Source organism: Pungitius pungitius, chromosome 19, assembly GCF_949316345.1.
Source record: "Pungitius pungitius chromosome 19, fPunPun2.1, whole genome shotgun sequence".
Taxonomy (NCBI): domain Eukaryota; kingdom Metazoa; phylum Chordata; class Actinopteri; order Perciformes; family Gasterosteidae; genus Pungitius; species Pungitius pungitius.
The window spans coordinates 16,418,912-16,521,219 of record NC_084918.1 but is presented as its reverse complement, the minus strand read 5'-3'; the positions used below and the strand labels follow the sequence as shown (position 1 = coordinate 16,521,219).

The 102,308-nt window shown below is 45.7% G+C and overlaps 7 protein-coding genes, 2 long non-coding RNA genes and 1 other non-coding gene across 13 annotated transcripts; 7 read left to right on the top strand and 3 right to left on the bottom strand.

Moving 5' to 3' along the window:
* Window positions 1-17,167: 17,167 nt before the first annotated feature.
* On the top strand, window positions 17,168-35,596 carry itprid1 (ITPR interacting domain containing 1). Its single transcript, XM_062559064.1, has 15 exons — window positions 17,168-17,206; window positions 17,321-17,419; window positions 17,993-18,044; window positions 18,942-18,979; window positions 21,778-21,831; window positions 23,369-23,417; window positions 25,284-25,361; window positions 25,440-25,642; window positions 27,428-27,942; window positions 28,604-28,661; window positions 29,115-29,227; window positions 29,357-31,555; window positions 32,252-32,379; window positions 33,564-33,675; window positions 33,847-35,596. Exons 8-15 carry the CDS (start codon window positions 25,444-25,446, stop codon window positions 34,120-34,122), a joined length of 3,600 nt encoding a protein of 1,199 aa, XP_062415048.1. The 5' UTR covers window positions 17,168-17,206; window positions 17,321-17,419; window positions 17,993-18,044; window positions 18,942-18,979; window positions 21,778-21,831; window positions 23,369-23,417; window positions 25,284-25,361; window positions 25,440-25,443; the 3' UTR covers window positions 34,123-35,596.
* Window positions 35,597-35,953: 357 nt separating this feature from the next.
* ppp1r17 (protein phosphatase 1 regulatory subunit 17) lies at window positions 35,954-39,707 on the top strand. The gene is made up of 4 exons (XM_037455749.2): window positions 35,954-36,656; window positions 37,028-37,118; window positions 37,730-37,858; window positions 38,124-39,707. The coding sequence occupies exons 2-4, from the start codon at window positions 37,049-37,051 to the stop codon at window positions 38,192-38,194; spliced, it is 270 nt and encodes an 89-aa protein (XP_037311646.1). The 5' UTR covers window positions 35,954-36,656; window positions 37,028-37,048; the 3' UTR covers window positions 38,195-39,707.
* Window positions 39,708-41,182: 1,475 nt separating this feature from the next.
* Window positions 41,183-57,770, bottom strand: pde1ca (phosphodiesterase 1C, calmodulin-dependent a). The gene is made up of 17 exons (XM_037455748.2): window positions 57,235-57,770; window positions 55,834-55,884; window positions 55,269-55,413; window positions 53,923-54,036; window positions 52,273-52,455; window positions 50,724-50,790; window positions 49,680-49,796; window positions 49,412-49,552; window positions 48,760-48,860; window positions 48,447-48,575; window positions 48,099-48,200; window positions 47,836-47,956; window positions 47,525-47,606; window positions 47,135-47,255; window positions 46,364-46,527; window positions 44,992-45,234; window positions 41,183-41,700 (listed from the first exon to the last, which is right to left on the bottom strand). Exons 1-17 carry the CDS (start codon window positions 57,317-57,319, stop codon window positions 41,540-41,542), a joined length of 2,127 nt encoding a protein of 708 aa, XP_037311645.2. The 5' UTR covers window positions 57,320-57,770; the 3' UTR covers window positions 41,183-41,539.
* A 4,080-nt stretch (window positions 57,771-61,850) lies between these two features.
* On the bottom strand, window positions 61,851-61,956 carry LOC119199058 (U6 spliceosomal RNA). The gene has a single exon (XR_005114613.1). It is a non-coding gene; the product is annotated as a U6 spliceosomal RNA (small nuclear RNA).
* A 534-nt stretch (window positions 61,957-62,490) lies between these two features.
* On the top strand, window positions 62,491-64,655 carry LOC119198799 (uncharacterized). Of its 2 annotated transcripts, XR_009942731.1 has the most exons (4): window positions 62,491-62,770; window positions 62,853-63,503; window positions 64,099-64,196; window positions 64,287-64,655. It is a non-coding gene; the product is annotated as an uncharacterized LOC119198799 (long non-coding RNA). The 2 variants fall into 2 exon arrangements; XR_005114571.2 differs by having other exon boundaries at window positions 62,853-64,196.
* Window positions 64,656-66,720: 2,065 nt separating this feature from the next.
* LOC134107466 (uncharacterized) lies at window positions 66,721-68,072 on the top strand. The gene is made up of 3 exons (XR_009942733.1): window positions 66,721-67,079; window positions 67,517-67,900; window positions 67,981-68,072. It is a non-coding gene; the product is annotated as an uncharacterized LOC134107466 (long non-coding RNA).
* Window positions 68,073-68,078: 6 nt separating this feature from the next.
* On the top strand, window positions 68,079-70,027 carry LOC134102915 (uncharacterized). The gene is made up of 5 exons (XM_062559076.1): window positions 68,079-68,201; window positions 68,286-68,545; window positions 68,622-68,840; window positions 68,919-69,058; window positions 69,746-70,027. The coding sequence occupies exons 2-5, from the start codon at window positions 68,328-68,330 to the stop codon at window positions 69,925-69,927; spliced, it is 759 nt and encodes a 252-aa protein (XP_062415060.1). The 5' UTR covers window positions 68,079-68,201; window positions 68,286-68,327; the 3' UTR covers window positions 69,928-70,027.
* Window positions 70,028-70,638: 611 nt separating this feature from the next.
* LOC119198797 (uncharacterized) lies at window positions 70,639-75,015 on the top strand. The gene is made up of 7 exons (XM_062559373.1): window positions 70,639-70,650; window positions 71,093-71,373; window positions 71,472-71,642; window positions 71,712-71,821; window positions 74,222-74,298; window positions 74,394-74,435; window positions 74,665-75,015. The coding sequence occupies exons 1-7, from the start codon at window positions 70,639-70,641 to the stop codon at window positions 75,013-75,015; spliced, it is 1,044 nt and encodes a 347-aa protein (XP_062415357.1).
* A 6,855-nt stretch (window positions 75,016-81,870) lies between these two features.
* trdmt1 (tRNA aspartic acid methyltransferase 1) lies at window positions 81,871-85,944 on the bottom strand. Its single transcript, XM_037456291.2, has 11 exons — window positions 85,779-85,944; window positions 85,209-85,318; window positions 85,010-85,086; window positions 84,680-84,751; window positions 84,175-84,240; window positions 84,005-84,074; window positions 83,850-83,930; window positions 83,446-83,756; window positions 83,256-83,313; window positions 82,578-82,707; window positions 81,871-82,330 (listed from the first exon to the last, which is right to left on the bottom strand). The coding sequence occupies exons 1-11, from the start codon at window positions 85,942-85,944 to the stop codon at window positions 82,230-82,232; spliced, it is 1,242 nt and encodes a 413-aa protein (XP_037312188.2). The 3' UTR covers window positions 81,871-82,229.
* A 48-nt stretch (window positions 85,945-85,992) lies between these two features.
* On the top strand, window positions 85,993-100,290 carry rsu1 (Ras suppressor protein 1). Of its 3 annotated transcripts, none has more exons than XM_037456300.2 (9): window positions 85,993-86,438; window positions 86,530-86,638; window positions 87,428-87,478; window positions 89,631-89,751; window positions 90,465-90,583; window positions 91,236-91,318; window positions 91,404-91,518; window positions 91,795-91,927; window positions 99,698-100,290. In XM_037456300.2, the coding sequence occupies exons 2-9, from the start codon at window positions 86,530-86,532 to the stop codon at window positions 99,798-99,800; spliced, it is 834 nt and encodes a 277-aa protein (XP_037312197.2). In that variant the 5' UTR covers window positions 85,993-86,438; the 3' UTR covers window positions 99,801-100,290. The 3 variants fall into 3 exon arrangements, with proteins under 3 accessions (XP_037312197.2, XP_037312196.2, XP_037312198.2); XM_037456299.2 differs by having other exon boundaries at window positions 86,526-86,638; XM_037456301.2 differs by lacking the exon at window positions 99,698-100,290 and having other exon boundaries at window positions 86,526-86,638; window positions 91,795-91,928.
* Window positions 100,291-102,308: the final 2,018 nt, after the last annotated feature.

The window sequence follows — 102,308 nt, the reverse complement described above, 5'->3', positions numbered from 1 at the left end:
GAAAAAGTATGTAGCAGAGAAAACAAAGGGTTGACAATCCCACTAAAGTTGCTTAGAAAATAATGATGCAACACCACCACAGTAGATGTAGAAACTGAAAATTGTTTCACAAACACAATAATCCTATTTAAAATGACATTTTCCCAATCACAATACTAAACAATTAATAAATAAGCAGTATCCTGCTCACACAGAGGTTGGCCAAAAACTGTACAGTACACATGCGTGCGGATACAGACTCAATATAAATTTTCCAGCCTGGATCAGCTGGTTTTTGCTTCATTTGAAAAGTACCAGGAAATGAAGTGACAATCCTCCCTGGAGCGTGAGCTATACAGACCGACCCCTAGACTCAGTATGCAATACCCTTCAAAGCGACCCACCCAAGCTCTAACGATTTCAAAATTAGGACTTTGATACTATACCTCCCAAAATATTGCGATATCCGATACTTACAATGCCACAAATAAGGTACTGGAACAATTATCTATGATAGTAGTGATTTAACTTTTTATTTAACCTTATTTATGTCTATCCACAGTCCCCTTGGAGACAGCCATGACTGACAGCTGTACTCCAAAGCCGGCTAGCCCTAACCCTTCTACACCCCTTGTGAGTTTGCTTTGTTCATTCTGGCTGGTGTTTACATGCTGCCGGTGTTACGTGCCTACTGGTTTTGGATGTACTGGTTTGCCTAAGCGTGCGTGTTTGTGTTCTTCTAACAGTGACGGATGTTGTCTGCCTCGGTCACCTGATTCGTCACACATTCACAGACATGTTGCTGAAAAGGTTCAAAATGCATCACATGCACATTGCAGCAATTGCTATTGTATAAGTGAGCACTACATCACTGCCACATATGAAGAAATACAAAGAAGAAAAAATATTTATTAAAAGATCGCCACTACCTGGATTCGAACCCTGTGGAGTAAAATAGCAACCCAAGAGGGCAGCGCTACGCAGTCGGCCACTGAAGCGTGAAAATGCTCAGCTGTTGTCATATAATACATCGTCAGTGGCTAGAAAACCCTTTGGTTCAGGGTGAACCATGACAACTGGTTTTTGGTGGCGTATTGTGCAACACCTCCAAACATGTGTATTGATACTTTTTAGCTAGGCTGCACCCTTGCAGAACCGAAACATTTGGACAAAAGAGGGTATTATGTTCAGACTGTCATATAGTGACATTCATCACAGCCACTTAAGAAACTAATTAAAGAAAATATACTCAATGACAGATCGCCACAATCTGGATTCAAACCCTGTCGATCAAAACACCAACTAGCTTTAAGACGACTGCGCTAAACAGTCGGCAACTGGAGCCTGGAAAATTCTCGGCTGTTTTCTATACCGTTTTCTTTACTCATAAAACTGTACACCGTCAGTGGCTAGAAAACCTTTTGGACAACTGGTTTTTGGTGGACGTATCGTGGATTTACATATTAGTTACATTATTAATAATAAATAATGTGCTTTACAGACGTGAAATCCGAAAACACACCGGTGATTAGGCAATCACGTTAATTAGAAACATCAGTATGAAGTCAGAATGAAAAGTTTGTGTGACCTCTGCTCAGTAGAAATATCGGGACCAGTCTACATCTGGGACATGGTGAAACCCTACATCCCAACCCGCACACTCCGCTCTGCATCTGCCAAGCGGCTTGTTCCTCCCTCACTGAGAGAAAAGCACTCGGCGAGATCGCGACTCTTCGCTCTCCTGCTCCCAGATGGTGGAATGAGCTCTCTGATGACATCAGGACTGCAGAGAGCCTCTACATCTTCCGTCGAAAACTCAAGACACACCTCTTTAGACTCTACCTCGACTAAAACACTAGCAAACCGTAGCACTAACAAATCATAGCACTTAAATTGTACTTATAATGGCACTTTTCTATAACATGTTTTGAAACTGCTTATTTGATGAAAAATGTACTTTCTTGTTACTTGTTCTTCTGAGTTTGTATCTCTATGTGGAAATGCACTTATTGTAAGTCGCTTTGGATAAAAGCGTCAGCTAAATGACATGACATGTAATGTAAAATATATTTCAAAAAGCTATATAAAACCAGAAGTACCGATGAACCCTCGCAAAGTTGAAGAGTTGCTTGAGTTCAAGATTAACAAAATCTATCCGACTGATTTTAACCAGAATCAGCGATACTCTCAGCTCGTCTTTTAAGAACGTAAGTAAGAGGTAAGGTAACCCACACGACTATATGGTATGCTTTCCTGACGGATTTTATTCAAAATGTAATATATATCCCGGGGGACTTTATTACCAGTGCCGCAGATAAAAAGATGACCATCTTGCCAAGGTTGTAGTTACTCCACAAGAAGCAAACAACATCTTTGTGGAGTTTCATGCCAGTGATATTGGGGCTCATTGTGGTATTGAGAAAACCTTGGATGCAATCCTTCAAAAGCTATTACTGGCCTGGCATGAAGGGTGACATCCAAAAACGAGTATTTCAAGCTTTACATTTCTGGGGAGCTTATGGTAATATTTACGTTTTCAATATAACCGTGTGGCATTGTTTCACTTTGTTAGATGGCCCAATGTGACGCATGCCAGAAAAAGAGGACCTTCATAAAAGAGAAAATTCATTACAAACCCACAGAGGTGAATAAACCTTTAAATTGAACATGTGTGTAGCATGGTTATGTGGACTACAAAGTGGCTAAAGTCTACCCTGCTAAGAACGAAGGGAGCAGAAGTCAGCTTAAATACACAAGGGAGGTGCAGGTGATTGCACACAGGTGGCAACGATCATTGACACAGCAGACAATCACAGGGGAAGACAGGAAGTAAAGTTACCCAGAGACACGAAACTACAAACTAAAACAGGAAGAAGACCCAAACCCTGACAGGAAAAGAATTTGTCAACAAAGTAAGTTGAATTCATAACATTTGTGTATATGTTTTTGTCGAAAAGCTAAATGGCATAATTCTAGGCTAAAAATGTTACTTTTTTACTAAATATAATCAAATGAAACCGCTTGTGATATACCATACACTGTGAATGACTGATGTATGGTGCAGGACCCCCCGAGTGACTGGGACAAATACATACAGCCAACTGTATTTGGCTTACGAACAAAAAAGCAGTTAACAACGAAAGACTCCCCTTAACGTATGGAAGGGAGGCCCGTTACCCGTCTGAAATACCAGATAAGTGGCAGGTATGATTGCCTTGTTCCTGGTTATATATGTATATCTTTTGCTGTAATGTGTCTTTGATACAGATATCTCAATGTGGATCAATGTACGGATGACAAATGAGGATGTCTGCCACCACATTAAGAACCTCAAAGATGTCTATAATAAACTGGAGGCAAACATTGCAGAGACGCAGGAAAAGGTGCGAAAGAGGAAACTTGCAAAGGGGGAGGATGACAGCTTTGTAGTGGGGGACAAAGTTTTGCGAAAAAATATCCGGGAAGAACAGAGAAGCTGGAAACAGACTTGTTGGGTCCATACACTGGAACAAATATAGATGGGAAGAGTGCTGACCTGATGACCCTACAAGGGAAACATGTTGGCAAAATCAACATTGAGCATCTGAAGAGGTATGTGGAACCAGAAGTGCGGATACCCGCTAAATGGATTGCTGCCACATCCACTTCTCTTCCATCACTGCAGCCCAGCCCCTTAAGATGTTTGAGGGTTCCCCAATCCTCGTCTGTACCCCCAAAATCAGACTCCTTGAGCTCCAGTCCCCCGTCATGGCATGCACCACCTGCCTCCCCAGAGGAATGCAAGTATAAACACCAATACACTTTCAATACAAGGACAGTTTGCTGATGTTTTGGGACTTGATAGGTCATCACCGTCCAAATGAGGCCTCTGTAAACAACTTTTTTTTTTTCTAATCTCAGTAATAGCTGACATATGGTGTGCTGTGGAGCAAAGTGGGGCCTTACAAGATTTTTGCAACGGACCTTCAAAATTTGGCCCCAGAGAGGCAGCTGGAGAGTGAGGTACAGACACTATGCATGATGTCTTTCATTTCTTATGGCATAAAAAGTAACAATCCACAATTGTCATTTAAGGTTTTAAATGCATTCCTGCATACAACAATTGTAAAGCAACAAGACGCTGAAAGAAAATTGTCTCATTGACTCTTTCCAAATGACTGCAATATGACAAGGATCATTTAGAGGATTAAAACAGGTAACACTTTTAGAAGTCTGTTTAGACAAGATTATGGATTCAAGTTGCAGTTTCATTCATTGTGCATGTTTTCAGCTTGACCCCATGGCCTTCGACATCCTCATAGGACCAGTTTGTGACAAACAGCACTGGACACTGTTGAGAATTCATATATTGACATTTTATAGTGTTTAGAGTGTTGTGTGGTAATCTAGCTAACTGAATGTGATAATTAACCCTCTTTACATTCATGGTAATGTATTGTGAATGTTATTTATCCAAAAGAGAAGCGGGTGCTTTAGGTGACACTCTGGATTACCTAAATAAATGCAACAATGTGACAAAGCAAGCTACAGATCGGCAGGATTATCTTTTACAAAACAAAACTATATGTTTTTTTATACGTAAAGCTTTCATGAGACATAGAAATGTGCATATTTCTCGGTGGACCTGTTGTACATTAAGCCATCCAAAACTACAGGACTCCTCCTGTGGGGCACTTGTCTGCAAGGTAAGAGTGCAACTGACCATTGTTGAATTCTGCATGTTCTCTATTAAATATCATCAGTAACATCTCGATTTTCTGTAGTTTGAAGAGCTTATTCCTAGCGGTGGTGTGATAGATTTCTCTACTGACGAGGCTTCCATTACATAGTTGAGGAGAGAAATAGCATGTAGACTGGTCTCCTTTCCCTTTTCTGTCATGTGAATTGGAATGTTATTGAGGAAGTAATCATACTTACTACAAAACCTGAAAGTGTTTGTGGGAATGCACAGCAAAGTCCAGGGTCAAAGAGAGATGGGCATGAAGACTGGGTAAACTCAACGTTCTGTAATCTTACAAATATACTTATCTACTGCAATGCTTCTCCTCAGATCCAGTGGACAACATGTGGGCTGTGGTTCCACCCCTATTGCAGCAGAACCTCTGCGTCCCGCATGTTATCTCTAATATAGGATAAGTATTTGGCTGAAGCTCTGTCTACACCTATCAAAATACAAAGGAGTCTAACATAACATTCTAACAATACCTAACAAACTGGAAGATAAGTCATGTTGTAAATTTAACTGGACATTTTCAATCACACCTGCCACTGTCTGCTGGGCACCTATTGCATGCCAGCCATCCTACTTCAGCAGAGTGTTCATGCTTTCACTCTTCACAGGTCACCATGGATCATGGTTAGATCTGAACCCTGGTCTTGCCTCCTTTTGTGGTTCTGTCGTATCCATTTTGTAGCTCTTATGCCGATCATTCTGTACGCAAGACATCTATTGCACTTCTGTCCATCCTCCTTGTTTGCTCTCTCACCGGGAGCAACAGATTTTGGACTTATATGACAAGTATAGACAACAGCTGAGCATTTTCACGCTTCAGTGGCCGACTGCGTAGCGCTGCCCTCTTGGGTGGCTATTTTGCTCCACAGGGTTTGAATCCAGCTAGTGGCGATCTTTTAATAAATATTTTTTCTTTTTTGTATTTTTTCATATGTGGCAGCTACAGATTTGTGAATGAGTGACGAATCAGGTGACCGAGGCAGACAACATCTGCCTCTGTTAGAAGAACACAAACACGCATGTGTAGGCAAACCAGCAGATCCAAAAACCAGTAGGCACGTAACACTGGCGGGCAACATGCAAGAGGCACAGCGGACCCTCGCCGACCGTGTGTTATTACTTCGTGCTTCTGTCAAAAACATTTAAACCTTGAACCGTCAACTACAGTCTCAACTAATTGTATTTTACCCAAATATTGCCTGTTAGCCAAAAGATGGGAGTAACTTTTGAAGAGAGGAGAAACATCTCACTGACTGCACTCTGTCCAACGGTAATTGAAAGCGATTTAACACCTCGTTATCACTCACCGTAGGCGATGGTATGTTGTACAGTCGCCTGGTGACCAAAGGACACGTATTTATTAATGTTTTCGCTCCCCTTGATATATTCAGCACCATCATTTGCGTTGCTGGTTGGCAACAAACATTGGTGTTGCGCCCTCAGTGCACGATTATTGTCTGAAGAGGGAAAATGCATAACGTTTTACCTATAGGTGGCAGCAGCGCATGTCATGTGTTGTAGAATGTGTACTTTGATCTGACAGTTGATACATATAGGTGCTATGTATGTTAGCTAACTAGCATGTGTGCCCTGCTAAAAATGCAGGTGGTTCTCTTGTAGTTGTCCTCCACCCAAAGATGTTCTCTTTGATTTTTCAATGGTGACGGAGCTGGATTTGCTCTTCTCTGATTAAGAAGTGCTCCTTTTCACCGTCTGTCCCAGCCCCTGCCTCTCGGCGCCCCCTTCATGCTCTTGACTGAGTGTCCCGCCGGGGCCCGAAGCGTTTACTTTGAAAAAATTAGAGTGTTCAAAGCAGGCCCGGTCGCCTGAATACCGCAGCTAGGAATAATGGAATAGGATTCCGGTTCTATTTTGTGGGTTTTCTCCTCTGAACTGAAGCCATGATTAAGAGGGACGGCCGGGGACATTCGTATTGTGCCGCTAGAGGTGAAATTCTTGGACCGGCGCAAGACGGACGAATGCGAAAGCATTTGCCAAGAATGTTTTCATTAATCAAGAACGAAAGTCGGAGGTTCAGAGATATTGTTAATATGCACATTAACGTTTGAACAACGTTACCATGGGAGTGAACGGAGTTGTCAGAACTAAGTGTTCTGGAGCTGTGCTAAGTCAAACTTAGAATCTAGTGGATGAATAACGCAACCCCAGTCAAATGTTTGACTGCAGTATCTTCTATTCTATGCGCCTGTATATGAAAACAGTTCTAAAATGGGCCATTCATTGAAGGTGCGCCTTATAATCCGGTGCGGAAGATATGGTACTGCATCTCAACTGTCTGCCGTGAAGCCTCCATTAAAGCAGTGTTTCTCAACTGGTGGGTCGCGGACCCGTTTGTAGTGGGTTGCGGGCCTTTGCATGGGAAAATGAAAAAAATAAAAATAAAAAAAAAGAATTAATCCTGTGCTTTTAATTTGAAGGGACAGCGGAGTGTCAGTTTTTTTCCGGCTCGTCCGTCCAGGTTTTCAGTCAGCGCGGTCAACACCGCTAGACACCACCACCCCTGTCGGCAACACCGCTTGCACCCCCCCCACGTAACGTAAATCATCCAGCTATAAGGAAAGCACAGTATGCTGTTTGTAAAATAGCTAAGACAGGGAAAACATGATAACTGTATTAGGTGAGTGACCGTGGTAATCAAAAACAGAAGTGGCTTAATGAGGCACTTTCAAAAATGCCATAATCTATAGGTCTGCTTCAACCACAGCGGAGCTTGTTAGCTACACACCAGTGATTTCAGTGTGGAGGAGGAAGGATTACTTTTCCGGTAGGAACAACAAAACCAAGGTTTTAACCCTGTGGATGTATGAATATATCGGTGTTCTGTGATCTCAAACATTAAGAAGAAGCTTGCCACCACCTGTCCATAGATATAGATAGATAGATATATATATATGTTGCAGACCTCTTCTTCCTTGCAAGAAATAAACTGAAAATGCAACATTGATTCATAAGAGACTTTACAACTGATTCCCGATTGCACAAGAAAATATTCCACAACTGTCACAGTAGTCAATTCGGAAGAAGACAGGGAAACCATAAGTAGTAAGTAACGTGACTGTCTCCTGCTTTGCTTTTGCTACTGTTTAAGTTGCTCATCCATGCCTTTTATCTTTGTGTAGCTGTGATGGTTCTACCTCTGCAGGGTTTGTCAAAAGACACAAGAAGTTCTGCTTTGCAATATACTTCATTTTTCTCTGTTGCTAGCTCTGCTCGTCGGTCTTGCCCCCTAAGCGTCTGCTCCAGTCTCTTCCCCCCTCTACGTCCTGCTTTCTGCTTATAAAGGGAGACAATCAGTCCAAATCTTGTTCAGCTGCGCTCATTAACTTTTTGTCTTTGCAGCTGAGGTAACCACACCCCACCACCACACTTCCCCAACACAGGCAGTGAAACATGACATTTTTTTTGTATCATTTCATTTTTCTAAATGTTTTCCTCCTGGACCTCGTCAACGTCCTCCTTACCATCCTCTTCAACATCTGACTCCCAAATAGTGACCAGACGCTCTAAACGTACATTTCTGGTCAGTTCGCGTATATCGCAGATATGCGCCCGATGCTACTGAGAGGGGCGTGGTTTATCACCCTGAAACAGTTCAACTTTCCGCCATTGTTTTTTCTTCGCATGATACGCGACTCTGTACCTGTACTTGTCATAGCGACTCTCTACTTGTTGTGGAAGTTCTACTGACGTTGGATCAAACAGAGTCGTGTTTTTGTATTAACTAGTATCCGTAGGCGCAGACAGATTCTACGAGAACTGGACTGGATGACTGCTGCTTCCAGCGATACCTGGTGCTAGTCGTTAGCCCATTTGATAGCTCGTTGGCTTGGATCGGGCAGCACACTTCACCGCCTTCACATCATTCTTCCATGGCGAGGGAACTGTCCCGTGGAGAGACACTGCGTGCTCAAGCACAACCAAACGGCTCTTTTAAGAGCCACATACACACGTTATTATTAAGCAAACGTCCTTTATATTACTTAATATTTAGTATACCAGTGTGTCGTTTAACAATACACCATCGGGTCTGTGCATAGACTAAGTAAACCTGTGGAGCAAAACGCTGGGGATTCAGTGTGAATGTGCTATTATGCAAAAAAAAATTCCGAGCCGCGTTGATTACTCCCCCGCGTCCACCCCCATCCCTGCAGTAGTAGTGGTCTCAATAGCCCTGCTGCAGTGTGAAGTTGCCCTACTCTCGCTTTTTGATGCACCCCGAATGCATTGATGCATTCGAAGATGCATTTGAAGAACAATACTTGGAATGCATCAATGCATTAGTACTGTTCACAAGTATTGTTTTTCGAATCTTTATTCAACTTATTATTTTTATTATTATTATATTTCTTCCGCGCCCCCTTTCAACTCCTTCACACTTTCAGCTATTCAAACCGTTCAAATATTTAAATGTTCAGCTCAGTGAGCTCAGGGAGGGGGGCTATAATTGAATTAATATAAATTAAAATCATCAACCTTTCTTAACATGGTTTCCAATGGATTTAATTTTCAAATCCCAAAATCTCAAAACCCGGGATGAGCAGACCGTAAGTAATGTGGAGGCAGGACGGTTAGATATTTGGGACATGGGAGAGCGATAAGTGCCAGCTAGCTAAACTGCTAACGAGGCAGGAGAGTCAACCCAGGGTTGTGACGTTGTTCCGTCGATGTTGTCATTAAGTGAGTTTATTTGAGTTTATTTTCTTACGCGAATGACAGGATTGTTTGATTGTTTTCGTTTGGCCTTTATTTTACGCAACAAAGCGTCAACTTAATATACTATTAACCTTTTTCGCGGACCACAATCAGCCTCTTAATGTTTGAGTAACAAGACAAACGGTAGGTGTGTGTGTGCATTAACATTTTTACTGTTTATTTTATGTTACTGTATCCAACCTCTTCCTCCTAAAATGATATAGCTAATTATTTTATGACTGATTATATATATCTGGTGCTCAATATTATATATACCATTTATAATTTTAAACTAAAATGAAACAAAAGCTGGTTAATTGTCACGGTTACTGATACCGGAGTACGGGAGAACCCAAATGCACGACTCGTACACGATGGACAAGACAGGAGGGTTTTAATCAAGGTTCAGGCAGGGTCAAAACCGGGAGATCCGTCAGGAGGCAAACAAGTCCAGAGGGGCAGGCAGGTAATCCGTAGACGAGGACAGGCAGGGTCAGAATCAGGAGGGCACACAGACAGGCAGACAAATCCAAAACGGGGCAGGCAGGTAAATCGGGGTCGAGGAACAGACGAGGTCGGAATCGAGAAAAACAGGATGGCTTCGGGAAACGCTGGAAAACTTGGTAGAACACACAAGACAATCTGGCAGTGAGCAACAGAATGTGACTGGCTTAAATAGTGAGTGACTGACGAGGGAAGGCACCACAGGTGAGGGTGAGGAGAACCAGGTGCAGGAAATCAGGTGACGAGGTGGGAGGATCTGAAATGACAGGAGAGTTAGTGAACATGCAGTGGAGATGAATAGACTATGATGTGAACACCCAGTGAAGATGAAAAATAAACTATGATGTGGACGTATGTGTGACATAATAGTGAAATATTTAAGTCAAAAACTATATTAAAACGTATTAGCAAGACCAGCTGGCGTGGTGACGTCATCAAGTCAGCTGCTGTTCAATTCAATTCAATTCAATTCATTTTATTTTGTATAGCCCAAAATCGCAAATTACAAATTTGCCTCAGAGGGCTTTACAGTCTGTACACATGCAACATCCTCTGTCCCGAAACCCTCACATCGGCACAGGAAAAACTCCCCAAAATATGAAAAAACCCTTCAATGGGGAAAAAAGGGAAGAAACCTTAGGGAGAACGTCAGAGGAGGGATCCCTCTCCCGGGATGGACAGACTGCAATGGATGTCATGTGTACAGAATCAACAATGTAAAAGATGTACAATACATTCAATTTCTCTAACAGAAATGATACAAGTAATTGCAAGTAGCAGAAGAGGTGTACGGCAGGACCACTGCAGGGACAACCTCCATCAGATAGAACCACCATCCACAGAGGCTTCTGTGGGGAGGGAGAGCAGAAAGATGTTGGTTTTTGATGACAGTAATATGAATCATATTTAAAGTAATGATGATGGCAGCAGCAGGTGTCAGCAGAGCCATGAGCCAGGAGTCAGAACCGGGGTCCGCACGAAACTATGATCCACGGAGACCTGCTAGGCGAGAAAGCACAAAAAACTCCCGGAAAGAAGCTTAATTAGTGATGTACATTAATAAAGCATGGATGATTGTGGGAGGAGAGAGTGAGAGTGAGAGAGGGGCTCGGTGTGTCCTAAGAAGTCCCCCGGCAGTCTAAGCCTAGAGCAGCTTAACTAAGGGCTGGTCCAGGCTAACCTGAGCCAGCCCTAACTATAAGCAATATCAAAGAGGAACGTTTTAAGCTTTATCTTAAATGAACTGACCGAGTCTGCCCCCCGGACTGAAAGTGGAAGCTGGTTCCACAAAAGAGGAGCTTGATAACTGAAGGCTCTGGCCCCCATCCTACTTTTTAAAACTCTAGGAACCACAAGTAGCCCAGCATCTATGGAGCGTAGATGCCTTGTAGGACAATACGGTGTAACAAGCTCTTTAAGATAAGACGGTGCCTCACCAGCAAGTGCCTTGTAGGTGAGGAGAAGTACCTTAAATTCTATTCTTGATTTAACAGGAAGCCAGTGCAGAGAAGTTAATACAGGAGTTATATGATCCCATTTCTTAGTTCTTGTTAATACACGTGCTGCAGCATTCTGAATCAGTTGGAGAGGTTTAAGCGATTTACAAGAGCAGCCTGATAACAAAGAATTACAGTAATCCAGTCTAGAAGTAACAAATGCATGAACTAGTTTTTCTGCATCACTTTGAGACAGGAAGTTCCTGATTTTTGATATATTCCGTAGATGAAAAAAGGCAGTCCTTGAAGTCTTCTTTATATGAGAGTTGAAGGACATATCCTGGTCGAAGAGAACTCCAAGATTTCTGACGGTGCTGTTGGATACCAGAGCAATTCCATCCATAGAGACTGTATCACGTGACAGCTGACTTCGAAGGCGCTCTGGGCCTATCATGATAACTTCCGTTTTTTCCGAGTTTAACATCAGGAAGTTGCAGGTCATCCAAGTTTTGATGTCTCCAAGACAGTCCTGAAGTCTAACAAGTTGGTTGGTGTCTTCTGGCTTGATCGATAGATACAGTTGAGTATCGTCTGCATAACAATGGAAGTTTATGCGGTGTTTTCTGATAACGTCGCCCAAAGGAAGCATGTACAGGGTAAATAGAATCGGTCCAAGCACAGAACCTTGTGGGACTCCGTGACCAACATTCGTGGTCCTCGATGATTCACCGTTCACAAACACAAACTGGGATCGATCCGATAAATAAGATTTAAACCAGCTGAGTGCAGTTCCTTTGATGCCAATCAAGTGTTCCAGTCTCTGCAGCAGGATACGGTGATCGATGGTGTCAAAGGCAGCACTGAGGTCCAGCAATACAAGAAAAGATACAAGTCCTTGGTCCGATGCAAGTAGAAGATCATTTGTAATTTTCACCAGTGCCGTTTCTGTGCTGTGATGCATTCGAAATCCTGACTGGAAATCCTCGAACAAAGCATTGTTTTGTAGAAAGTCACATAATTGATTCGCGACAGATTTCTCCAGGATCTTCGCGAGGAAGGGAAGATTAGAGATGGGTCTGTAGTTAGCCAACACCTCTGGAGCTAGGGTAGGTTTCTTCAGAAGAGGTTTAATTACAGCTACCTTGAAGGACTGTGGTACATGTCCTGTCAACAAAGACAGATTCATAATATCCAGTAGGGATGTGCTAATTAACGGAAAAACTTCCTTAAGCAGCTTAGTTGGAATCGGATCCAGGAGACAAGTGGAAGAGTTGGATTTCAAAATTGTAGAAGTCAGTTGATCAAGGCTGATGGAAGAGAAACCATCCAAGTAGGTATCAGGGCCCACGGCTGCATCCAAGGATCCTACATCCGCGGACGGGTTGGCTCCGGTTGGGGGTAGTAGACCATCAATTTTCTCTTTGATAGTCAGAATCTTATTATTGAAGAAGTTCATAAAGTCGTTACTACTGAGGTCCACAGGAATACACGGCTCGACAGCGCTGTGACTCTGTCAGTCTGGCTACAGTGCTGAAGAGAAACCTGGAGTTGTTTTTATTTTTCTCGATTAATGATGAGTAATAGGATGCTCTTGCGTTACGGAGAGCCTTCTTATATGTTTTAACGCTGTCTTGCCAAGTTACCCTAGTTCCTTCTGATTTGGTGGAACGCCATAACCGCTCAAGTTTCCGCACAGTTTGCTTTAGGTTCCGGGTTTGAGAGTTATACCAAGGCGCGAACTTCCTTCTTGTTGCCATTCTTCTTTTGAGGGGAGCAATACCGTCCAGCGCCATTCTCAAAGAGCCTGTGGCAGTATCGACAAGATGGTCGATTTGTGACGGACTGAAGTTTTCACAGGAGTCTTCTGATATCTTGAGACAGGACACGGAACTTAGAGCAGAGGGAATGGTTTCTTTAAATGAGGCTACAGCGGTGTCCGATAAACATCGACTGTAGAAACCCTTGGCAGGAGGAGGAGATTCTGGCAGTAGAAATTCAAAGGTTATCAGACAATGGTCGGACAGGAGAGGGTTCTGTGGAAAGATTGTTAAGTGTTCTATCACAATACCATACACAAGAACCAAGTCGAGGGTGTGGTTAAAACAATGAGTTGGTTTGTTTACAGTCTGACAGAAACCAATTGATTCCAGCAAAGAGAGAAATGAAGTACCAAGGCTGTCGTTATCGACATCCACATGAATGTTAAAGTCACCCACTATAATTACCTTGTCCGTTTTAAGGACCAAACTCGTTAAGAACTGTGAAAATTCACATAAAAATTCAGAATAAGGACCTGGGGCCCTGTACACTATTACAAAGAGAACCGGCTGGATTATTTTCCAGGTTGGTTGTGAAAGACTGAAAGTCAGACTTTCAAATGAGTTATAATCCAGTTTAGGTTTAAGGTTTATTAAAAGGCAGGAGTCATAAATAGCTGCCACTCCACCCCCTCGGCCTGTGCCTCGGGGGATATGAGTATTAACATGACTTGGAGGAGTTGCTTCATTTAAGCTAAAGTACTCCCCATCCGATAGCCATGTTTCAGTAAGACAGAAAATATCAACATGGTTGTCAGATATTAGTTCATTTACTAAAACAGCTTTAGAGCACAGAGATCTAATATTCAAAAGACCCCCTTTAATTCTCCTAGTTTGTTGCACAGTTGTATTGTTACATTTAACTTTGATTAAGTTATTAAATATAACTCCTCGGTTGTTTACCTTTAACTTAAATAACGGTGTCCGTGGGGCAGAAACAGTTTCTATAGAGTTAATTACGCTGAGTGACTGCTCGGAATGAAGCGCAGAGAAGTGTGTAAGACTGCGACTCTGCTTCCTGGTCTGAACTCTGGGTCATGGATTAAGTCCATTAAGAAACTGGGTCAGGTTCTTAGAAATGAGTTGAGCTCCATCCAAAGTTGGATGGATGCCGTCCCTCCTAATCAGACCAGGCACTCCCCAAAACGTTTTCCAGTGATCAACGAAGCCCACATTATTTACTGGGCACCACCTCGACAATTGCGAAAATGACCGTTCGAAAATGACCGTTCTCCCGAACCTGCGAGTCTGTCTCCCGAGTCTATTTTCACGGGAACGTGAGTCCGTTCTCGCCGTCTCAGGTATTGAGAAAGGGCCCGAGTCTTCCCTGATTCCTGATTGTGTCCACCTGTTCCCCATACCCCTCCATGTGTATTAATAGTCTGCGTCTCCCTTTGTCCTGTGCCAGTGTGTTTGTTTTTGTCCATGGGCCGACTCTGTCCAGTCACGCCACAGGTTCTCGTCGTATTGACCAGGTTCTTTTGTCTGCTCCAGCGCCTTCACCTCCAAGCGAATGTGTTTTGATTTCGTTAAAGTTTTGTACCATAGTGTAGGAGCCACGAAGGTGGTTATTATATACGATCTGACTAATCTAAAATGTTAAGTAAAATAGTTTAATGGTTTATATTTGGGACACTTAGGTTATTATATTTCGTTACTTTTTGTTAATTGCATATCACTGTAATTGGGGGCTTTTAACTGATTATAATAGCAGGTGCACAGGCACGGACAGAAGTATCAAGAGAGAGAGGGTGAGTTACGGGGACGCCCTATTTTTGTTGACCGCTCTTGCGCAGCTACGCTGCTACGCCACAACACTGTTACGTTGCTCCGATGTTCCGATGTTACACTGATGAACTTTGTTAAGTCTACATTGTGATTTTCCTTTTACATTGAGCATGTTATGTATACTGGATTAAGATGGACTAGTATTTCAATAAACCTGTCAAACGCATCATCGGATCTGAGCGGACATTTTGTTTGGTACAGCGCGTCATAATCTGCTTTTGTTCTTCATATTCCACAAAAGGACAAGGATCCGGACCAAGCTGAGAGGAAATCAGAGGTGTCCGTTGACAGCGCCCTAATGTCAAGTGGGCTTACAGAGGCTGGTGATCACAACTGCAAACTTCCAATAGTTCCAGTGCAAGTAAAGTCAAAGAAGGGCAATAAGATTGTCACCACCTATGCTTTCTTGGACCCAGGAAGTACGGCCGTGTTCTGTACAGAGTCACTAAGGGAAAAACTCAAGTTCCAGGAAAGAGGGTCCACATTCTCCTACGGACGATGGGCCAAGAGAAAGTGGTGAGCAGCTACATGGTGCCAGGACTGGAAGTTGCCGGCTTGACTGGGGAGCATTTCTGTGAGCTGCCCAAGGCTTACACGCAAACACACCTGCATGTTCACAAGAGAAACATTCCAAAACAGAGTGATATTCAGAAATGGTCTTATTTGAAACATGTTCACTTAGGGCTGAGATTGATGCAGGAATTGAGCTGTTGATTGGGACAAATGTCTCCAAAGCCTTGGAACCCTTGCAAGTGATTCCCAGTGTAGGAGATGGACCCTATGCAATTAGAACAATGCTGGGCTGGTCAGTGAATGGGCCTCTGGATGAAGACGGTGGCGGTGAGCAACCATAATTAACCGTGAACAGAGTGTCTGTGTCTGTGGCAGCAGCAGTTTAAGGCAGCCTCCCTGAGGAACAGCCTGCCATGTCAAGAGAGGAACAAAAGTTCATGGAGTTGGTTACAAGTTCAGCAAAACAGGTCAAGGGCCATTATCAGATCAACCTGCCATTGAGGAATAAGGACGTTAGTATGCCAAATAATAGAAGGATCATTGAGCAGCGTGCCTTACATCTGAAGAAGAGGCTTCAGAAGGATTCCTCATTTCATGCTGACTATAAAGCCTTCATGGAAGATCTGGTTGTCAAAGGCTATGCAGAAAGGGTGCCTGAAGAGGATTTGGAACGTAGTGATGGTAGGGTTTGGTACATCCTACGAAGAAGATCAGGGTTGTTTTTGACTGTGGAGCAAGTTTCCAAGGAACATCACTTAATGCTCAACTCCTACAGGGCCCAGACCTCACAAGTTCACTGATTGGAATGACGAGCAAGTTCAGGAAGGAACCAGTTGTCATCCTGGCGGATGTGGAGGCGATGTTTCACCAGGTCAGGGTACCAGCTGACGATGCTGACTTCTTGAGGTTCCTCTGGTGGCCTGCTGGAGACTTAAGTCAAGATCATGTGGACTTCAGGATGCTGGTGCATCTCTTTGGGGCAACGTCCTCTCCCAGTTCAGTGGATAAGCAACAGGCGTGATGTCCTAAATGCAATACCTGAAGAGCACAGAGCCAAAGATGTGAAATTGTTGAACATGGACCAAGAGTCGCCAGTCTCCAGATTTTTCACAAGGCTTTACTCGCGCATGTAACGGTAGTTATTTTGCTTCATTTGCGTCTGAAAGGGGGCATGGCTTGTCTCCGAATTTTTTCTGTAGAGACAAAATATTTCAACTTTGGCCAAAAAAGCGATATATTTGCATCGCTCCTTTCGCTTTTTTGCGTCTAACGCCGCATTTTCCGCGCTGCCTGCTCCTCATTCGTGACCAGACGCATCTTTGAATTGACTTTGCATGGAATCTAGTGGCAAGTAATTTGCTTCACTTTTGGTGTGAACGCAGCATTAGACCAAAAGTAAAAAACGTTAAATTATTTTGTCACATTAATCTCGGCTGACAGTGTCATTAACGACCTAGTTGTTTCTGCAGGAATAAATGAATTGATCCCTTACCACAAGCACACCAGAAGTGATAAAGAAGCAGCAGGAAGTGACGGACAGCATCAAAAACACATGACCATTTGTTTCCTTGTAAGGCTAAGGAGTTTTACCAAGTAATTTGCATTTCCCTGCTTTGTTCACAGTGAGAACTGCGCCCTGCTGCAACATTGCCTCATCACTACCAATCAGCTCAGATGCTGCTGATGTAGAGCCAGGAGTTATCCGGGTCAGTCCAATAGCACAGGTAAGTGCTGTGTGCATTCCTGACTATGCTTTTCAGGTGTCTTATTGTGCATCTGTTGCTCCTCATATGAGCTGTGGTTCCCAACACTCTAGTTTCTTTCTATGGCGTCTGAAGGAGCTCCGGCAAAAAGGACCAATCTGGTGGCATCCAAGGTCCACTGGAGCCAAGTAGACGCTCTTGAGTTCATTAAAGCTCAGGACCAGGAGGCTCTCGGTAGGGAAGCTATGGAAATGTTCATATTAACCCACAAAACCCCACTCACCAGCAGAAATTTGAGTGTAAATTAAACTAAATGCAAATGGTAACATCAGTGAACATATAGTTGGCTCCAATTGTTTCACAGAAAATCAGTTTTGCGGTTAGGTAGCTACATTTTAGTGTACTTATACTTCAGAAAATGTGACGCGCTTTGGAAAAATGTGCTTCAGAAAAACAAGTGATTTGGAAAAAATGGAGTAAAACATCAAAAGCCCTTGCTGTTTATACAACGTTTTTTTTATAGATAAAAGCATCATATTAGTCATTAGTCATATCAGATTAGTTCAGTTTAGACTTCGTCTATCCCTCCTTGTAAATTGGAATAAATGGAGAACATGATCCAGTGAGAGAACACCGTTGTAAATTGTGGCACAACATGTCTCATGCAAGTAATGAACCATAACTCATGACTTGTGAATTTAGTGGAGAACTGGCTGAGAATCAGCTCTCAGTGGCACTTTACGTGTTTTCTATCAGAACTTAATGTCACAGGGTTTATTGTAATGTATTGCATCATGTCAACCACAGGAAGTTGCAGCCAGGACAGCGTCAGGAAATGGCTCATCACCACTGTGACTGAGTGAGTATCAGTGAGATGATGGATGTATTAGTGTACTGTAGGATTATGGAAACAGCTGGAGATGGACAGCTAACAGCCACTGCAGAGCTGACACGTTTAAAAAATGGAATTCTTTGGGAATTCATAATTCAATACTTAGAATTTTCCAAGTCCATATTCATTAATATCTGTAAATTATGTATTAAAAGTTACTTTAAATGTATCATTACAAAAAGGCTTGTGTTTTGACCATAACTGGACTGACTGACGAAAGTCACAATTGCACTTCAACTGAAAGAAAAATAATATTTTACTTTAATTAAATTGTACTTATAATTTATAACAAGTTGAAGACGGCTTATTTGATGAAGTTGCACTTTCTGGTTTCTTGTTCTTCTGAGTTTGTATCTCTACAGTTGAAATGCACGTCTTTTAAGTCAACATATGATGTAATATAATAAAAATGAGCTTTTTACATATGAAGGTGGTTTAGTTTGAGTAAATCCATGACTTAGAATAAAGCTTTCTTTCTGAAAGTAGTAAGAGATATATATTCAGAACAAAACCAGTGTCATCATTCAATCATGTGTGCCTTTAATAATATAAAGTAACTAGTTTCAATTTGTGGTATGAAATACTGGTATTAACTAATGTAGAAATAATCCCTGGACGTGGCTCTTATGATCTGTATGAATATTGAATAAGGTTTAAGGTTGTACTCTGTCTTCATCTGACTCGGCTTTCAAAGAACTGATCATCTTTTCTCGCTGTAATGTGCTAAATAAAAAAAACAATAAAAACAGATTTATAGGATATCGCATAGCATTTGTGTGAAAATGTATTGCCCACAGACGTTGGGGTGTGTGTTTTTGTGTGTGCGTATGCCTCGTTCTGATGACATGTGACCTGTGTTTGCAGAGAGGATGCAAAGCGGGTGGTGGTGTGTGAAGCTGCAGGTACATCTGATGGAGGTCCCTCCGTAGAAGAGTCAGTCGGCTTCATGCTTTGTGGTCCAGTGGTTCCAGATGGGGAAGAGAACGTTTCATTTCTGCAGTGAACTAGTGAGCCGCCAACTCAGAGGAGTGGAAGCAGGAGATTAGTTGTAAAAAGTATAGATGTTAGAGCTGAATGTATGAAGTCACAGGAGTAATTAGACACCGGCTTATAAAACATCTCCATGCTGCATTAGTGTTAAGTAATTCATTCGTGTTCTTTTTGTCTTTTTCTGTCAAATCAAAATTTAATTTAGTTATTTATTCCGTTTGTCGTCGTGGGTTGAAGAGTGTTTACAATTTCACATTTCCTTTCATGATGCAGAATTTAAAATGAATATCGGATGAAAAGACCACACATAATTTAAACCTCGCAGTTGAGCAGTGAGTATTATGTAACGTTACCCCTCCCCGACCTGCACAGAATTTAACCCTTGTACTTGAGCAGTGAGTATTATCTAAACTATTCATTCAAACATCATGCAAATGGTGGTTTAGAAAACCATGGGAACGGCCTCTACCCGCTCCTCCCCCCACCTTCAAGTAAAGCTGCTGCTCAGCTCTTTGCTACTCAACATAATGCCTCATTTATACTTGAAAGCTTTTTGAAAAAGGTGACAATACAGCAACAGTCCAAAAGCAATGCTGACCCCTGATCTGTAAGAATACTGTAATTGCATTTACAGTATTATCAGTTACAGTATCATTACTGTATTTACTACTATATCATTGCTGAATTAGGAATTGTATTTCAAGTGTACAGTTACTTTCCTAGTTTCATTTATTGTAACGTATTTAGGGTCCTCGCTACGACTAGTCGTAGAGTAACCTATTGTATTTCAAGGAATTATTATTAGGGTCCTCACTACGACTCGTCGTAGAGGAACCTATTGTATTTCAAGGAACTCCTCCCAGGGATTAAACACGATTCTTTTCAAATCCACGCAGTGTGCTCTTCAGACCTTGGCCTCTAAAATTTGCATTTTGCCGGAAGAAATATTAAACTATGTGCGTAGGGCGATTTAAAAAAAACACATTTTAAAAGATTTCGAAGGAAGTTGGGTCATGTATGGTATTTTGGAATGCTACGTTCAATGAAACGTTTTGAAGGGTAACTTACATTTTTGCCATTACAACGGATTGTCGGGATATGGTGTACTCCGTACACCACAGTGAAGAGTACATTCTTTTGGCCAAGGCCATTTAATTCTCCGATGAACACCGGAAGGGAAAACATGGTTGTGTGAAACTTGGTATTTCTGCCTTGACAAAGTTGGGACAGCAACAGTCTCTGTAGAACGTCTCTCGGTTACATATGTAACCTTCGTTCCCTGAAGGGAGACTCTGCGTAAAGACACTGTGAGAACGGCTCGCGCCCACAGCAGCGGCGGGGACAACGGACCGACTCCCGGAGAGTACCGGGGAGAAGGGAGCACTGAAAATGCGGTGACACCGGTGGGGAAGCCTTCTTCGCGGCGGCCGTCCTCAGACCAGTCCGGTCGCGGGAGGACCCCGCTCGAGCATGTCGCGCTACGGCCCAGCCTCGACGAGGGGTTGCACGCAGCGCAACGCTCTCCTGCTGCGCCAGGTGATGCGAGCTTAACGACGGCCGGGGTCGCCCTCGAGAGGCCCCGCGGACGTGGCGTAGACGGGCTCTTACGAACTAGCACCATCGTATGCATGCAGGAATCCGCCTGCACTGCCGCCGAGCCAGGGCCGCATCCGCGGGCCGGCAGCTAGCATAGCCATGTCGCTTAGCCTCCGCCACTGACGAATACAAAGCCGCACGCGGGTTGTAAACGCGAGAGGAGACCGGCTTCCCTCAGGACGGCGACGCCTCAGCGTGGACGTCCGGGAAGAAAGGCAAGCACCGGCGCGGAGGTACTCTACGGGAAGGCAGAAACTGTTCATGCAGCTTACCGTCCCGGAACCCTCCGCAAGATCCATTTGTGATCCCCATGAAGACATCCGGCGCTCTGCCTCGGCACGAGCTGGACCGGAGCTGCGGGGAGCACGCCCCATCGAGCCGTCCTCAGTGAAGAGAGCTCGACGGGAGACGCGAGATTGCTGCTCCCCTCAAGCCCCCTCAAGGGCTAGCTGAGCGTGCTCCCCGCCCAGCCAGACAACACACAAGGCGTGTGAGTCACTGCCCGTAATAAAACGGGTGCAAGGGGGGACACACTGGACAAACCGCTCAGCCATTACTAGGTGGAAAAACTTCACTACGCACTAGATGAAGGCACAGAGATGAATGGTCCTGCCCTTCGGGTCCCTTTATAGCGCCCTGGTCCCGGCGTCCCTGCCTATGACGTACCAGCTCGCCATTGGTTAAATTTCACACGTGCTTCATGACGCGGTCACGCAGAGGCGGTCACGCAGAGGCGTTCCCACAGCGTCTTTACGCAGCTCGAGTTCCCTGAGAGGGAACTTGGCGGACATGTTGGACTTGTCAGGGGAAAAAATGAGGATGTCATTGAAAAACAAAAAACATCTGAGTGCACTCCATTAGAGGAATCTAATTTTCCACGGCACAGAGGAATGCTGCAAGCACGCATCCTGGTCGTCTCTGGTCGTCTCTCCTACAGGGTGTCTCATGCTGTACATGTGTTTTGTGTGACCAATAGGTAAAATGAGTATCATCTCCCCGACAGTCATTCTGATATGCTTTCAGAATATGATCCCATGCTTAAAAGAAGAGCAGCATTGTTGTCAATAATAGTATTGTCTGGTTCTTATCTTGCTGTATGCTGTGTTTCCTGTAGAGCCTTTGAAGAGAAACTCCGGCAGTGAGGATGACTTGGCGTTGGGTGTAGAAGGTAAACAGCCTCCTATTCTTGACTTTTAAGGTGCCATACTCAGCAGAGATTCTTTACAGGCACACTGCAGCTTTGGAAAGTGAGGTAATGATTCATCGATCAGTGTCTCATCCAACACCAACAGGGAGAGAAAGTTGCTCCCGTGTAGGCTATTGATACCCAGGAGGAGGCACAGTGGTGTCAGAAAATTAAGTGTTATGGCCTTTAAATGTAAAAGTATTTTTATTTTTTCAGTATTATGTGTGTGTATATATATATATATATATGTATATATATATACACACACACAGTGTTAAAGGTTTTGTTGCAATGATGTGTCAATGAAATTACGGTAGCTTGGAAAATAGTGTTGTGGGCTATTGACTTTAGTTAGTTACTGCAGTTCCTCTTTCTCATTTCTTGAGAGACGGACCTCCACTTTGCCAAAGTAGAAAGGGCTTGCATTCTGTTTTGGTGTATTTGCAATGTAATGTAATGTCAATGTCTTTGTATGCATTGCTTTGTAATTGTGTCTACAGAATCTCCTTGAAAATGGGATTTTACATTTCAAAGGACAATTTAGTTATTGAACCCAAAAGCAAATCCTGTTTTTCTCATTTCATTTAGTGTGTCCAGAGTGTGTCCAGATGAGTAATACAGGCTAGCCTGTCTAATTAATCTAATTTAATTATCTTATTAATTTAATATTTTTAAAAAATGCCACATTGATTTCACACAAGGAGCACATTAAATAATGAATAATATCAGCAACTTATTTTTTGGTCTAGTAGTTAAAGTGTGACATCGTAAATAGACACTTCTAATCTATGTGTCACAGGGGTGCTGCTGATGCAGGTTGAGGAAGGACTCAAATGCAGGACTTTCCAATAAGTGTCCTTTAATGAATTTAATGAAGCAGGCAGACGTGCACAAAACTACCGTGGGTAACGTAGACAATGACGCGACAGGGGACACACAGGGCTTAAATCCACGAGGGAGGTGCAGGTGATTGGACACAGGTGGAAACAATCAGGCAATCACAGGACAAGGCAGGAAGTGAAGCTACCCAGGAACACAAGAGACATGAAAACTACAAAATAAAACAGGAAGGAGAACCAAACCGTGACACTATGAGCCTGAATACCACCATCATCACCTTGGATATTTTCTCGTTTTGTTTTTAAATGGTATTTTCATTTGAAGCTGAAGTGATTAAAGACTCCTGGAGGTCGGAGGGGTTTCCTTGGACATTAATGGCGTGTGCATGTTAGAAACAGGCACTACAGAGGTAGAAAGCCTACTTTGTTCTTGACACCCTGCCAGTGTCAAATGGAGTCTGAGACTGAAAGGGGAAGGCACAGGCAACTGCCAAAACCCAAACACCCACTGGAGAAAAAACAGAGAGGGAGGGGGGTTCCTAATATAGCTCAAGGAGCCTAAAAACCAACCCTGGACAGGACATACCGACTCAACCTGCAGATAATTAAGGATATGTTTCCCTGCTATCTCTCCTTATGTAACAGGCCCCGTCTGATAACATGACTTGTCTCTCCCGCAGCGTCTCTATATGGTAACCAGAGGGCGAGGTCAGTGCAGGAGTTTCTACGGTAAGGACGCCTCTCTTCTTCTTGTTCTCCTATCCTGTCAGATGTACCGGACCTTCAGCCAGTCGAGTAGAGTGAAGTACATTGCTAACACAACAGATTGAAATAGTAGTGTTTGAAAGAAAAAACAAGCTAATGTCAGTATTCTAAATGAATGTGAAACTGTTTAATCTCTAAATACATTTGAAAGCATTCCATGTAAAGGCCAGAATTAAACTAGGTTTGTCCTGCAGTTTTCAGCACAAAGTTGTTGTAAGGGATTTATACTGCCCTTTAATGAGGTTTCATGTTTAGAGATGGCTGTGTTTCAGAGGTCTGTGAAACTCATGGCATCCCCTCAATCGGACCCAATGTATAACTTGAAGTCCTATCGGTACTTGAGACCTCCTGTGTTTGTCTCCTTGTCTGTTCTTTATTCTGGCATACACCCTGACTCCGGTTCAGTACAGTAAAAATGGTTGTAGAATAAAATAACAAAGACAAACACATTGCTTTACTTGACCTGAAGCAGAGAGAGAAGCATAGAGCCATTAGCACCATTTGGTTAGAAAAAGTACCTTCATTTTGAGAACATCGGATAAGTCTATGCAAAATAGCTGAAGTGATTAGAAGCCATTTCAATAACTGTTCCTGTTATGTGTTCAAATGAATAAATACTCGGTTAGTAATCAAACACAAGAAGGTCATGAGGTACCACTGCAGCTGTTGGGTCAGGCTGTGACAGCAGCTTCTGGACCTGAACCCAGATATATAACTACAAAGCAGCATTTACCAGGCAAATAGGCTTCCCCTCCCCTATGCACTGCCCAGTTTGCATAGAAAGCGATAAGGATCAGGGGAAAGTTATTGCAACGCTTGACAGCTGTAGTAAAAATATGAATCAGCTCAGAGCAGAGGGGCATGAAGGGTCTAGGACCGGTAACACAGGGTTCTGATCAACAAAGACCTGGATCACAATGTAAGTACACAGCAGCTGTTATTCACTTGACAATCTGGATGTATTTCAGATTCTTAAAGTTTAAATGCCACAGTTTTAGAATTTGACCAATTGTGCACACATGTTCTCGAAGTCTTTGTTCATGTACACGTTTTTAAACTCAAATAGGCTGAGTTATGGAATATCAAACAATATCCAACCATTCAGGAATCAGGAAACGTTTATTGCCATTATTTGTCAGACATGGAATTTGACTTGGCGGTTGGTGCATGACGGAAGACAGTACAATAATGACAACAGACAAGGTAGTGCAGAAATAAGATAAAAATATAATAAAAGATATGCTATGGGTTAGTAAGTTAAGAAAGAAAGATGAAATTAAAAATAAAGATAAAGTGCACCAGGCAACAGAAAGTGACAAAAGTGTATGTGCATGTAGAGAGTGAGAGTCAGTCAGGGAGGGGGCCCGGCTCTGTTGATGAGCCCGACTGCCGAAGCGAAGAAACTGTTAGTGTGGCGGGGGGTCTTAGTCCTGATGGACCTCAGCCTCCTGCCGGATGGAAGAGGCACAAACAGTTCATGTCCAGGCTCAGAGGGGTCAGCTACAATCTTTCTGGCCCGCTTCAAAGTCCTGGAAGCGAACAAGTCCTGGAGAGACGGCAGATTGCAGATCACCCTCATCCGCTCTGCTGAGAGGGTGATTGGCTGCAATCTGCCGTCTCTCCAGCTTGTCTTGTGAGTAACTTTGTACATCTGCAAATGGATCCCACGAAAGAATATTCTCAGTGAGTTTTTGTGAGCGTTTACTACTCCTCATAAATGGGCAGGCTAAATATAATATTGACCTCTAAAGCTGTAGGTGTTTCAGGCCCTAAATATCTGTAAATCTTATGTGACCAGAATCATGAAGTCCTTGCTGTATACACCTATAGGTGGAGCAGGTCAAGTTCAACCCTCACCAGGTGGAGCAGCTTCAGCTCAGCAACGTCAGGTCCCTCCAAACCACCCAGGTTAGACACTGCCTCACACACAATCACACCTACACACACCCCTACACACAAACACACTTGTTTCCCCTCTGTTGGCAGTGTGATGGACATACTCAACCTGTGGAAGGATGACCCAGAGGAGGTCCTCTTGGACCTGGGCTTTGGCTGTGACGAACCAGACCTTTCAGGACGCATACCGGCTCGCTTCATCAATCATCAGTCTCAGGCAAGAGGAATGAACCTCAAGGTTTTTCTGGAAGCCCAGAAGAACCGGCTGGACCTGGAGAACCCAGATGTCAGCAGTAAGTACACTGACCAACAATTGAGTTTTGTACCCAATTTGAGGACCCAGGGATGCAACAGGTTTGACAGATGGACACTTTTTGTTTTTGTTACCATTGATTCTACCACAATGGGTGTGTCATAATTCTAAAAGCATCAGGTGTTTGGCTGTCCTGTGCTGTTTGGAATAGGTTGATTTAGCCGTGCTGGTGGTTTTAGTCATGCTGTCAGTCACATTAGGCGTTGTAAGGAAATATTAGACGTGGTACAACATTGGTGGATAAGGCTTGGGTCTTAGTGTCTGTGGGCAAACACAGCTTTATCAGATGCGCGGATAAAATATTCCTTTATTAGTCCCACAGGTAGCGCTCGCTCTCATACTTCAATCTATGTCGTATTTAGAAATCTGCATGTCATCAGGTAGTCAGCGTCTTTCTCCGCCCACTAAGGCACACATAGCGAGCATTTAAACGCGCCCTTGAACAGACCTTCTCCTCTTGTTCTATCATGGAACAGTCAAAGTCCAAACAGCAAAAACTAAGGTTCAATGAAGTTGATGTGTGGCATTAGTGGTGGGGACTAGTAAACAATACACCCACCTATTATGATAAGATTATTCAGAACAGCTGTTCAATTTCTCATCAATGCATTTATCTAATCAACCAATCACATGGCAGTTGCTTCAATGCATTTAGGGGTGTGGTCCTGGTCAAGACAATCTGCTGAACTCCAAACTGAATGTCACAATGGGAAAGAAAGGTGATTTAAGCAGTTTTGAGCGTGGCCTGGTTGTTGCTGCCAGTAGTCTGAGTATTTCACAATCTGCTCAGTTACTGGGATTTTCACACACAACCATTTCTAGGGTTTACAAAGAATTGTGTGAAAGGGAAAAACATCCAGTATGCGGCAGTCCTGTGGGCGAAAATGCCTTGTTGATGCTAGAGGTCAGAGGAGAATGGGCCGACTGATTCAAGCTGATAGAAGAGCAACTTTGACTGAGATAACCACTCGTTCCAACCGAGGTGTGCAGCAAAGCATTTGTGAAGCCACAACATGCAGAACCTTGAGGCGGATGGGCTACAACAGCAGAAGACCCCACCGGGTACCACTTATCTCCAGTACAAATAGGAAAAAGAGGCTACAATTTGCAAGAGCTCACCAACATTTGACAGTTGAAGACTGGAAAAATGTTGCCTGGTCTGATGAGTCTCGATTTCTGTTGAGACATTCAGATGGTAGGCTAAACAGAACTAGAACATGGATCCATCATGCCTTGTTACCTCTGTGCAGGCTGGCAGTGGTGGTGTAATGGTGTAGGGGATGTTTTCTTGGCACACTTTAGGCCCCTTAGTGCCAATTGGGCATCGTTTAAATGCCACGTCCTACCTGAGCATTGTTTCTGACCATGTCCATCCCTTTATGGCCACCATGTACCATCCTCTGATGGCTACTTCCAGCAGGATTATGCACCTGTACTAAAATGGCCCCCACAGTCAAGAGAATGCTTTCAGCACCTTGTTGAATCAATGCCACGTAGAATTAAGGCAGTTCTGAAGGCGAAAGGGGGTCAAACACAGCATTAGTATGGTGTTCCTAATAATCCTTTAGATGAGTGTATATGTGAATGCATACGCATGCCATGGAAAAGCGCGATCTGTCTTTCTGCGACAGGCAGTCTGCGCTTCCACCTCTGTGCGGCTTGTTTGTACAAACCTCGCCACGCACGTTGCGAAACGAATGTGCCTGAAGTGGGCGCAAACGCGGTAATACACAAGGCTCTCACTGTCTTCTCTTGTCTCCTTCAGATCGTTTTAGACAGCTGGAGGTTCTCCAGCAAGTAACTACAGCGTTCTCATCCTTGGTGAGGTCTCCCTTCTCCGCACCCCTGGGAAAAGCTCTGCCTCCTGAGGTCCAGGAGAGGAGGAGGCGCATGGGCCTCCTATTCAGAAGAGCATCAAAGAAGTCACTCAGCCAAATCCAAATGCATAATCATAAAACCCCGGACCTAAGCACAGCCGCTGCCGCATCTTCTTCCAGTGCTGCACCTGAGGCACTGCAACCTCCATTCAGCCTTGGAGACAAGGACATCCCCTCAAAAAAACTCCGACCTGGACTTCTGGAGACTGTGTGTCTGAGTCCTCTGGCAGAGGAGACTGGTCAAGACCCTCAGGCCGAGCCTAACGTGGCCCCTGTGATAGCCCAGGAGGGAGCACTCAGACACTGGGCCCTGACAGGGGGGGGTCACCCCCTGACGCCCCAAACCATGTTACTTAGAAAGAAGAGCCCAGCGCAGGCCGGGGAATCATTTGAAATTGAAGAGGCAAGTCAATCTGCAACAGTTGCCAACGTTCTTCCAACATTTGATAGCTTATACTTTATAGAAAGGTGCAAGGCGAGGGAGTAATACAAGCAGTGCACTAATATTTGGAATCCTAAACCATTAGTGCATGTCGATGGAAACTCGTCGGAAGCTTTTATCCAAAGCGACTTACAATAAGTGCATTTCCACCATAGAGATACAAAATCACAAGAACAAGTAACAAGAAAGTTCAATTTTTAACAAAGATGTACACGTGCATACGTCTAGAGTGATTATGATGCACAGTTTGCAACATATACTGGCCACACTTTGTTATCCTACAGTAATACAATCCATGACAATAAATCATTGTGTAAATGATTTCAGTAAGTTACAGAACATCACACTACGTCCTGCATTAGGACATGTTGTCCTCTCAAAGAATGAGAGGACAATGAACACTAATTAGCAGTTACTGGGTAACAGGGTTTGGATGATGAGCCACTTAATGATGAAGGCTTGAATGAATCGACACATGTCGGGATCATCAACACGTGACATTACATATTCACGGAGAATGGACGTCCACTAGATTGATAAACACAAGCAGCTGGTTACTCAAGAGGGTTCTACCATTTTCTATGCTGTCGTCATATTAATGTAGTCTTTTTGATTATTCCAGATCCACAGTTTTGATGAAAGTTATGTCACAGGCTACACAGGAGGAGCAGAACATTTAGGTGGGTCATTACGTGATTACGTGATTACATTATTAGACCGTTTGCACACATTGTCTCTGTGTCGCTTTATATCATCAAGCAAATATTTTTATCTCCAAACTGCGTGGTTATTGAGTCAAAGTTATACAATACATGCTTTTGACATGCAATCAAAGAGCAAATCAATATGTAAATTATTTGTATAACGTTTCAACATCATGGTTTTACTGCACGTGAAGAACTGTGTTGCAGGATTTACAGTGTAATTATCCTAAGCTACCCTTTATGTTTGTTAAAGACAGTAGAAAGAAGTACTTAACAACAAATTCATTCGTCTAAATCTTCACACGTGTCAGGACTGAAATCAGTCATTTATGTGTGAATGGTCTGCTTCTTGGATTGCTTTACGGAGTGTTGCTTTAAAACCAAAGTGGTAAACTATCATTTGTCTTCATTCCCCTTGTGTGTGAGCAGTGCAGGGTGTCCTACGGAGCAACAGCTGCCAGTCAGACAGCAGTGGCTTCCTTGAGGAGCCATTCATCCCCCTTCTTATTAAGCAGGCCTCCCCAGGAGCTGACCTCATCAAGGTCTTACTAACACACACTCAGACCCTACATGCAATGCTGAATACCTTTTCAAATAATTCACACTGGCTGGGTGAGAGGATGTGATGTAAAATAGATCCATGATAATAGATCTGTGTCCTCTGGTTGCAGGCTCTGTCCGGCCTTTCCGGGGGCACCGACAGCCAGAGCAGTGAGAGGGCGGAATCGCCCCCCCCTCCGCCCCCCTGTACTCCTGCCACCTTGTCTGCTGTTAACAAACCTCTCCTCGTCTCACCCAGTCTTTCACCAAAGCCTTCATTAGTCTTTGACTCTCCCCCATGTCCATTGTCCTTGTGTCTCCCAAACTCTGACCAGCACAATTCAGAGAAGGAAACACAATCAGAACAGGATCAGTCTCTCCTCCCTTCACTCTCTACGTCGGTGTGTGAGTACTCTCAAGAGCTCACAATGCCTTCTCCTTCTGTCCTGACTGAGGAAAAGGAGACTCCGTCCTCCCACTCCTCTGCTCTACTGCACGTTTCTGAAGGCCCAGCATGCTCTCCCTGTCCAAGTGCTGCTCATCTGGCCTCATGTCCTTTTCCTTCTCCAAATTTGGATCGTATGTTTTCTCTGTCGACTGTTACGTCTTGCTCACAGCCGGCCTCCTCTTCCGGGAGTCCAGGCGACCCTCAGTCAGAACAGACGGGAGTGGCTTTGCACAGAAACTCATCATCATCTCAGCTTCACCCATCTGTCCCCCATGATTTTCATTGTCCCACCACACTAAAAGAGTCCCTCTCGCAGGATACGGAAAACCATCATAAGGACTCTGTGTTGGAAGACTCAGATGGAATAAGCCTCTCCGATCCGTTCACCAGTTCACAGAAGGATGGGGAAGAAACACCCTCTCTCTCATTTCAGTTGGAACAGGACAACGTCTTAGCTTCGTCCTCTCTCATTCTGGTGTCCTCTGAGGAGCGTTGTCCCAAACTGCCCCACCTTCTTCCTAACCCTTCCTTTCCAGTTGGTCCTTGTGCCTTGCAGTCTTATTTACGTGATCCAGAGGGTCTGATCGATCCAGCTGGTGCTGGAATTCCAGACCTTTTAGAGCAGTCCATCTGCCGACATGACAATACGATAGAGCCTGCTCCGGCTCCTCAAGCCCAAGATATTATTCATGTTAAGATGAATCACTTCTTCTTGGACTTTGAAGAGACCAACCAGAGGTTTGGAAAGGGAGCAGCATGGGATGAACGACACACTGACACTGTGCAGACTCAAAAGAATGTTGTTTACATCTCAGACACAGAGAGTTCTGCAGGCCTGTCAGAAGGTTGTAGAGTAGTCTCTGAGGAAGAATGTAACAAAACAAAAATAGATCCACAGCTCCTGTCAACTGGAACCCAACCGGAACATTGTCAGGGAGGAGGTAATGGTTCGGAAAACAAATCCCTCAGCGGTTCTTTGATTTTACATAATAGCGTGCAAGAGACTAACAGAAGAGCTGAAGTTCAACCAAAAGATCTAATCAAGATCGAGAGCTTAGAGGAGATATTCCAAACCTCTGTGGATAGCTCTGACGGCGACACTGGAGACGTGGAGGCCTTTTTTGAGCAGCTTGATACTGAAGGGCGAGCATATTGGGCAGAACCCATCCAGGTTTCAAATCCGAGCCCTGTACTCGAAGAGTCAGTCAGCATCGATAGCTCAGGCGGGTCTCATGGGAATTCTCAGTGGCCTAGTGGCCCGGCTCTTCCGGACCTATTGCCGTCCACCAGAAGAGCTGTGCTCTATACTCCGTCATCCTCAACAACAATGTGCACTGACCAGATATCAAGAAATAAAACAGCGTCCTCCTCCGTGGCCCCGGCTCCATTCTCATCCCCCTCCTTCAAGACATCAAGCCGCTCTGTTTCTGTCCAGATGTCTTCATCCCCATCGTCTCATATAGTCCAGCGGAAGGATGTTCCCTATATAACAGACTCCAAGCGCACCCTTCAGTCCAGTTTTCTGTCTTTGGACACTTCCACCCCTTTCCGTGCTGTGCAGTCATGGACTGACCTCCAGATTCAACGAAGTCCTCTCACCAACAACCTATCACAGTGGGCCCTTCATACTTCCCCACAGGATGAGACGTTATGCACTAGTGCCAGAGAAACACATGACTGTTACCCTGAGAAGACTCAACATCCCCACACTACGTCGCTCTCTGTGGACAAAGGGCTGTGGCTTGAGGAGGAGGAGGTGGACAGGAATGGATATGAAGAAGAGGGCAAGCATTGGCGGGAGGATCGCAGGGCCGCCATGTCATGTTGCTGCTCCTGTGACCATCAGTGTAACTGCCCAACTCAGAAGAGAGACAACATTCCTGTGAGTGATCCCACACTCTCCAAAGTGTCCTCCTTTTACTTGATGTATTCAGTCAAAAGCCCTGAGGTCCCATTTGTTTGTGATCCCGTTGAGTCATGTGTCACGTTTCAGGCTCCATCTAAAACATCTAGAGGAGGGTGGAATGCAGAGCAGCCTAAGTATTTAAGGAGTGAGCTGCTCTTTTTTGCTGTGCCATGCCACATATGTTGACAGGAGAGCAACAGAGGATAGATATTTTTGGCTTTCATGCAAGAGCTAAATTAAGTGTAGATTGTTGATTTCCATATACGACAATAGGCACAATTGGACTAAATGGTGATTCAACAAACTGTGTTGTCTTATATTTTGTCACCACGGAAAACAATTGCTACCTTACCAGATGATCCTTATTTATTTGGATCTCAGCAAAAATGCATTTGAATCACAAATGAATCAAAGGAACTATTTTTTTACAATCAAACAATTCCATGCATTCCTTGATAATTGCCATATTTATGCCATATTATTATGACATTCTAAGTTTTTTGATTACTGTATGAGCTGCATTGTAATTGGCTGTAATTCTCTACCATCTAGTAAAACAAAACAATTTAGTAAATTTACAGTAAAAAGCCGTTCTTGATGAGATCTTGCTTCTCTGTGACTGAGTCTACTACCAGCTGGTTAAAAGGTGCTGCTGTGACTTGTTCTCCACAGTTCTCCCTGGATGAGCTGGAGGAGATGATGCTGTGTCTGCAGCACTTCTGCTCTGTTCTCAGCGACATGGAGGAGCAGCTCTCTGAGGACCAGGCGGCGGTTTACGGCGCCCTCTCTGACCCGGACAGGTGCTCGCTTTGGACCTTGGTGCCATGACTCTAACTTACAACAAAGAGCTTGAGCTTATGAGGCGGTCTCCATCTGACCTGTCTCCATCGTGTTGTCAAACCGGTCCAATGCCACAGCTTCACACCTAATTATTTTAATACCATCAGATCAGTACGTATACGATAATCTCTCTGAAGCGTGATGGTTTAAGGACAGTTTCCCATTTCTTACACAGTCCTTTGCCTTTTATTGAGCAGACAAGCAGTCGCCTTCTCCACATTCACAGGTGAAAAAACATCACATTTATTTCAGGGGTATTCAGTTAAAAATCCAAAAAGGACTTCATTGAGACAAAGGTAAGGAACTAAAACAACATGTAACTTGTCTTTTTAGTGCAGCCTGGTAACAGTTTCAACGTTGCTGTGTAGTCAACAGCTCTCAAATCAGATAAAGAATGTACACTGTATGTATTCAAACAATATTTACTATCAGTTTTCGAATGAACAAATGAATGGATTAACGCACAGCAATACATAAATAGATGCCATTCTTTCATTCCAGGTAAACTGAGGGCTTCATCTAAAAATAAAATACACAACAAATTACTTTTGAAAAACCTGCATCATCAAAAAGATGCTTAATTAAAAAAAAGTAATGGAAACTAAAAACACTCTTTTTCCCATCATGACGGGGTTAGTCAACTTCATCATTACAATCCAAACACACCGTGACCATTGAACGCCTTCCTCCTCCTTCTTACACTGCAGTAGAAATGTGGTGTCAGGGAAAGTCGCATCTGAATGTGTGAAGGTGCTCCTTAGGTTTCCTAGAACCAAATATATTAGAATAATTTTAACATTTTATTTCTATAGCAAAGACATCATATATATATATATATATATATATATATTTCGTAATAATGCTCACAGTGGAAAAGCTGTATGTAGATGGTTAAGATGTTCCTCAGACCTGGGCAAGCTGTCTCTGAGACCACGTGGAGCTCGACGGTCAGTTCCTCCAAAGTGCTCTTCTGGAGAGGCATCTTCTCACTCAAAGGGCCGTGTGACGGGTTGTTGAGTCTGTGGTTCATCCTTCAGTTAGTGTTTCTGAAGTGGACTTTGATCCCGAGCCAGTGTGTTGATGCCTTCTTTGCACTGCCAGTAGACAGTGGAGCGGCAACGAGTGTGTGCGTGGTTGTGTGCAGGGAGATGGTCCAGGACATCGAAGAGCTGAGGCGGGCGGTGAAGCAGGAGGCTGGAGAGCTGGAGATGCAGTTGAATGAACTGGCCGATCATTATGATGACAACTTGAAAAGGGTAACACTCACGCTGAGGGAATAATGTTCCAACCTGTAGTTAGGAATGTTCCAGAGAACGTGTTTCTCCTCACTGATCCTGTTGGTTTCTCATCATTCATTCAAAGAGAAGGAAGTGAGACACAAAGCAGATGATCACCTGTTGTGTTGGTGTCTTTGTTTTTTGGAGTAGAAGATGCACAGACTGTTGGATGAGCAGTCTCTCCTCTGCTCTCAACTCAAAGTCTCTCTACCGGGGGCGGGGCCCACATCGTCAAGGCCCGCCCCCAAGTGGACAGCTGCCACTCAGAGCTGTCCCCTGGAGGAGCGGCACGGCCCCCCCTGCGCCTGGAGGGGCTGGGACGTGAGCCCCCTGCACCAGTCCCTGGCGGAATCAAAGGAGGACCAGCTGGACATGATGGACATGATGGGTGTCCTCCAGAGAGTAAGGACACTATTTCAGGAGTAGAGAGGGGGGACATTTGAAGTTATTCTGTGGGTGGTGTTCAAATTCAAATCGGTTCAGTCAGTGATGTCATCAAAGAAACAATACTGAATTCTCCTCCTCTTCTGCAAACATCAAAGATGGGTTGTTTCTTTAAAGCACGTGTTGCTTGGACAGATTTGTGTTGGGATCTTATTATCTGAGCCTTCACTTCACAACAAACACTCAAACCTCTACGTTACATCCTGTAAGAGCAAAGGCACCAGATGGCACCTACTGGATACCACACACAGGTCTTGTACCTTCTAACTGGCATGTGACCTGTTTTACAGTTAAAGGAGTCTTTGCATCATTCTGTGAACACAGACTAGAAATAAAAGGTGAGTTTTTATATGAATTAATGATCACTGTTTACTATTCAGTCTCCTGCTAGTTTAATACAAACATAAAGGTAATAACTCTGCCTCCAAACTCAAAGAGTCTAAAAAGAAGAAGGCATTGCAAAGGGTCCTCCCACCTGATGCATGTATGTGTAACACTGGGCTAAGAGGGGGGGCCTGCACCATCTCTACTGGGAGGTCATACGGTTCTTAAAGGCTGGAACATGCTTCTGCACCTGGGCGTTTCAATTCATGGTTCAAAAAGGCTCAAAAACTTCAATTGGATTCATTCTCTCTCGAAAAATCTTCGTGGCGGAATTATGCTATGAAACCGGAAATGTGAGACTCCAGAAAGGATGCAGTTAGCAGACCAATCACAGCCTTGCGGGCTGCATGAGCTTGCAAAGCCAAAGCTTTTGAATTAAGTTTAGAAAAATGGGTCGACGCACGCATGAGGCTCTGTGTGTGTGTCCTTGAGTTTCTCTGAAAACGCAGAAGCATAAACTAGGCTTTAGGTGATGTTTCCCCGGGTGGCGTTGTTGGTCCTTTTCCTCCCTAAAGAGGAATTGAATTGTATCATCTCTACATCAGTTTGAATGTAACTATAGTTGAAATGTGTCAAGAAGCAGCAGGTTGTTTCCATCATGTGTGATTCATTCATTACATGCATGTATCATTCTGTGTTTCAGGCATCTGATGAAGAAGAAAATGACTTCTCTTGTAGCACACAGTTCTGGTATCAATGTCCCCTGAGAAAGGGACTATTCATCATTTTTAAACTAACAAGGTTATTATGCATGTGTGTATTTAAATTGTCCTCAGCCCAATCTCCTGGTAATGATGTTGGTGTTTTCCATATGTATGTCTATAAATGAGGGCTTTAACGAGGAGACAGCTGCTCATGTGATACTGAAAGTAAAAGTAACCTCGTGTTTCCACCAGTGTGATGGACCTGAAACCAATGTGTGGGTGGGCTGATGCTTATTTACAAGGTAGATCCATATAACAGTAAGATGAGTCCATGAAGACTACCATGCCACTAAAATAAACACTTCTCTATGGTTATGACCTCTGGGTGTTTTATCGTCTAATACACACACACACACACACACACACACACACACGCACACACACACACACCACAACAGGAAGCACCAATTTCCAGAGGATCATCCCCCATTGACACTTCAAAAGGCTTTGGGATCACACGTGTTTTTTGTAGCAAACAGTTAATATAACCTGCTACGAAAAGCAACATGTGTCACTTCTGTTCACGTCTCTGGAGACATCCACCTCAATTCAACATGGAGACCCAACAGCTCCAGTGTCACTGACCAGCAGGTCACAGCATGGAGGTCCTGCCTGCGTTCTGTCTGCTACTCGAGCTTCTTAACGCAGTCCAAAGACATGCAGCACAGCTTCCTTGTGAGAGCCAGGGGTTTGTCTCTGTGTCAGGGGACACCCGTCTCATGAGATACCAGCTGGAATGGACCCTTAAAGCATAAAGCTATCGAAGATGACGGACTATGATTTCCCCTACCAGTAGGAACAGAGTGTTGTAGATGCTAGCAGATGGACATCTACGTGGAAAGAATGCTAAATGATCTTAATACCATGGACCAGTGTGCTGTAAACAATACACTCTGACACACGTCAAACCAACATGAGGGACTGGAACACACGGAATCAAGCAAACGGCTTTGTTAGATTGGACATGTGGTTTCAATTGACCACATATAAAAAAGGACCATCTACCAGCTGTCACATACAACATTGTCTGTACCTCGCCCCCCCACACCGGCACAGGAAAAAGCTTTCTGAAGCTTGGATTGTTGTGTGGAAGGGTCCATGCAGTTCGTCCCTTCTTCTGGTCTCCTTTTTACACAAAGTATAGGTGGGTCATTCAATAGCATAGAACTTGTGATTAAAACACTCTGGTACGCTTTTGAAGCTTTGAAATAGAGATCTTCAATAAAATGTGCTCAGACGGGACTCACATCCAAAGCTCAAATATATCAATTCTGTATGTTGAGCTTTAATAGCTTTCACGACGTCCCATGTATTGGACATGTGTCGTTCTTCAGTGTGCGCGCACACGTGGGAGTGATGCTCCTCCTCCGAGCTTCATAACCCAGGGTCCCTGGTCCTGTCGCTCTGTGAGACGCTGCTGAGCCCGAGGTAAGAACTGCACTCAGCTCCTTTCTTTCATTCACACTTCTCTCTTCAACTTTCTTTTTTCTATAGCTTCAACCACATTTGTAAATGTATTTGCTCTTTTCATATACCGTGCTTGCTTGTATTTGGAAAGGTCTAATAACCCGGTTAAATGTTTGTGTGTGTACTACTTGGACATGTTAAAGATGTACAAAGCAATAAGAGGTGTACATGGAGCTGATGGAGTACTGCTGTTGGAGGGTTGTGATCAAAGCTTGTGCCTGAAAGAGCCACACATGGACCTGAAGTGCTTTCTCCTTTGTTGGTGTCATGAGGACCACTAATGAATAATGGATGCTGTGTGTGTGTGTGTGTGTGTTATGTGATCCGTGCAGAAAGCCCACAGGGCCTCAGAGATGACGACAGGCTGTGTGAGGTCCACCCTGGAGCCTGAACATGGACCCGTGACCCAGGAGGGCAAACGCTGTAAGCACACTACGTCTCTATGTTGACATTTGATCTCCATAAGAATTTAAAATGTTATAAGAAAAACAACTGTGCCAGTGAGCCCACAACAAACCGACAGCTCAGCTACGTCAATCAACTGCATCACATGGGGTCAGGAGCGCTGGTTCGATCGCACGCTGTGGACCAGGTGTGTCAACATCTGGATGGATGCAGAAAGAGTGACGGTCGCTTCTCTTCTCATTCAGTGCTGTTGGAGCCTGAGGCCGTTATGGTGGTACCGAGGACTATTTTTAATGGGTTCTGTTCTTCCGACATCAGGCTGTGAGAAACCGTTAGTGTTCTTCATATTTACTGGTCAGGCCCCAACGAGTCATATTCAGTCAGGGTCATTTTCTCTCAACACATTTGAATGCTGTTCTGAGTCTGTGTAAATGAGCTATGAACATCATTTCTAGACAAGGTGTGGATTTATTGTGTAGAAGCATGAACCCTGCACAGCAGCACATCCATGTTTAAGATGAAATGTGTGAAGATGTCAGCATCAGCTGCTCTACACCGTTTCAGTCAAATGGAACTGCAATGTTCATGGTGTGTTTTTCACCTCTATGAACTGTCTGCCTGTGTGACAGATGAGGCGGGCCTGATGGACAGAAGGTCTGAGATGCAGGGCGATAAAGAGGAAAATCAGCAGCCAGACCAGAAGAAGAAACCTCGCAGAAAAGACACGCCCATCCTCCACTGTCCTCCACATATTCCAGGTCAGCACTTCATGCAGGTTTCCTTAAATCATGGCCTAGAAGTGCAATGAATGTTCATGCAAAGGGTCTGCGTTTAAGAGGGCGTATGAAACCCTCCACTCGTGGAAGAAGGTTGTGGTTTAGGAGCTTTTAAAGTTGAGAAATGTTTGGGTGATCAGTTTCTTCTGCTGTCATCAGATATGAGATGTCCAAACAAACAGCACGTCCAGTCTGACCTGCTTCTTCTCTGAAAGCTGACCAGCTGCGTGGTTTCTCCTCTCTCTAGGAGTGACGCGGCTGACAGCAGAGAAGCAGATGGTCCACTTGGAGGATGAGGAGAAAGACCTGAAGGATTAAAGCTAGTATTTCCCTTTAATTCTGTCAATCAATGATGTTTTATCTCAACTTTCTGGACACAAACAGCCCCCCGGTGCCTCGTGCTCTATGTTCAAAGTGTTCTGATGTGACAGTGGGCTTTGATCCAAACCGTTGCATTGTAGCTCTGGCTCTATGTCTCTAAGGTCCTTGTCCTGCTGGAAGATGTAGCTCCGCCCCGTCTCAAGCTCATCCACACTGCTTCCTGTTTTTGGCTCCATCCATCTGTCCCTCATTGTAGCTGCTGAAGAGAAGCCTCCCCCCCGCCGCGTGATGCTACCACCACCCTGTTTCCAAGTTGGGGGGGGTGTGCTCAGGGTGATGGGTGGTGTCAGCTTTCCTCCACGCAGCGTTTAGTTCAACTTGGTCTGCTCTCAGCAGAGCACCTTCCACATGTTTGCCTCGTCAGCCGGGAGTCACAGTACTCACTACACGGATCCAGACCGACCCGGAGTTTAGATCCATAACTTGATGTTTAAATTGAACATTAACGCCTTGTCTGTATCCACAGTGTGCAAGTCTCATTGTGCATTAAAACTAAGGATGTTTAAATTCAAAGGGACTCTTGATTGATTGTACTAGTAAATAACATGAATGGATCTTATAACTTATTGAATTCTGCTCTGTGAGGTCTTTCATGTGTTTGCTCATATGCTTGAAACAATGTAAGAGTTCATCGATCAATACAATATGAATCACTAATGATGTCATTGATCACTGTGTTATATACAACAGCCCTGAATTAAATGTTTGCCTCAGTCACTTTTGATGCGTTTCTTCCATCCAATATCCAGTAATATATTAGATCTACACCTGTCAGTGTGATGCAGCTTTCTTTTTGTCTCCAGAGAACGCCGTCTTCTTCTTGAGGAAGGTCCACACGTTAGAAGGTGATACGAGCAGCGTGCTGCATGAAGATCAGCTTCCACATGTCCTCCAGCACACAGAGGAGACCAGGACTCTGTGAAGCATCTTCTAGTCTGTTGTGTTGGACACTCCTCAGTGCTGATTACCTGTCCATGACTAGCCGTTCTCCTGAAGCTTCCCTGGACTGAGGCCGTGATGGAACTTCTGAGCTCCACCACCGGGGGCTCCCTGAAGACCTTTACTCCTGCTCTGAGCTCTCTCTCGGTTCTTCCTGCATCAGGATGCTCAGGTTCTCATTCATTGGAACGCCAGTGATTGGCTGCTGCAGGAACGGCTCCACGCCCCTCGGCTACTGTCGATACAGCTGTCAATCATGTTGGACCCACTCGGGCCAATGTGTCAATGCGTGACACGTGAGAGCCCCGCGGGTAGTCAGACTGACTGACACAGGTGGGTGTAGCGGGCTTTTAGTGAATAATAAAGTAACTGTTGTTCACAACAACGGGTTCAGTCACGTGGGGGATTAGTTCACTTCCGGCTTGTAGTTGGCTGAGAACGTCAGCGCCTCTGAACGTGATGCACTAACATCTGAATTCATTAGAACTGTGACACAATCAGACACGTTTTGTTCATCTTCGCAGCTTCAAACCTTCACGTTCACATCCTTTTCCTGTCATACGTCACTTATTTAATATATTATGGAGAGCTTGGCCAGATGTTGTAACTGTACAGTCTTCTTCATTTCCAGAACCCAGACTTACACCTCCATAAAAAGATCAGACGCTACTGGAATGTTTTTATTACTAAATGTAATAAAATGAATGAGGTGAAAACCTCTGTAGAACCTCTGGATCACCACTTCATCACTACATTAAGAGCAGCATTTATTGAATTCAAGAGTAGCCCCCAGTGACCCCCAGTGACCCCTAGTGATGCACCTCATCCACTTCCCTGGAAAAGATGAAGGTACTGTCATGTTCAAAAAATGAAGAAACGCCCGACGGACAGAAGGCATCTTGGACTGAAAAGCCTTCAAGAAATGAAAAGGACATGAAGGGATCAGAGGCGTGAAGTGGAGTTACAGTAAGGTTAGTGGTAGAGCAGGTTCTAGTGAACATGTAGTGAGTAGGAGGCGAGGGATTAAGTGACAGTGCAAAGGAAGCAAGTAGGAGTAAAACAAGTAGCAGACTAGCTTGGTTTAAAGGAAAGATGAGTGGTCCGATTTGAAGTCTCCTGGATGTCTGAAGGTCTCTGTTACGTCCCTAAAAGGTCTAGGGGTGGGGGACGCAAACAATGTAAAATAATAAACCCGGGATTATCATTTAATGGAAAAAACTCAACAAAGCAACTGAAAACAATCTTCAAAAGGAAGACGAGCTTGGCTTCTTTAGTTTGGTCTCCAACTGCTCACTCTGCCACAACCACCCAAACTCTGGCCTGGCACCGCCATTTATGCTCTTTCTGATCAGCTGATCAGCTGCAGCTGCTGGAGTGACATCACCAGCACACCTGAGGAGAATCACACACACACTCACACACAGCAAAACAAAACACGGCACGTAACAGTGTGGTAGTAGATGCACACTGTTCAGTGATGCTCTTTAACAAACCCAGAGGCCTTTACACAACACGCGTATTCATACGGAGATTAGATTGACTAACTATGTGACTTCTAAATGGGACTTGAAGGGAATTGGTCGCATCGTTGTGAAGCGTTTCCATGCAACGCTTTCCCCGACATGCAGATGATGAGTTTCTGTTGGTGCGTTACATAAAATGCCAATAAAATAAATTGTAATCTGTGCTTAAACCATGACAGAATACTTATGCAAGGCACTGTGTATATTTAGACCTTAGAATGCTGGCAGATACATGATGTACAATGCACAATACTGACTTCCTCCCCTCTCTGACCCGGCTCTCCTCAGGCATCTTGATATCTGTTCTAATGGAGGCTACCTGTGCTTTAGCGTTGCCATGGTGAACCGTGGAACCTGACTTTTCATACCAGTTGACCGATTTAGATTGTAAATAGATTTGCTTAATATACAATGTGTAAACTATATACTAACTGCTTCAATCCAAAGACAAACCACAAACTACTCAATGTTAACATTGTAATGAGGTATTTAGACAAGATGATTTCAGACAATTTTAGGACAGACATTTCTTATTATTTAGTTCAACACAAAAAGAGAACACTACTGAATAGGAAAAGCAATATGAAAGCCTACTACATTCAGAACAACATATACCGTATAATACGTTCCTTTCATCAATGTACATTTAAATAATAAAACCACAAATACGCAATGAGGAAATGATGCAAACTTTAAGAGTAGTTGGTCCCCAAAAGGGAAAAGAAACAAAGTGGGAACAATGCAGAAAGAGTGAAGGACACGTGTTAAGGAAACAAGTCCAACCCATCACCGTGTGATGGGAGGACTTCACACTACGGCCTCATTTCCGGCGCCGCAGAGAGATGCGCTGCAGTCTCCTAGCTTTCCCCCTGGCATCAATGGGCCGCATCTCATTGACCTTTGACCTGAGCATCCGGTAGGAGCCGGCAGAGTAGCTGGGTCTCTTGGTGTAATGCATCAGAGGGCGGTCAGGCTGAGGGCCTGCAGGGACAGAGAAATCTCAGCTGTATCCTGCTGCAAAGGCAGTGCACATGCTTTCTGGCAGCTCCCCACATTCTGATGCATTCTTGTCTTAGCTTGTGGTTTTTTGTTTGTATTCTTGTCATTACGATTGATATTTCTATACTTTTTGTCTCTTTCTATCTAGTTCCTGTTTTATTTAGTAGTGTCCTGCCTCTGCCTGCCCCTGTGATTGTCTTCTGTGTCCCTGATTGTCCAATCACCTGCACCTTCCCAGTGTATTTAAACCATGTGTGTCCCTTGCCTCTTGTGTTTGTCCGGTTCCCGTTATTGCCCTGAACCCATTTGGATTTTCTGCGAGTCCTTCCTGTCCCCTGTCCCCTGTCCCCTGTCCCCTGTCCCCTGTCCCCGGGAACTATCATGACATGAACAATTATCAACTGCTTCAACTTTTGGAATAGTTTTATACGGTTGTGTATTGCGCTGCCCCTAACCCTACAGTGAAGGAGCTTCATATAAACAGGGTTATTTTGGCAGCATTTCAACTGTATCATTTAGTATCACAATGTATACTCTGTCCTTTTCTTTTTGATTGGACACATAGTTTTGTGCAATTCCTTGATTAGCGTCTGGATGACGCTAGCTGCACAATCACCATGACAACCACCCACGCCTTTGTGATCAACCAAATAGGCTGAATCAAGAGCTCCCCTAATGGGGTATGCTTTCTCTCCCCCGCTGCTGCTTTATAAAGCCTTATAAATAAAAAATATACATATGAAATCCAGGTGAAAAGTTTTGTTCAGTTGAAAAACACCTTTTTGTCTTGAACATTGAAAAATTCACTGATTAATTTTTTGATAGTCACTGTATTATATTCTTTGAGTGCAGATTTTATATTTTCAGATTCAAAACACCTTTCATGACACTTTTTTATTAAGCACAAAGACCTATCTTTAGTCTATGATATGATGACATCATCAACACGTGGTTATTGAGGTGACTTTTTACACCAAACAATCAGTCTACAACTTTCAATGAATTAGCTTAATCTGTAGCAACATGCGTTAGGATAATTACTAATGCATCTTGAATTGCTGAAAGGATCATTGTTTATTAGAAAGGCTGGCTTGTTACTGCATCATCGTATTAGAAACCACATTATTAATATCCGGTCTTCATGCGATGTGGTGCGAACCGAATACATGATCTTCAGTCTTTGTACTTGAGGCCACATGTGGGAGCATTCCATGTTCTCTTCAGAAATGTCTAATGAATCGATCCTGAACAGTGCCCCATCCCTCGTACCTGGATAACTGAGTTAGCTGGGTCATTGTCAGGAAAGATCACACATATCAGGCTTTTCCATTCCACGGATCAAGTTTTACAAAATTACCATTGCAACACGTCAGGAAACTTGAACCTGCTCAGGCTTAATCAGCTGGATAAACCCGCCACTACCCGGAAGGAGGATGTTAGTTAGATTCACGTTTTAAAGGGAGACTTTTCCAGATCCCGATGACTTCCTATACAACCGCTATCGATGATGCCAACGACACTTATGCATTTAACATATTTACAATATTTGCTGCACATGACATCATCTGTCCCAAAAGGCTTACATCAGCACAGGAGAAACCCCCAAAAAATGAGAAATCCTTCGATGGGGTGGCCGCGCTTTTAAAAATAGACAAATTTAGAAAGCAATTTTTATGTGTCTCTGCCCACTTAAAATGTGTTTAAAGTCCTAGAAGAAAGGAGATGGTTTGTGTTCTCCCAGGTATCAGTCCTTGCCGGTAGTTTCTCTGGACATCCATTTGAATGTCCCGGGGGAAGGTCCTTATCACTTAGCCCGGATTTCTTTATTCTACTTTTGTGCAATACCCCCCAGTTCTTCTCCTGGCAGCATGTGACCCAGAGGGCGGGGTTGGCTGGCTGCTCTCAACAAGACGCACCTGTTCCTCATGCCACTAATCACCCTGCTCTGCTCTTCACTCTAGTGCCAGATTGTCCCGTCTGGTCCGTTGCTGGCGTCAGTGTAATCCAGTAAAGTTCAGCAGCACCAGAAACTACAGCTTCATCTGTTTAAAAAGATGTTCGACTGTATAACAACTCTGGTCCCATCCATTGAGATATTTTGCCTAATTATTTTATCCGTCTCCCGAATCTCTTCTCGCGGAAACGCAGGTCCGTTCTTGCCGTTTTAGGTTTGGAGAAAGGGCCACGGTTTAAATACACAGGGAAGGCACGATCGCACAGCAGGAAGTGAAGCTAACCCAGGGACACAAGAGGCAGAAAACTACAAAATAAAACAGGAAACAAACCCACACCTGGACATAGGCCTTACCAAAGTCATCTTTGGTAGTGAGGGTGAGGAGGCCCTCATCCCGCCCAGTGGGATTAGGATTTGTTTGAAGGTCTCGTATCGCTTTCAGACCCAGTTTGGTATCTACGTGGGGGTAGAGAGAATCAATGTCGTGGAGAAAAGCACTAGATGGTATAATTTATAAAAGATGTTTGGTGTCTTCTATATAGCTTTCATGCTATTGGGACAAGCAGTTAAAATGGATATCAATAAACTCTGCTATTCTATGAGACACAGTAGGAATCCCAAGTGGGACTGTCCAGGTCTTGGGATAAAGGTAGGACATGGATGGATGTGGAGGCCCCTCACCAGACACGTCGTACAATTGTAGTCATCTTTATTTCATGATTATTTTTTTTCTTTCAGGTTTTGAGGAGCAGGATGAAGGTAATGTTTTGCGTTGTTCAGCTTGGGTAAGGTGTACATTTATACCCATTAGAAGTCATTTTGAACCCTTTCTCCTTTCTCCAATAGACACATTCTTCTTCTCCTCTCCATAGTAAAAGATCTCGAGGCCCCAGGTATCTCGTCTAATTAAGTTGGTTAATGGGTGCTGAGGTAAGATTCCTTCAGGTTCCCAAAAAGAGGGGTTGATAAAGTGCTGGCGAGAGAAATGTGTGCTATAGTTGAAATGGTTCAGCAGTTTAGATTTTCCGTGCTAACTGTATAGGTCTCTGCGGAGCATCTATCTGTCCATCACTAGTGGAGCAGGAATGAAGTAGAATCCCTTCTCCAGCAGATATAATAATAATTGAATGTTTATACTTGCTGATAAACCTGCCAGATGCCAACAGGTGACATTGCTTTTTAACTTCCAATAACAATGTGACAATTTGAAAGTTATTCTGAAAATGATTCAAAGTCAAAGTATAGTCCTACATTTTTAGTGTACCTTAGCACAGTACTACTAAGTAAACGTACTACATCTATACTGTGGGGATGCTTACCCTTCTGGCACTGCTGCTTCTCATTGTGCTCCTCAGGCTTTGCCTCGGTGTAATTTGGGCCTGATGCTGAAGGTTCACCTGGCTTATTTCGTCCTTCCTCCTCTTTGGACTCTTGTACCTCCTGCTGCACATCTGTCTTCATCTTCTGTCCTGAATTGTGTCTCTCTGGCTGTGTCTCCTCTGCTGTGTCCGTCTCTTGCTGGCCACTCTCCGCTGCCTCCGTCTTGACCTTTTCCTCCAGGTCTCCCAGAACACAAACACACACTCAGTGTTGGGAAAGTTCACTTTCTACATGAACTAGTTCAAAGATCAGTTCACACATTTTAAAATGAACTAGTTCAGTTCATAGTTCAAACTTCAAAATATTTGAACAGTTCCAACTAGTTCAGTTCTTTTTTTCCATACGTTGCTGCAATGCTATTATTTTTCAAAATTATTGCCACAGCCCAGAACCACAGACAGCAATTATTTTATCAGTTTTAACACTGAAGCTATGCATCAGATTTCATCTTCATATCCAGTTTTGAATCCTTATCCAAACAGGGTTCACATTAGCATTGAGGGGATTGTTGCTTTAATGTTGCTGTCCATTCACTCCACACTAGCAGCAGCTGCAGCGTTCACCCCTACAGTACATCCTCAAACACATGCTGCTTGAATGGTCTTTTTTAAATAAGGAATAAAAACACGACAGTTATCATTAAGGTGCAAATGTTTGCAAAGAAAGGTCAGATTCCTCCCATCCTCACCGACCTTGTCAGTAACTTCATAAAACTCTTTTAAATTATTATACGCCGCCTCTTTGCTACACGCAGCTGTCGCCTCCATGCGTTTCTTTTTTTTTTTGATGACGCATGCGCGGTGCGACGCACACACACACACACACACAGACACACACACACACACACCGGCCACGCCGGCTACTGGACCTGAACCGTCTCTGTTCCTGGACGCCTACCCCGAGACTTTATAAAAAGACCGTCCCTTTGATCTCCCGTGTAAAAATAATGTGATTCTTTTGTAGGGCTGTATATGGTGAACTTTACCAGATGATAAAAATCTAAATTGACAGTAAATAACAGGGGTTATTTGTCTGTCTGGCGCCCAACGTTTGTTTCTGAGTAGAGACCCCCCCCAACGCTACAATCAGAAGGAAGATGCTTGTGTTAGTAAAAGCCAGACTGCATTTGTCACAAGCTAAGTAGTCCATGGACATGCATGTGTTAAATAATGACATGATCAAATAACCAGCGCTACGATGTCTTCTCAGAGCTAATACGCTCAGCTGGTTCTCAGATGTGTGTTTGAAAATGTCGACTGGAAGGAGCCATGTAGAGAGTGAGAGATGATACAAGGTGCTAAGAATGGCCACCTCTGGTTGCCTGGGCCTTCCACGTCTCCCTGTTGTGGAGAATCTCCTTGTTCCATGTGACCTTGAAGCCCTTGAAGTCCACCGTGGTCAGAGAGCAGCTGCCCTCTGAGCCTGTACTCTTCACACTGGACCGCTTTCCATCGCTGCCACTGACGCTGTAGTCACTGTGGACAGTGTGGACAGTGTGGACAGTGTGGACATGTGCACACAGACACACAGACATGATGAGGTGCGAAGCCGTCAACGTTACCCTTCAAAGTAAAAGCATTAATGTGTGGACATGTAAACATTTGTATATTATTAGATGATATGCAGCTATGCTATTCGTGCTTAAGGCTCTAGTCTATGAAAGTACTAGTTTCCTTTAAGAAACAGTGTGTAGCGTATCGGGGGATCTGTTGATGGAAATTGAACATATTATTACTCAGTATTTTCATGTTCCTACGGTAGCCCAGAATGGACAAATCCAAACAATTGAAATTGGGGCCTTTAGGTGTGTTTTAGTCTTTATGTTTGACTACCTGTCCTCGTAGTACTGATCAAATTGTCATTTGACTTTTTTTCCTTATTACGTGCGCTTCATATTGACATATTCCCAATATTTCTTGACAACCGTCGTTCGGTCGCTCCACCCCCCCCCCCCCCCACGTCAGCCATATTTGTCGGTGAGGGGAAGAAGGGAGCAGGTTGAAGACGGCTGATCTACTCGACAGGATCATCTCAAATAAGTGTTTGGAAGGTCATGCAGGACATGCGCCTTGTGTTTGTCACCTGGAGCGTCTGAAGGCCGCCGTTCCAGATGGCGACGCCTCCTCAACGAGCCCAGTCACAATTCTCTCCATCATTTCTGTCAGCACTGTGAATGTTGGTTCCACGATGAAGTCGATGAATCCTGCCAGAAGACACGCCCACTTTACCTTGTTGATTCCAATTTGTAGTGACATATCTGTTGAACTAAGTAATAATAGTTCATGAAAATCATTTAGTTTTCATACTTTTTAATAGCCATATATGCTAGTTCCACTAAACCAGATACAAATATTGGTCCACCTTATAAACACTTTCCATAACAGAGGTACACTCTGTACAGATGGAAAAAAAACAACTCCATATGAAGGAACCAGAGTTGTGGTGTCCTTTCTTCTTCTTCTTCCTTCTTACCAATCTGAGACTGTGCCACCATGGTGGATTTGCGGTCACAGAGAGGAGAGAACGGTAGACCCAGCTCTGCCTCTTTATCACCCTAAAGCAGACAAAGCAGAGATACAAGGTGCTGCCATCAAGGCTCAGCAACACAACATTTCATTACACATTAGTATTTATTAGTGTGTCATTTGTAGATATAATGTTTGCCATAGCAAAGCAAAAAAACGATGTGCAAACTTTGTCCTCTTCTTTTTTGTCACTTTACAGCATTGCATGAATGAAAAGCCTGCTCCTTTATTAAAAAGGCCCCGTTTCTGGGTGGTGACCTGTCTAAAGAACTCCTCCAGAAGGGATGTGGTCCAGCGATGATGGAGGTCCCAGCGCTTGGCAGGGTGGCTGATGTCTGCAGTGTGCAGCAGCAGGGATAAGGCCTTTGGTTTGTCCAGCCTGCAAGTACAGTCCAGTTAGTGAAGGCTTGTCAAACCGAAACATACAGGTCTTTGTGGCACCATTGGATTCTTTCAGCATTGTGAAGGACTGGAGTGACTGGCAGCGCGAGGCGGGACCGACCCAGACGTGAAACACTCACGCCTCATGTTGCTGCAGGTGGCTTTTCATCCCTTTGATCTGCTGGAAGTGGCAGGACATGTCTGTGGCCAACACCATCTCCACCACCAGAGCCCGAAGCTCTCTGAAAGAGGGCAGGCAGTAGAACATGGGAAAAGACACTCGGCTGTATTGCTCCAAACAACATTGCTAGATCAATGCAACTCTCCTCCAAACTACTACCAGTAGGAACCACCAGTAGGAACCAGTATTTTACAAGCAGTGACTTGCACTGTAATTTGGGGGTTGTATTGTGTTTAAAATGACAAGTCATTGAATGGAAAAAGCTGTAAAACAGGACGTCCCTTGAGCTGGGGCGGTCTTCACCAACCTCCAGTCGTCTTTGGAGAGATTAGAGAGAATGTTCATGTCATCACTGTGCTGTAGAAGGCGATATGCAGCACTGACGTGGTAGTTCTCCAGAACAGCTCGGTCATTGTACAACATGGCGGTGTCTGACCTGCAAATCCGACACGGCTACTTCAAACCATCATCATAATAATGCCAACAATGTATGAGGTGAAGCTCATTTGACTATCATTCATAATACATCTCTTCATGTCCCAGTACTGGAAACATAGTGTCAACTGTCCTCAGAGACTGCAGGGACAGAAGTGCTACAAACGAGGCCACGTGGGAACTACCTTGTCTGGATGTGGAAGTTGTTGGTGGTGCCTGTGTGCTCGTAGTCATGAATGGCAGCTGCAAAAATGATGGCAAAGATCTCCAACTCACTGAGCCAGTGCTGGAGGACAGAGGCAGACAGACAAGGAGGAATGTGTGAACCGGGAGGAAAAGATGAAGATACACTTCACAGGGAGTAGAAAACCAGAGTGTGGTTCTCCTGCTGGAAATGAAACAGCACACAGGTCTCTTTGCCGGTTGTCAGTGTGCCTGAACCACCTCAAATAGTAGCTCAAATGAAAGCAAACAGAGGGTCTGGTGCACAGTGCTTCGCTTTATGCTGGAGGTCACTGTGTGAGGAGGCCAACCGAGGAGATGGAGACCCCGACCCGAGGTCCTCCCGGGTGTCCATGAAAGTCACAAACTGGAGAGTCAAAAGCCTTCCGTCCACATCGCACTGGTTGGACCAACTCCCAAGTAGTCAAGTCACTCTCTACCTACATGAATAAAAGTCACTTAAACCTCTTTCAGTCAGAGACAACACTAACTTAGCTATTGCATCGTTATTATTTACCTGTCATTTAAACCATCCCCATTGGATTCTGAGGTATAAAAGCTGTGCCGAGTGACTTGTAAAGATCCACTGAGGAAGTGTGCAGGCCCTAAACTTACCACCATGCCGGTCTTGAGGAGGAGGTAATGAATGGTCTGTGTGACGTCAGCCGCATGCATCAGGTTGTGATAGGGATTCTTGTGTTTGCTGTAGCCCACTTCCAACGAGTCCACGAAGGATATGAGGGCAGAAACCGGGACCTTCCACACAACAAAAGGAACCATGAGTTGCTTCACATAATTGTAGAAGCACTATAGAGATCTTGTCATGTTTAACCCAATGCGTTCCCATCACTAGAGACAGAGGCAATGCAGTTTGTTGGCATACCTTGAAACGGTTGATCAAGTCATATCTGGTGAATAGCTCATAGAAGATGAATTTTAGAGCGTGGTCCCCACTGGCATCGTTCAGTGCAAACACATCAAAGGACCACGTGTCCACATGCTAGAAAAGACACACAGGAACAAGTTTATGAGCTCATCAATGTCCACATGTTCAACTGCTCATGTCTGTGCTTACTTTTATAAGGTACTATAGATAAGAAAACATCACTAACTATACTATACTACTTTTATCTTAAGACTAGATTATAGTAAGTAAAAGAAAGACCTGAAAGTATTAGGAAGCTAACATGCTGCTCTGTGTGTGTGAGTTAAATGCACCTTCCTAGTTATCCAACCACAGTGCTGTAACACTTCATGGCATCATTCACACATTGCTGTGAGGAGATACCAGGACCTCCTGCCCATCAGTCACTAGCATTCACACTATCCACACTGTAGTCACACTACAGGAGCAACGCTGGGCTCAGGTTCTTCCCCACAGACGCGTCATCACGCAGGTCAGCAGGGCGTGGGGTCGAACCTCCTAAACTCTGACTGGAGGACGAGGCAGCTGTAAACACTGAGATATTTAGATTGCTCCTCCCCCATCACACCTGACCGACTCACTTAAACAATTTCCAAATCTAAACCTTCTACCTGTCTCTGGGATCCATCCACACAAAGCTGTTTAAACAAGTTTACCTTAATAAACCTCTTATATAACGAGCCTGGCCTCTACTTGATGACATGTTAGTGTTGTGATGTGTAAAGATCAGTTCATATGTTACTGGTGTAGAAAGATAGCAATATTCCACACAAAAAAGAACTATATCAGCCCTACAAATACACATGGAGGTACCAGGCTGAAACCACATCTACATGGCAGCCCAGTTTATAAGTTTCTAAAGATATTGATAGAGTGAGTATAAACTACTACTAGAGGAGGCTTTGAAGGCCTCAAGGCAGAGGAAGGGGAACATCGTTATATCATAAATAGATGAATAATTGATCCTAACCTTCCTACTTTAAACCAAACACAAATGAATACCTTGAGAACAGTGATGACGTCTTGTGGATAAGTAAGACCGACGATGTGGGAGGTCCGTCTGTACATCCTGTCACAGAGATATAACACAGGGTCACATCTCCTCTCTCCAGATTTCACATTAGCAATAGTAAAAAAGTAAGTATTATCGAAGGATCTCAGCATCATTAAATGAATTCAAAACTAGAAGAAGAGGCGTATTGTGAGCGGCTGTACGCTCTGGTTTAACTTCCGCTTAGTTCATGTCCAACACAGTCTGTTAATGTACAAATGTCAGCTGTCTATTACGGAATCTTACAGACACAAACCACACTGATGGCATGAAGAAGAGTTAAAGCCCCGTTATTATTGGACATGTTTACAATCCAAAGCCGAAGGTGTTTTGGGTGCTCGCTCCTTTAGCTTGACGCACGCTCCTGATCTTGAATCTAGAATCGATTGCTCTTCCTTAGTGTCCCGGATGTTGCTGTGTCAAGGTTGACATTTTTTGGGTTGAATATTGTAACCTCCATTTCTGTTGCGGCTGAATATTTCAACAGTTTTTTTTTTTTTAGGTTGAATTTTTTTGCGGTGTTTTAATGTTGAAAAAACGTTCAGGTACATAATTTCATTGAATAAATATTCACTGCTAGAAATTCAATCACCTTTTTATTCCAACCCCCGATGGCACAGATTTACTTCCATACAAGGACAGTGGACTGGTTGGTGGTTGTATCCGACCGATTGTGGTGGGCCGGTCAAAAGTGCCAGGGCCCTTTTTTTGTCCCAGTCCAGCCCTGCAGGCAGGCAGGGTGAGTTGTGCACATTGTTTGGGATGCAGAGAACATGCTGCACGCCATGCTCTTCGTAAAGTTGATTCGGCGCTTAAGACACTTCTGGATGGGTTCATTATATTCCCTGCCGATGTCCGAGTGTCATTCATCAGTCATTCATCACTTACTGAAAATGCATTCCTATCTCTATTAATTACGGAGCTTATCATTATTTTAGACTATGATTAAGGTGGACTCATGATAATAATAGAGGGGATACATACATTTGCACACACATTTAAACTGCTAGTTCCATATGGTGGGTTCATGATCATCTCCTGCTCGTCAGAAGAGAGTTTATTTTCCGTTGCCAGTGATCAACTCCTCCCCCTTTAGGAAGCACACACACAATTATCCTGATGACTGACGTCTGCTTCCAATTAATGACATTAAGCCCCAGGTTAGTTTGAGCTGGCTAATACGACATGTGATTGACTTAGTCGCACCACGTTCAAGTAACAAGGACCAGGTGTCCCGATTTAACACGTATCCCTTTGACCATTAACAGCAAACAATCACCCAGTGGAGTCGACCATGTTTGTACCCTATTCAGCTATTGGTCCTACTGGTTGATGACGGTAATGCAGAGTTGTGCTATTATTATTAGCCATGAATCATTTATGTTATCTGTGTTATATTATTCATGTAAAACCTTGAATCAAACATCACAGATCATGACTAAACAACTATTTAAGGCACTAATATTCCAGATGACATCAAATACACCAAACAAGCCAAACCTCTCCACAAAGATGCCAGCCTGCACTGCATGGACGATGCTGCGGAAGCGCGGCTTGTCGTCGCTACGGCGCAGCATCAGGACCGTCTGCCGGGTAAAAGTGGAAGCCAGCCAGTCCCGAACCTCTGACGGCACCGAGTCCGACCGGATGTCCCCCAGCTCGTCCTCTGGATCCACCAGCTGCCTGCAAGGAGACACGCATTAAACTAAAAGTCATAAAAAAAGATCACAACTTCTCACCAAAGCTGTTGACCCCTGATCTTCATCAACAGATTGAAGGATTGTCTTATTCACTACTCAATAAGCACAAAATTAAAATATTCTGTACAACATGGTTTGTCAGATTTTCGCAAACAATTGTGTCACACGTTAAACACTTGGCTGATATGAAGCGTTTTTTTACCAGCGTTCAGACACACACATTTAACTGAAACGTACTGACGTCCTTTTGTCGAGACACAAGACTATTGGTTTACTTTTAGGTCAGCCATTGTTTGTATAACGTGGTCTTCTGTCACCAATGCATTCATGTGCAGGCCCTACTGTCCCATAAGGAATAAGGCGGTGCAGCAATAATTGAAACAATTCTGTGTTAGAAGCTTGGAAACCGTATTGAGCTAAGTCACAAGTTACTCATTAAACTAAATATATTACAAAATATATACACATAGACTTAATAATAATTATTAATATATAATAAAATTATATGAATGAATGATAATGTATATTGTAATTTATTAATCATCCATGGACAATCTTGCCCCTTACTACATTACAGTGTTTTCATGGGGAATTGCAGTTAATATAGTCTGTTAAGATATTGACAGAGCTTTACTTTAGCTTCAAAATGCTTTAGACAATTTAGCTTGTGTGTAAGTTATCCAAATGTTTGATCAAGAAAAGAACTAATCTACCCGAAAACGTTATCATTTAGAAATCAGTGAGGATGCCTCTGGGCTACACAAATAGCACGGTACCATGTGCCATTAAAAGGATGGGGGACCCGAGCTCTGTTGATGAGCCCGACTGCTGACAGGCAGGAGGTCTTAGTCCTGATGGACCTCAGCCTCCTGCCGGATGGAAGGGGCACAAACAGTTCATGTCCAGGGTGGGAGGGGTCGGCTACAATCTTTCTGGCCCGCTTCAAAGTCCTGGCAGCGAACAAGTCCTGGAGAGACGGCAGATTGCAGCCAATCACCTTCTCTGCAGAGTGGATGACACGCTGCAGCCTGCCCTTGTCCTTGGCTGTGGCTGCAGCGTACCACAAGGTGATGGAGGAGCAGATGATGGACTCCATGATGGCCGTGTAGAAGTCATCATCGTCTGTGGCAGGTTGAATTTCTCCAGCTGCCTCAGGAAGAACGTCCTCTGCTGGGCCTTCTTAGTGATGGAGCTGATGGATGATGATGTGTTCATCCCCCATGCATAGCAGACATGTTTTGTTCTGACTAACCTTACCCTGCTTTTTTTTCAAATGTTTGCGTTTGGCCATTTCTTTACGTCCTCCTCCCACCTCTGCTCAAAAGTCTATTTAGTTGACTCAAGTGAATCATTTTAAAATCCCTTGTGTGTCAAACAAAAAATGAACTTTTTCTTCTGCACATGTTCATGGATTATTTGACCAAAGCAGAACTGAGCTGAAATCTCTTGCCTGGCTTCCTCAATGTACAGAGATTCTAGGACTGAGGCGGCGTGGTCCAGGTTTTTCTTCAGGTCAACCACAGATGCCTCCCCCCTTTCCAGCTGCTTCACAAGACAGCGCAACCTGCAACACACATAGTGGCCGAAGCACATCTGCACTCCATTCAAACAATCCCAAAAGCTTGATTGGGAAGGTATACAATCTACATCTCATTCGCCTTTAGATAGATTTCGATATATATCTCCTGAGGCCACCTCCCACAGATGATTTGGGATTAGCATGATCGCGATCACGATAGCATGTAATAAAAGACATTTAGCGTAAGGGCATGTTTATTTAACCCAACTATATTATGTTTGGGGTCAATTTGACCCCAAGCTGCTTTAGCTGTATAAAGCATAATCCTATGGTCTGTTGATCTAAATGTCAATTGCAAATCAACTACAATTTCAGGGTCACTTTTAAAATATTTTGGAGCATCCTTTGCTACTGGTCAGGATGAGCTACCTACTTCCCCTGCTACACATGACTCTGCTGCTGGAATAGTCTCAGAGCCTCAGGATGAGGACCAGCCATCTACCTCATCAGCTACACAGGCCTCTTCTGGAATGGTCCTTCAGGATGAGCTACCATCGATCTCCTCTGCTACACATATGTCTCCACCAATATCTGATATTGAAGATGAAGACCTCTTTGCCTGTACTTCTCCCCGGCATGAGTCTTCAGGTGTGTCTGTGTGTGTGTGTGTGTGTGTGTGTGTGGGGTGTGTGTGTGTGTGTGTGTGTGTGTGTGTGTGTGTGTGTGGAGGGGGTATGACTAGCCTACAACACAACTAGACAACTGCAATTTAATGTATTTGTATATTGTTCTTATTCTCTCTGCTCTTGTTTGTTTTTATATACTGTATATATCTGATGTATATATGTATATATTTTGGCAGATTTATGGATATAGTGTATATTCATTTAAGTTCTGATAACTTATACTGACATATTTTGTGCAAATGTGTAAAACGTGTGTTTACTGTTGTAATTGCAACAGTAACTGGATTCTGTTAAGTGTGTTTTTCTAATGTAATTTTCTCTATTTATTTTTTTTTGGGGGGGGGCTTAAACGGGGTCTCGCCCTGGATGCCATTCAATGCAGAACCGCCCCTGGGTGAGTGGAACTTAAAGTAAAGGACACTGTTTAGCAAAGGCACCAAGAAGAGCTCCTCTTCCACACCTCCCTTCATCACTTGGCATGTGAATGATACATTTATATAGTCAGAGTTTATGAGTGTGTGTGTGTGTGTGTGTGTGTGTGTGTGTGTGTGTGTGTGTGTGTGTGTGTGTGTGTGTGTGTGTGTGTGTGACCTGTCAGCAGTCTTCTGCACGGTGTCCGGGGCACCAAGGACCGGCAGCTCATCGGCCAGGATCTCTTCATTCTGAATTCCGTTGTAGTCAGTGATGCCAACAGCAGCTGGGACGGCAGTGCACAGTGCATTCTGGGACCGTGAGCCTGAACAATTTACATCAAAACGCTTGCTAGCATTTCCACGTGTGCAACGTCAATGTTTGAATCAATCAACGACAAAAGTCATTGATGCAATAAGCAATAAAACGGAGGAGGAGGACGTGTTGGAAGAGACACAGAGGAGTGTCTTATACAGCGGCCAGAAAAAGGATCTCTCAACTACAAAGGACGCTCAGGCCCACTGTTACTAATCTGAGAATGAATTCCTAATATTGCAAAAAGACAGTTAAAGAATGAAGTTTGGATAGAATTTTCTGACAAGCCATTGGCCAACTTTTTGCTGCCTTCAGTTGTTTGACTGTTTGCACTGACAGCTGGCTCAGTGTCCCCTTCTGCAGGGGACGTATTCATGGAGGACAGAACCCACCGAACCCATTACAGAGAATCCAAGTTTGATGAACTCACGTGCCAAGTGGGCCAGTGGAGAGCGGGAGCTCGGCCCCGCCTCGTTGGCAACTGAAAAAAAGAATGTGAATCTCTTTCATTTTACATCCTTACTGGTACTTTTGGTCCGATAAGCAGCACTTCTATTGTCTAATGACGACAGGGTGCCAGGGACACACCACATCCACTTTAGTGACCTCATATTCACCCCCAGGATACCTCTCCCCAACCTGTGTTTAATGTCACACAGTAACCTGCCGTCCCATATTGTGGACGTATTGTTCAGCCGGTCCTGTACGTATATTTATGCTTGTGTGTGAAACTTTTCACAAAGGGAACATGTTTCCAACCAAGTGATTAATCAATGAAATGACTAGAAAAGAATAAGAACCAAATCATTAAAAGGACAAATAACACTTGACCTTCCCAACCCAGAACCACGACCAAAGGGTTAGTGTGTGTGTGTGTGTGTGTGTGCGTGTGTGTGTGTGTGTGCGTCATGGGGGGTGGAGGGCAGCTGGAATCAGGAAGTGAAGGAGGACACCACTTCATTAGTGATAATGGTTCCCTGAGCTCCGCTGCCTAACAACTGACAACACACCAGTCAACACGATGTCACATTCAACTCCCAGTCTCTTGGTTGCCATGGAGACAGCAGTCTGTAAACTCTGATTTCCAATGCTTTCTCTCTACTGCTGCGTATTCCTCTCCGTGTGTAAGGTACTCATCATATAGACAGATGCTATGAGGCCAGATGTGGACATCAGTCCACACCCATGTCTCCTGGAGCAGGTCCTACTGCGGCTGGACCATCGGGCTACAAATGGTTGATCAGTCCAACGCTCTACAAATGAGGACCATGACACAACCTGGGAAACCATTCCCTTAAGGAGCTGCTTTGAGCTCGTTGCAGGAGGAACAGACGACAGCATCAAACTGCATCAAGTACAACTCTGAGTTTGTTCATTCAAATCCTTTCAATAGTAAAGCCTGGCGGAAGTAGGAATCACGGTGATGCTGTTTCAGCATAAATGGGAAGCTTCTTTTAAAAGCTTTGCCAGATTTCACTGTGGCCAAAGGAAGTCCACCAATCAGAGCCTGGAGTCTCCAACACGGCTGTCAATCACTGCGAGTGAAGTTCACAATCTAACTAAGCGGCGCTGAAATACTGTGTGACCTGTTTCAGAGGCATGTTTCAGCTCCTCTCCTCTCATTAACACACAGATGGTGTCTGCTGTCCTACAGTCAAGATACAGTTTCATTGGAGTTACCAAATGTTGTTTTAAAGCCGTCATTACAAAAACCTATTTTTATCTGTTGAGCAACAGCACCAAGCAAAGCCTGTGTGTGTCTCTCTCACACACACACACACACACACACACACACACACACACACACACAGTGAAACAAAGAGCATCTCACCAATGGTGAAGCTGAAGCCATCGATGCAGAAAGTAGCACTGCGACACTTTTTAAATGCCTGTTTTTTAGACGTTGGTTGTGTCATTGCGGCTCCTGATGTGGTCCCTCAGTGGGGGGGGGGGGGGGGCGTTCAAATGCTGCCCGTTTCCTCTTTGCTCCTCGCCCCTCAAGGCTGGTGTGATTGTGCAGCAGCGCTCTGTTCTCCCCATATGTCTCTTTGTCCCCTGGGACATAGGACATTCACACCGGGTGAATAGGGACGTGCAGTTCCTGCCTTTGGCCACAGGGTGAAGCATTGCCATGGAGATGCATTTAAGTGGGTGCCTGCTAATGAGCACAGGCAGACTCGGGGTAATCAGGAGAATCGGGAGAGTTCCCGGTGGGGGGGGCTTCACTTCAGGGCCGGTGGAGAATGTCACGTTGGTCCATCTTCTCTTAAATTAGGCTACACACGTCAGGGAGGACGGATGGGAGGAAGAGGCCAGGAGGGGCTGAAAAAAAGGGCATTGGAGAAGGATGCTGCCAAATGTGCCAACTTAGCGATTTATTTGAAAGAGGACAAACACAAGAGACACAGGCCTAATGATTAGCAACGTAACTATTCAGCTAACGTTGTGGCTTTGTTAACCTATTCGCAAGCAAAATATTAAATTGAATTAATTACCCTTTTTGTATCACCCACTATCCATAGACGATCCATAGACTTTGCAAATCTTATGCATATATTGATAACAAAACTCAAATCTTTGTAGCTTCTGAGCAGCAGATAAGCCAGTCCCCTGCTGAAAACTAGGCTGTGGGTACAGGGACAGGTAGAGAGGATAACACAGTAAACAACATGAATTAAAGTTATTTAACATATCAAAGAGCACTATATGACACAGTTCTAGATGCCTACGTAGCTGAAACCAGTGCACTGATGAGGCGGTTACTGATGCTGATAACTGTATATACACTACTGAGTTGAACTGTAAACATTAGTTCAATATTTGAAAGAGGGGGATACGTTTCAAATGCTTTATTTATTTCTGCTTTTGTTCATTTATCAACCTATCCTTGTGGAATAGTGGAATATTTTGTGTTAACTTCTCAGCTTAAGTGGGTTATTATTTAACCTTTACATTATTTCCAACTTTTCTTCTCTCATCTGTGGAATTACTGGACATTCTAGTCAAAGATCTGCTCACCTTTACGCCGGAGGAGAGGAAAACGTGCCGGTGTTACGCCCCTGCAATGGGGAGAAATAATCACCAGAGTGATTTTGTGGTGTTTCCTCAGTAAACGCATTTACTAGAATGAGGACAACCCCGCGAATTCCAGACCATGAGGCGAAGACAAAACCAATCGGTCCCTGCACAGCTGATCAGGCCACACAACAGATAAAATACCATAGACCCAACATAAGTAGATTAACAGAGTTTATATAACAACAACATAACCATCATTTGTACTTGTCACACTCTCCCCTGCACAATAAATGTTGTTTCCACATTAACAAAAATGAACATTTCCTCATTTTCGCAACCTGACTTGGCGATCCTCTGTGAGTTGGGACTGAAAGTTCCAAGGCCACAATTTGAAGATGGTCAACAGTCAGCAGATCATAAACACGAGGTCAGAGTCCAAGTCTGGTGACTGGCCAGATCTAAAAAACAGCCTGTATTTTGTCCATGACAGCAGATATGGGAACCAGTCCATTACTTGCCCATGACAACAGTCTGGCAGCAGATTCTACAATGTCACCCGGGCTTAATCCCATGTCAAGTCCATAGGCTCACCCCTTCTGGAGCCCATCCATGAAGGAGGGTTGGAAGTAGTATGGCTGTAGAGATGGCAGCCATGGCACCAGCCCTGGTGCATGCTAGTACGGCAACATCTGCTGCACTGGTTGAACACTGTAGCAGGAAGGGATACCAAGCTGATCATAAGTCATGCGCCTTGGTGGGTGCCTGTCTCTCTGTGGTCGCTGGTAGGGCAAGTCCTCGGATCCAGCAGCAGCAGCACTTGATGAGGAAGAAGTTTCAATTGAAGGTCCATCCAGCACGTTTCTATCAGGTAGGTCTATTCCCTCATCAAACAGGCTTTCAGCAGGTGTGTTCAACCCCTCCAGCTGGTCTCCTGCTGGGGGCCTGTGTCCAAATCCTGTTACTGATTCCCCAAATTCTTCCTTTCTTTCCACTGTGGACACTATGGACCAGCGTGGCTCGTAATGATGTTCGTCCTCATTTCTACTCCCTTCGTCAGTTTCCAGAGTTTGAGGTGCAGACTTATGTCCCTCGATTTCCCTCTAGCTTTGGCTAACTCTGGTTGTGTCTCAAATGGCAGGTGATCACAGGGAATTAGAAAATTCCTGTGGAGAACTCTGAAGCGTCCCTTCCCTCTTTCTGGTCTTACTTCACAAATTGGCAAATCAGAACCAATCTGTCTTACAACTGTGTGAACTGTGTCCTCCCAATAGTTGCAGAGTTTTTCCGTCCCTCCTCTGGGTGTCAAGTTGTTTACCAAGACCCGCTCACCAGGTTGCAGTACTGAGCTCCTTACTTTTGTGTCATAGTGTTTTTTACTTCTCTCAGCAGACTTTTGAGCGTTGTGGTTCACAATGTCGTATGCTTCTTCCATACCGTGCCATTTTTCCACATAGTCTCGCTGGTCGCTGGAACCTGAAGTCGCGTGCAGCCCAAAGAGCATATCAACTGGACGTCTTGGTGACCTCCCATAAAGGAGGTAGAACGGAAAGTAGTCGGTTGTCTCGCAACGTGTACAGTTATAGGCATAAACTATTTTGTTCAATGACTCCTTCCAGTTAGATTTTTCTTTCTCAATCATTGTTTGGAGGATTTGCAAGAGCGTTCTGTTCATCTGTTTCACTTGGCCGTTTCCCATCGGATGATAGGGTGTCGTTCGAGACCCAGCCACCCCACTGAGTTTTTTTAACTGACTGAACAGTTGATTCTCTGAATTCTGCTGAATTTTAGAAAAACACACGTCTTCGTCTAACCTGAAATAACTGTCTATTTCTTCAAAAAGACGTTTGTCAGAGACAACAGATTAAACGGGTACCATTAAGTTTGTTTGAGGGCGGAGTTTAGATCCATAACTTGATGTTTAAATTGAACATTAACACCTTGTCTGTATCCACAGTGTGCAAGTCTCATTGTGCATTAAAACTAAGGATGTTTAAATTCAAAGGGACTCTTGATTGATTGTACTAGTAAATAACATGAATGGATCTTATAACTTATTGTTGAATTCTGCTCTGTGAGGTCTTTCATGTGTTTGCTCATATGCTTGAAACAATGTAAGAGTTCATCGATCAATACAATATGAATCACTAATGATGTCATTGATCACTGTGTTATATACAACAGCCCTGAATTAAATGTTTGCCTCAGTCACTTTTGATGTGTTTCTTCCATCCAATATCCAGTAATATATTAGATCTACACCTGTCAGTGTGATGCAGCTTTATTTTTGTCTCCAGAGAACGCCGTCTTCTTCTTGAGGAAGGTCCACACGTTAGAAGGTGATACGAGCAGCGTGCTGCATGAAGATCAGCTTCCACATGTCCTCCAGCACACAGAGGAGACCAGGACTCTGTGAAGCATCTTCTAGTCTGTTGTGTTGGACACTCCTCAGTGCTGATTACCTGTCCATGACTAGCCGTTCTCCTGAAGCTTCCCTGGACTGAGGCCGTGATGGAACTTCTGAGCTCCACCACCGGGGGCTCCCTGAAGACCTTTACTCCTGCTCTGAGCTCTCTCTCGGTTCTTCCTGCATCAGGATGCTCAGGTTCTCATTCATTGGAACGCCAGTGATTGGCTGCTGCAGGAACGGCTCCACGCCCCTCAGCTACTGTCGATACAGCTGTCAATCATGTTAGACTCACTCACAGGTGGGTGTAGCGGGCTTTTAGTGAATAATAAAGTAACTGTTGTTCACAACAACGGGCTCAGTCACGTGGGGGATTAGTTCACTTCCGGCTTGTAGTTGGCTGAGAACGTCAGCGCCTCTGAACGTGATGCACTAACATCTGAAGGGACGACGTCCCCTCGCTGGACATCATTCCCTGTGGGTGCAGCGCCCCCACGTGGACAAACGAAGCAACTGCTTCTACCGGATCAGCCTGATGGTGACGTGTGCAGCAGAACTGTGTCCACAAACAGATGAATGAAACAAACATCTTGTCCCATTAAGACGCAGCAGAAGCGCTTTATCGGCTCTCACGGTGAACTAACTTACATCCGGACACGAGCCTTCGGAGTCTTTCCGGTTGCGTTACCGGGCGTCTGTGCGTGAAACGCGGCCGGTGTCTGCTCCATATTCCGGTAAAACGAGCTGCTGGAACCAGAGGTTTCTACAGGGAGGTCTGGTGGAGAGAGGCTCTCAGTGTACGTCCCTTCTTCTCACATTATGAAGGGATGAGGACAGACGTGTTTATTGTCGTTAGACAGGTTTAATCAAGACGTGAACTCATGAGGAGACGCCGCTCTGCGGCTGCAGTACCGGCAGCGGCCGCGGTGGCGCCGTTTCACCACAAGTCTGAATAGTGTGTATAATGAGCCTAGAAAGTCATAAAGAAATGATTTAATATCCTAAAGATAATAGATAAATAAGGATAAAATGAGGAACGCTTCACGAATTTGCGTGTCATCCTTGCGCAGGGGCCATGCTAATCTTCTCTGTATCGTTCCAATTTTAGTATATGTGCTATCGAAATAACACAAGAGTACCCTGTTTCTGAGGGGTATTTATAGGCTTGTGACGGGGGCGAACCCTCCATGATGGTTCACCTCTGTGGAGCCCTTCAGGGAGTCAAAAACCATGTTTCCCTGTCTCTGTCCAGGCCCAGAACACAACTACTAAGAGGTCTGGCTGCTGTGCAGTGAACCCTGACCACTCCACCGGCTCCAGAACCTGATCCGACCCGGTTGACGGCCCGTCTACACTGCTGAGGAGCCCAGGAGCATTCTGGGAAATCTAGTCAGCCAGCCCTGATCTCACCCGATTGGTGAGCTGCACACAAAGAGGACAAAAGAACCCCCTCGCAGCTCCGCCTACATTCCTTCCAGACGACCTTTGAACCCCCCACTGAGCCATGGGAGGACACACAGAGGGAAAGGGGGGGGGGCGCACAGAGCATGACGAGGGAGGAGGGACGCACAGTGAGTGACGAGGGGGGAGGGACGCACAGAGAGTGACGAGGGGGGAGGGACGCACACAGAGTGACGAGGGGGGAGGGACGCACTGAGACGCACACAGAGTGACGAGGGGGGAGGGACGCACTGAGACGCACACAGAGTGACGAGGGAGGAAGCTTAGACAGAGGAGGGGGGGCAGCAGCATGAACCGAACCAAAGGCTAAAGGAGCGAGCAGCCAACACAACTTGGGCTTGTGGGCAGCTTGGTGACCGGATTGTAGCCATGTCCAATAATAACAGGACAAGCAGCGAGTCCACTACCCCCCCAGGTACCGGGAGAGGCTTCAAGGCAGCGAAGGGGAGAGACCCCTCCTGTGCTGAAAGGAGAGGAGCCAACAGTGAGACTCCTTAACAGCAGCATCTTTCCCCTGGTACACATCTGCTGTGCACTGACCCACTTTGCTGCTTTGACTCTTTCAGCTTCAACCTGGCCCCCCGACACTTGCCTGGTGGAGGCGGTTTGCACGCTGCTCTGCCAGCTCCACGAGATGACTCACAAGGGGGGGAATGAGGGACTCTTTATCGTTTGTATCACAGGGTTTTATTTAAGTTATTAAAGTCCTTGTTCTACATTTGCTTTTGGAAACTCTTTCATTTCACTCACAATCACAATCACACAATTCTCTTGAACTATTCTAACTGACCAGCATTTAACCGTCTTAGACAACTGGCATCTGAGGAGGCCTTGACCTACTGACCTTCTACTTCATCTTATGACTACTCCTACTTGGCCTGAGGCGGGACTCGAACCGCAGATCTTCTGCATCACATTGCACATCTGGCACCACTGGCCCCTCCCCTACCTGTTGATCCCCCTTTTGCCCCCCTGCTTCTACAGAGAGGCTCCTGCGTTGTGGGGGCACCTTCTTCTCTGTTTCAATGTTTCAATTTCCAGGAGCCAATCGGAGAGCTCAGATCGCTGGTTCAATTTCCAACAACCTATCACGCTCTCCAAGTTTCGGGCATCCAATCGGATGCTCCATTTGTTTCAATTCGACTTCTCGAGCCGCCATCTTGGATCCTCGCTACCGAGCGCTCAATGTTTTAAAACTACCCGGCAGATATAACGACGTAAGTACAACAATGTCAACTCTATTCTCTTTTAGTGCCATAGTGGTAATGAATCGGTGTTTAATTTGAGTGTAAGTGGGGGTACTAATACTAAATAAATGTGGCAGGTCGCCCACAATAAATCTGCTATCGGATCTGCGTAATAGATGCTTGCTACGGCCGTGACGTCACTATTATTATCATCAGTAAGTTTTATTTAATTCGGTGAATGAAACCCGGTCTAAAAACGCGTATTGGAGCTAACAGACTCGTCTCTGCGTGTTTCGGCTCGTTTATTGATGACGGCGTTTACGTGACAGGCAGCGCTTTAGCATCGGTGCTGCGTCACACGTTTACTATAGCAGTTATTACCAAGTTATACTTTATTACAACGTGTTTTAAACAGTCCAGTAGAATTGTGACGTTCGCCATTCATGTGGACTAATAATTAAACAAAGTGTGCATATATCTATAGACAGACACAAGCTGGGCTCTGATAGAAAGGTTTTAATGAGAAGAGGAAATGCAGGAATACAACTGATGTCACAAATGAGAGGGTCACGTGTCACGTCTTCTTCTGTCTGCCGTATTCTGCCAATAATGTCCTTTTGTTTAGGCTCACCTTCGTCCTCGCTGACTACCAGGCCATCAGAGGCTGATGTCTCAGACGGAGATCCAGCTCTTTGAGGTGAACCGGAGGACGCTGCCCCAGTGGTGAGAGTTTAGCATGAAGCTGCTGTGATGGCTTCTGATCTGATTCATGGCTGGATGAAGAGGTGACTACATTCTGTGTTTGTCTCCCAGGTTCTCTGGACGCCAGAGGGGGGGGGGGGCTGCTGCCATCCCTGCAGGTGTTGCAGCCGCTCCTCTTGTTCCCCTCAAAGGGCTGTCCTTTGTTCAGGTGGGACGAGGACAGCCCGGATGAGCAGCCTGGACCCTCATCCAGTGGCCTTCCTCCTGCTCCTCCTGGGTGTCCTCCCTGGTCCTACAGGTCAGCCTCCTCCTCCTCCACCTCCCAAGGTGTCCAGGACCACTGCCTGGAGGAAGACAGCCAAGAAACCCCATCAGCAGAGCTGTGCTGCTGTGGAGCAGTCCTGAGGACGCAAAAGGGACTTTTTATCGTTTGTATTTGTTATAGTTATTTAAGTTATTAAAGTCCATTTTCTACACCTGGTTGTGGAAGCACTTTCATTTCATACACAACTACAACTATTAAGGTTAGGGTGTATTGAACTATTCTAACAGACCATCATTTAACTTGAGTCTGAGGTGCCTTTGACCTACTGGGAGCAACACAATTGACAAGATGACGACTCTTTGCTGTCCTGGCTTGTAAATGGTGGAATGAGCTTTCAGGTGGCACCAGGACTGCAGTCTTTACATGTTCCACCACTAAGGAGACACTTCTTCAGACTATACCTTGACTAAAAGACACAAAACCAATTGTAGGACTTTAATTGTACTAATAATACGGCTAGATGAAATCCTGCATTCTGATTGGTTAAGATTCAGAAAAGGCGAATATAATATTACTGACTTTGCCTTCAATTATCTCAGAAAGTACAGAGTCATATTTTATGTAAATGTACATGGTAATAGAGGAGGTCAACATGAACCAGGACAAAAGAGTGTTACCCGGCTTCTATCTGATTTAAAGACAGTTCAAACATTGAAAAAAGACACTTCAAATGATGATCAGTGCCTTTTGGGCTGCACAGACCCATTTACCGTAACACCTCAAATAGAGGCGCATTTCATTTTGACCGCAGTCCGTAACGCCCCTTACTTCTCTGTACGAAAGGTGGTCTAAACGGTAAAAGTAATAAAAAGGTTCACGGCCCGTTAATACACAAACACACACTGTATCACGGGACATACTCACAGGATGTGAACACTTTAAGATGTTAAAGTGAAGCTCTGGTGACTTTCTACGCGCTCCTCTTCTTCTCCTCCTCCTCCTCCTCCTCGTGGATGATCAATAATCGGCGCGTTACCGCCAACAGCTAGTACGGAGGGTGCACCACGAGGTTTAGTTAGTACTTTGTACAATTACAAATAGAAAAGAAAAGGAAAAAGAACTAACATGAATGCATGTACGATACTCAAGTAAAATTCTGGATAACACTAACTGTTTGAGTTCCTTTGCATAATGTCCACAATGTCCAACTGTACTGTGGAATATTATAAAGGAACATTTAGCATGACGCTTGACATCCAAAGCGATATCTATCTAAATAGATCTATATAGATAGATATACATCTGTATCTATATAGATATTAGGGCCGGGACTCGATTAAAAATAATAATCTAATTAATTACAAAGCCTCTAATTAATTAATCAAAATTAATCGCATTTTAATTGCATAAATATTTGACCTGAGAACAGTGAGAAGTAATTTTTTTCACATGGATTTTTATTTTTGTTCAACCAATTACAGCAGACAAGTGTAGAAATAGCATATTTAGAAATATAGTACTTTCAGTAATTCAGGTAGCCTATAGGTAAGTAGACCTTCTGTAAACTATGTTTTTTTAAGTAGACCAATACTTTCAAGTACATTCAGAACATTGGTTATTTTTTCAGGGTTAGGGTTACCAATCCCGAAACAAATTTACAAATGACAGATTCTTCACTGAAAGGGAATGTACCAAATACCGGAAGTGACATGGAAGTGCTGAGTCGTCGTTGGAGTTTATGGAGTCACAGAAGTTCATGGTGACCCTCCGAACATACGGCCGAGGGATGTTTTGCCCGTTTTGTGGCAAACACATGAACAGCTTTTGGGTCACGTGTGGTGGGTGTTTGGAGTTTTTAAAGGACGCGGACCAGACGGAAACACCAGACATACTGCATCATTGCGTTCAATATTTTAACGAGGGTCACTCGTACGCTGTAACCGTGGACATGATGTCAAGTCTACACGGTGTAAACATCCGCTTGAGGACTCTTAAAAGTAAACTGAACGAAGCCGGGTTGTACCGCAGAAAGGATTATTCCTCGCCAAACGCCGGCGTTACGTGCCTACTGGTTTTTGAACCTACTGGTTTGGCTACGTGTGCGTGTTTGTTTGTTTGTTTTGCCCCGACAGCGGCACATGTTGTCTGCCTCGGTCACCTGATGCGATAAGCAAACTTTGCAATTCTCCCTTCATACTGATGTTGCTAATTAAAGTGATTGCTTAATCCCCGGGGTGTATTTTAGCATTTCACGTCTGTAAAGTACTTTAACCATGTGGATGTAATGTGTAAATAACTAACAAGCATCGCGGAAAAACACCGATAAATATGTATGAAGTGTTTTCTTGGTTCCACCTGAACCAAAAGGTTTTCTTGCCACTGACGATGTGCAGTTTTATGACATGTATTGAAATCAGACACTTGGAAGCTCGGTTGACTGATGGCGTAGCGCCGCCGTCTTGTAATGTGTTGCTCTTTTGCTCGACTGGGTTTGAATCCAGGTTGTGACGATCTTTTAATAAATGTTCTTTTAGGTTTTATCTACTGAGGCAGACAACATGTGCCGCTGTCGGGTCAAAACACAGATGACGACATGGAGGTGGAGACTGCTGAAGAAGTCGAGCTGTCCCTTCCTTCAGGTAGTGACACGATAGAAAGAAAGCGTACTCCACTCCGGTGTAAAATCATTTAAAGAGGACATTTATTAAACAGGTGCAAGTAGGAATGGCACACACGTTTTCTTCTATAACACAAACTAAAGAAAGTATTGAGTGTTGTTACATCTTAGTGATTTATTTTTTCCCAACATGTACTACGATCACGTCTTATAGCTCCATCAGCTGCCCCATCTGTACGCACCACATGACCGCATGTGGCCTGTACAAGACGGTGCGCAGGGTGCTGGCCAGCGACGGGTGGTACTTCATGGGCACCGAGTACCTGGAGTGTCGTCGCTGCAAGAAGAGGCTGGGGTCCTGGTCCAGGAGCCTGAGAGGCCTTTCACCTCTTCACACCTCACAACAAAAGGTGTTTGCTCAGTGCTAATGACTTGCTTCCTTCCTCACTGTACCTGCAGGCTGTCGTGTGATAAGAGCGTCCTGGCTCTGATGGAGGGACGGACGCTCGGCAACGGCGCCAACCGCCTGCGCTCGTACCTGGTGGAGCAGCACACCGAGGCCTGGATCAACAGCTGCTTCCGCTTCATGGCTGTTTACGACAGCTTCGTGAGGACGGGAGTGAGTGTTCCTCCTCCAGCCCTGCCAGAGATGGACCGGGTCCCACCAGGCAGTGGCTCCTCTCGGCCTTTGCCACAGACAGCTTCAGCGGCATGAATGAGATGTTGGCCAAGGTGACCTCCATCTTTGGCTCCATCCTCAAAATGGACTCCACCAAGAAGGTAAAAACAGGCTGTACAGCATCCGGCTGGTGGACAGCTACACCGGGACACGGGAGTACACAGGTAAGTGCTGAGGGGCGGGGACTCACACAGGTGAGCGTCCGTTGGACTCTGTTCATCCTTTGATGTTCTGTGCTGCACAGGGGAGCTGGTAGGGGTTAGCTACTTGTACTCCCAGACCGGCCGGGTGCTGCAGGACATACCTGAAGATGTTGACATCCCAGGGGAGGAGGAGGAGGAGGAGGAGGAGGAAGACGGCGAAGACGAGGAACGGGTAGATGACAGCTTTCAGGAACTCCTGTTTGACACTGAGTTCCTGTCAGACCCGTCACACCCTGCAGACCTCCAGGACACTGCAGAGCAGGTACGCGATCATTTCACCTTTCTGCATCAGCTCTGTCCCCAAAGTCACATGACTAACGGCTGACAGTTCTCCCGCCCCCTGCAGGAGTGTGTGGACTCTGATGGATCCCCGGGGTACCACCACGTGATGAACCTGGCCAAGTGTCTGGTGGAGCTGCGCCGGTCGGGCCTGGTCTCCGTGGCGCGGATCTTGTCCTTGTGGGACAAACTCCCAGAGGGAGACAAAGGCCCTTTGACCTTTCCCCGCCGATACCAGGAGACACTGAATAAGGGCAGGTTCTGCAAGACGAAATCTGCTGTCCACGCAGCTTCTAGCGTTGCAGAGGGGTTGCAGAGCATGAGGCGGTAAGCCGTGGCAGGATACATTTTTCAAATATCCCACTTGGTTAGAAGGCTTTTCTGACTTCCTGTTTCTCTACAGTCAGGGCAGCGGTCCCTCCTCCAATCCTGACTCCAGCAGGCTGGTGGAGGCCATCTGCATTCTGCAGCCTCAGGGCTGCTCCCTGGCCGGAGCTCGGATCAGCCGCTGGACTCTGATCCTCAGGAACTATTGCACCATCAGAGACAGCGTGCTGGCCAATCAGAGCCTCCGAACCAAGCTGCAGCTCTTTGAAGTCAACCAGCGGACGCTCATACAGTGGTGAGTGTCCACACTTAGCTTAGCACCCTTTGCACAGCTGCTACATTCATGATGCTTAAAAACCTCTATGGACTGCAGGTTCAACTGGAGGAAGGGGATCCAGGAAGGTCACGTCCTCCAAATAGGCATCCCATCCGCCAGCTGTTCTGTTGGCCCGACAGCCGCCTCCCATGGACCAGCACCCCCCAGCCCTCACCAACCAGCCGCGCCCCTCCCAGGTGACACCACTGCCTGATCCTCCTCATTATCCTGATCATGCTGCTGCATTGGTTGCTATGGCTGCTGCATTGGCTGTTTTGGGTGGTGCTCCTCTGCCGCGTCTCCCAGCAGGGGAAGCCAGCGGACCTCCTCCACCTCCCGTGCCGAGGACCACACAGTGGAAGCGGCGACAGCGGGAACGGGCGAGGAGTACAAATTGAAGCAGCCCTACTCCTGCAGCCAAAGACCAAACAGTTTGGTCACAGCCGCTTCTTCAGCAAAAAGGCCAAGACCATGCATCACTTTTGCCAGCGCTCCTCGGGTGGAAGAAGTGTGGAGGAGTGGCTGCAGGAGAAGAGGAGGGAGGAAGCAGAGAAGTGATGTGTGTGTGTGCACAAAAAATCTTCAGCCTCATTGACTTGAATACATTCAATGACCAGTTCCTCCTCTATGACTCGGTGGTATTTATGTAGGTGATCAATGAGTAACAAGTGGGATGGACTTGAAAAAAAGGAGAGGGAGGGGGAGTGTCTGTGGGGGTGTCAACCCTAGAGCCAGAGGTGCCTTGCCTCAAACTTGAGTTGTACTCACTCAGAGGAGACCAACAACACCAGCTTTTTACTTCAATTATCTTATGGATTTAGCCAAAAGAGGACAAAGACTAAAACTGTAATCAGTAATGTTTGTTTCCTTCTCATCACTTGTAGGGATGACACCGTGTCTTCTGTCCTCGCTGTGGGGCCTCAGTGAAGACCCCCACTCACTTTCCCTACGGCGGGGGGGTGTACTGTGGAGTCACAGCAGAAGATGGCATGACGCTGGGGGGCTCACAGACAGAGGGGTGCCAAGAACCACCGTATGGCGGTTAAAGAAAAAGCACAAACAATAACCGGTACCTGGCCACCCCCAAAGGGACGGACTTGTCCCAAGTGTGGACAGAGGAAGATGCGTGCAACTGGACACTCCATCCTCCCTTCAGCCAGGGAGACCTTCTGTGAGAAGTCTGATCCTCATGGCAGAACAGTGGAGGAATGGCTCACTGAGAAGAGGGGGGGGGTCACCAGTGACGAGAGGATGCAGAGGAACATCTGCGCCAAAAAAAAGAGAAAAAGTAGCATGACAGACGAGAGAGCAAGTCGTAAGAGGACCTGAGACAAGAAGGCGCAGCGAAAGGTCCAGGACGAGAGGGCCAAAAAAAGGGCTGAATCAGGTATTTATTTAGCAGGTAAAAGAGTGACTTGTTTTATGGACTTTGGTCCGTTTCCATCCTGTTGATGTAAATTGGGTTCAAGTACTTCCAAAGGTTTATCCTGTTTATCTGCCTGATGGACATCCCCTCACACATTTCCCCTCATTTAAGTGCTAATGAGTGAGTGGGGGCCAGTCTGGTGCATCAAAGTGGGGGTGATTAGTCGTCTACAGGAGGGAGGCTTCTTTGGTCCTGGTGACGTCATAAAACTGGACTCCGATCTGATTGGCTGACATATGAACAAAAGCTGCCAGCAACCAAATACCTGGTAAATGTGCTTTCCTCCGTTGGCCTCCTGATATTTGATGATAATGGATGTGAACTCTATGTTTTCTTCTTTTGTCTTCAGACATGACTTCCAAGGTGAGACGTATGGACCTGAGCACCTTGGAGCGAGTGATTGTGAAGTCGACTTCATACAGGAGCTCCTCCAAACCTCCACTTCCTCTGGCCTCCTGTCCTCAATGAGAAGAAAGAAAGGAAAGGCACCGAGGACTAATATACTAGACTGTTGTATACGTCCAAAAGAGTTAAGCTCATACCACTCTGTCTGGTCCCAATACACAAAGAGCTGACGAGGCCTACTGGGAGCTGAAGGCCCTAAAAATGATCAAAAAAGGTGATTCATTCACAGCCTGACATGGAGACACAAGTTTGCATTTCGCTCAAGTCGTCTCAGAGGGCGGTGACACCGCCAACGCCGCCCTGGTCCTGAGTCGGTGGAAGGTGCAGTTCGGTCAGAACCTTCCACTGGCTCCTGGAGAACAACGTGGGTTACAGCGTGAATCTGGTCGCCTCCCACCAGAAGGAGCGCGAGAGGACGGAGGCTCAGTCCCCGCTGATGGCCAACAAGGTGAAGTCCTTCACTTTCAGACAGTTACAAGTAGAGAAATTGTGGAATTTGATCTCACTTCGTAACCTCACAGGACGCCTTCGTCCCCTACTGGTCAGCCTGCCCAACTTTGTGGAGGCAGTCAGGTTCCAGCGGGCATTTGAGGAGGTGCAGGCAAAGTCCCTCCAGCCCGGTCAGGAGGGACAGGCCCTTGTTGGCTTCGGGGACTTCAAGTTCGAGTCCCTGGAGAGTCTGTACGATTCTACGGACAAGAAAAAGATCATAACTTTCATATTATTATTACCACGTTGCTGTGGCGACCATCATATGACTGTTTGTTTGATTTGTGCAGCTTTGTCAAATACCTGCGGAAGACGTCACCAGCTCCAGGGACGCAGATGGAGAACGCCGTCCAGTACGTCCGTAGCAGAGACAGAGGACCACAGCTGCTGCTGCTGCATCCACCTCCTCCAGCAGCAGCCTCTCCATCGGCCGCAAGCCAGAGAGTCACGAGTGCATCACAGTACGTGTTCCTCAAGAGGTGCTATTTGTGACGTTGTCTCATTTTTAATGTCCTTGTGTGTCATAATAGGCCTCTTGGTTCAGCACTCATGGCTTTTGTCTCTGGGCGGCGTTCTCTATCGGCAGTGGAGATGCAGGCCCAGGTTAAGAAGCTGCTGGCCCCTAGGCCTGCAGCTACAGGTCAGTGCAGCCTCAGTCATTTACTGATGGTCCACTTGATCTACCCTCCTGTGTTCCTGGTTTATCTTCTGTCATCATGTGTCTGCAGCCTCCCACTTGAGCCTGAAGAGCTGGTCAAGGCGGTAGTTGACTTGGTTTTACGTGAAGCGAGGACTACAGTCAGTCAGACTTAAGCGCCAATAAGCAGGGAGAACTCCAGGGACTATAGCTGGGCTTAGCAAGACCATTCTCTACCAGATAACGAACCTCTTTCCCCATGGCCTCCCTTTTAGCTAGCGGTCAGCGGGATGCATGCTGCTTAAGGGGAACAGCATCGCCCACATCAATGCCATGCTCTAGCACACTTTTATGTGAGGGTATATCTTTTAAGATACTAGGGGACCTGCCAAGCAAGCTTATCACATCCTGTTTGTGAAGCGCGGGAGATAGGACAGGTGCTGGTCGATCGTAGACAAAAAGTCAGAGTTAGCTAGCCTACCACACAGATGACCGTCACTGGGAGTCATCGAGTCGACCTCTAGCTCCGGCTGATCACCAACCAGAGCACTTTTAACTTTTCATAATTGAGCACATCCTCCACAGACAATGAGGAGCAGGCCTCTTGAGCCTTACCCACTAACTTACACTGCAACAAGATAGCCCACACATCTTTAGCCCAATGTAAAGCAGCAGCGATACGCTCAAATGCACTAAAGTAAGCCTCTACCTCACGGAAAACAGGCACCAGGGAAATGTGCTTACTCACATCATAGGTGACAGCAGACCTGGGAGAAGGCGTACCTGCAGTGGAAACGTTATGGGCCACTCCTACACCAGCCTGGATTTCCATCTGACGCAACTTTAAAGCAGTCTCCGCCTCCAACCTTCAATTCTAACTCTCTGCGGAGCTGAAACTCCCTCTTTCTCCTCCCTCTCTACCTCAAGGCGCAATAACCGTACCTTTGACCTGGCGTCAAGCTTAGATCCAGGAGATGAATCTACAGACATTGGTTCAAACGGTGGCAAGGTGACCGGATGTCGCTCGGCTGCCTCACGTCAAACAACCGGAGTAATATTAACGGCCTGATCTTTCACATCAGGTGCACTCACCTCTTGATCAGGGCCGCTCACTGGTGCAGCAAAAACTCCATGGCTCACAAGACCATCGAAGACAAGCCTTTAGCTCAGCTTTTTGGAGGGAAACACACAGAAATACCATAATATTCATTACATTACATGTCATTTAGCTGACGCTTCTATTCAAAGAGACTTCCAATAATATTCGGCGATCGCATACAGATCCTTCTTTCTACACCTATCAAAAGTACCCAACGTTGGGTCATACACAAAAGTATCTATTCAGGTTACAAGCACAATCACGCTGAACACGGCAAGTTTATAGTTGATTTTAATACACCCAAACTATAGGCACCCCAGCCTCCCTTCAAGGTAACAGCAACCTCCTCAGAACCTGCCTAACCACCACTAATCCCTGGCTATCTTCTGGAGTCGTGCCGGGCTCGAGGCAACTTACAGGCTACACATCAGCGGCCGAAACCCTGAAACGCCAGCCCCCTTTGGAGAGCGCAGTCTCCGCCCAGGATTGACTCCAAAAACAATAAAGGCAAAACAAAAAATTAGTGCCCGAAGGAAAGGCTGATTAGGCCAAGCTGGACACTACCCTATCTAGACTGAGGAGAAGCGGTTTCCCAATTACACGTTAGCAAAACAGAGGCAGCACACAGGGATATATCAATATATCAAACATATAAACCTACCGCCACAGACAATGATGCAGGTACAAGCAAACTAAAGATCCCGAACGAGCCCCCAATATTGTTACGTCCCTAAAAGGTCTAGGGGTGGGAGACTCAAACAATGTAAAATAATAAACCCGGGAAGTATTTAATTGACAAAACTCAACAAAAAGCAACTGAAAACAATCTTTAAAAAGGAAGACGAGCTTGGCTTCTTTGATCCCCAACTAGTCACTGACGAACCCACCACCTCTCTGCTCACTCTGGCACAACCACACAATTTGTTCATAACAAAGTACTTATAGTGATTGTTGACGCTTTTTTAAAATTTGACTTTGAAACTGTTCCTTGAATCAGAGGATTAGAGCAGATGATAACTCTGATGGTAACTTTTGGGTGAAAGATGAACGGTCTGATGATCATTTCACCTCTAGAAATTACATCTTTTTCACGAGGCTTTAATCAGCCCCTCTAACTCAACATGTTCATTTGCATGGCTAACTAGTCATTACCTTTTGGTCTTACTTTCTCCCTTTAAAACTACCTTTCTTGTAGTTTAGAAATGCAGCTCAATCTCCGTCAGCCTCTCAGTATTAACACATTAATCTCATCCTTTCATGTTACTCAAACATCTCTTTTGCTCCTGTCACCACCTGCTCCTCAGTGGGGTCACCAGGCTCACCTTCGTCCTCGCTGACTACCAGGCCATCAGCGAGGCTGATAGAGATCCAGCTCTTTGAGGTGAACCGGAGGATGCTGACCCAGTGGTCAGTGATCAGCTGCTCTGATCTGATTCATGGCTGGATGAAGAGCTGCCTTCTGTGTTTGTCTCCCAGGTTCTCTGGATGCCAGAGGGGGGGCTGCTGCCATCCCTGCAGGTGTTGCAGCCGCTCCTCTTGTTCCCCTCAAAGGGCTGTCCTTTGTTCAGGTGGGACGAGGACAGCCCGGATGAGCAGCCTGGACCCTCATCCAGTGGCCTTCCTCCTCCTCCTCCTCCTCCTCCTCCTCCTCCTCCTCCTCCTCCTCCTCCTCCTCCTCCTCCTCCTCCTCCTCCTCCTCCTCCTCCTCCTCCTCCTCCTCCTCCTCCTCCTCCTCCTCCTCCTCCAGATGGGTACCAGCCAGGACCTCATCCAGTGGCCTTCCTCCTGCTCCTCCACCACCTCCCGTATAGACTGGAATGCTTCCAGAAGTGCTCGGACCTCATCCTTCGCCGTCATGCGGTGTAGCATCAAGCTGACCAGCGCCGCGGGCCCCGGCAGAGCCGGCCTCCCCACCTGGGCCTGGAGCGCCCCCAGGAACTGCCGGTTGACAACCAGCTCACCGATCATCTGGCCCAGCGCCATGATGGGCTGGGTCGGTGTCAGTCTGCCATCATCCGTCCCCATCATCCGTCCCGTCACGGTGAGCGCCCCTGTAGCATTGTGGGGGCTGGGGAAGGATGCAGGAGAGACGTCTTAGTGCCGGTTAAATATGGTTTCATTGGTAGCTCTTTCTGTTAATTTGTTCACACGTGTGGCGTCCCGCTCGCTTGTCCAGCCGTCCTCACTCGCCGCCTCACTGGGTTAAATATGGACAAAAGACACAATAGTTATGTCCCCAGCTGAGGCTCATTGCCTCCCCCTGGCCCCCGTTCCCAGAGCCCTCCCCCCTGCAGCTAGGCCAAAACCACATTTAATTATAATAGAAGATTAGTACCATATGAAAGTGGAAAATATAGCTCATCATACGAGTGAAATATTTAGACGCCTCTTTAATTCCTGCTTGATATGGAAGGCTGTGTAATTGAGCTGATGGTGAGAAACCGATGGGCATCTCGTAGGCACTCCGCTTTCTGCCTAGAAGACCCCCAAAGAACAACTAATCAGTTACTGCTATGTGACACATTTCAACCAGGACTTTAAGCAAACCAGCTCAGACTGCTTTTCTCACGTTGGCCAATCATTAGTATTTAGTGACAATTGTTTTAGTAATATTAGATTTGAGTGTTGTGCATGGTTGATCACATGATTCTGTTTGAAGGACCTTCTGGCTCAGTACTTGTCTGCTCCAGAGCTAAAGGCAAAACAATTGTCTGACTATTTTAAATCCATGAAAAGTCCTACAGGGTTTCATATACAAAAACGTAAACCCCCAAATACCCAACAACAGAGACGACATGTGATCACATCACACTCCTTTTTAAACACAAGCCTGCTGGCTCATACATACATGCAGACACATCTGAAAACATGAGCAGTGTTGCTCTACCTCAAGGAAAGCCAGTGCAGCAAAACAAGTGTCCCAGAGTGGAGCCGATGGTCACCTGTGCACAACAAAGAAAGGACATGCTGGTCAACACCAAAACTCACATCAAGACAAAATACAAAAGGATGCAACCAGCAAGTAGCCTGAAAGAATGGATGGGGTGAAAAGTTCATGTAGTACTTTAAAGTTGTCCATCCATTTTCTACTCAAACCTCCTTTTAAAAAGCTCAGTTCCTCAATTGCTTTGAAAAGTTAATCCTTGTGGTGAGAACAACTTATGATCCATGATGTAGCATTAAAACAACTACTTTATCTGATCAAAAAGAGCAGAACAAATTCTCACCTGCATCGTCAGGCCATCCAATCCCAACCTGCCACACACAAAACAATCCTTTCACAAACATTATAATTACAAATACAACACCTACGTTTTTCATCTTAGTTCATTGTTGGACTGACCAGAGGTAGTGTGGTATCCTGGAAGACCAGAGAGGAGAAGCCATCCACATACCAGCAAGTTTATAGTCTTTGACATCAGAGAAAGGATGGTTTCTCATGTTCTAATTTCTTTACAGGTGATAGTTCAACATTATTATTCATTTCATCCGTGTTCCCAGTTTTTCATGTGTCTATTTTTTGTATTTGCATGTACGCTAGCGGGCCAATGCTGATGCATTTAGTGAAGCCATCATCAGCCTGGACGTGTTCGTAATGAATGAATTACAGGGCAACTCCTAGGAAAGTTCTACTTGTGTCATCATTGCAAAGACATTTTGTTGACAAGGACTAGGCGTGATGTTTGCAGCGTGCACCGGGGCCCTTCAATGCTGCCGTTTCACTTGACTTCATTGGCAACCTGTCATGTGGAAAGGTTTTAAATCTCAGTGGCAACCCGTTGATGCACTTACATGAAACGTTTGTCGTGGATGGTCATACGTGCTGCCTGGTTAACAGCAGCAGGGATTTATCAGGGCGGTGCCCAGTGTGCTGGGGGGGTCTACAGATCACACCGAGTCCTGGGCATACAGCTCCTAGTAAAAAAAGATTGATTACGCACATCAATACATACAGTGTGCGAGTCATTTATTCTGTGGGAAGATGAACTACATTGAGATTATCCCCCCTCCATAGTTTGAAGTTATTAGAAAAGCATAATTCCACCATTATGGTAATGATCATCCGACACAAAATGATAGAAATGTTAACATAATTAGATCTTATTTTTTTACATAATATTTAACATACATTTTCTGGTTCCAGTTCTTTCTTTGGACTACAGTCTAAATTCATACGATGCATCTAATGTGATCTACATTTAGCTTTGGGAGTAAAACAAAGCTTCTCCTGTGACGCCCCCTTGTGGAATGAGTTGGGTTCAGCACCGGTCTGAGGCAGCACAAAGCTGGCGAGGCGAATTTCACGTGAACGCAACATCTGTTTGTTTTTCAGACAACGGCAGCTACACACTATGAAACACACACTTTACACCGTTTATCTGTCAGTATTTTAACCGTGGTTGCTCCATTGACATATTTAAAATATGTATATACTTCAGCTGCTAGCTAACGGTAGGCTAACGTTACCTGCTGTCCAGTGTAGTGTTTACTAGCGTCCCGTGCGGCGCTGTTTCACTTCCCTCTAACGTCCGTTTTCGGAGCATCAGGGAGAAGCGGGAGGCATTTAAGTGGCATCCGAAATCAGAGTTACTATTCGGTCTGGTAGATAACGGCCGTTAAGACACCTGTACCGTATTAGCACCGGGTCTCCCCCCCCCCAAAAAAAAAACCCCTTCGGATCTACACGATTCACGTAGATGACATTTTCAAACAGAATTTACCCCACAGCGCCTCCTGTACACAACATCTTCAGATGAAGATACTACCATCAATAATTCTCTATCTGTAGTCAGAGTGAACTGTGATTAAGAAGGTATGACTAACTGAAAATCTTATGACAGAAAGATCTAATAAATCATCAAGAACCGACGACGCATTTAATGGGCCGTTTCTTCCCATTTTCTCCCACCTTTGCTGTGCAGGTTGATCCTGGCTCTGACCACATCTGGATCATCAGGCTCTAATCCCAGGATCCTTAATGGAACTCAGCGCTGTGCCAAAGACTCGATTTATCTTCAACGTGTCTGAAAAACATCAACGTTGCCATTAGCACCGTTTCAGACTACCAGGACACTTCCTTTTGCAGTACAATAACATACTGTAGATATACAGATGCTTGTTTCATCATTTCACATTTCTCTAAACACTGACCACATCATTTTTGGAAGGAGATGACAAATTCTGTGCAAAGTAGAACCCTTCGCGGTTACATCAGCTTCTAGTAGAAGCACTTTAGTGATGTGACCTGTTGTGAACCAACAAGTGATTATTTGACTCCATCTGGCAGCTGCACTGAGGCACCTCACCATCTCCTTCCAGGGGGGTCGTAGCCACATGGCATGTATTTAGGAGCCCTGGAACATGGATATGGACGCCAAATGGAAACACCACGTGCTGGATTGCATTTAGAGTTTATCATCTTGCAAGAACAAAACAATTCTGGTGATCCAATTTCTTAGTTGGATACTTTTTTCTTCCAAGTTTTTAAATGGATCCGTTTAAAAAAAAGCTCTTAGATTAGTTTTATTTTACTGCTTGTTGTAGTACATGCTGTGATCTATTATTAATGCAACATATCTGTATTGTTTTTTATGGCTAGAAATGTAATCAATAGTGCACTAATCTACCTTTGGGAGAAACATGGATGCTTTTCATTTGGATGTTGAGGAAATGGTGCACGCCTCTTATGGTTCACATGAGTATTACAACAACAAAAGCTTAACAAAATGATATCAGTTCTAATCAGTCCCTCCGAAGAATTATCTGAACAAAGCTTTTCTTTAATTTTGTCCATTTAATATTGCAAGAAAATAATCAAGAAAGACTATTGTGTAGAGATGAGCAAGTATAGCATGATCTGTACTCGGATTGGGCGGGGCCTAACACGAAAGTGGGCGGGGCCTAACCCAAAAGTGTGTGTGTGGCTTCATTTGTAATATTAATATTTAGTTCTTTAACACAAGTAGTCAACGTCAGGCACTGAGTGCGTGAAGAGATCCAAAAAAATCTCAACAGGCAGAGACGCCACTCGAGTCGCATTCTTAGGCACCACGTCTAAACAAGCCCCACTTTACCTGAACTCTAGTTAACAACAACAAACCAAAGTAAAAAAATAAACCTGAAGCCAAAGAAATCCTTTAAATTCAGCCGAATATCCGGCTCAACTCTACTATTGTGGCAAATCCCCTTTGCGCAGGAGAGAAATCAATAGACCAGACAGTGGATGATCACAATTCATCTTCTTTACAGGCCTCCCCATTCGGGCCTTACAACATATCAAGAAACCAGCACATAGAGGCTCAAAATGTTCTCTGCATGTAAAATAAAATATGTTACATGACACTATAAGCAGTCTTTTAAGCCCCAGACAAAGGAAAGAGGACCTTCTGTGTTGGGAGTACTCCGTGATGGAACAGAATAATTGTAGGTGCTGTAGTTACTAGAAGGATCTAAAATAAACCCTTAGAATCTGGTGAGATTAGAATGCAGCAGCATACAGAGCGACATAGAACTTCCTTGTTGCTTAAGGTGGCAGATTGTGTGATACATGGTGGTCATATTACTGGTTGAAATAAGTCGTTACCAGATTACAGGTCAAGAAATAGACTTAGCACTGACTTTGAAGGACAACAAATTACTGCTGCAGCTGAAAGGTGTCAAATACAAGGATTTAGCTACCTGGGAGCAGAGAGAGACGTCTGCCATAGTCCCTGGGCCCCCTGCCCAGTGACGTCCTCGGCCTGGAGGGGGGTGTACAAGTGCTTTGGAGCCCGACACAAATATACTGTGTGGAGAGGGTGGGTTAGAAACAAACAGCAGATAAACAAAAGCCACTCAGATTACTACTCACACAAAGAGTTTCACCGTTCTATTCACCATTTGTAGAATAAAACAACAAAGCCGACACCGACCTGGAACAACAACATCATATACTCGTTGCATGGCATGGGGACACAACGCAACACGGGTAACACGCAACATGCAATGACTCGACACAGGGCTCACAGGGCTTAAATACACAGGGGAGGTCAGGTGATGGGACACAGGTGGAAACAATCATCGACACGGCACACAATCACAGGACAAGGCAGGAAGTGAAGCTACCCCAGGGACACAAGAGACACGACCCTACAAAATAAAACAGGACATGAACCCAAACCGTGGGGGTATTGTACAAAAGTAGTATAAAGAAATCACTTAGTGTGACCCGCGATATTTGTCACCCGCTGATCAGCAAATGATCAAATGTATGAGGAGGTGAAGCATAGAATACACAAAAAGGAATATGGCAGCTGTAATTAAACAGAGAGAAAAAGCCTGGCAGACAATCGCAGACCAACTGAATGTTGATTTAGAAATATCTCCTTACTAGGAAAGTTGTACACTCTGTTTTAATTGCTTTAATATGATTGTTTCACAACTGAGCAGAAGGAATTAAACCTCCTCTGGAAATGTATCCAGAAGACGAAGCCTAATTTTAAACCTTTATCCACAATGCGAGGATAAGTTTTACAACTATATACACAAATCTCTATGCTGTGTCTAATTCTAAATATCTTTCTACAATTAATGTTCATACAGAACAAACATGACTGGACAACAAAGATTAGAAATGCATTTCCTGCTGAAAATGCGTTGGAATGCAGAAAGCTGAAATTAATTTCAGAAAGTTGCTTAAAGTACAGAAATGAAAAAAACTGAAATTATTCTAAACATTGCTGAAAGAATAGAAAAAGCTGAAATACATTTAAAAATTGCTGAAAATACAGAAATGAGAAAAGCTGAAATGAACTTGAGATAATTGTATAAAAAAACTGAAATGGAAGAAGCTTCTATGAATTTGAAAAAATACAGAATAAAAGCTGAAATTAATTTAAACACTGCTGAAAGAATAGAAATAGGAATAGAAATAGAATTAAAAAACAGGTAATCATTGAGGCTTTTATTTTGAAATAATGGAATTGGTTGAGGGGGGGTTGGGAGAGAGAATGTTTTTCATTCAAACTAAATGAACTTGGTAAATGGATGTGCACAGTGGTTTTCTAGTCTTCTGACCACTCAAAGCGCTTTAACACTACATGACATCACTCACCCATTCATACACTGATGACACAACCTACCACACACACAGTGACACAGAACAAACAACACAGGAGAAGATCCTGGCAACAGGTCAAGATATAATATAAAAGCATTTTGCATGGTTGGTGAGTGCCTCAGTTTAAATGGTGTAGAACGTACTGAGAGCTTGGTGTTGGTCCCATCAAAACGGCCCTGTAGTATCTTGGATGCTTCCGGTTAAGTTAACCGTCATGTGTTGATGATGTCACAGAGGTGCACGGTTGTGTGAAATAATAAAGATGGACGCATACTGCGCCGACGACTAATATTAGTACTACGTGTTTTACTTGGACAATTAAATGTCAGTGGACACACACAAATACTACAGCCATCACGATTACTACTGTTCACTCCTCAGTGCGCAGTTTCGCCCACCAGCGGACCCCCTAGTAGTCTGGGAGGTCCTTAACACAGGTACATTGGTCTTATCCTGGAACTATTGCTAAATCTGTTTTTATTGCAGTCCAAACTCTGAGCAATGGTGCGTTCAAACTTGCAATTATAGGGCTTTTACTTTGGAGAAATCTCTAGAAATGTAGTTAAAAATATTGCTGTACAAGAGTAGTCAGACTCGTCCTTAACTCACATCCTTCAGTCATTGTCTAGAATATTTGATTAAATAGGTTTTATTCTGGTTACTTGCTCAATACCGTGAATGTCAGCATAAACATGCACTAAAAAACGAAAAAGTGTCGGCTGAGTTTTGGCCCTGATCTGCTTAGAGGGCGTGGCTTCACGTGAGAGGGGCGTGTCTTTGCTTTCAGGAAACGTCAACTCGTCTTCCACATCAACGTGTTCCTACGCATTTGTACTCAATAAATGTAGCACAACAGACTCCACGGATTCTTTTATTCGAGAATTCTGTTTACGATAAATAACCATTGATGGCAGTCGGGTTTCTAGATTAGTGTAATGAACGGTTCTGGTTTAGCCAGCTAATCTTCACACGTGAACAGAACCTTTACCAGGACACACGAGGACAAGGACTCCTGGTCTCTGATGGGTCTTCCTGAGGTCTTATTGGGTCCCACCCACGCGGCCTGAGAGCAGCGATGTGCCACCACGAGGTCCAGAACAACAGTGCTGCGTTGTCCTCCTTCATGGCTCCTGGTTAGATGAGGCGTTACAGACGGTCCATGAGGACTCCTCCATGGCCGTAGGATGCTCTCCTCCTCTGAAGGGCTCAAGGTGCTAGGAGACGAGCAGTTGGAGCAGCCGGGTCACCACCACCACGTTGAGGCTGTTTCCCAGAACTCTGTACTGCTGCTTGGTGCTGATCTGCTGCGGGAAGGCTGCAGAACCACAAGAAGATCCATTTCAACTGGGGGAGAGCGGCTTCTTTACATCATCCTTGTGGAAGTCATCCAACCTTTAGTCGGTTTAGGTCCATCTATCTACACATCCATCCACACATCCATCCATCTACACATCCACATCCATCTATCTACACATCCATCCACACATCCATCCATCTACACATACACATCCATCCACACATCCATCCATCTACACATAGGGAACCAGCAGGAGGTCACTCACTGAAGCTCTGAGGGAAGCCCATGAGGTTGGCCACCTCTCGGGGGCTAAAGTAACGCAGCTTGAGCTTCAGCAGCTGCTGGAGTTTGTCATCTTCAGACAACTGGTCCAGACCTGCGTACACGCTCTCCACCTGAAGGACACACAGTAGAAGAGCTTCTGGTCCAATCAATACCTTGATGTGCACCAGGCCTGGGACACTGGACCTGGTGGTGGGACAATGTGTGTGTGTCTGACACTAGTTTGATCTCAAATGAGGTCATCCAGGAGAGGTCCAAGGACGCAGGGACGTGAAGGGGGAAGAACATTGACACCTTCTCACCATGAAGCAAGTAGCTATTATACATCTACTGGCTGATTGATCCACACACCTTCACCGATCTACACTTAATGCTCTGGATGACAAAGAGAAGGTGGAAGGTCTGATGCCTTTCTTCTTCTATACGGCCCCACGCCCTCAAATGTCCATCAGAGCAACGCTTCTTACGAGCTTTCCTTTGCCGGCCAACGAGTGACCAGAACCGGGGGGGTCAGAGCAGCAGCTGCTGCTGGGGGTCTACTGCGAGACAGCGTGTGTCCACCCTGTACCAGGACAGCAGTGTTTGGTGGCCATTGACTTAGTGAACTGTCCCCACTCATCCATGGAGCAGGACTTTTCATGTCTCGTTGATGCCTACCCACCTCCGTCTCCACGCAGCACTGCAGCACGGAGCCCGTCCCCTCCACGTAGCGCCCGTATCTACGGAGAGAAGACACGACTCCATCAGAGGACACTAAGGACACTAAAGACAGACACCGGCCTGTTAACGGTAGTCCTGACCCAAACAACAACCCAAATGTGGGTACCCAATGGGGTAAAGGGTGTCCTTACCCTTTAGTGAAGCACACGGACCTCCTGCAGGTGGGCTGAACAATGTCCAACAGCATAGAATATCTCAGCAGGGTGTTGGGGGGCAGGAGGTAGTGCTCCATGTTCACGTCCCCTGGCGGTTCCAAGAAGTCCTGGATCCTCCTGACGGACAGGTCCTGGTTCTGACTGGTCTTCCTCTGGGCCTCCCTCTCTGTCTCTTGCTTGTAGAGCACATGACCCCCCTGCCTGTCCTCTTCTGTACTGGGAGGACTCGAGGCGACTGTGTGCTGGTGAGGAGAAGCACCAGCAGGATGTGGGAAGGCCTCTGGAATCTGAGACCACATGAACACCACAAACATCACTGTGTGTCCTCAGAGCCCCGTGGGGTCAGCTGCTTTAGTCCCTGAAATGATGCCACGACTCACCTTTGAAATCTGGCTGCTTTCATCTGCTGCTGACAACTTCGCAGTGAGGAAATAACGCAGTCTGGAATTTGGGATCCCGACCTGGATAGATGAGCAGAACCGTGAGAGGGACACTTGGAGGACGGACGCATTCCATGACGCCGCCTGTCTCTTACGCTTGTGGGTGAGATCATGGTTTCCTGGAAAGTGTAGCCGCATTCCATGAGTGTCTTCACCAAGCGCTCCCTACAGAGTACATGTGTAACATGAGGTGAGAGCATGTGCTCACCTACTGAGAGCCCCCATGGTACCCCCCCCCCCCCCCCCCCCCCCCCCCCATGGTTACCTGGCAGAGGACACCTCGAAGCCCTTCACATTCTCCAGCAGGATGAAGCGGGGCCGCCGGCACAGCCTGGAGAGGAGGGGGGGGTGGTTATGAACTCAAAGGATGCACTGCATACAGCCTCCCTACGCACATCACTCGTGTACAGGGGGTAAAAGTCACACTAATGAGGACATATGATGCCATGTCAGATTGCTAGGACTAAAGAGCTTTAATAAAGATGACATCATTTTGGTGTTCTCTAGAGATGGAACGGTTATTAATGTTATTATACATCAGTGCCAGTCTGAGTGAAGGACATATATATATATATATATATATATAGTACGTATAGGAGACCTTTATTTGGGGTCCACACAATGTGGTAAAGCCCCCGTGTGGCCTGCTCCACCCGTTCCATATACGGCTACATACTTGGAGGTCAATGAGGGACGTCGTCTCCTGTTCTTTAGAAAGTTTCCGTTCAGGCTGAAATCAGGACGTAATGTTTCATGTGGAGACTAAACACCTGGGCAGAAGGTGGAGGATGTGGAGGAAGCTCTTGGTTCTGGAGTCGGCGATGTCCCCCTGAAGTCCAACCCTGCAGAGCAAAAACAAAGACGTGAAGTCATTCACCTTGCAGGGGGTCAGAAGTATTATCTGATCAAGCATCGGACAAATACGCCCCACTATCATCTTCTTAATGTTGAAGTTACCATCAGAAAGGGTCAATTATTTGTTCTTCATCCATTCATAAGAGAATAAAGGTTGTGAAATGTTGACGTTGTGTGTGTGGTCTCTGTCTTTGCCACAATATGTAATATCCAAATGACAGTGAATGCTAGACAACAAGACGCACCTGGTGAAAGGCTGGCATGGAGGGCTCATCACGATCATGTCCACGGGTAATTTATCAAAGTCATCCAGAGTGATGCCCTGAAGGTGAAGAACACACATTGGAGTCTTCAAAGGTAACACGTTGCAAAGTGAAACAAGTCATCATCTGTGAATGTAGTCAGTATATGCTCTGACTGCCCCCCCCCCAGATAGCACAAAACCTCAATGGTCTTGTTCCAGAGGGGGGTGTCGGGGAAGTTGTGCCTGTAGATTTGATTGGCCGTCGTGTTGATGTCGATGGCGGCCACCACCTGGGCAGGTATGCCGCTCTCTGGGAGAAGATAGACATGTTAGCTGCTGGTGGCCCCCACAGAGACACAAACAGAATAAGCATCAATAGAGCAGAGAGGACAAGAGGACACCAAGACAGTCATAACGCCCACCCTGTCCTCTGGAAATGGTGTCGCCAGTAAAGACAAAACAGGAGTTATTGACCCTTTAGTTGGAAACGTGAGATTTACGCGAGCTGACTGTAGCAAGATGGCCGCCATCTGCGGACGTTCGACTCCGTTGGCCGGCAACACGGACGAGACATCCAGCCTTTATAGGTCTATGGATTTTACGGCCTCTTTCCAAAGACCCGTAAGGCCACGCCCACCACGCGCTGCGTCACCTACGCGACAACAACCCGGTGCGCCAACAAGCAGGAGGTCTCGCTCAGCGGCGTCCCTTCGAGGCTCCGGTGTGTTCCCGGCAGCCTCTAGGGCACCGAATGAAGGCACGAGGCTCACCTTTCAGCGCGTAGTGCATGCCTCCTATCCCGCTGTAGAGCTCCAACACCCGCAGACGCTCCATGGCTCCACGAGGACCGCTCTTCTTCTGCCCCGCAGCGCACTGCCACACACCGCCACCTGCTGGGGCGCGACCGGGCTGCACGTCACGAGGGGTCCACTCCATGGACACCTTGTGTATTTTCTTCTGAATGTGGTCCTCAGTTGGGACACCCCCAATGCCTGAAAATGAAATCCAATTAAAATATCCTTTCGATCTGTAGTCTCATCCCTCCGGAACAAATCACACATACATGTTTAAACCTTCATGCCCTTACTTTGAAAGTTAGGAGGAAGGAAGGAAGTGCTTGGTTTTAGTTCGTAAAAATGTTTATTCTAGTGATCCTTTAGTACAAAATAAGTATCAGCAATATGGACGCTGCATGTGCTGGAGTAAGATGTGATGAAATGATAAAGGCAGTTTGACGCTGTGGACCTGGAGCGTTTTGGAAGCTCTTATTTTGACACCGAGGCGTGGCTGAATGGCCGAGGCAACCGGAAGTATCCTATTATGGAATGCAGGCTCCCACATAAACTTCCGGTAAGGGCGGCTGCTGCGAGTGAAGTCTCTATCGGAACCGACGGCCATAAAGTGTGGATCTGCTAGTCGTCGTTGACACGGTAAGCCTCCTTCTTGTTCCCGTCACATGTTACCACGTAGCCGGCCAATGGCGGCTCCCCCAGGTGACCTCTGACCTGTTGTCTCAGGAAGATGTCCAAGTCGCTGAAGAAGATCGTGGAGGAGAGTCGGGACAAGAACCTGCCCGAGGTGGACATGTGTGACAGAGGCATCTCCAACATGCTGGACGTCCCCGGGCTGTGTGAGTGACGTTAGGCCGCTACGGGACCGTTAGGTTCTATTAGGTCCCGTTAGGTTCCGGTAGACACCCGTTCGTCTGACTATAACAATCTACCATCTGACACACTGACTCCGTTATGACGTACAAACGGAGGAGTTCCCGGTCCCCCGTTAGACTGCGGTCACGTGGACCATTTAAAAAATAAAGCACTTCTACTGGGGGCGTTACGGTAAAAGGGCTTTCCGCCTTAAAGGCACTAATCTATGAAGTGTCAAACATCAGTCTTTAAACCAGATCTAAGCTATCTATAACCATGTACATTCCCATCAAATAATACTGTATAGTTTTAAGAAAAGTGAAGGCAAAGTCTGCACAGATGCCATTATATTCTTCCTTCTTTATCTTTGAACTGTCTTTAAACCAGATACAAGCTGGATAACACTCGTAAGACTTGATCCTATTTCATGTCAACTTGTACATTCCAAATTAATATTACTGTGTACCTTTTGAGAAAAGTGAACACCTTAAATAGAGGCGCAGTCCCGTTAGTCTGCAGTAGTCTCCATCTCCTCGTGAAGGTCCCGTTAGTCTGCAGCAGTCTCCTCCATGCAGTCTTTGGTTCATGAAACCTTCTGATGAACCCTGTTACACTACAATCCAATAAGAACCGTCGTGTAGCACTGTGAGAAATGGTTTCCATAGTAACCTACCAGCATGAATCAAAGCCTTTTACCTGGTCACTTGGTAGCTCTGATATCAGCTCATCGAGGGGCAGATCTGCTGTTGACTTGCTGTTCCCTGTCCTTCCAGTCACTCTGTCCAACATCACCCAGCTGGTCCTCAGCCACAACAAGCTCACAGGTAAGCCCCCCCGACCCCAGCACGCCATGTTTACACCTGTTCCCCTCCAGGAGGCATATGATGAGCTGTTATGGTGAGATACTGTCCCACAGACTGTCTCGATACGGTCTCTCATACTGTCCCACAGACTGTCTCTATACGGTGTCTCATACTGTCCCACAGACTGTCTCTATACAGTCTCTCATACTGTCCCACAGACTGTCTCTATACGGTCTCTCATACTGTCCCACAGACTGTCTCTATACGGTGTCTCATACTGTCCCACAGACTGTCTCTATACGGTCTCTCATACTGTCCCACAGACTGTCTCTATACGGTCTCTCATACTGTCCCACAGACTGTCTCTATACGGTCTCTCATACTGTCCCACAGACTGTCTCTATACGGTGTCTCATACTGTCCCACAGACTGTCTCTATACGGTCTCTCATACTGTCCCACAGACTGTCTCTATACGGTGTCTCATACTGTCCCACAGACTGTCTCTATACGGTCTCTCATACTGTCCCACAGACTGTCTCTATACGGTCTCTCATACTGTCCCACAGACTGTCTCTATACGGTCTCTCATAATGTCCCACAGACTGTCCATGTTGTGATGCAGAGAACATCTGGAAAGCTGCTCTTCATAAAGTTCTGTTGGTTTATTTTACACTTAATAAACTTCTGGATGATTCACTGCTTCATTTGATCACATGTCTGATAATGAATAATAGAAATACTGATACACATAATGCAGCTCCCAGCTCTAAATGTGATACATAAGCTGATACAGTGCCTTCATAACTATTAATTAGACTCTTTGGACTTATTCTGAGTGGATGATGATGATGATGATGCATCCATGAAGCCTCCTGCCAGCAGGCACATTTAAAGAAATAGAATCTGATTGATTAGAGTGATGAGGCATTAAAATGAACACTTACACATTTAACATTAACTGGTCTGTGATACTTTGTGGGCCTTTTTGACCTCGCAGGGGGACGTTGTCATTTTCTGCCATGATTATATGGTTCCTTTAATTTGATACAATATCGCACATTTGCCTCATAGGGCTTTACAGTGTGTACACGTGACATCTTCTGTCCAGAAAGCCTCCCCAAACAATGAGAAGCCTTCGATGGGGAGAATAACGAGACCTTTAGAGACAGAGGAGGCTCCTCCCCCGGATGGACAGGATGTACAATACGTTCAATCCATCAGACAGAGATGATTCAAATACACTTTACCTCCTCATAGGTGTCCATCATCTTCTCCTGCTCCTCAGTGGAGGAAAAAGAGGCTCTTTAAGTCTATTTGCCTTTGTACTTGTTTTGGTGATGGACTCTTCTACCTTCTGACCAGAGGATTATCCTGATGACTGACATCTGGTTCACAGTAACGAGACAGTTTGAGCCTTTGATGAACAGAGATAGCCTGATGTCAATCATCTCGGTAATGTGAGCTGGATCATGGGACATTTGATGGACTTGGTTCTCAGTGAGAAGCTAAGGACTTGACAGTCGTGGAGGGGTCCCGTCACAGATGTGTGTTGTACATCGAGGTACATGTTGGAGTGGAGGTCCCTACAGAGCCATCACCACATGCAGAAACCATATGATAGCAGCACTAAATGTACCACCAGGAATGTAGTGGGATTGCTCCCCCCTTTAAAGGTCTTCTACGGGGGCCTCTCCACTAGGACCCTTATTACATCCCTTTCACAATAAGAGGACTTTGCTGTAGTAATCCTGGCCCAGTGCTGCACACTCCATGATCCCACTGGGAGCAGACTCTGGGTAAATGATCTACCTGCTGCTGGAGAGGAACACTCTCCGCTGGTTGGTCTTTCTCCTGCAGCCTCCTGGTCACCCTTTGGTACGAAGAGTTCTCCACATGCAGGACAATGTCCCAATGTCCCCCCTGCTCTCTAAGGACAGCATCCACGGGCTGCTGGGTGGAAGTCACTGCCATCATGTGTTGTACTCCCCATTGGACAGGAGGTGGCGCTGCTGCGTTGAGTTCCTGAGGTCCTCAGTCACTCTCTGATGCCTCCGCTGACCTCCACTGTGCACGCAGCAGCCATCGGCCCAGTATCAGCATGCCCAGGGTTAACCTGACCCTGACCCTGACCCTCCCCAGGGATGATGTGCTCCTCTGTGTGTGTCCTACAGCTGTGCCTGCTAACGTCTCCGAGCTGAAGAACCTGGAGGTTCTGAACATGTTCAACAACCAGATTGAAGAGCTGCCCACTCAGATCAGCAGTCTGCAGAAGCTGAAGCACCTCAACCTTGGGTTTGTCTCCCCCCCCCCCCACACACACAGGTCCCTTTGACATCTCTTTGCAAGGGGGACCCGAGTTGCCCTACACCCCTGTGAGCGGGTCCACTGGTGTTTACACACCACCCAGCCTTATCCTAAGTGTGTGTGTAGCTGGGGGAGGTTCTGTTCCCCAGCTGCTGTGTGTGTGTGTGTGTGTGTGTGTGTGTGTGTGTGTGTGAGAGGATTAGGAGGGCAGCCGGGTGTGTATTGATCCACAGACAAACATCGTCTTGATGGTGTAAGCCTCACACTGCTATTCAGGCCGCGCATTCACTTTTCATCCTGTTTATTCTTCAGCTGACTGTGTGTGTGTGTGTGTGTGTGTGTGTGTGTGTGTGTGTGTGTGTGTGTGTGTCAGTGGGCATGCAACCTTGTGGGGGCTTAATGTCCTTTGTCCAACACACAGAATTAGGATAGTCTGTGTCTTCCATGTGCAGACACATAGCTGGTGTCTCTCCTGCTGGGGGGGGGGGGGGGGGGGGTCCATGTGCTACACCCACAAGTTAGATTGCGTCTCCCGTTAGGTCCCTTTAATGAATATTCTTTACAGAGCACTATACACTGATGAAAACATCCAATCCACAGTAAGCACCATGAACTGAAGATGTAAATATCTGTGTGTGTGTGTGTGTGTGTGTGTGTGTGTGTGTGTGTGTGTGTGTGTGTGTGGGGGGGGGGGGGGGCAGGATGAACCGTCTCAGCGGCTTGCCCAGAGGATTTGGTTCTTTGCCAGCTCTGGAGGTTCTGGACCTGACCTACAACAACCTGAACCAGAGCTCCCTGCCTGGAAACTTCTTCTACCTCAGTGAGCGCGCGCACACACACACACACACACACACACACACACACACACACACACACACACACACACACTTGTACCCTGGTGGTACCTTTGACTCATGAAAGTGTTTCGCCCACAATGTGCAGTCAAAATGTCAGGTGACAGGCTTAAGAGACTAATTAGACCTATAAGAGCAGCCTGATCATGAATCCAGGAAGAAGCAGCAACGCGGATTGGAAATGTTCATGATGCTCGTTTAGTCTGAACGAGATGAAGCAGAGTCCAACATCGTTTCCAAGCATCTCCACATGAGAAGCTCCATGACAGACCCAGTGTGACTCTCCATTCTGTAGTGGATACAACTCGGTCTCAGACCATCAGGCAGCATGAGTAGCTTCCTAATGTATGAACACAGCACTCATCAGGCTTTACGTCCTAGTGAGGGACCAACAGGCCCCTGATCTGCTTCAGCATCCTAAACAGAACCAAACACAGTCTTAGTTGGTCCAGAGAGGCCTGAAACCTGGAGGGGTTCACTTCAAAGTGAGAGGAAGTGGCTTCTAGGCTAGGCTAGGTGTGTTCTCCTGGTGACCGTCCTGCACCTCTTCATCGTACCCTAACTCCCGCGGGTCCCCTGGGGCCCGGCTGCGCTCTGACTCTGCTGCTCGTTCTGCAGCCACGCTGCGCGCTCTCTATCTGAGTGACAACGACTTCGAGGCCCTGCCCGCCGACATCGCGAAGCTGGCCAAGCTTCAGATAGTAAGTCCCTGTCACCCCCCCATGAGGACATGGTCCCCACGTGAGTGTGGCTGAGAGTGTTGTCTTCTTCTCTCCTCATGTCCAGTTGAGCCTGAGGGACAACGACCTTGTCTCGCTGCCTAAGGAGATTGGAGAGTTGGCCCAACTCAAAGAGCTTCACATCCAGGGCAACCGACTGACCGTCCTGCCCCCTGAGCTAGGTACTGCCCCCCCCCCCCCCCCCCACACACACACACCTTCAGTCATTCACATGCACAGTGGACCTCACCACAAGTACAGGGTAGCAGTACAGTATACAGTATAGGAAACATCTGCATTTCCTATCATTTTCCTTCTAAAAGTCGGGTTAGGACGTGAAGGACAAGAAGGACGAGAAGGACGTGGGACAGCGCTGGGCTCCACGAGTGAATGTCCACAGACACACGTTAAGTGCTTCTCCTGTGTGTGTGTGTGTGTGTGTGTGTGTGTGTGTGCAGGTAATCTGGACCTGACTGGCCCCAAGCAGGTGTTCAAGGCCGAGAACAACCCCTGGGTCACTCCCATCGCGGACCAGTTCCAGCTGGGCGTCTCCCATGTCTTTGAATACGTCCGCTCGGAGACATACAAGTAGTAAGTAACACGTCCCATCACTGTGAGACGTTAACATAAGACATACAAGTAGTAAGTATCACGTCCCATCGCTGTGAGACGTTAACATAAGACATACAAGTAGTAAGTATCACGTCCCATCGCTGTGAGACGTTAACATAAGACATACAAGTAGTAAGTAACACGTCCCATCACTGTGAGACGTTAACATAAGACATACAAGTAGTAAGTATCACGTCCCATCGCTGTGAGACGTTAACATAAGACATACAAGTAGTAAGTATCACGTCCCATCGCTGTGAGACGTTAACATAAGACACACAAGTAGTAAGTATCACGTCCCATCGCTGTGAGACGTTAACATAAGACATACAAGTAGTAAGTATCACGTCCCATCGCTGTGAGACGTTAACATAAGACATACAAGTAGTAAGTATCACGTCCCATCGCTGTGAGACGTTAACATAAGACATACAAGTAGTAAGTATCACGTCCCATCGCTGTGAGACGTTAACATAAGACACACAAGTAGTAAGTATCACGTCCCATCACTGTGAGACGTTAACATAAGACACACAAGTAGTAAGTATCACGTCCCATCACTGTGAGACGTTAACATAAGACACACAAGTAGTAAGTATCACGTCCCATCGCTGTGAGACGTTAACATAAGACATACAAGTAGTAAGTATCACGTCCCATCACTGTGAGACGTTAACATAAGACATACAAGTAGTAAGTATCACGTCCCATCACTGTGAGACGTTAACATAAGACACACAAGTAGTAAGTATCACGTCCTATCACTGTGAGACGTTAACATAAGACACACAAGTAGTAAGTATCACGTCCCATCACTGTGAGACGTTAACATAAGACACACAAGTAGTAAGTATCACGTCCCATCGCTGTGAGACGTTAACATAAGACACACAAGTTAAAGGCTTCAACCTTTGTGGAGAACGTGCTGAAGGTCCCACTGTGAAGATCAGGCTGCTACTAATTCTCTGCTGTCTATGCGTCACGCTGCTGCTGAGGAACTGATCCCTGCAGAACCCCCCCCCCCCATATCACTCCATATTGTGTCAGCATAGTACAACAAATTACTGCTGCTGCTAATATCCACAGTATTGCTACTACTAACTACTACTTCTAGTACTTTGAATACTACAAATACTATACTACTAAGAAGTGTGTTTACTACTACTGCTACTTCTAGTCCTGTGTGTGTGTGTGTGTGTGTCCTCTTGATAGAGGCTCTTATGAACATGTTGTAGCGAGTCCTGCATGTAGTCAGTGGCTAAACATCGTCCACCACCATGACCCCCCCAGTCTGTGAGGACACCTGGGGGGGGGGAGACGTGTGCAGACAGGTGGCAGCAGCTCTCCTTTAGGTGTTGAGTCCTTTCCCAAATAGATCTTCCTTGGGTCCTTACTGCCTCATTTACACCTGTCTAAATGTCCTTGATCTTCTTACTGTGTGAACACACACACATCTGTTTGCACCTGCAGCTTCTGTCGAGCTTGGAGGGACGTATGTGCAATGTGGGAGAAATAATAACAGCGGCTCTTTATTCTCCTCGCCGGTTTTCTGGGTTCACTTTAGCAGACAATGAAAAGAAGATCTCCAGAGAGCACCTAAAGGACACGATGAAGGCCTCAGCCTGGGCACTGGTGTCCTTTGGGGTTATGACAGCTTGTGTCCATCGTGTTATAAAGCCTCTGGGCTGGTTTAGATGTTTCATTTCTTTATTATTGGCACTCAGCCATAGAGCCTAGACTCTTTCCTACAGGTGATTAATATTTATAATATGTGCATTTAACACTCACCATTGACTTTAAATCCCACCAGCAGGCCGTGTCCACATTGTCTACGGACAGTTTTATCCTGCACCTTTGTTGTAGAAATTGACAATAACATCCTCCATAGCGATTGTTCGGTTGCCCACCAGAGGCATGGTAACTCGGGGGGGGGGGGGCGCTCAGGAGATAGGGGCCTAAGTAAATAAGTATTATTGATCCTCAAGACGGTGCCACGCTGTGCAGTCTGAACACGAGAGGGGGACAGCGTTGTAGGTGGGGTCTGCTGTGCATAAGGAAGAGGCCAACTCACTCGCCACATGGAAACATATTTGTCTCACTTGATGTCATTCTCAACAAGGCACGATTGTTGATGCCTTATGCCGTCCCTCCCCCTCAGTTACTGTCTAATTAGACCCAAGCACCAGGGCCCTCTTCTTCCACCTGTCTGCACAGCAGATGCTCAGGAACTCCTCTCACTTATTAAACCCCTTGGATTGTAGACACAACAACAAAAACAAATAAGGTATTTGTTTTTGTAACCTAACCTCTTACCATGTGACAAGCTGTCACTTAAAACTGTTTGAAAAAGGACAGGCACTTTTCCGAAAGCACTGGCGGTTCACCCGACAGGTGATTGGACGAAGTGACCGGATTGATTCTGTCAGTCAAAGCCAGTTGGGACAAGAACAAATGTGTCGTAAGCCGTTGTTGTTCTTTTGCATTTCCTTCTTTGGAGTGTTCCCTGTTGTGATAGAAGAGATGTTATGCAGCTTTTATGCTAACCTCTGTGGCAGCACCCATTGTTGTTTATACTCCTAGTAAGCCGGTAACTGCCGGTTTCTGCGAGGCTGCCGGTTTCTGTGGGTGGCTGCCGGTTTCTGGGGGAGGCTGCCGGTTTCTGGGGGAGGCTGCCGGTTTCTGGGGGAGGCTGCCGGTTTCTGGGGGTGGCTGCCGGTTTCTGGGGGAGGCTGCCGGTTTCTGGGGGAGGCTGCCGGTTTCTGGGGGAGGCTGCCGGTTTCTGTGGGTGGCTGCCGGTTTCTGCGAGGCTGCCGGTTTCTGTGGGTGGCTGCCGGTTTCTGGGGGTGGCTGCCGGTTTCTGTGGGTGGCTGCCGGTTTCTGGGGGAGGCTGCCGGTTTCTGGGGGAGGCTGCCGGTCTTTGTGGGTGGCTGCCGGTTTCTGGGGGAGGCTGCCGGTTTCTGGGGGAGGCTGCCGGTTTCTGTGGGTGGCTGCCGGTTTCTGTGGGTGGCTGCCGGTTTCTGCGGGTGGCTGCCGGTCTCTGTGGGTGGCTGCCGGTTTCTGGGGCAGGCTGCCGGTTTCTGGGGGAGGCTGCTGGTTTCTGCGGGAGGCTGCTGGTGGCTGCCATGAGCCGCGGGGAGTTAGTCCCAGCGCTGACTGGTCCGTCTCCTGCCTGAAATCTGACAAGTGGCCTCTTTCGGGGTTATATGTGATCCAGCGATTCTTGTGTGACATCATCATCATCTGTTTGAACAAACAGGTACAGGTACAAACAGGAATAACCATGTTGATCAATACTCTATGTTCAGTAGCAAGTCAATACTTATCAACACCAACCCCCCCCCGCCCTGCCCCCCGCTCCCTCCTGCGACCCACGGTTTGTCCGTATGTGTGTTCATTTGCCACTGACTTTAAAAAATATCAATAAAAAATGATGCGTCAACAAACAATACAGTAACTGTCGGCTTGTGTAGTTAGTGCAGTGTGGTCAGCAGCTCACAGGTTCCACTTTAATGATTTTATCAGGACCATTATTTCACACAGAACACATGAATAAATGTAAACGCAGTGGCATATTAAAACATCCCAAGGAGCGCATCAAACTGTGACGTAATCCTTTGGATTTACAATGTGAAGAACTGCTGTGACACTCTGAAGGGTGTCGACAGCACGTTGTCAGCATTACCATGCAACATCTCTGGAGTCTACCACATTAAGCTGTTCTATTAATACGTCCCCCACTATTCTTTGACCACTGGCCCTTCACTTTGATGATATCGGATCCAAAATCCAACATCTGAATCCAGATGAAGGCCAAAGGGAGCGAATAACTAAAGTGCAACATGACTTTATCAGGCACATATTGTCATGAAGCATGTAAGAGTCATGTGACCACAACAAACAAATTGATTACAGTTACTCCTTCCAGTCGCACTCTTACTTACATCTATGAACAGTTTGCAGGAGGGGTAGTGGTAGGGTCTAGTCCAAGACCCCTCCCTGCAGTCCTACGTGTGTCGCCTTTCACAATATTTGAATTGACGTGACATCATCCTGAGCGAGGGGTCCTCTTCTGTCTCTCTCTCTCTCAAGGCTTCTTCTGGGACAGCCCTCATGTAGAGGCTGTAAAGCCCTCTGGGGCTAATCAGGAATTCATGCTCTTGGGCTATACAAAATAGAATGGATAGGATCTATGTTGGTCACCGTGGATTTGCTGTAACTCTTTTCTTTAGTTGCCTAATTGACCACAATGATGCAAACAACATATGCACCGTTCACGAGGAATAAGCTGAACTTATTCACTCACTAAAGCAACAATAATGAATCACCATCTTCAAGACACATTTCAAACGGCATCAAATAATGATCCATTATTACACCCATAACTGCCTGATTTTGCAATGTGTCCCGTCCCCATTGTCCTGTGAGACCTTCTCCAGCTCTGCTGTCCCTCAGTGCCTCCCTATTGGGGGACAGGTGCAGGATGTGGGGGCTCCTATGGGGGACGGGTGTGGCGTGGGGGGGCTCCTATGGGGGACAGGTGTGGCGTGGTGGGGCTCCTATGGGGGACAGGTGCAGACCAGTGCTTGGCGTCTCTGCCACAGTTGCTTTGCTCACCACAGAGGGGTCTCCTGTCCACCGTTATGGGGCTTTGGCTCTAATGGGTCTGTTGATGGGGGTGGAGGTCTTTGCCACCATTGGCTAAGAGCCACAGTTTTTGTAATGAATCACAATTAGAACCCCCCCCACATCCCACCGGAAGCTGTTAAATTGCTCTGCGGCTCTGGTGAGGATGAGGAGTTGGAGAGGAAGGCCCCCATCAGATCAATGGCCTTTGGCCTCCCTTTCACATTTATCACACATGCACTCACACGTACGTATATTTTACAAATAGCAACTTTCCTTCTCTGCACCCGGAGAACTTTGCCATGATTAATTAAGCCGTGTGGAATAGCAGAGCTCCACAAAGACACCATCAGGATCAGAATCCATTCGCTGCTCCTGCTCTGCGTCTAATTGGCCCAAACAGCTCATCACCAGAGAGAAGTGGTAAATCTTTAGGTGGAGCCTGGAAGTGCTGGTGCTCTGCATTGCTGTATAATGAAGGCGGTTCTGTCATGGGTTGCTCCAGCCTGTCTGCGCTGGCTGTGGCTGGGTGCTTCTCCCATGTGCTCTTGGGTTCTGGCCTCCAGCACACAAAGGGAGGGAGGGAGGAGCGAGCAGGCCACCACGGGGACTAGATGGACCGTCCCAGCGTCAGGTTGGTAGGATGAAGACCATGCAGGTGGTGGTGTGACTCGTTGTCCTGCCCGATACTCTGATAGTGAGAAGCAGCCCAGTGTCTGCGTCCTTTTCTGGGTGTCCTCTCTGTCCTCACTGCCCCGTGTCCGTCCACCTGTCAGATGAACAGCACTCACTCGGCACGCTGGCCATGACCTGATGAATAAACATCGACTTCTGAGTGAACGCTCCATCATCAGCCAGGCGGCTCTATTCTGCCCTGTTCACATTGATTTGTTTGGCTCCTTTATGACACCTGACTGATCCTCCTCCCTGCTCCCTCCCTCCTCCCCCCCCCCCCTCCCTGCTCCCTCCCTCCTCCTCCTCCCCCCCCCTCCCTGCTCCCTCCTCCTCCCTCCTCCTCCCTCCTCGGCCTTCTGCGCTCCACCCATCCATCAGCGCTGGGAACCCACAATTATCTCACAGAAGTTCCTCCTGACAGCTGCAAGTGGGCTGCTTATTGACCCAATGGATGTGCCCCCCCTTTAAAAGCACCATGCACGTCATCACAGTCCTGGTCCAACCCCCAGCTTCTGTCCTCTGGACACGAGACCACTAGCTTCTGTCCTCTGGACACGAGACCACTAGCTTCTGTCCTCTGGACACGAGACCACTAGCTTCTGTCCTCTGGACACGAGACCACCAGCTTCTGTCCTCTGGACACTAGACCACTAGCTTCTGTCCTCTGGACATGAGACCACTGGCTTCTGTCCTCTGGACATGAGACCACTAGCTTCTGTCCTCTGGACACGAGACCACTAGCTTCTGTCCTCTGGACACGAGACCACCGGCTTCTGTCCTCTGGACACGAGACCACTGGCTTCTGTCCTCTGGACACGAGACCACTAGCTTCTGTCCTCTGGACACGAGACCACTAGCTTCTGTCCTCTGGACACGAGACCACTAGCTTCTGTCCTCTGGACACGAGACCACCAGCTTCTGTCCTCTGGACACGAGACCACTGGCTTCTGTCCTCTGGACACGAGACCACCAGCTTCTGTCCTCTGGACACGAGACCACCAGCTTCTGTCCTCTGGACACGAGACCACCAGCTTCTGTCCTCTGGACACTAGACCACTAGCTTCTGTCCTCTGGACACGAGACCACTAGCTTCTGTCCTCTGGACACGAGACCACTAGCTTCTGTCCTCTGGACACGAGACCACTAGCTTCTGTCCTCTGGACACTAGACCACTAGCTTCTGTCCTCTGGTCAGGTGTGTGTGTGTGTGTGTGAGAATGGACATCAATTAAAACGTAATAAATATCATTATAAAGAATTGTTTGCCTTTAAAGGATATCAACAATTCAACTGGAAACAACTGTTCATGAACAGATCATGAATCCTTCTTGGTGTTCTTTTGTACGTGGAGTGGACGAGATGAAGCCAGCTGGCCAGGGAAGGAATCATGCGAGTTATCATATTTAAATATATCCTAAATATTGCTACAATCATTTCTGTCTTACAGGGAGTAAAGTGGAAATTGAATACCATCGCATATTGTTCTATGAATAAGTAGCTTCCTCTTAATCTGACTTTTCTCTTATCAAATGATGGATTGATGATCTAAAGAAAGGAAAAGTGTTTCCTTCCTTGAGCTGACCAAAGTCACTAGAGACATGTCCAGGAAATGGTAAATGTCCACCCAGAGTGTCCCTGCGATTCATCCCATGAGGAAGTAGTTCAGAAACACACTGAAACAGGAGAACAATTCATTCCCTGATTCAGCTGTCACAGAAGACACAACGCTCTGCAGACATTGACCCTGTGGACCAGGGACCTTCAAACGGGGGCTAAAAGATGGACATCGTCTGCTAAGAGCATTCTGGGAAATAAGCCACCGAGGCTGAAGGTACCGTGAGGAGCAGTGTGTGTGTGTGTGTGTGTGTGTGTGTGTGTGTGTGTGTGTGTGTGTGTGTAAATGAGCTTTAGTCCATGTAACATCTTAGTGGCTCCATAAGGGCAGTAGAGCTGATGATGGGGGTGTAACTGACATGGCTAACTCCCCCCCCCCCCCTACTGCTACTCAGAGGGTACCTTAAGTAGACATTTTGGTATCTATACTTTACTGGAGTATTTATTTTTCGGAGACTTTTACTTTTACTACATTTTCACCCAAATATCTGTACTTTATGCTCCTTCATTTTAAACCCCTCATTACTCCTATTTCATTTTGACTTGTTTCCAGGTTGTCATCGCCCAATAGTTGATATGTTTTGCATGGATAACACTCTTTTCACACTGTTCTTCTAAGATGGTTGTACATGCAGCGCTGCAGGTCTCTGAGGACCTTTGTGGGAGACCATCTCGTGACGTAATTAGGGGAGAATCTGGTCAATTTTCAAAAGATTGCTTAAGATTGTTTGAATTCATTGGAACTCTTTTCAAAGTTGTTACCGGCCCTTCAGGCATCAGGATGACAGAAAACTTGTCTAAAAGCTCCCCCCCCCCCTCCCCTCCTCTCCCCCCCCAGTCTCTACGGCAGACACATGCAGGCCAACCCAGAACCACCGAAGAAGAGCAACGATAAGAGTAAGAAGATCAGCCGCAAACCACTGGCTGCCAGGAACAAATGAACGAGGCTCGTAGCATCACTGCATGTGCCTTCCCCCCCCCCCCCCCTCTGGCTTTTATACAAGAACAAACATTTTGTACTCCATCGACTGGTATGAGTTGTGTTTCTAAATGTGTGGCCTGTAGCTGGATGTGTTTCTACTCTTCTGGTTCTTGTGTGTAACTGTTGGAAACACGGAGATGGTTGGATGCTCCTCACAAGGAGCAAACAGGAGGTCCTTGATGAATGCCAACACCCCACAGGCAGATGTTTCAATGAGTGTTTGTCTTACTGCTGTGTATCTAAAGGTAATCCAGCAAGCGTCTTCATGCCTCTTCCATTTACAGCAACTCGCCTTTTTTACTTTATTTGTCTTTCATGTCCACTGTACCTTCACTCCACATCGCTTTTGTCACAGCGTCCATCACATTTCAAAGCAAAGCTGATGTAACAGAGCTTTTATCACAACAACATTCACTGGACACTTTGAATAAAACAATGAGAGAAAAGTTGTTCCTTGTGTCGCTCATTTCAGATAAAGGGACAATAACAGGATGTGATGTGATGGACAGCAGGTCCTCACGCTGCTGGGGTTCCTCTTATGGGATTTAAAAATGATGAGACACAAGAGTCCTCATCTGAAGACACGTGTGAGGACACGGACTCATGGAAGCTCTTTCATGGGGAGGCAGGTGGGGGCTTTGGAGGTAAGGAGGCGGGCTAATGTGGCTAGTGATGAGTGAACGTACTTAAATGAACACCCAGGTAAAGAGTGCTGTCCCCCCAGCAGCCCTTTGGGTGCATGTTGTTCATCTCACACCTTCACAAGGACACCATGAGGCCCAAGCTGACTAAAGCCCATCGATTTCACAAGGAGATTTATAGGTGGCTTGTGTGTAAGGGCGGGCTGGATTGTCTAAGGGGGCATACGGTGCACCTTTAATGAGGGTGGTGACACAGGTGGAGGAGCAAGCACCCCCCCCCCCCCCCCCCACAGGGATGAGCTGCTCACACACAGCAGCAATATGCAACATCCAGAGCGGTGATGTAGCAGCAGCCAACTGGGATGTGAGTGTGCATGGTAGAGCATCCCTCATTGGCTAACACCAGGCTGCCACACGCCGTGCCAACCAACGGGTGGTGGGGTCGTAGCCCCCGCCCTCCTGCTCCCCTTCTGTCAAACGCTGTTGGGGGGGGTCAGCATGTGACCTGGAGTTAGCACTGTTACCACCACACATGAGGTGAATTCTGGACGGACTGAAGTCCAGCGGAGTCCAGTTAGATCGACATGTTCATGTCAGACGGCTTCCTCCAACATCTACTGTAGTAATATTATATGTGTGTGTGTTTATAAGTGACCTCATAAAATGTGACGACAAATGTTAAATTCAAAATATCAAAAGATTGACTATAAACAAGCTTGTTGTTTTCATCATTTCTTTAGTTTTTACTTTATTTGTCTGAAAAGTTCTCTATGAATAAAAGTTTTATGATTTCTTTTGTTATAATTTGCCCACTTTTACCCCCCCCCCACCCTAAAGAAGCCATTAATCATCCATGTGCTGGTATTGAGTGTAGTGCCAATGTAATGATCCTCTCTTACCTCCACAGCTCATTCTCAGGGACTCTCACTACGTGGACGTTTGGAGGCGTAATGAAGCCGAAGGCTGCTTTGATTTTAGCGGCATCGATACGACCGCTCACGGATCCACAAGACAAACGAGTGTGTCCCGTTTCATGGACGCGCTGCACGTCCTCACTAGTGTCAAGGCACTGCTGCGTTGTCATGGCTTTAAACACGTCCACGCAGAGCCGGGCTGTCGATTCTAGTAAGAACCAACGATTCACTCAGAAACACTCACCACATTTAAGATAAAGCTCTCTCTTGTGTTTTGAATGCATGAAGAAAAAATACCTCCATCTCTTCAAAATAAAATATAATAAAACCTCTGATTGAAATTCTGAAGTGAGAGACGAAAGGGACTAATGACTACACCTGGTGAACTTTTTATCACTCCCTGATTGGCAACCGGTCACATGACCGCATGCACATATCAGCTGGTAGATACCAGTAGGAACCAGTAGATTCCAGTAGATACCAGTAGCACTTCAGATGAACTCTGATGCTACCTCCAACCTGCACTTCATGTGGACCAAGATGCAAAAGCTTTAGAACACAATTGAATACTTTTAGGCACTGGGCTTCTTATTCATGGCCAACTGACAAATTCATTTGCTATCTTAAAGTTGATTTCCTCATTTAAGTTTCACTGTCTTTCACCAATTACAATTTCTTTCCTTTTATTGACTGTATTGGTTTCTGATATTAATATACTATTAACATCAAATCAAATATAAATATATATATATATATATATGTTTGTCTTTGCCTACCAATATGTAATCATATGTGCTTCTATGCTTAGGGAACAGGCTGCACCTATAGTAACTGTTGGGGGGGGAGCTAGCTGCTTTGTCCAATGAAGGACATCGACACGTTGTCCACCACATGCTATTGTCCCATCCTTAT

What these genes read in the sequence shown, in the direction of transcription:
- ppp1r17 (XM_037455749.2), top strand. Translation starts at nt 37,049, where the DNA reads ATGACGACAGGCTGTGTGAGGTCCACCCTGGAGCCTGAACATGGACCC. An exon ending in GACCCAGGAGGGCAAACGCT is followed by an intron (nt 37,119 to 37,729) that starts GTAAGCACACTA and finishes CCTGTGTGACAG; the next exon opens with ATGAGGCGGGCCTGATGGAC. An exon ending in CTGTCCTCCACATATTCCAG is followed by an intron (nt 37,859 to 38,123) that starts GTCAGCACTTCA and finishes TCCTCTCTCTAG; the next exon opens with GAGTGACGCGGCTGACAGCA.
- LOC119198797 (XM_062559373.1), top strand. An exon ending in TAGAGATCCAGCTCTTTGAG is followed by an intron (nt 74,299 to 74,393) that starts GTGAACCGGAGG and finishes TTTGTCTCCCAG; the next exon opens with GTTCTCTGGATGCCAGAGGG. An exon ending in GGCTGCTGCCATCCCTGCAG is followed by an intron (nt 74,436 to 74,664) that starts GTGTTGCAGCCG and finishes CTCCTCCTCCAG; the next exon opens with ATGGGTACCAGCCAGGACCT.
- itprid1 (XM_062559064.1), top strand. Translation starts at nt 25,444, where the DNA reads ATGGACATACTCAACCTGTGGAAGGATGACCCAGAGGAGGTCCTCTTG. An exon ending in GGAGAACCCAGATGTCAGCA is followed by an intron (nt 25,643 to 27,427) that starts GTAAGTACACTG and finishes TGTCTCCTTCAG; the next exon opens with ATCGTTTTAGACAGCTGGAG. An exon ending in GCCCTCTCTGACCCGGACAG is followed by an intron (nt 32,380 to 33,563) that starts GTGCTCGCTTTG and finishes GGTTGTGTGCAG; the next exon opens with GGAGATGGTCCAGGACATCG.
- pde1ca (XM_037455748.2), bottom strand. Translation starts at nt 57,319, where the DNA reads ATGACACAACCAACGTCTAAAAAACAGGCATTTAAAAAGTGTCGCAGT. An exon ending in GTGCAGAAGACTGCTGACAG is followed by an intron (nt 54,037 to 55,268) that starts GTCACACACACA and finishes TGTGTGTTGCAG; the next exon opens with GTTGCGCTGTCTTGTGAAGC. An exon ending in CTGTACATTGAGGAAGCCAG is followed by an intron (nt 52,456 to 53,922) that starts GCAAGAGATTTC and finishes GTCTCCTTGCAG; the next exon opens with GCAGCTGGTGGATCCAGAGG.
- trdmt1 (XM_037456291.2), bottom strand. Translation starts at nt 85,944, where the DNA reads ATGGAGTGGACCCCTCGTGACGTGCAGCCCGGTCGCGCCCCAGCAGGT. An exon ending in TTCGAGGTGTCCTCTGCCAG is followed by an intron (nt 84,075 to 84,174) that starts GTAACCATGGGG and finishes TGTACTCTGTAG; the next exon opens with GGAGCGCTTGGTGAAGACAC. An exon ending in CCATGATCTCACCCACAAGC is followed by an intron (nt 83,931 to 84,004) that starts GTAAGAGACAGG and finishes TCATCTATCCAG; the next exon opens with GTCGGGATCCCAAATTCCAG.
- LOC134102915 (XM_062559076.1), top strand. Translation starts at nt 68,328, where the DNA reads ATGAACCTGGCCAAGTGTCTGGTGGAGCTGCGCCGGTCGGGCCTGGTC. An exon ending in CAGCGGACGCTCATACAGTG is followed by an intron (nt 68,841 to 68,918) that starts GTGAGTGTCCAC and finishes TATGGACTGCAG; the next exon opens with GTTCAACTGGAGGAAGGGGA. An exon ending in ACCAGCCGCGCCCCTCCCAG is followed by an intron (nt 69,059 to 69,745) that starts GTGACACCACTG and finishes CATCACTTGTAG; the next exon opens with GGATGACACCGTGTCTTCTG.
- rsu1 (XM_037456300.2), top strand. Translation starts at nt 86,530, where the DNA reads ATGTCCAAGTCGCTGAAGAAGATCGTGGAGGAGAGTCGGGACAAGAAC. An exon ending in CTGAAGCACCTCAACCTTGG is followed by an intron (nt 89,752 to 90,464) that starts GTTTGTCTCCCC and finishes GGGGGGGGGCAG; the next exon opens with GATGAACCGTCTCAGCGGCT. An exon ending in TGGAAACTTCTTCTACCTCA is followed by an intron (nt 90,584 to 91,235) that starts GTGAGCGCGCGC and finishes CTCGTTCTGCAG; the next exon opens with CCACGCTGCGCGCTCTCTAT.